At 39.9% G+C, this 125,885-nt stretch overlaps 3 protein-coding genes across 7 annotated transcripts; 2 read left to right on the forward strand and 1 right to left on the reverse strand.

The window, feature by feature from the left end:
- Window positions 1-1,893: 1,893 nt before the first annotated feature.
- IDE (insulin degrading enzyme) lies at window positions 1,894-54,974 on the reverse strand. Of its 5 annotated transcripts, none has more exons than XM_059477364.1 (26): window positions 54,815-54,974; window positions 46,366-46,550; window positions 44,853-45,060; window positions 43,869-44,038; window positions 41,649-41,771; window positions 40,156-40,268; window positions 39,584-39,746; window positions 38,886-38,978; window positions 38,252-38,343; window positions 36,601-36,681; window positions 34,486-34,589; window positions 29,252-29,354; window positions 28,134-28,256; window positions 27,420-27,502; window positions 23,238-23,378; window positions 22,565-22,709; window positions 20,472-20,582; window positions 19,085-19,205; window positions 17,463-17,554; window positions 15,054-15,165; window positions 13,832-13,999; window positions 10,871-11,143; window positions 8,905-8,966; window positions 7,471-7,543; window positions 5,718-5,785; window positions 1,894-4,554 (listed from the first exon to the last, which is right to left on the reverse strand). In XM_059477364.1, the coding sequence occupies exons 2-26, from the start codon at window positions 46,523-46,525 to the stop codon at window positions 4,459-4,461; spliced, it is 3,078 nt and encodes a 1,025-aa protein (XP_059333347.1). In that variant the 5' UTR covers window positions 46,526-46,550; window positions 54,815-54,974; the 3' UTR covers window positions 1,894-4,458. The 5 variants fall into 5 exon arrangements, with proteins under 5 accessions (XP_059333347.1, XP_059333346.1, XP_059333349.1 ...); XM_059477363.1 differs by lacking the exon at window positions 54,815-54,974 and adding an exon at window positions 54,513-54,709; XM_059477366.1 differs by lacking the exon at window positions 54,815-54,974 and adding an exon at window positions 53,617-53,666.
- A 6,696-nt stretch (window positions 54,975-61,670) lies between these two features.
- On the forward strand, window positions 61,671-78,406 carry KIF11 (kinesin family member 11). Its single transcript, XM_059476961.1, has 22 exons — window positions 61,671-61,815; window positions 64,868-65,000; window positions 65,101-65,198; window positions 65,278-65,356; window positions 66,042-66,227; window positions 66,309-66,433; window positions 67,805-67,895; window positions 68,152-68,394; window positions 68,518-68,613; window positions 69,230-69,318; window positions 69,809-69,896; window positions 70,680-70,868; window positions 71,780-71,987; window positions 72,235-72,407; window positions 72,684-72,806; window positions 73,398-73,556; window positions 73,956-74,095; window positions 74,721-75,000; window positions 76,105-76,327; window positions 76,549-76,703; window positions 77,023-77,136; window positions 77,796-78,406. Exons 1-22 carry the CDS (start codon window positions 61,736-61,738, stop codon window positions 77,916-77,918), a joined length of 3,195 nt encoding a protein of 1,064 aa, XP_059332944.1. The 5' UTR covers window positions 61,671-61,735; the 3' UTR covers window positions 77,919-78,406.
- Window positions 78,407-96,607: 18,201 nt separating this feature from the next.
- Window positions 96,608-101,884, forward strand: HHEX (hematopoietically expressed homeobox). The gene is made up of 4 exons (XM_059477550.1): window positions 96,608-97,055; window positions 98,658-98,836; window positions 99,054-99,104; window positions 100,682-101,884. The coding sequence occupies exons 1-4, from the start codon at window positions 96,677-96,679 to the stop codon at window positions 100,913-100,915; spliced, it is 843 nt and encodes a 280-aa protein (XP_059333533.1). The 5' UTR covers window positions 96,608-96,676; the 3' UTR covers window positions 100,916-101,884.
- The last annotated feature ends 24,001 nt before the right edge of the window (window positions 101,885-125,885 follow it).

Genomic DNA, 125,885 nt, shown 5'->3' on the forward strand with positions numbered 1-125,885 from the left:
TTTTACATGTCTTTGGTAGTCACTGCAGAAGTACCATAATTCCTTGCTTCCCTTTTTGAAAAGGAAGCTGAGCAGACAGTGAAAATCTGTAATGGAAATCTGATGCAGAAGGAAGCACATCTAACACCCAGTAAAGTGGTGGCAAATCCCCAGAAAGATGTAGGATTTAAACTTGGATGGCTCTCTCTGGAGTTTCCCAAAGGCTAAGCCTGGCCACTCCTTGCACCTGGAGCAATCCCATCCATTGTATCTTCCCCCACCCATTGCACAGCCAAGGGATTTAATGGGGAATTTTGCACTGCACCACTAAAGACAGAGTCTTAAAAGTTAAAACAAATGCTCATCAATGTGATGTCTACATCCTTTAATGCTGCACTGGGGCTTAGAAATATTAATTTAGAAAGCCATAAATATTTTTCTTAAATTATCTTTAGATGCTAGTTCAAGTAAGTTGATTTAATTGTGACAATCTCCTGGGCCTTAGGCCTTATACACTTTGCTCCTTTGAACTGCAATTCAAATTTCACCCACTATTACCATTATATTCCACCCACAACACATACTGTAACTTTTATTCTTTGAATGGTAAATAGAAACGTTTCAAATAAAAGCCTTTCAGCAGAATCTAAGTCAGGCTTCTTTTAAAATTCCAAGGTACAAAAGGGGCCTGACTTTCTGATCTCTTCTGGCTTTAAAATACCCAGAGGTGCCTTGTACTAGCAACAATATTTAAAACTGACTTGCAAACCACATATTTCAGAGTTGGATTTGAATTTCACGTTAGGTATGAGCTCAAGCAAAGGTCCCAGTGTCACTGTGGATGACCATGTCAGCTCAATGGTCACCTACTGAAAGAACATGGGAAAAATGTACAAAAATGTAAAAGATAATGGTTTTTCACTTTACAGCAGACCTACAGTAAAAGCACACTAACCAGTTAAGCAGACAAGAAAAGGTAAAATTCTGCTGATCCTGTTTTAAAACAAGAGCTAGGTAATAATAAATGAAGTTAAAAAGGTGTGTAACACTTTTCCAGATGCTATGATTACACTGTGGAATGTGTTATCAATAAAGGCTGCTCACATCCAAGCACTTAAATAATCTGAACAAGCTCAAGCATTCTTTTATGGCTAATACTATTAGTTAAAGTAGATTTGGATAACTTGATTTTTTAAAAGACAGTAAAGTCAGTAAGTCAATATTTGTATCAACCCCTAACAACTGGGAGTGGACAAAGCCCTGGTGTTGGGACAAGTAATTTTCCAGGTGGGCTGTTGGAATTTCTTTCTCCCCTGAGAGTACCAGACACTCTTCCCAGTGCCAAGGACAGAACCTGTCTCTCTTAATGCTGCTCACTGTCATTATTACTTCAAGGAGTCCCCTCAGACTTTTATCTTTATGCTGCCAGAACTGACATTATTCACTACTATAACAATCACACACTCCTCACCTTCTGAAATGTGATCTTTTGGTGTGCACAGAACAAAGGAAATGACCAGGCAAAGTAATTTCTCCAAAGCAACACTGTAAAGCTGCACTAGGCAAGATTCAGTCTGGCTGCAGCCAGGCTCTAAATTTACAGTTTCAGATTAAATAATTAAAATTCTGTCTTGTGCAAATATTTCTACCTTTATATTACTAAGTTTTTCATACACTTAGAGGGCAACAAGGTGGATCTACCTAAGAGGTGTGGGATGCCACGTGGGGAAGTTTTCTGAAACTCCCCAAGAAGTGCCTGGGAGCATTTTTGCAGCAATGCTATTTGGCCTAAACTAGTCCAGCTGGATAGCAGAAAATCCCATTTAATGTCTAATAAAAAGCATGCACAGACTGATAGATGTAACATTACCAGTATGCAAAAATTAAAATGAAACAAATTAAGAACTCCAAACATTAAATTCAGATTGTTTATTGTAAACAGAATAACTCTAGCACTCTGTCATACTGGCTGTGTCACATGCACCCAATTCCACATCAACTGCTTAAAATAGGACTTGCAAAAATTACAGTTATGTAATAATAATTTATGTTTTCTTACATAAACTAATTAACAAGCACTAAAATTGAATTACAGTGTATTCTAGGTAGTTCTTTATTGCTTGTAGACACTGCAGCTTTGGATCCATTAAAATGAACCCATTAGTATGCCTGAGTTTATCAAAATTTACTGCTATATCAAACTCAGAAACTGTAAAATGCTGGAGAACACTTAAAAGCAATTAAGAGTTGTTGGAAAACTCCATGGGTTTCCACATCCAGTCACAGAACTTTGAGGGTATACGTTTTTTCCTCTGGAAAACATGATTTGTTAGCTTGTGTTAGATACACTACTATTCCAATTTATTTATATAATCTGTTAAGAGTTGATAATACTTCCATGAATATATATATATTTATTTTTACACACAATAGGAGCCATTTCATTATATTCACCATAAGAGTGGTATGTTTAGATACTAAATCCCAAAATATATATTTTTATAATATGTTGTCAAATCTTTTAATATATATAATACAAATACTTTTACTAAAGGAAAACTATAAACAAAAGTGAAATGCAAGAGGGCAAAAAGCCTCATGAGAAGGATCCATGAAAAATGTGAGCAGAGATATCTTTACTGGTTTTGTTAGACTGTATTTTTTTTTTTTTCTCTTCATCAGGCTAAAAAAGATGCCTAGTGGCCTTCCTTGGCAACAGGTTACATCACAAACTCTCACCAAATTTATTAAAAAATACTGAAACATGTACCATTAACCTTTGAAACAACTTTTAAATGCACCATATTTATTCAATTAGAAGAGACTCTCAAACCCAACTTAAGGCCCTTTCCCTGACAAGCATTCATTTAATCTGGCCTTAAGCCAGTGTAAGAACCAACATTGATTCAATCACAGAACAGCCCCACTGACTACACCAGGATTCTGATGTTTGACACACATGCCCATCCCATCAGGGCATTACCTGCAGGCTCTTTTAGTAAGAAGCAGATTCTCACTAACACCTCTGAGCAGATTATACACCTTCAGAGCTTTACATACTCTCTCCTGTCCCATTAAGTGCCCTCTCTTTTATATATTACACAGGTAGGAGAACTTCCTGCTCCTTGCCTTTTCCTGTTTGGGTGCTGTCCCAAGCACAGACCACTCTGCAGAAGTCAGTAAAGTTGGTGAGACACCTTATATTGTTTTATCATTTTACTACATTATGGAATATATATATCTATCTATCTATCTATATAAACATCATTTCAGCATAGTTCTTGATCCTTCTGAGTTCTGCCTTCTTCCCAGAAGCAGGAGCAAACCCTTTGTGATGTAACCTGAAGCACAGGCTGTGCTGTAGCACTGCTACCCCAGCACTGCACTGTCCCAAACACCTTCCTGAAGGACAAGAAGGACCCAGACAAGAATCAAAGTAATGATGTATCTGACTCATTAGAGAGCCCCTATTTGACATGCACCTGTTCTTGAGTAAAGAACTCGTGTGTGTTTAAAGTTATTTGCATTAATGAGTGCTTTGCTGGACTGAGACCCAACATAACAGGTGAGGCAAAACAGACTGAGTTCTCCATCAGCACATATTCAACTGAAAACAAAAGATGACACCAAAGAAAGTATTTGATATACCAAATGGACAGTTCACAGTAATGCTAGAAAACTGAACAGGATGTTGACGGTATCAAGAGACTGGGACAACACTTTTGGTAACAAAAATAAGATGCACTAATAAAGTGTTTCCAGCATTTTACTAGTTTTAATATAAAATGTCCCCAAATTTGTATAGAAAGATTAAAATCATGCCCTTATCTTCAATTATTCTCATTAAGACAATTCTCTCACCTATTACTGTGTTGTCAAATTTCCTTTCTTCCAGCCCCACTGGTCTTCATAAAACTTAAATAGAAAATATGTTGGTTGTTGCATTAAGGATCAATTAAAAAAGTATCATTCAACACGTCACTTCAAAAAAATGTGAAAATCTCTATTTTTAAGAAAAATTGTTGACCCCATCCCAAAAAGGACTTACTTATCTCACCCCCTCCAAATCCCAATAAGATAATTATTGGGATACTGAATGGTGTTTTTCAGGAGTAACAAGCACATTTCAAGCAACTTCGTTTGCTCTGGAGGGTTATTTCATCAAAATGAAATTCTGAAGGGATATGTTATTTTAAAAATATACTGCATCTACAAGTTTTTTATTATTGTTGTTGTTTCAGTTGATTTTGGTTTTTAACAGGTTGTCTGTAATATAAATGAAACATGACCACAACTGATTTTTATATATCCTCTATCCCTAACACACAGCTAATGTCAAATGAACCAAGGAGGAATTTGGGACTTTCATAATGAACAGAACCATTTATCCCAATGATCTTTAATAATTTTGTTCATCACAAAGTCCCCTGAAACCATGTCAGTACTGATCATTTACATTTCTTCATCCATTGGGGTTCTTCACAGTTTTGCAGCCATGAAATTGATATGTGGTTTCACCAGTGGGAAGAGCGGCAGACTGCGCTTGAATTCTGTCATATTTTCAATCACACTTGGCTGCAAAAAAGTGCATGCAAGAAAAAGTCTGCTCAGTATCTTCAATCAGAAAAGTGGCAAATTCCTTTGTGGCTTTTCATTTCAACTGTTGCTACAGCTACACATAAATATACCTGCCTTGCTCTTTTCTACAATATTAGTGATTCATACTTCATTATTACAGGAACCTCCAAAATACAATGTTATTTCTTACTGAACAACCAGTTTGATATTTATATCATTCAAACAGCTATACTGCATTGCTAACAACATCAAAATCTCCCATAAATGCAGAGCTGATCTTTTCATTTTCATTCTAATTCAGAGCACCCCACCTGTCCTTTGAACATCAGACCGAGATCCTAACCACAATAGCTATTCTATGTACTATTATTTTTAGATGTAGTAACAAAGTAAGCTTCTAATATTTCAGTCATAATGGCTAATATATCCTCACACAGAAATTTCTGCTCATAGGAATTATTTCACCTTACAGGTGAAATAATGTTCTTCTGATGAAGAACACAGACCTACCACATTGTGAAAAGTTAATCACCTGTTGGTACAAACACTGCCATCCTTCAAGAACAGTCACTGAAGGTCCAAAAAAGACCCAGTGCTGTCCCATCCAGCCACCGAGCAATCTGTAATACTTGTATGAATAGAATTTCCCAAGTTGTTTCCTCCACAAATAAACACATGAACAGGAATGTGCTTTAATATTTTAAGCTTTAAGAAAATGACCAAGTAGTTGGTTTTGCTGTTGCTCTGGGGTTGGTGAGTTGTTTGGGTTTTTTACACAAAGATGATAAATTTGTTGATGCATATGCATCTCTATCTTGACACCTGATTTATCTGATCACATACAATCAGTATTTTCAGACAGTCATCTGTATTTTATCCACAGTGCAGATAACCAGTGGAGTTTACTACACTGGTTAGCTCTTGTTTCAGAGGACTGAAAAGAATCAAGGAAAAAGGACAAATTGATAAAAAGAGAAAACAGCAAAATCCCTGTTGTTAGGGAGGACAAAAATGCAGGTAGAAAAGAGCTAAAACGTCAGCCCCATGACAGCAGCAATTTCCAGAGGTCTGTTTCTCCCTATAAACTTGTACTTAATGATACAAAACCTCTAGATTAAAATGCAGGCTAGGATTTTTTTTTGTGTGTTGTTTCTTTTTACCTGTGGTAGTGGTGGTGCTGGTGCCAGGTTCACATCATTTTGGCATGGAAATTCTCCTACAACAGGACCTATTTAACATCAGAAAAATTAATTTGGGACCATAATTTAATGACTATCTTTTACAAAACTGATTAACTCTTTCTCTTATAAGACAGGTATCTAAATAAAGCATCTTTATTTAAATATTTAAAATAAAAATTTTTAAATATTTAAATTTGAAGTATCACTAAATAAGGTTTCATAAACATTTTGCTTTTATATTACAAGTCTGTCTCTAGAAATACTGATATTAATCCATTATTTTATCTGAAAACATGAGCTGAGGCAGGGGCTTTTATTCCTTTTACTTATACATAAAGAAAATTTAGAAATAAAAACTGCTCATCTGTTGATCAACCAATACTTAAAACTGCTTCTCAGTACAAATGATGAGCACAGTAGCAAATGCCAGTGGTACATACAAGAGCAGTGCAAGAACAGCACATCATTTGATAAGGATGTGCCTACAGAAGTGTAGAGGTTTCTCCAGGCACCAAAAATCTGGACAGCAATCCCAAGTATTCCCTGCCTATACCCATGCATGTCCAACTCCAATTACCCCCAAACTTATTTTTGTAATTCCAATATTTTTTTTCCATAGCATAAGAGAGGCCAAATACCAGATTAAAAGATTTAGGACTGGGGAGCTGGTTTAGGACTTGTTATAATTTCTGTAAGCAATCACTTGTCAGGTTGTCTTGCAAGCTTAGCCTTGTCTTGGGAAGATAGCATTCCAAGCAAGTAATACCCAATCTGGCAATACAATTACTACACTTTAAGCAGTCTTCTCTAGATAGGAAAAGTTCTAGAACTATTTGTATGTAGCAATTTCCAGTCATGAGAACTGGAAAGGTGCTTTGAAGCAAGTCTTCCTTACTCAGCTGCAAAGCCACAATTTTTACACTACCATAAAAATCGGTCCTGAGGCAGAAGAGAGTTTTTATGACATGCATGCAGTATGAGCTTCTCTCTGTACCACACACCAGCTTTTAATATTTTTGACTTTGCAAATAAATGTTTGTTGGAATTTAAGTCCAGTATAAAATGGTGAAAGATTTGCAAGCAAAACCTTAGAAGTTTTTCCTCTCAGTTTATTTCTATTAACCAGAAACACTTCTTGCCTTTTCCTTCTTGAATTCCAAAATGGAACAATACAGTTTAGATTGCACAACTGATCTATATTACTTCAAAATAAAACTCAAATAAAAGTTGACCTTCTGAAGTTTTAATAAAATGTTTTCTATTCCCAGAGGTTTTGGTTTTTGTTTGTTTTCCCCTTTGAGGGTGTTCAAATACTATCATGGGCATTCATTGCTAGTTTGGCAAAAAAATGCCCACACTGGATTGGTAAGTGCACATTCTAATTTTGGGCTGGTTGGAGGTATTGCTCCCCTGTAGGCTATTACAAAGTTTAATGTTTGTTTGAAAATATCTTGTTGAAAGCAGAAGTAGTATTTTAGGATATATTGTTTTATTATCAATATACTTCAGAATATTGATAAGCCGAAAAACTTGTCTAAAAAATCAACAAAAAATCTGAAGCACCCATGTGAAGTACACCTAGGATAAAACCCACCTTATTCCTCTGAAAGGTGCATTATCTCCAAAGCTGAGTTTTTCTTACAGTGCATTTGTATGATATAACATGGCTATCTGTAACTATCACTTGCTGGAACAGGAATTGATTAAATATTATATTCAGCACAATACTTACAGGAATCCATTTCCCTTGCAAGGACATGTACTGATACCTTGTGTCTTCTGGGAGCATCTATTGCCAACAGCACCTACAGTAAAAAATATCAAGTCCTTCAGGTTTAGGAAGTATTCCTTAGACATTATAAAATAACAAAAAGAATGAAAGAGTTTAAATTTTAATTTAAACCTTAAAATGGGGGATGAATTTTGGGATGTGCCTTCACCTATTATTAAAAGTCATCCATACAGTACTCCTGAATTATTTTACAAACAAGTTAAGCAATTCATGTACTGCCTGGAAAAACTGTAAGTAACAGAAATACAGCCATTAACTATCATAGTATCAGGAATGCAACCTAAAATCTCTGCAGAACTTTCAATCCCTTAGCAGCCTCCTGGAAGCACATCACCCTGAACACTCATTAAATTCAGCTGGATTATCCAATCTAGCCTGTTATTTCTGCTCTGGAATGCTGGATAATCACATATTGAGCACTGATGTAAGCAAAATAGTATAGATTCCTACAAACCCAGAATATGCATACTCTTTCAAAAATTCTCATTTATTAAACACCAGGTACTGAAATTCCATTTACTAACTTTGCATTTGCTGCACAACTTCATGTATGCTATAGTACTATTAAAAAAAAAATAAAAGTAAACAACCCCCTCTGCCCAAGAGAGGAAAAAAGAAGACAGACACACACATGCCCATGATTCTTCACAGGCAGAAATTTTTCTATCCAAGAATGAATTCTGAAGACATTAAGTTGATCTTACTTTCCAGAGAACTCCCTGAGCTACCAGTACTCCATAAGTAATAAAACTCCATGAGCACTTTGCAATATAGTGAAATACCATCATCTATTACACATTAAAAACCAGACAGAATGATGCCCAAGTTTTTTTATACTGTTGGGGGGTGACACGGACAGGACAGGGACACATTTGAATCACTTACATTATCCATCTGAGTTAAAATGTACATTTACTGCATCATTATGCTGTTCCTTTGCTCTGCCTAACCATTAGAGCAACAAAAACCCCTACTGATTTTACAGTGAACAAAGCTTCAAAAACATCTGTTTTATTCACAATTCATTCCCATAAAATAAGCTGAATCACTGATTGAAGAAAAATATAAAAGAACAAATGTGCAATTTTGGCCAGGCTTGGTCACAGAGCAGCACATTTTATATCCACAAAGGAAAGATAAATGAAACAAGAATAAGAGCCAGCAAGGAAAAAACCACAACAAAATCCTATCATTCTGTGCAATTTTTACAGTTGCTATTAAACTAAGTAATATTCAGGAAATAAAAGACACCAGCATCCATTTTACCACCTCCCTAAAACAGGTGTCAGTATATCCCTTCAGAGCATGCCCAAATAAGATTCAGTTGTACTCCATCTCATTCTCAGTAACATTTTAGCTGCATGACTAACTTACCTTGTAGAACTGTATAATGTCATCCTTGGTCAGGGTCTTCAGATAAGCCACTTCAATGTTATCTGCACAACAACAGCACAAATTAGAGTAAGTCTGCAGATCACAGCTGGTTATTAGCACACTGCTTATACAAAGTATACTTCTTTCAAATTCAGATGCTGCAATTGACTGCAAATGAAAAGCTTCTCATTGTTATCTTTCAAGTTAATACTTACTTCACTCAAAGTGTCAGTAGAACCTTGGCAGAAAATTGTACTTCAATGAGTCTACTTGATTTGACTTACTAAAATATGCAAGTTTGAAGAATACTGATTGCACTCTGGGCTATTCAGTAGCTAAAATAGATATGCCTGCTCTTGCATATGATCTTCAAATCAGCTACACATTTCTAATACAGGTCATAGATGGCTTTTTGTCAGAGTTAGGAAACAGGATGGTAGGACATGCTTTTACAGACATGTTAAAGAATGGTGCCTACATATCCCTTAAGAAGCAGTCCCACCTTTAAGATATTGGGGACAATATGTTTCAGTTACTACATTCCTTCATATTAATTAAACTGTCATGGACTAATCACCTAATATCAGTGCTGCTTAAGCAGGAAGGTCTCCTGTAGGCGTGCTTGCTTTTCTTAGGATTAGCAAGAAGATCAAGGAAGAAACACATGCAAGAGAACAGAGTGTGAACAAGCCTGTAATGCAGGCTCCAAGCAATATGAAGTTCTATATGGAGGAAATAAAAAAAAATCAACAATACAGTTTGGAAAACTAGGTAAGATTTGGGAGAAAACAGTAAAAGTAGTAATATTAAAAATGTACAAACAAAAACATCCTTTCACTGCTTAAGGCTGGGAAATGAATTTCTGATTTTGACAATTCTAGTCATATTAAAATAATTAATGACATAAAATTACTAGTGGGCAGAGGGGAATTAAAGATACAAAAGTCAAGGGAAATAATAAGAAGAATTTAGGTATCAAAAATATGGCTACACTTAGCAGAAATTCCAAAGAGATACTATTGATCCAATTATGGTATAATCAGAAACACTTAAGGCTGAAAAACCCCACACTATTTCATCAGACACAAAAAAAATACTTGAAGTGATAAGTTTCAATTCCACTTCTTATGCTCAGACATGAAACTTTTCAGTAGCTCTTATTCTCTCTACACCAAGCTAGATGACAAGTCAAAACTCTTCATTATTAATCAGCTCAGTGAGTCATCACGAAGCAAAAAGACTGTATTTGCTATCATGGAAAGCCAATATGGTACACATAATGCAGAAGAGAAGCCACAGAATACAGAATGAGTTTTATGGAGGAAGCATATTATGCATGAAGACAGAAAATTAGAGCTGTGAATAAGAGTCGAGACATGAAGCTGTCAGGAAAAACTGATCTGTGCATAAAATGATTTTTTTTAATGTCAGAAACTGTATTACTAATGTGTCTAACTGTATTAGCAATGTATATCAATTTTTTTAAATTTAAAATACATTTTTAAAGTATTTAAACAAATACAACTTAAATATTGTGTAGGACCACACAGTAAATAAATGTCAGTCCATTTCCAGTAATCATACTAGAAGCTGGATCTCATTTGGTCTCCTACAAACCTATAACCTTCAAAGCACCACAGATGAAAAAAAAACCAAAAAAAATTAGTGTTTCTTCAAATCCACTCTAAGCTGAGACAGACTGCATGTTAGTTAAGATACTTGCTGTTGCCTCTGTCAGCACTCCCTCAAAACAACTGCACGATGCAAAGAGAAATAGGGTTCATGTAAATGTGTGTGCTGTCAGGCATGCCAGTGTGTTTCTGACTGCATCACAGGGAAACAGACAGTAAATTATGTACAGGCTGTGTAAAAGTTTCAGTTGTTCCCAAATGAATATGACACTCAACAGTCACAAATGCAGCCAAACTAGAGCATTCACTTTTAAAGGAATTACCATTTGTCTTACCTCTGTCAAAGTTGTACTGCTGGGAAATGATTTCTCCCCAGTATTTAGCACATTCTGCAGACAGCTTCTTTGGTTTGTCTAGACGACGGATTGCTAAAGCTTGGATGTGTTTTTGGAAGGCCTCTTCTGTCATGTCTTCTATGCATTTCTCCATAGTCTTTAAGAATGCTTCAACTCTGCTCTCTAAATAGTGTGGTGGCTTTTCAGATTGGATAATAAATCGCAGTCCTTGGATGCCATTTGCCCGACGTGGGCCACTGAACACAATGTAACCTTGGCAAAACAAGAACAGCCAAAAATGAAAAGAAATCCTTTGTCACAGCATTGAATTTGCCAAATGCAGCATGCTTGGCAAGAAGGCAATTTTATGCTAACTTAATTCTGTATTATAAATAAAATAATGTAGGTTTTCAAAATGTGACACTGTATTTTTTTAGAACATCTTTATTTCACTGAGGTCAATATCAATTTAGGGGAGGGGCAAGGAGGAGATGAGGCACACTAAGACAAAACAAAAGAAATTCTGTCATCAGGATTGGGTTACCAGAAATGAAGCTGTACTCTAGTGCTTCATTAGACTCAATATTAGAAACTTACTATTTTTTCATAACATCCAATCTGAATTCTCTTTGCTGTGATGTAAGATCACTACTTCCCATTTTAAGAGTTAGAGAAAGTATTTTTCCCTTCCTTTTTGTTGCATGATTTTCTAATCTGAACAACTAATCCTCTCTTCAGTCTTCCTCTACTTTTTTAATAGCAAGTCTATCACATAACAGTCTTTTAAAGGCTGTTTTATAGTTTTCTTATGGTTTCCTGATGCTCATGTCAAAGCTGGTGACAGTATTTCAAAGTTTTTATCTGAACAATTTAGGAGTATTACTGTGAGTGCATCTTGAATGTGTCCATTTATATATCCCAGCATTTTACACAGCAGCATGACACTGCTGATTTATGTCCTACTTCTGATCCACTGTACCCTGCAGAGTTTTCTACAAAATTGCTACCTAGCCAGTTGCTTCCTGGCTTGTATCTGTGCCATTGGTTGTTCCTGCCAAACTGTTCCTAACAAATTGCATCTTGTCTTCATTCAAGTCATGTTTCCAAAATGTCAAACTAATTTTAAATTCTAACTCTACCTTCCCACACACTTGCAGCCTCTCCCAAATTATCTGAAAATTCAGTGAATACCCTCACTCTTCTATCATCCAGAATTTTGATGAATACAGCATGGAAGACTGGATCAGAGCAGAGGTCTGTAGAACACCATTTTCCAAATGAACTATTCTCTATTCTCCAGTCATGACCTTCCAAACTCCTGTACCCAAATGTGTAGTTCTTCCACCTAGGTACTTCAGTAACAGTCTCTCAGTTACCTTCTATGAATTTAGAGCTAGCTTGAAAATTTATTCCATGTTTTCCTGGAATTTGAATTAAACTGACTGATTTATAATTTCCCTGCTTTTTCTCTTCCCTTTTTTAAAAAGAAACATGTAGCATTTAGCTGTGTCTACCTTTCCAATACCTTATCATCCACACATTTTCCATTATAAGACTTCTAATTCCAGGATTTCCTAATTTCATTCTTTGGAATAGAATGCAGAACTCATCACACCTTGAACTTTTTAAAAATTTCTAATTTAATCTGACTAATCTGTTATTTTCCTGTTCAAAAGTAAGACATGAACTTTGATCCCCAGTATTTATTAAGTGAAAACTGAGTAAGCCATCCTGAATTTTCTGATGATTTGAACATTTTTATTTTAATGATTTGAACACTTTGATTTTTTTCCATCATTGCCAACTTTCCTCCCCCACTTTCTCATACTGCTTAACCATTTATTGGAAGAATTCTCGTTACTACTTCTACTGTTTAGCAAACTTCTAACTCTTTAACTTCTTTTTCCCAAAGCTTTCTCAGAAATCTTACTAACAATTCCATGAAATTTACTGGATTTTGATGATATCTCTGTTGCCCCTCCTAAGTGTTGTGAGCTCTGTTATTTGGCAATTATGAAGTGCTGGACTAAACTGGTTCTTCCTCAGTTCCCCCCCAACTTCAGCTGTTACTTTCAACTTCTATACAAAACCAGCCACCAGAACATTTCAAAATCCTGTTAAATAACCTGGGTCTATCCTATTTTCAGCAGGCATACACAGGTAGTTGAAACTGCTGTGATGAGTATTGTATGGCTGGTTCTGCCAGTTGCTCACAAAAAGCCTAATCTTGCCTGACATCCCTGGCAGTCATCACACTGAAATATTTGTCTGCTTCTCACCTTTGGAAAACCTGTACTCCTCCTCATGAGTATTACAATCATGTGAGCTGTCATGCAAAGTCTCTGTCTCTCCTTCTTACTCTGTTTGGAATAACCTTGCCAGTTCTCAGTCTTACTGGTTCAGGTAACAATTATTTGTACTTATTGGTGAACAGCTATAGTCTTAAAAAGCCTGAAATGTATTTAGGTCTTCACCAATACAGTAGATTACCATTACCCACACAGCAGTATTTCTAATTTAGGCCTTACAATTTAACAGTTGGACTCAGTGATCTTAGATGTCTTTCCCAACATAAATGATTCTGTGATTCTACGAATCTTGAAGTGCACCTACAAGTAGAGTCACAAGGAGGAAACATCAAACCACTATTGATTCTTTAAGAAGATCAAGAAATTTAGGGGACTGATCCAATCTCCTTTTGGCAAATTCTAACATGAAGTTTTCTGCACAGTGATCACACTTTTTTGAGTTGGAGCTGATTTCAGATATTTCAGACATCTTAAAAATCATGCCTGCTTGTTCTTATTTTAGACTCTGTGCACAGAATTTCTTTGAGTCATCAGCAGTTAAGACGATTTGCATTTAGCAAGTGCCCTTGAAATGGCATTCAGTAAGCAGGGAGAGAGCACCTCCCCAGGTCCCTGTGGCACTGGTGTGAACACACAGCTGCTGAGAACTCACCCAACTGCTCCTGGGTGCGCAGCGTGTTGAAGCACGGCTCTGAGATAATCTGGCAGAAGAGCTCCAAAAACATATTCTCAGAAGTGCTCTGCATGTCTGTCTGGTAATAGATTTCAATGCCACAGTTGTTATGAACTTCATTTCTCTGCTGATATACAAACCAACCTCCTAAAAGACAAAGTTAAAACACGGAAGTTCATGCAAGTGTATATTCTTACTGTTGACAATTAAAAACATAATGGGCTAAGGTTTGTAGAATGGACTTATAATAAGTGGTTTAGGACTGTTAAAGCAGAATTTCCACTAAAAGCATACTTTTCATAAGACAAGAAAAGAATGCATCATTTTACCATCAAAATGTTACGGCTTGGAAATATTAGCAAGTAAATTGAAACTGGCTGCTTCTCTTCAAGCAAGTATTTTTGGAACTGCAGTGAAATTCTGCATAGGCTCTACTGTGTAAACAGTTTCTAAAGATAATCTGACAGAAATTATTATGAACATTAAAAATAATTCAGCATTTAATACCAACAACTTCTTTTGTATATGATAGTTCCCACAGATAATCAGCTAGGGGTAATTAATCTTATCTGTACAGCTACATATGTCACCACTCTCAGCAATACCTTGAACCTCCTTTTTATAAAAAACACTTTTTTCACTATGGAAGTAAAAACATACAAGACCAAAAGACTTTGTGTAAGGAAAAAAAAGTTATTTGTGTAAGAGCTTTTTGTTTTTGCAAAGAGTCATTACATGCAATTCTTAATGGTCAATTGACAATCAGAAATGCTCAAAGAATGGTGTTTACTCAAATGTATATACTCTGTGTAGCAGAGACTCGGACGGGGCTCTTATTTCCATAAATTATAACAAGTGACTTGGAATTGAAGTGCAGAATTGTATGATCATAGAAGGGCTGTGGGTTGGCAGCCACCAAAAGATCATCCACGTCATCCCAAGGAGTCCAATTTACATACACAAATTAAAAATGAAATCCAAGTAATTGTCAAGTGTGCTAGAAAGGTCATGTATTAGTACATAAATTTATCAGTAAAGCCACACCCTAACTATATTTCTGAATTTTAAGTTTAGAATACTTGAAGAAAGTTCGACTTCAAAACACACTCCTAGCAACACAGTAATATGCATTTTAAAATGTGAGCAAGGAGAATCTCAATTTAATGTGCCTTAAATATCATAAATCAATCATTTAACTTACTGTCAGGAAGCTGCACTTCTCTGTACCTCACTAGTTGACTGGGAAGGAGTGGCTTTGTATGAGCATGCTCAATGAGAGTGTCCTCAACCATCTGCATAATTCCTAATGCAGCCTGGAAAAGAAAACATAAAAGGGTTTTTAATGATCATTAGTTATTCTGTATTTAACAGCAGCATAAGACTTTCCAATTACTGATGGTGCTGTGAGAGAAAAGAAAAAAATCAGAAATATAAAGCAGGGATATTGTAATTCAATACAAATACAGTAGAAGTTAAGTAGATGAGAGGAAGAGTGAATATGGAGGGCAAGAGTTTTTTTGTGTCTTCTTCATGTTTAAATTGTCTACACGTTTAACTACTCCCAATTCTCCCCAGTGCTTCTGAAATTAAAGATCAATGGGTTTTTTTCACTTTCCCTCCACTACTTGATGTGCTCATCTTTCACAGTGAAAAGGAGATATCTCTCAAATGAATGTCTGAGAGCAAATAGCATTTCAGTAGATGAAAGTTTTAAGAAAACAAATGGTTAAGGTAAAGGATGCATTTCATTGATGTGTTGGTGGTGTTAAGACTCATTGCACAAATACTTTCTTTTATTTGATGGATTACAGTAAGAATTAGAAAAATATCTATAAGGAGTGAAAAAAATCCAAAGTCATTACTTTCATTCAAGGATTTAACCTCAATAGCTCCATCTCTTAAGGGTTATGTGTTCTTGTAGCCTGCACACAGGAAATTACAGGAACCTGCTCAAGTAGTTTTGGCTGAAAGCTAAAATGTCGCATTCTGCATTGCCATAAACTCACAACACAAGTGATTTTATAAAAAACATGCAAAAGGTTTGAAAACTTAATAAACATACACCCTACCAACACCTCCAAAACCCCCATGCAGTATCAAAGACAAAAAGATAGAGGTCTAAAAATAACAGTTTAAAAAGTTAGAGAAAAAGACTATTTATTCTTTCAGTCAAGTCATCATATTAAAATACTGACAATAAGACTGCTCAGACAGATGTTCTGAACAGGATTAGTTTACTTTGCATCCACTTACAGCAAATATATAAAAGAAATTGTCAAAAAAGCCCAAGCATCAGAATGAATTTAAAAAAAATTAGGAATTTCAAGCAGCTATATAAATCTAATTTTTCAAGTCCAGATTTACTGAAAATTTTTTTCATGATTGAAAGGTGTCACATGACAATGTAAATTTTGATTTATTTTAGTTGGAAAAATTTCTTAGGTCCAGGTTAAAATTGCTGAGTTTTATCAGTGATTATCACATCATGGGTACTGAAGGACAGACAACTTTTTCTACTTTCTATTGAGGGAGGTCTGCAGATAATTTCTAAACATTACACAGCTATGGGTACACCAGGATATCTTTCCCAGTTCTTTAGCAGTAGGACTTTCAATAGCCACCCATTATGTCAAGTAAAGAATGCACTTCTCTGACATAACTGCATCATCATGGAAATCTAAAAAATTCTGGGCACTCAGTTCTATTTCCAAAAGCAACTGACTTTTGTATACAAACATGTAAGGGATAAGGAAGGAAAAAGAGACTATTTTTAAATTTCTCTGCAAGAATTCTCTGCAAGAACTCTATAAATTTTTTTAACAAATACTTTAGAGACATTCTTGACAAAGAAAAGTTTGTCTCTCCAAGCTATTAGCTCCTTCCTATCTTATTTTTTCCCACTTTACAAATTAACTTTCTCCTCCATACACTCAGCAGTCATAAGCATTGTCTGTAACAGCCCTTGCTAGTAAACTATCCCAGAGCTGTTCTAACACAAAATACTCTAAACAAGCCTTATGAAAAAAGAACACAAAAACATAAAAATAGTATTAGAATTTGTATTGGTACATATATTAAAGTATTTCTTATGAATTCATATGCAAATACAAAGTGTTACTATTTTAAAGGAAGACAAAACAAATGTTTTCTGAGTTTCACTCCCCTGAGAGCTGACACTTGGCTTTTTCATGATCCACCATTCCTGTTTAGCTATGTGCAAACTACTTAACTGGAAGGATACTGGATTCTTAAATCTTTGCTAGTTATTCTGAAGGTTTTCAGTAGAAAAAAGCAAGATTTGCAGCACATCACTCCTTCTGCAGCTTGATCACAGTAACATGCAACATAGACTTTCAAATAAAATAGGCTTTCAAATCCTAAGTTGCTTTTATTAAATTTCCAAGAGCAATATAGAGGCAGCACTTAGCCTACTAAAGCTAAAGTGGAAAAAATTACACTCTCATACTCCTATAAAGATAAAAAAGTACAAAGTAAATTATGAAATCACATTTGGCATAACTGCTTCAAGAGCTGCAAAGATTAAACCAGTGCCTCATTTTTATGCTGCTTTTAAATAAAAAATGTTTTATTAAGAAAGTATCAAACCAACCTGTTTTGTTATATTGCCATGGAGAAGAGCTTCAATGTGTAACCGTGACAACAGCTGTGCTATGAAGGCCTTGAGACGGGGAAGGGTGACATCTACAATACATATTTAGACAGTTAAATCACTCAAATGCATTTTTAAATTATGAAGGACCTAGGCCTAAATCATCATTAGATACAGTGCATTCTCAGAGGAGGAGAATTCTGTCATTAGGAAGAAGTGAAATCTCTCCTTAAAAATGCAGCACTGGAATGCTTCCAGGTCTAAATAGCAGCACTCACCATATAGTTTATTTCACTTAGAATTCACATGCTGTCTTGACCCAGATTCAGGGGGAAAAAAAAAAAGTTAAAAAAAGCTGCCTTTCCAATCATGCTGAACAAACACTCATTCTCCAGAGAACACACTTGCAATCATTCAGGTGGTGCTCCAAGGAAAAGCCTTAGTTATTTACTAAACAAGCAGCATGTAGTTTATAATGCTCAAGAAAGACTCTCTGCATTTACCATTCAGACTAAGAAAAAGAACCTCAACTCAAATATAGTGTTTTGCTATTAACTTTGGAACAAAGGGTACACAAGAAAAATATTTTGGCAATATATCCTAGAGGACACATGCACAACACATACACACACATTCTATCCAGCCTGGCCTTGCAAAGCAGTTTTCATACATAGTGCAAAATACAGTTTAACCTATAGAATCAATGGAGTAAGAGGAATGATGGTTGGATGGGGTATTCATGGATGGGTGTTCTGAATCAAACCCCACAAATACTAAAGTCAGGTATTCTTCTTGTAAAGAATGTTGGTGTATTCCAAGAAGATATTACAAGACATTTTGCAAACTGTCCCAGGAACAGCCTTTTAATACAACACAGTAAAATACAGGTAGGGAAAAGTTCTTCAGTTCTACAAACACAGAGTTACCCCAGAATGGTGTGGGTTGAAAGGGACCTTAAAGATCATCTAGTTCTGACACCCCTGCCATGGGCAGGGACACCATCCACTAGGCTCATTGCTCAGAACCCCATTCCATCTGGACTTGAAAAATCACTTAAATCTCATAATTAAAAATTTCTTCTTCCTTCAAATATACTGGGGCACCTACTTTGTGTTAAGATCCACAATGTTTTATTATTTATATATAGCTTTATTATTGTTGCCATCATCTACAGAAACTGCATATTTTTTCTTTATTAGCTACAGGTCTTTATTATCTACAGAAACATAAGCTAGGATTCCCCAACCATGGAAAAAACAAAATAGTTTGCACACTGGGAAGTACAACGCAGATACACTCCAGTGTGCCTGTAAGATGTCAACTAGAGACAAATTATTTCACCAATGTTGATTAAGTACTGGATTCACCACATCCAGGTTCATGTACCCCCAAAGTTAGTAAAGTTTTGCCTGAACTTGTATCTGCAAGTTTTGCCATTTGAGACCTTTTCCATGAACTACTCTTACTCTCTTAAAACTGGAGGGCAAGAGCAGCACAGCCAGCATCAGCTCAGGCCTGGCACTGCAGGGGCTTCCCTTCAAAAGTGAGCAGAGTTCAAAACAGCTACCCTCAATAGTTAGGTAACATAAGGAAAAAAAAACAATAAAGTGGCAGAACATTACCATCTAGAGCTTCTTTTAATTCATCTTTGGTCCAAGCAACTTCAGTCATCAGGAGTCGGAGATAATACATTGCATGCTGGTGAGGTTGTTCAGCCCTGAAGTTGTTAAGTGATCTCATGTACTAAACCAAAAAAATCAGGTGCAAGTTAGAAATTCAGAAATAGACTTCTAAACATATTAACACTGTACTCTCAACATCAAAAATGTACAGTTCAGGTATTGAGAACATTCCCTTGCTTGTTAGAACTCTAAAAAATTGTGTTATATCACCTTAGTAATAATGCAGTCTTCTGAGCCTTTGGATTAGGCAGAAACCATTAAGATGGTTGAAATGTGTATGAAATCAAACTTGTCCATAAAATTAATGCCTAGAAATTAAATTATTGCAGTAAACAGGAGTTTAGATCAAATTTCCTGGGTAGTTGTTCTACCCAGGAAATTCACCTTCTATGATGACTGACCAGGGGTAGGAGAATACTGCTAATAGAAAACATATTTTTCTCCCTGTCACCTACTTTGGCTGACTTGTTTAAACAAAATCTGGAGCATCTGGAAAATTCTCTGCATGTTTTGCATGGATAAAGGACGTATGAGAGAAGAACCAGGGAGCTTCTGCAAAAAAACTCCTTTCTAGTCCAGCTGTGCTTTTACAAAATAAGCAAAACCTTTTTCCTCTACCAGAGAAACTGGAAAGTGCAAACTAATAGTTTTGGCAAGCTGTAAGCATTTCCTATGTAGGAAAAAGTAACTCATTTCAGGGCATGAGTGACCATGCCTCAGGTTGCTGAGGATGTATCCTTCTGTCTGCTCCAAATAGAAGCCCAAAGTTGGGATCTCCCTCATCTGTCTGGCAGAGACATGGCGAGTCTCCCCAGCTGGTGTAACCGCTAGAAATCAGCTTGTACTAAACCAGGTGGTCACCTTTGCACCAAAGGATCAAGGCCCAGGAGCCAAGACAAATCCAGGAAAAAGAAACGTTGCTAACTTTTTCAACACTTCCTTTCCCCTTTCATCTATTTCCCACTTCTTTTATGCCTAATTCCTACTGCAGCCTTTCCAAATTGCAAAAAGGATTTAAAGCTAAGACTTTCCCCTCCATCCCCCTACTTTGATTTCTACTCCTACCAAAGCAAGCTGTGCTTCCTTGATACATCATAAGAAAGACTGACTAAAAAAAGATTCCAGAACCAGTTATTTTTAACCGAAGAATGTTACATACACAACTCTGAGAAACTCACAGCCACAAAAAAGGAAAAAACCATCCGAAGTCCCACTAATGCAGCATTTCACCCTCTATTTCCACAGACTGTCAGCCCTCAGATCTCCTACCAGGTCAATGCATTCAGTTGTCAATTACTCCAAAATGGGAATTTCTCATGCAGCTTACCGCTTCCTTGATAATTTCAAATCTCTTTTCATCGATCTCAAAAGTAGCCATCTTCTCAATGATCTTCTTGAGCAAGATGTGTTGCTTGTCGTTATAACCTTTCACAGAGAGCTATGGAAAAAGTGCATAAGTTGCTTTAAATGTGGAAAATAAAAGAATAAACCCATTACCAAGTCTTGTACAACGCCATGAGCAATGCGCTTTTCAATACTTACGCTAAATTCACCATTAGAGAACATTTAATCATTCTTCAGTTAAATCCTTTTACCCATCAAAAGGTAACTCACTGACAAATACATTATTGCGTATTTGCACAGGAGTTCTAAATGCACAGAATTCATGGAATTTCATGTTGGTGTAAGTAAACTGTACTCAGAATACAGATATTTAATGATTATAGTCTTGGAGTACTGAAATGGTTTTAATCTAGGTTTCCTCACTTTAGTAGTGAGGTCTGAATTCACAACTTTCTAAAATTTACTTCTCCGATATACTTTAATCCTTGATTCATATCTATGTTCTTGATCAAAGAATATTTAAGAGGACGTAAGCAATACTACAGAAAAGGGGAGCTATAAACAGCAGCACACCTTATAACCAGGATGCTGCTGAGCTAAAACATCAAGGTAGTCATCCTAGAATTGTGATGACACATTGATCTGATCATATATATTTTTGAAAGCATAAATGAAATAGACTTACTCATTTAAAAAATAACATAAAACTTAAAAATGACTGTATGATTTCATCAAGCTATAGAAAATTTCTCTGGCAAAAAGGCATTAAAAGGTCTTTTTTTGCAGGGAAAAACTTCAAAATTTGGTATCTCAAACCAGGAATTTGATTTGATTTGTGCAGTTTAATTAGAAGTAAAACTAAACTTTAGAACATAAACCAACATATAGAATTCCTGCTTTTCAGTAGGAAGAATATATTGTTCTGTAGTTGCTGAAACATAGCTAACAATGGATCTGAAGACAAAGTTATCATAAATAAATTTATGACAAAGGTTGGTATGCTAAATTAGCATAGGAACCAAAGAGTTCAACAATCACCATGGGTGACTTCTCAGAGTAGCATCTGCCCTTGCTCAAAGCATCAATATACTCATTAATAAGTTACACTTATTAACTATAAAACTTTTTACAATATGGAAAATAATATTAAGTTCTCAAATAATTAAGTTAAGTTAATAAGTTAAGTTCTCAAATAATATTTAAAATAACTGTGACTTAAAATTAAGAAAATTACGACTTTTTTTTTTTTAAGGAATTAACCCTGATCATACAAACATCAGCAAGCTTTGAAACTGAGGTTAACCTCATGTTTGCAGTAAGTCAGGTGAATGCAAGCAGGAAATTATATTTGTGTTTGATTTTAAAAAATGCAGCACTCTCTCATGTAGAAAATGTAAAGACAATACAGAGTACATTCTTCTGCTAAAATGCTTTGGAAAGTAACACTTCTACAGGAAATTTCAAAACACATTCTGGCACATAAGGGTGGTTAACAAAAGCTTTTAACCAAACTTCAAGAGAGACTACTAAAATCTCCTATAATAAATCTCATAAGAGAAGCTGAATAAGAAGTAAGAATTTATCATAATACCAGTATTTATCAAGTATTGTCAATGCTTTATAGCAGATTTTAAAATGTGATAAAAACAAAAGAAAAAGGCATAAATATCCAGCATTGCATTCTAATGAACACATGCACAATCCATCTCCACAGCTCACTACAGTAGAATTAGATAATTATAACAAAATCTGCAAAGCTGAGGATTAATTCAACAGAAAAGTTAATATTTTTATACAGAAACCAGGAATACTGCTTTCCAGATTATCATGCGACAAGTAAAAATGTGAACCAGAATGCAACAATTGCACTACACACGTTCACAAGACACTGCAATCTTAAACAGGTCACTCAGTACTGATTAAAATACAGTCTTGCATTGCCTTCAATTCATGAGATATATGCAAGGAAAAAAAATCATTAACCATCTCATTTAGAAATGCAGAAGTCCAATGTTTTCTCCAAGCTCAACAACTCCCAAGCTGTTTCATTTCCTCCTGCGATCTTTTCTTACTTACAAGTATTGCATTCATTCCTGATGCAATGCCATAGACCAAACCTGAGAGGCGTGCTGCATATGTATACTCTTTTAAATCATCCTTCAATAACCTGATAAACAGGTATGTCATGTTGCAATGGAGAGGATCAGCATAAATGTAGCGACTAACAAAAAGAAAAACAAAAGAAATGCTTTGATACCTCAAGCAGTGACAAGGTAATGGATGAAGAAACATGACTGAAGAGTATGTATATGCAGCCTCATGATCAGTAGTTCTTGAACAGGAAAGCAGAAGTATACTATTTATTTAATAGCACGAAAAGGGGGTCTTTTACCCCATCAGTCAGAAAGTTTTTAGTAGATATCTGACCAACAAATATGTAAGCTTGGTTTAGGGTTGTGGGTTTTTTTTTAATGGAGGAAGAAATCTTAGAAACTAATTAATTTCACAAATGATATAGAAATAAAGAAGAAAATTTGCTTAATGTGAACTAAAAGACTGTTGAAGATTTTTAATGAAATTCAACTTAAATTCAAATCAAAGAAAGGATGGCTAATAACCAAGATCAAAAAGACTAACAGCCTTTATTTTTTTTATTTAGAAGTCCTTCCATCAAATCAATATAAAAATGTTGATGAGTGGAAGTAGTTTTAAGGCTCTAAGCTTTTCCTTGACTTGAGTACTTACATACATCCCATAGATGGTATTTTGGAGATCATAGTTCAAGCCAGCTAGTTCTGCTGCATATGCATACTCGTTGAGGGAGTCTTTGAGTAGTTCAAGGTACAAATAGGCCATGTTACAATGCAAGGGATCCACGTAAGCAAATGGGCTGGAAGAAAATGTTGAAAGTAAAATATGCAGTTTAAAATTACTTCTCTGTTTCTTTTGGCCTTTTAAGTTTGATCTGAAGGAAACAGTATTTTCTGGGGTTTTATGTTGATGGATCCCATTCTGAAGGACTCCTATTTTGAAGCCAAATATGAACACATCTGAAAAGTGTTACTTAGCTTTCATATGGTTTGATGACTAAATTCACTCAAGATCCCAGAGATATTCTATTTATGCTCATAAATCAAGACAGGTTTTATTTACTTAGCTGCACAGTCAGAATTCACCAGGAGTAAAAGAAACTAAATACACCAACATAGCTTAACAGACCAAAATAAAAGTCCATGTACCGAACATTAATTAATTAATACTCATACACTATAAGTTTCTATTACAAAAATTAGGAGATCAACAATTTTTGGTATGACAATATGCAGTACATGCCAAGGTCAGCTTAAGAGATAAGTCTGTGTATCCATTTTCTTACTGTTGTAATTTTTTTGTTATTTTTTCAATGGCAACAACTCTCCAAAACCTACTGTTGCATTAGGAGCACATGATCATATACAACACTCTTGTAAATTTCTCAAAAAGAGAAATGCAACTCAAAGACTCAAGTAATGCTTCAACCATGCTAATTGTTAAATACCTGTCTGTTTTAAAGACTTGAGAAGACAAGTTATTTGCACTACATGTATTGGTAAAATCTCTGAAGTGCATGTAAATTCATTCTCAATGTCACGGATATGATCACCAGTATCTGAAGCACTGGCTGTCAGGATATGGCTTACAATTCAAACCTGACTTTTTCCTGAAGCAGTCAGATATTCAGGCTATTACATATGTTTACATCTATACAGCAGGGTATGTCACTGTGTGTATCAACATCAATGTAGTAAAACAAGATCTCAACACACCAACTGATTACTAAAACACATGGCAAAGATATTTTTAAGAAGGTTCCTCATAGCTTTTAACTTCTCCTTCCTTTTAGGTTAAGGAAGCACAGGAAGATATTTTAACAAACTAAATTAATAATTTCAAATATATGTATTTGAGAAGCAGAGCCTGTTATAGTCTGAAATCTTAGCCCAGATTAAACAAACAAGTCAGTAAAAAAGACAAAAGAACTTGTCTTTGCATTTCTCCCTACAATGAGAATTTCCCAAAACGGAGCAATTTTAATATGCCAAATGATATAAATCCAATTACTATTGAATTTTTTAATTAAGACCAAATTCAAAGTGAGATGTAGGTCAATCCTATAAACCTTCCTCCAGACTCATTAAATTCTTTCCCATTTTTCCCAGACTTAATCAGTTTGAGTGATTACTATGTATCACTTTTAAATTCTGTACTCTCACTTAGCTGGCAAAGGCCAACTGGGAATTTTGAACAAAATCAAAACTACTAGATCATTAATCCTCAAGTGAAAAATAACAGAAAACAATTATTATAACACTGCTCTGGGAGTTGCTTCCTATTATTTGACAGTTTTGTAAACAAATGCTTATTTCTAGTTTACCTTTTTTTCACTAGACTCAAAGAAGTAGAACAACTCGATCACTAATGATTGAGTTGTTGAAAAAAAAACCCCATAAAGTCCAGTCCTTTCCCCTTACAAACAGCAGTAAGTGACACAGCTGGAATCAACACTGAAGTGCTGAGTCTCAAAGCATTACCACATGACATGGTTGTTTTACTTCCTTTTTAAAAAGGATACTTTTTGAGCTTTTAAGTTGCAATCCATACAAATGCAAAAGGTTATCATCCTCTTTTAGGCTGGGCAGTATGCCAGATGTTTTTACTGCAATGTTTCTTTACCACAAGGATGCCTAGGTTTTTTCAGTTTTGGAACAAGGTGATTTCAAGAGGTTCATACACATACTGTTCCTGTGAAATTTGTATATTTAAGGGAGAAACCAACCTCATCAACTTCCTCTTAATTTATCTACACAGCAATTGCTACTACTACATCAGGACCAGGATTCTTTCTATGCTTCAAGTTGAGCAGGGCTGCAGGCAGAAGAAATCCTCCTAGATTTTGTTATCATACTGAAGCAGTCTATAGTGTGAACAAACTCTTGTAATCCACTACAAGGCAGCACAGGCTTCATATTTTGATCTAGAATTAAGGCTTAGACTTTTTATGAAAAACTATGTCATAAAAGTGGCTTTTCACCAGTTCACTTGGTCCCATGAGACATGAGTGATTCCATCAAGTCTCATAAATAAACACTCTGCATTTCACCATTTCCTTCAATGACCATCACCATGACCAAATAGAGACAGATTCTCCAAGAACCTTTAAGTATCCAAACTAGACAAACCTGCTCACAACATCTTTTAGAGGTGATGTACCCAGTATTGTCAAAATCTCCTCACTCATGCACAATTACCATCTCATTTTTTAGGAAAAGGAAAAAACCCTTGCTCCCAACCCTAAGGAAAAAAGCCAGCTCTCACCTGGAACTGCTCCTAGGAGGAAAGAGGTAAATCATTCCATTACAATGGTCAGCAAAGCTCAAGTACTTTTGGCTTTTAATAAGGGCACACTGAGATGAAAGCACACATCTAACTGGGAAATACCATCTCCACAGGTCTAGATAAGATATCCCCGCTTGCTGCAGGAGGGCTGGACTGGACCTTTAAAGGTCACTTCCAACACAAACTATTCTAAGATACTGTGTGTATTGCATACACTTATACCTTTGTGTGCTCTCCATAAACCCAATTATTATCTTTTATTCATTCACAGATTATTGATATTATAGTTCATTATGGTTCACCTGAATTGATTTAAAAAAACACCGCAACTGTAAACTCAGTGTCCATCAGTAAAATCCTATTTTGGATTTTGGCCAAACACAGCACAAAGGAAAGCCACCAAGAATGAAAAAGAAGGCAAAGCACTGCAATTGCTGTTCTCTGAACAAGAGATGGGGAGCTCCCATTTTGATCCTCCATTTCCTGACACATTGACGTTCTAACACACATTGAAACAGTTCTAACATCTGGCCTGTGGTTTCAAAAAGCAAAAAAGAGAAAATGCCCAAGCAAACTATTTTCCCCAACTAGTATCAAAACCAGTACCAAGACATGACACACACTGAAAAAACCTCTGTATAATATCCTGCAAGGAAAATTTCAAGAGTTCTCTCAAACCAAGAATTCAACAGTGCATCTATGGGAGCCCCCACAATGGCCCTTCCATCAATATCACCAAGTAACTTAATTAGGCAAAAGGAGAGTCCCTGAATTTTTTCTGGCTTTCAGTAGTTCACAAAAACAGAATCAGCTGCACTTTAAAAACAGCACTTTAAAAACTTTTTTTAATTCTAAAGCTAGAAATTTCTTACTTGAAAGGAACAAAAAGAAGTTCCACTGTCATGCTCACTCAAAAAAGACTATCTTCCTATGATGAAAGTCATGCAAGACCAGAATAAACACTACATCATTTTATCATATATCTTGAGATCAGAATCAAACACTTATTGATAATATAGACAATGCTCTTAAAAAAAAAAAAAAAGTACAATCAGTTATGGGTGTCAGTTAAGTAAAATCCCAAAATTTTAAGCACTTTTTAAAACTGATTTGCAGTATGCAAATGAAAAGAGAATTTGAGCCTAAAACTATTATCAGAATAGCACTTCATAAAGAAAATACATGTTAAAATAGCTGTAATTTAGTAATTAATTTAAAAATACACAATTATTTTCAAAGAGGGATATTACAATATGTAGTGGGTTCTACTGGCAGGTATATTTTAGGTATAGCAAATCAAATATAAAAGAAAATGTGGTTTAAAAGTATTTTTAGGTAAACTTTTCCTTTCAAAATGGAAGGAGCACATAAAATTTCTTGCTACTCAACTACTGCATTTCTTAGATGTGCCTTCCTGCATCTAAGCCTTATTTCATATTCAAAGTAAGGACAAAGACTCTGAAGTGCAAGAAAGCGTTTGCTGCACAAATGCAGATTCCCAATAAATAAGAAACTTTTGGAGATAACTTTATGTGATATACTTAACATTGCATACCTGAAAAATTCAAAGTTGAGACAAGCTTTTGGCAAAAAAAATTTGTCATCTTGCTTGAACCACAGTTTGCTCATAGCAGTGTCCTGTGTCAAGAAAAGAGGTTTGGTTAAGTCATCTTTTAACTGCAATATATGCCACAGCTTTAAAAAAAGTTTCTTCACCACTTCAAATCACCACTTTGAATTATCCCCTTAAATTCCCATTGCTTGAATTACTATATTCAGTATATATAGTGAATATAGATATATTCAAAATATTGAATATATACTCACTATATTTTGAGACCACTAAATGACACTTCTCTCATTTTTCCATGCAATCACAGGCATTACAGAGTTACAAAACAATAGCCTTCCCTACACCCTCAGCTTACTCAACAGTGGTCAAAAATATGTAAGAGTGGCAGTCACCCTTCTGCTGAATAAACAGCTCTACTGCTATTTTTATCAACTGTTGACACACTTTCAAAAGGGCAGAGAGAGTTCAAGCTGTATCTAGATTCACTTTCCTAGGAACACAAATTGTCACAGTCCAAAGTTCAGCAAAAAATTAACTTTCTTTGCTACTGTCTTTGTAGCAAAATATTCAAGTTTTCTACTTTTTTGTTTTCTATACTTTGAAATATGAGGTGAGCTATATTTTATAAAACAGAGGAAATAAATTCTAACTTCCCAGAAGGTCAAGCAGTAAACAGGACAAATACAGATAGTTTACCTTGACAAGGGCAGGGTACTGTGTTGCATCTTTTTCCAATGGCAAAATCTCAAAGTTTGTAGGAATAAACTCATTCTTCATTGGAAGCTTGAATTTCCCATTCAGGTCAGCATTTTGCCATTTCTAGATCAATAGAAGAAACAATGAAGCTACGCCAATTTCTGCTTAATTAAAGCATATATGGGTTTATTTATTTTACACTAAAACAAAAGATTTAAAAATGTATTCCAGTACGTTCTGTGTAAATATTATTAAGATAATAGGGAAAGAGGGAAATAGCTGGGAAAAAAAAGTTGGAGTAGGCAACCAGCAGGATGAATTGCTCTTAGAAGGAGGATTACAGAAAAATAATTTTGAAAAGTTCATAGTAGAGAGGAGGGTAGGTTTATATCTTATATTTTCTGCTACTGCGAACCATAAATGAAGACATTAAACTGAACACTTAACTAAGAATTCTAATGAAGAACATAGGCAAGATCAACCTCAAGGAAGTGCTCCTATGCAATGTCTGTTCAGAGCACACTCAGAAGGTTCAATTCAGCCCTAAGGCAAATTTTACAGCCATCTCTTCTTGGAAGATCAGAACAATAAAAAGTTTCGACATGGATTTGCCCTCCTCTTTTTTTTTTTTTTTTTTTTTTTTAGTTTTGATTTTTACAGTCTCATTTAACTGGCAAAACATACTTTCTATGCTGCAAAAATCAACTTCAGAAATAGTTACAAAGAACAGTTTTTAAAAATTCCTTTTTTAAGTAGTGATCAGTTCATTAACAGATAACAGAGAGTTTTAAGTTTTGAGATATTAATGCTTACATTTTTATTCAACCACTGCATATTAGGGATCTTCTTCTTCTTTCAGGAAAAAACTGTAACATTCCCTGCACTTACCATGGTTTATAACCATTAAAATATATCCCTCCTATGCAATAAATATTTGATACCTAAAGACTGATACAACATTTTTACTTCCTTTAACATTAAACAGACTCATTGTATGATTTTCATGCTATGGAAAGCAGTGGATTTAAGCTCCCCCTTCAACTATATGGAAAACTGGACAAAGAATTTACCACTGACTTTCATTTGCAGATATTAGAATGTTACAAATTTTAACATGCCTTAATAACTTCATCAGAAATTGCTTCTTGCTTGTACTGTGTTCCATACCACTCTTCTGTTCGATCTGTTTTTCCTTCAAAAGACTTGGAAACTATTGCAACTCTGAAAACAAAGAGACATTTGGGCATGAATGGGTCTGAGAAAACACTGAGACATTTTTCCAAGCACGCTTCATCACCAGAACACATTTATTTCTGCCAACAGTCCACAGACAATTACAGGGCAGGAGAGCAAGTATAAGTATACTGAACTACATGCCAAGGTTAACCATGAAATCAGGTTACCACAGTCATTTAATGCCACTGTTTTTCTGAAGTGTTACAACCTGGGGTTACACAACAGAAGTGCAGCATGCAATTTCTATTTTTAAGACTTTTGTTTTTGCAGAAAACAAAGCAGTTCTTGCAGTCTTCTAGAAAACTGATGAAAAATTACATTTTCTATACACCTGTATGAACATCCAAATATGTGAAAATACTGATTATAGAAATTTTATTCCATTCCTAGTGTCACAGGAATTGTAGATAACCTCACATTTGAAAGGGACTCATAAGGATGATCTCACATTCAACTCCCTGCTTCTTGCAGGACTACCTAAAACCATGTGACTAAGAACTCCAATCATCAAGGTGCTGCCTGAACTAAAGAATACACTAAAAAAGAAGAAATCCAGAATAAAGAAAATTACTAACTTATCAGTATTTTGTTAGTAGCCTGCATGATAGGTATCAAGAAAATTCCTTTAATTCTACTGAACAATGTACACAATAGACACAAAAAACTATTCAATGGAAGAATAAATAGATGTTTCTAAGAAATCTGAAATGGTCAAAAAAGGAAGCACAACTACCTGCTCTTCTGGACTAAATACCTGCCTGCCCTTGGGAAGCAGCACATTGATTCCTTGCTGTGCTCTTTTTTTTTTTTTTTGCTTTTGCTTTCCCTATTGAACTGTCTGTATCTGAACCCAGGAGTTTTCCAGCTTTTACCCTTGAGATTCTCTCCCTGATCCCACTGGTAGGTGGGTGAGCAAGTGGCTGTGTGAGGCTTGGCTGCTGGCCAGGGTTAAACCACAACAGAGGCATAAAGTTGCTAAGAGACTACAAAAACTATAAAGTCTCTTAGAATTTCAGAGCAACCTACCTACCAGATCTTTTTGCACAGTAAATAATAATAAGAAAAAGTCAGAGTTCTAAGTGAAAAAATTATCCTAATAAAATTCCAATACTTATGTGGCTAGAGCAGCAAGACAGATGTTGAGTGCTAGAATATACTCTTAGAATATGTTTGTTATTCAACCTTTCCTCCTCCTACCCTTCTCCAACATACTCACAACTCAAGTAGTAATGACAATCCAAGCACCCAAACATTTCCTACAGGACCATACTAAAATTCAAGAGCTAAAAATAATTGTCTATTCACTGTATAGAAAACAATATTGTGGAAATCAACATTGTAATTCTCCAAGCAGTTCTGCTTCAACAGAACAGTGATTTATCACAAATGACTACTGGAATGATTATGACATTTTGAGTTGTCAGAAACATACCCACAACAATAGAAACAAATCAAAGGCATTTTGTCTGCCCAAGAATTACAACTTAAGACCAACAGGAAAGAAGACCAGGACACAAAAAGAGGGGAAGAGAAGCACAGCAGGTAGAAATGCTACGCCATGCAGGTATTTCTATATATAATATATTTCTATTTCTATATATAATCCATCTCTAAAGTCACCAATTATGTAACATTACTTTTGCTTTTCATGTCTCTGTTGTGCTGTACAGCACTATGAACATCCAGCACTATGAACATCCGTATGTTTTAGGACAGTGTGGAAATGCAGTGGGAAATCAAAACAGGCAATCAGGTAATCTTCAATAGGACCTGTTTAAGAATATTTAGGCTTGAGCCATTCATAAATGCTATTTACTTCTCTATATACATTCCTGTACATGCAATCTGCTGTAATACCCAATTTCAGAAACAACCACAGTGATGCATATTTACTAAATACTATCCTGTTTTTCACCCTCCTGAAATCTAAATTGAAGCTACAGGTGACAAATCCACAGGACAGTGTTACTTGGGAAGAGGATGTGTGCTTTAAAATGAATGTACTTCCACCAAATATTATCAACTATAATACTCTAGATTTATGTACTGAAACTCAAGGTTCTAAAGGTGGAAAAGTAATAGACTTAGAATACTTAGTCAGTATTTGTGACATTAGTAACAAATGTGTAAAAGCACATCTATACTTATAAAGGACTGATTTTTTTTTTTTACCTAATTTAAACTTTGTCTTCCAAATTGTGATGCTATCAAACAATGGAAACAGTAAAACTGATGTGAGGTAACACAAGCTCCTCAAAGGCCCTCACATATAAATCCCCTCAGAAAGCAGAGTAAGGGGAAACTACACACAGAGCTGCTGCTGGGCTGCAGCACTCTGATCACTGCAGAAGCACAAGTTATTTCTCAGTGTTCAGTAAAACTAAGTTGCTACCAAGGATTTGTGGGGGGAAATAAGTGAAGAAATTGTCATTTTCAAAATGGATGCTCAGATCCAATGCAATTAAAAACAAACAGATATTTCTAGCATGTTTACCTTCAGGGTGAGCATCACCAAGTGCACTGAGATAACTTTGCTGAGAGTCTGTGAAATTCCAGTAGTAAGAAATTTCTTTATCAACACTTTTGGCTTTCATTTTATTTGTCTTCCCTCTAGGACAGTACTAGTGCTGCACTTCTGCTATCAATAGAGGAAAAAAAACCCACTTACTATCCAGGGGAAAATGTTCTTTAGCTGCTTAATCTGGTGAGTCACTATCCTCTTAAATTTTAATAAGAGCATTTATTCTGCAGATGTCGAAGGGAAAAAATGCCTTGGAAATGTTAGGAAAATTACATTTTTCAGCTAAGATTGCTACACATGCCAAGTCTATTCCCTTATCTTCACAGGCTGGTAAAACCCAATACAGTGTGAACAAGTAAAAATAATACTTACATTTTAAAGTTTCTCTGTTAGGAAAATTAAGGCACTAAATGCAACAAGTAGTGTGGAAGTGGGAGGAGAATATGAACACTTTCTATTATGGATCAGTCAAATGGAAGCACATGCATACTTATATGCATACCATCTGTATGATTTTTTTCATACTTTTTAAACTCAAGGTTTGTTAAGAAAATAATAGTTGAAAAACCATACTTTGGAAAAGACACTGAATGCAGTTACTACAATATAGCTATGCCAAGAGGTCCTTAGTATAGGTGAATGGAAAAGAAATGATAAATAAAACCACAATACAAAGAAAAAATTCAAATCAGTGCCAAGTAAAGCACCTCAAGACAGAATGTATGCAAGACATAAAAAGAAAAAAAAAACAATAAAACCAGGAAAACAATGCCAAACAACAAGCAAAGTTAGGATGTGGCACATAATAATTCTTTCATAAAAAGGGAGAACAGAAAAGTAAACATGAGCATACACATCAGTAAATGGTGGATCACCAAACAATATAGATATTGAAAGCAGATGTGCAGAAGTTCTTTTACAAGCATATAAAATTGCTCAAAAAAGACAAAAGGGAGCAGGCTACTGAATTGGTAATTCATTCTATTCATATAGATACAGATGTAATTTTAAAAAAAGTGTATCACAAAGGGACCCTTTTATTAACATCTGTAATCTCAACTCATTCTTTTAGAAGAGCCCACTAAAAACAAAATCCACAGTGGCTTTTTTGAATCTTCATAAGGTACCACAAAATCACTTTTAGCAATACTTAAGTAAATTTCCCCTTCCCAAGATAATGTATCTTGCCAGCAATTTAAAACAAAAGATACTATAAAATTATATTCCCTGTTATATTTTACTATACTTTGAAGGTCTTAGTTAAGTAAAAGATTTTTAAAAATTGCAGTTCATTTCAATCTACTTCTAATTTCACAGGGTAAGTGCTTAAAATATATCTAAAAGGAATATAGTACTACATACAAGTTAGTATTTTCTTTCAGTCAAATCAAAGTAGGAAAGTCTGATAAGACAATATATAATTTCTTTAAGAGTTAACTGAAGAAGCCATAAAACCAGGTTTATTCCAGTTCTGAAAGTCATTTTTTTTTCTCAATATTTAGCACCTTTTTTATACAAAAGTTTAAAATGACACATTTCTTCATCTATTAAATGACATCTATTTCTTAAGTCAGGAAAGAATGTCAAAAGGCTGGCACAGCCAGCAACAAGAGTAACAGAAAAGTGGTAAGTGGTCTGTAGCATGCAAAGCATCTGACAAGCTGAAGAATCTATGAATGTATGCACCTGTACTAATCTCCTCCAGCAATTTTTCAGTGTTTAAGTAAGAAGATGTTTTGGAAGTTCCCTGGGCAGTAACAAAGACCCAATTTACATTATGAATCAGATAATACTGACTATTTTCTTGCAATGTTAAGACCTATGCTTCAAAGCTATGTAAAGCTATAATAAACATCAGATCTCATTAACACCTGCAGCTTCTTTACTAAATCAGCATCAGCTCAGGTTTACCTATTGCTTGTAAGCAATTCTAAAATCAGTTATAAGTTCACATTCAGGTGGAATTTGGTTAAGCTTTCTACAGAGATCAAGTAATTACACGTTCTCTATGTTAATTACTAAAAACAGTGCTCATATGTTAGAGGTATCAAATGTTCAAGAACTTGGGTGGTAGAGTAAGATGAAAATACATTCCAAATAGAGAAGCATTAAATACTTTGGGAAACAGAACTAGAGACTTTAATTAAGGTATTGTTGGTTCAAAAGATGATCTTTCGACACAGTCAAGCTCCAGCTGAAGTATCCCACGCACATTACACACAGATGCACACCCACACACAAAGATATGGGCCCTTCTTTAAAGGGCATTAATTACTATGGCAACTACTGCTGCTGATATAGGCAACTCCATTTATTCCATCATTACTTGCATATCTCCAGAAACACCAGAACCCATCACATTTGCAAATATAGTTCATAACTCAAGTTTATTTGACATTATCTAATAATTATTTGAAATACATTAACTTTTGAAAATAAATTAACATATATCTAAGACCTTCTCATACAAAGAAACATAGTGAATGTTTTTCAATCACATTTACTTTGGAGCTGCAAGAGACACCTAAGATTTTGTGTTTCCATTAGTTCATCTGCTTTCCTATGATGTTTGTGTTAAAATACAGTTTAACTCACCGAACATTTTCTGGTCTCAATTTATCCAGTACCATCTCTATTAAATCAGGTCTGAATTCTTCAAGCAAATATTCAGCAGCCAATACTTCTTCTATAGGATAATACTAAAAAACAAAGCCGAGGAATACGTGGGTGAATAAAACAAAAGCAAGCATGAAAAAGGTATGGTTCAGTAGAGGAAACAAAAGCAAACACTCCTGGTCACTAAAGCTATATTACTTTGGTAATTTCCAATTAGGGATGTGTAGGATGTTTTAAAATCTCCCTCAAAACTAAACAAGAGGGAGTAGCATTCTAACTATGTAATCATATTTCTCACGTACTAGGCAATTTTACATAATTCATATTTACCATTCTTCTCTCTTAGAATATTTAATGTCTCAATATAAAAATCACCCACCTTTAAATGGTATTTTGATTAAAGTAAAAATAACATGGCAAATGCTGACCCCTGCAGGATATTTCTGAAGGTAAAAGAAGACCAAGTACTCACGAGAGTACATTTATGGAAAACAAAACATAAACAAGCAAAATAAAACAAAGAAACACAAAATCTAGGCTTTTTTAGGACTCTTGAACAGTTCAATTCTTATTTACAATAATTTAAAGAAAATTATATTTTAATATCTAAAAGTATAACAAATGTTTAAACACTTAATTCTAACATTTTTTATTTAGGGTCAATCTGAAAATCTCTAAAGGTACATGGCAACTTCAGAAGAAAAAAAAAAGCTAAAACTCATCTAAAAATGATTAATGTAGTTGACAGGAAAACTTTCTTGATAAACACCTGTTTACCAAGGGAAAATTACCAAGTGACGTAAGTGCTCAGTACTTGCACTTTGCCATACCAATGTACTTTTCTCAAGCAGAAATATTCCAAAATGGCTTTCTGAATTATATACATCATACAAAAAATTACAGTGGAATGACTTCCAGAACAGAAAGTAAGTCACAAAAAGGATTGTGGAAAAAAAAAAGGGAGATAGGGGGTGGAGATCAAGGACAACAAACCAAACCTGTGTTATTAAAAATTCAAGTGGGAATGCTAAAGATTCAGAATTTGATGGTCATTTAACTAGTAAAGCAGAACAAAAATTACCATTCACACTGCAAAGCAAAAGAAAGACAGTTAAAAAAAAAAAAAAAGTCCTCATTCAATACCCTGCTCTTTGTAACACTGCTGGCAACTTCCTGGCCTGATTTTTGGAGACAGCAATTGTAATCAGAAATAATCCAACAATTACTGAAAGACTGTTTCAGAAGTCAGAAGTCCATTTGTTAGAGATTTTAGGCATTGGACAGAACAAAAGCAAGAGACAGCATGCCACACTGGAGCTCTTTAAATATCCATTTACATGTTTTCAGCCAAGTCTAATGCTTTTCAGCATTCAGATAGAAAAGTTGAAAATTAAACACCATTATTTTAGACATGCAATTCCTGCGAAAGAATTTAAACCGGTAATTCCTGCAAAGAAACCAAAAATTTCTCTGAACAGATGGAGACAGACATTAGGTATAAAATATGACAAATGGCTGCAATGTAGAAAAGTTGTGTAATTTCACTAGAACAAAAAAAAAAATCAGTAAACCCCCCTAAATCTTCCATTAGCACAAAATGAGGGAATTTTGCAAGAAGCATGAAAGACCAAGTAAAAGTACATGATTCTTTCAGTAGCAACATGCAATCACATCTGTGAAGTCAAGCATTTGCAATTTGCAATCTTAATACAAACATTTCTGCTTACTGCAGTATTTCAACACTATGAACTAAGGAACACAGTGTTTATGAAAAAATATTCTTTGTCTAATATTTCTCTAGAGAACACTTAGCTACCAAATGCAATGGTAAGGTACATATGTCTTTAGAAACACTGAAACAGATCAAATAGCACCTCCAGTTACTGTATAATCAGTTCTACCAAATACAGAAGTTTAAAATGGAAGAGTGAACAGAATGTGACTTTTTGACTGCCAAAATTAAGGCCTATGCAGTATACAAGAAGTGCAATGGACCTCACAGATGCCGGTATTTATTAAGTGGATAATCAAATACACTGGTAAATTATTATTAGAAAAAACAACAACCAAACAAAAACAATCCTCTCCACTTACGTGCAACATTCCTCCAAGCTTTGATGTGTAACCTCGTGGTCGTTCCTTATCTTTAAATCTGAATGCCACAGCATTTAGATCCTAGAAAACAATGTATGAATTATTAAAGATCATAAATTAAAGCCTACTTTAAGAATAATTACTGGCTACATAATTCCTTTTTATAATGAAAGAAAAGCAAGTACTTTTGCTGTATCCATGTTACAGCAGACAATACCTAAACTAAGTTTTCAGGATTATTCAAGTTGTATCAAACTCCCAAGCAATTTGTGATAGTGTCATAATGTGAAGCATTACACAAATCTTGTAAGCCCTTTTCAAGCTAAGAGATCTGCCTCATCTCTCATATATTTAAATTTCCTGATAATTTGAAAACACACCAACTCTGATCCCACCAGTACACAGTGTTCCAGTGCAATGTTTGTCATATATTAGCTAACTGAAGCCTCTCTCTCCCTCTTCCTTTTCTCTTCCTTTCGTTCAGTCAGCCAAGAGTAAGTTTAGAGACAGAAAAAGTGTGTTTCTTTTTGCTGTCTCAGCCAGAGAAATAGAACACATCACTCTTAGGATATAATGGCAAGGGTGAATTGAAGAGAGCTAAGACTTTAAAGCCAGTGAAAAGTACAGTCCATCCTTCCATGAAACCATGCAGAGAGACTGATTAACTCAACAATTCAGCTGAAAGTAAACTCAAAGATTCTTTTCATACTAGTCTGCAAGCTCTCTGACTCACCCCACAGTCCCACAGTCTCAGGAGTTCTGGGACTGCGAGAAGAGGAGCAAGGGAAAGGCACAGGGATGAGACAGAAGGATGGAACTGCCTTTTCCAAACCTTGGATTTGCTTACTCTGTCAGTGAAACAAATCCACTGGGACTTTTAGCAGAGGATAACAAGACCTGAGAGTACTTTCACAGGTATATAGTGTCCAAGTGTATGAAACAAAGGTAACCCACCTGCAGAATTTCTATTTCAGGGAGACTCAATAGTTTGCATCAAAAAAAGCTGAGATGGAAAAGGAATCTTTACCCAAGCATATGTACTGAACCAATGAGGCTACATATATATATATATATATATATATGACACTGAGAAGAGCAGTGCTATCTAATAAGACACCAAATTTTTGCTCTGTGTACACAGAACTACTCAGACTTGTAAGAAGCATGAACAGTTCAACAAAGACTGACATGTACTGCCAAAGTACTTCATGAAAAGCCTTTAGCTGACTCTTCAAAAAGATGAGGGGAACAAACAGCAGATTCAATGCCCTATTGCCTTTACAATCTCAAAGGGGTAGAATAGCAGCCATTTAAGTTTCCAGTTCAATGTTACTCCTCAAAGTAAATGTTTCCCCCCTTCTCCAGTGAAGACTAAGCAAAGTTATGTAAAACCCTTGTGGGCAGAGCAAGATCCTTCTTCCTCCACCTCCATTGTGCCATCCTAATCCCAGCTCTGTAAGAGCATTCCACACCAACACTAAGACAATGTATTCTGAGTGTACTTGTCATTTGTGTCATGTTGCATCTTAAAAACTAACAAACTTAATTACCATGTGATTATTAAATGCTAGTTACAAAGTCAAATAATCTAATAATATATAAAGTTTGTAAAAAGACAACCATCACATATGGTACAGCCCCAATTACTTACCTTGCACTCTTGGAAAACCCATTCTTGAGGTCCTTCTGTGCGTAGTTTTTGAATATATTGAAACATGTGCAAAATAATATCTTCAACATGCACTGACAAGAAAAAAATACTTAATAATTCATTCAGTTCTGCACAAAGAAATTTAATGAACACAAATATAGTTTTATTTTTAATTACACTTTGAAACATCAAGATCTTTAAGTACATCCGCAATCCCACCAAAAAAGTTGAACTTGCTTTTTTCAGATATAAATTTAAGGTAAGTGTTTATGTGCCCAGATAATTCCAAGAAGTGCACTGAACATATCTTATTATGTGAAAAAATTTATTTACAATATAATTTAACTTGGGTCTAAATAGTATGAATAAGTAGCACGCAAATGTATTAACAGCTCTTCTTCTCTAAAGAAGTTTATTTAAAGTATTTAATTAACTAATTTACTATAACCTTAAGTTGATTTCTTATGCTAGGTGAAATGTGTTAGCATACTTAGAGGAACTAAACACAGAACACTAACAGGTTAATTAAAACAAACTGGCTTTCAAGCTATAATACCAATTAGTCTCTTCAGATACAAACACAAAACCATCACATCAGCAATAACATGGAATATAGACAAAGTGCTTCACTTACAAAGTCCTTCTTCTGTCAAGTCCACATTAATGATGAAAAACATGAAACCTCTAGCACCTTCCTTCTGGCCTCCAACAAGAGTATTTACCCACCCTATGTCATTAGAAAGAAACTATATTACATAAATTTATAACAATTTCTGCAACTTTTTGCATGCTTCAGGAACATTAAAACCCATTTTGATTCATTTACATGTTTTCCTTTACTTCATTAATGCCCAAAGCAACAGTGCAAGTTAAACATAACCCAAGTCAGCTCCATCTGATTTTGTACTCAGAGTGATATGACAAACTCAAGATCACTGGATTACTGGATTCTGTGTGGAACAAAATGATAGAAAGTAAATAGCAAAAAATACACCATTATAATGTTCCAGACATTAGGAGACCTGACAGTAACCTCAAAGTTAGTGACAGAATAGAGACAAGATCATTATGCCAAAGTTTAAATAACTCTCTCTAAACAAGGCACATAAAGGGGAGTAAAAGAAATAATAGCCTCACAGCCTGAGTGACTGTTACCTATTTATTCCTCCCTGCTGCAGAAATAAAAATAAAGCACAAAATGACTTAAGAGTTCAAATTATTCAAATAGATAAAGTCTTTAACACAGAGAGATCTATTTTAAGTGAGACACAGTAAAGTTTAAAAAACTGTATGATCAAACATTTTTCAATTCTCCACCCTTGAAGGACTTACCTTTGGCTTTAAGCTCTGACAGAAGACTCCCCGGGCCCTCATGCCCAATCAGATGGCCAAGGTAATGGCCAGGGTTTGATTTATAGTATTTCTGAAGGTCTGGTATGGGAAATGTGACATAAAGATTTCTAATGTCCTTAATGGGTACCACTTTATAAAGTTGCTGAGGAGAGAAACAAGCAAGGAGACCCATAAACAAAGGAAAATTCATTTACTGTATCCATCTCAGGAGCATGTATCATGTTCCATTCACACACACACACATTACAAACACATCTCCTAAATCTCAAAAGTATCTAAAACTTAGGGCAATACTTCAGACATTCCTTATAAAAACAAAGAAAATTCATTATCTCACAGTAGCTTACAACTGCAACCAAATGTGCAACCTTTACTATAACCTATATAAAACTATACTCAGCATGGGAAAGTGTGTGCAAAATCAATAGAAAAATATGGAATTCAACAGGGACATTGATAAAAGAGTAGTGAAGTGCACAATGTATTATTGAAACATAAAAAATAACATTTAAAACGTACACTCTGGATGGAAGACATATCTCTATACATACCCGGAGATGCTCTTCTTGGAAAGGATGCTCAGGAAACTCTGGTATAGGGACATTTTTATTCTCTACTTCTGAAAATAACTTGACCACTAAGCAAGTCAGCTCATCCAAGGATTCTAGAATAAAGAAACATTAGGAAAACCACAGTAATTATATAAGGATTCCAACGAACTTTTTTTTTTTTAATATTGTTTGGGAGAGTCATTAATTATACAGAAAAGTAGTTTTAATGGTGTTATGATTTTTCATTTCAGAAAGAAACCAATTATTCATATTTAAATTTTAAACTGCAACATGCTAGAAGCACCATGCTTATTAAAGGAAGGCTTCAATCATGAATAAATTAAATCCTGTAACTGAAAATATCTCTACATTTTACAGATTAAACTAAGCTAGAACTGAAAGATACATCAGATGTTGAACACCTACAAAAAGAAACATTCTACAAAAGTTTAAGGGACATAGAATTACACCTGCAAATTTTCTAGAGTGAAAGTAGTTTTGCCAAAACTTGAATTTTCTTTAGCCTCAGCTCATGTCCAGCACTTTAAGTACACTTTGAACCAGGTCTGTCCTTGGCACCCAAAACACACACACCTGTGACCTGTTCAAGCACTTCTAATTTCAGTCTGTGACTGCAGTACTTTGCAAGAATGAGAGAAGACTTTTTGCAGAAAGAATATGATGACGTGCATTAACTCACCCAAACTGACCTAGATTATTTCTGTTGAAATGCTGCCTTCAAAATTGCTTTCTGCCTCAAGAAATGCATTTTGGAGCACTTCTCAAAGTGAGCATAAGATAAAAAAAGATTCTACTGACAATTTTTTAATGAAAGACTTCCAATGGTGGGTATTGGAAGAAAAAAAAATCAATTGCTTGGACATCTCAAAATGAAAGATTTGATAGATTGAAAGATTTCTTAAAGCAGTTACCTTGTTAAACTCAGTTAAACTGAGAAAGTAGAATCTTTCCTGCCCAACAGATGCATGGTCCTAGACTACACTACCAGAGCTGTGCTGGGGAAAAAAACTAACAAAACAATGTGAACCAAGAAGGTTCCTTATATATTAAAATTTTGTGACCTGCATGTTATTCTATTAAAGGCCACCAGTTTCTATGCATATCAGCAAAATAAACATTCATTTAATCTTGCAGGGACAGTTTTCTTTTAGTACAGATTTACAATTGCCAATGTGATTCTTACTGTAAAAGTTTCCATGTACAATTCCTTAGTGAACTTGCCCTTGATTAGATAAAAAGCTCACTTTCTTCCATTCATACTCACCATGTAAGCATTACTGTGAAACACCATACAAATACTAGTCTGCCAATGCATTTTCAAAATGCTAACAGCTTTCAACAAACTGCTATTAAGCTTTTGGCAAACTTCTCTAAAATATCATCTCAGCTGTGAAAGGTTCTAAGCAGTTGGAACCTCCTTTTTTTTTTAAGCATATATGCAAAGTCTTACTCAACCAAGAGAGCAAACTCACCTCTGCCTAAGACACAAATAGCCATTAAATTTGATGAATAATAAGTAGAATGGAACTTCAGTAGCTCTTGCCTTACATCTATTCCTTCTTGGGTTGGTCTAGTTTCCAGAGTGAATTTGTTCCCTGTAACATGAAAATAATTAACAATATGTGAGGTTAATGACATTTAATGTTACAGATTAATCTTACAGATCAAAAAGATATATATAAATTAATCAGTCTGCTTTCCTTTGGATGGATATTAATTTTAAAAATAATCAATATGCATAATAAGAAAACTGGCTCAATATTGTCTTATGTTTTAAATATTTGTCTATATTCCTCACCATATGCAGACAAATTAAATGGTGAAGTTCTAGACACCCTACTCTGTTTACTCCCACAGCATCAATACATAAGATAAAATAAAATAACAAAGTTTCAGTTGGTAACTGTGCTGTTACAGTACTGGAGGACTTTAGGAAGCAACAGTCAAAAGACACCTTGTAGCTGTAGGAAAATGGACACTAGCCAGTGCACAAGTGCCTGGAAAATTACTTGACACTGAGGGTAATGATGGAGAAGAATCACTGTCACAAGCATTAATTCAGGGAGATCAGTGAGAGGTATCTGGGAAAATGCACACTCTTAAAAAGAAAAGGGGAAGGTGCATTTGTTTCTATGCACAGACAAGGAATAATAGAAGGTTTGCTGACCAAACAGGGTGCACAGCAATGAGGAGTAACCTGAAGCATCAAATGGAGTAATTCCCATACTCTGCTAGATTAACAACATCTCAGCTGATCAAAGGGAAACAATAAGGTTGCCAAATGCATCACAGTTGTCACATCTTTGGGTAAATAAAAACCATCAAAGCTGAGCTCTACTTCTGCCAAGTCATACCTACTGGATAGCTACATGCTGTAATTTAATTTCAGAATCAGAACCTAATCTAAGGAGAAAGGAATATGACTGTTACTGTTGAATTTGAGCACATTTTGGGTATTCTCCCCAAGAAAATATTTCCATTGTGTGAGCTAGACAACCTTCTTAAACTGTACAAAACTATTTCTGCAATTTCCACTTATGTTTCCTATGTGTGCTACATAGGAATTAAATAATGCCTTCAGTAGCAGAGATTACAGAATGTACTTTGAACACCTGCCTACTAATGCACAGCTCCCAAGGCTTTATTTTAAAATTTACCTGTTTGGAAAATGGAGTTATAGTTTTATACAGAGCCTCTCTTTACTGGTCAACACAGCAATACCTGCTCTTGTGGCAGGTGGCTACCAGACCCAAAAATATGCTCTCCATCAACAGATGTAAAGGTACATCTTGTCTTTTTAGAGACAGAGGAAGAAACCACTGCCTTAAAGCCCATTATCTGCTCTCCCATCCTTCTACCACACTCAATATTTGTATCAATTATTCATAAAGCAAACTGACCCATCCACAAAACTTTTTTTTTGCACACATTATATTCAATGATCAAACAGTGCAGTCCTGTTACTTCGAAGGTTTCAAAAATAAATTCATGTAGAAAATAATGCCTATTCAAAAAACCACCCAACACTGAAACTTCTACCAAAGCATCAAACATTTGTGACTTTGTCCAGAACTATGGTATCTTAACTTTATTGCTTTTTGAATTGCTTTTTTATGCTTAGTAACAATTATTTTAAATTGTTACTAAGCATAAAAAAACTACAGTCATAGGATTGGGATTTGTCCAAGATGATTTTGTCTATCAGTCTCCTACTGTTGTGTTCTATGGTGCAGATTTTTGTTTCTATATTCCTACTCAGTAATTCTCACAGTATTTTGCTGATCTTTCTGATTTAACCTAGTCACTGTCATCTAGTCTAAATGCAATATTAAAAAACAAAAAGCATGTGGCTAACAACAATTTAAACACAATTTGTTCACATTGTTATACACAAAGACTCAACAGTACCAAATGATGACCAAATCCAGTAACTGGAAAACAGCACTCACTGCAGTAATTATCAGGATCACAAAGATTTCTTCATCATTGTATTCAAAGTTTTGGATCAAACTTTTTCCTATGCTATTGTCTAGCTCTGGTCTACAATGTGAAAAATGCCATTAGCACCGTAATAAACAAGTATGGAAAGGAAAATGAGAGAACTGTTATGGTCTGTCTTTAGCAATTTTATATAAACAATAATGCTATGTATGTTACAAACAATGCCACTGGATAAGAATATTCTGACAAACCTGTTCCAAATTTACTGAAGGGATGGTTGGGGTTTCCAGTAGCCTTCTCCAATTGAAATAACCTCCAGGCATCATTCATCAGATTCTTCTCATGCTCAGAATCAACAGCATTCACTTCCCTATCTTTGCAACTTTCATCAAACAGGGGGCACAGGAAAAACTGGGCAAATCTAAAGAGAAAAAAATTAGTTAAGTCAAGAGTACTGTACATAAATTGCAACAGAAAAGTATAAAACTTGGTTCCTCCTGAAAACAGCTGAATAAATTCTTTTTTAATGCAGAACTTATGAATTCTTTACAGTTTTGACACTGATTTGATATCCTTATTTCTCAATTTCTTTGTTTATAAATGCAGACATGTTCATCATATAAGGTAGTACAAGAATCAAGGGTCTTACATCAAAATTCCCATAGTGAAAATTTCTCCTACTCTGAATTTTAGCTAAAAGAGGCTCTTAATTTCAGCAATCAAATAAGTCTTGTCAGATATCCAGGGAGAAGCCAAAGAGAAAACTCAGTCTACCTCACTGGCTACACAGTTTTCAATTTTTGTCCCATCCCACAAAACACTGAGGTTTCAGCAAGCTCCCTCTACTAAGAGCATCCTTAAATATTTCTAGACTTCACCCTTGTTTTGCTGTCAATAAGGATCCCATGGGAAGCACAGATTTTGATTGCACCATCCCAGTGTTTGCACAATGTGTAAATTCATGATCAGATTCTGTGCCTTGCATTTCCAAAAATATTCAGTGTAAACACAACATTTAGACTTCAGAAATTCTGTCTCAATGAAGAACTCTCCTAGATGAAATAAATATGAATAAGACTTTCAAACTGAAAAATATCTGGTTATCAATTTTAACAAAAGATGGTTTTTACCTTTTTTTTAAATATCATAATGATAGAACTATCAGAAAACTTTTACAGTAATAAATTCAAGTAGAACATATATAATAAAATTTAAATACTAAAAAATACGTTTACCTGTCCAGTGCACCTTCTAGATGTTCATGTGACACATCAAAGTAATAGTTGGTATGTTCACCACTCGTGAAAGCATTTGAGCTCCCAGCATGCTCACTTAGAAATTGGCTGTACTCATTCTCTTTCGGATATTTCTTGGTTCCCAGAAACAACATATGCTCACAAAAATGACTAAGCCCAGCAATGTTGGGGGGATCAGACAAGGATCCTGCAAGAGGAAAAATTTCATGTAGCCATTCATAAAAAAGTAATACTAAAACATTAAGTCTTTTAAAGAACTCTGTATTATAGTATGGTGCTTCAGACAATTATATCAATTCTGTGGCTGTAAGAAAACACTTCTGCAACTACAGTCAACTAAAATTATTCCTCGAAAAAATATTTGAAAATTTAGAATTAGTAACTGAACCAATTAGTGTCTCAAATTGCCTCTCCAGATCAGCTTACACTTCCTTATACAGATGATTTTCAATTGAAGTCCATGACTCATAATCTGTAAAGACCTGGCATATCACAATGTTCTGAGATCTATACCTTGACTTTATTAAAAGCATTGTGTTAAGAGGCAGCAATTGCCAACCATAATTAAAGAGGTATTTATCCTGTGGTTTATAGGATGAGTGATAACCTGTAATTGCCTGAACACAAGCAGCTACGGATGACCAGCTAGCAGGTGTGAAGACAAACAGATTAAAAGACAACAATGATTTGGAAGAATGGAAACAAGAAGGCAGAAGCTGGAGAGTGGCAGCCTCTCCTCAGAGTGTGCAGCAATGCTGCAGTTGGCTATCACTGTCACAGGACCTAAACAAAACCACATTCAGGATGTTCCGAACTAGATAATGATCTGGGACAGCCATCCCCACAACAGAAAAGGCCAGAAGTTTTTGAAGTCCATCATGACTTCTGCCCTAACACGAAGGGGGGCAAGAGCTCCCAACTACAGACATGGCAAGAGCGTGTTTAGGTTATGCACACACTGCATCTTATCTTCCAATAGAACTTGAGATGTAACTCAGTTCTATTATCCCAAAGAGTCAAAGCAATTGCCTCCCCCTTCTATTTCCCATATTTCTGTTTGCACACATAGGCACCACTGAAGTTAGGGAGTGCCTCTCCAACTTCTCTAGCACTACAGCATTTTCTCACCTCTACACATCAACAATTTAGCATGAAAAAAAAAGTCTGACATGACAGATGGAGCTGTCTGAAATCACTGCACTTGCACCCACCCCTTTTCTGCTTACAAAAGATCTTTCATAACATGAAACTTAATGGTTAAAAGCAGTCTTTCAACTGACTGAGCTACACTTGAGTAAACACAGAGTACAGTAAAAGCATTTAGCTCCAATAATTTTGAATTTGATGTGTCAAAGAATTAAATAAACTATAAATTACAATAAAAGACTAGGCTACCAACTGCATACCACTCCTGTCAGTTTATTTGCATCAAGATACCAGAACTTGAAGCATTTTTATTAATGACATAATTAACACAATATGAATTGAATACCTATGTGGACATCAAGTGCTGCTGAGGACTTATCTGTGGTGGGGTCACTAATGAGAAGAGCTTTAATGCCATTTGCCAATTCCAGTCCACGATATTCTCGTTTATCCTCAGGTGATTTGATAATTTCATTTGTTATTCTCTTAATAGCTGGATTGTTCATTTTGTTGTTTGACTCCTTCTGAAACCTTAAAGAAAAAAGAAAAAAATTCTTATTATCTTCACTTAAGCCTTGCTAATTTTTTAATATTATGTTAAGACAATACAGGGCAATATCAACAGCTAGAAGTTCTATTACAAGCAAAATTCACTGAACTTTCCTAAAATTCAGATCCTGAAAGATATTGCTGCTGAAACAAAAAAAAAAAAACCCTTGAAGACCAAGAAACACAATAAAGATGTAGATCACTTAGTTGAGTGCTTCAAGTATCACATTAACTGTAACTGAAACAACCCAAACTTAATAAATGTCAACCCCTTAATCAATTACGATAAAAATTAAATCAAAGGAAGCATATACTGCTACCTCAAGTATACTTTCAAACTTCAGGAAAGTATTTCATGTATCTGAATTGTTGATTGTAAGTGTTGTAACTCTGTCAAATAAACAAAATTTTACTAACAGACCACTGGATTTGTACACTCAAGCAAAAAACAGTAACACTGTTTACAACAGTGCCACAAAAATACAAAGACTGAAGAACTGCCATGATAAACACGAATAGACTGTCTACCATTAGTTTAACAGATGCTACAAGATATCCTTCTTTAAAGGCATAATTCTAAAAGGCTAAGAAACTAGTGTGATTCAGAATCTGAATGTCTCCAAGCAAAAGCTATAAACAATATCAAATAACTTTTTTAAAAGTGTGGTTCAATGCATTTTAGAAGAAAACATATAAACTAGTAAAACATTGTTCTCCTAGTATCAAATGCTTTAAAAAACAAGTGTAATCACTAAACAGTAACTGAAATGCTGAATTTAAATTTAAATATGTACATTCTCATTTAAACAGGTCATTTATCCACTAGCTTAACCCCCTGCTCAGGCTAATCCTGCTTGGAATCCCTATGGCCTTCTTCCACTGAAAAATGCATATACTATTGAAATACAAAGATTCAAGTACCACGTCTCTGTTTCTCTGTATCATCAGCACTGATACAAGCCATGCTAACAATTAAAAGATGCCTCCATGTTCAGAGTTTTAAGAAATACTCTACTAAACTTAAGCTACCGTGTAAAATTTTTTAAGTGAGTGTAGATACTCTTCATATATGAAAATCAGTAACTAAACTGCTTCTGATTGTTTTTCACTTGCACACAAGTTAGATTGACAGATCTAAGTATGCAGGAGAACAAGGACATCCCTTAAGCTCCTGATTCCATGTCTGCTAATGAACACCTATACCTTGGTTTTCAGCTAGAATATTCCATCTCAATAAGATACTAGTTGCCTCTCAGAAGACACATATATACGATAAACTATTCGAGTTGTGGCGTTTTTTTAAATGTTATACAATTTCCTTATCACCTGATATCTCCTTGTTATTTCCATACCACATCACCAAGTCACAGAACTTTACTGTTTGTTCAGATGACTCATCTTTCCAATGTGATTCATCAAATTACGCAGCTCTGAAACCTTAGGAGATTTCAATTGGTGTCTCATGAAGCTGTACACCTCCACTTCATTTTATTATGATTCCCTACTTCTGCCTCCTTCACAGGCTACTTCCAGCTTGGTAAGGAAATTCCAGTACAGGAAAAAGCTACAATTTTCAAAAGGACAACATCAGTAATTAAACCTTCAAACTAAGGACTGAAATTTTTATCTCTACCTTCACTGTTATTTCACTGGGCATTGTGAATACAACATCTTCTAACTTCAAATGGGTTTGCATGATTACCTACGATTATTTTGCTGCAAAGTGAATCACAGTACCAGACAACTGGAATAAAAGCAAGGGCTGATCAACCAAGCAGTGCTCCTGGAAGGCAAATATGTCAAGAGGACAAGACCAACACCTTCCTGCTTACGTGCTGCTCCTCCTGCTGATATGTTACTACAATACAAAAGTGAGAAGGCAAATTTTCACTTCAGAGAGAACTTCTATATCACTATGTTTTCTTAAGGAGTGAACTGTAAGACTCAATACTAAACATTCCCTCATATGACCGTTTTCCTGTGCAGCTTTTAAGTAAGTGCAATTGCTTTATAAAATACCACACTCTTATTCTTTCACACCAGAATCCTAAAACTCTATAAATCACTTTTTGACAATAGAACTGCTTTTAATCACAGGCAAAAAAAAAAAAAAAAAAATTAAGAAAACCAGAAATCCTGTACTTATTGAGAAGCAGCTTTATTTCTAAGGCCATGTTCAGAAGCTGTCCTAAAATCCATGTGCTACAGCTACTTGCTGTACTGTCATTACAGCAAGCACTGGATGCTGCTGGTCAGTAGCAAAACAATTCTTCCTCAAAGGAGGTGCTATGTTTATTGCAGAGCTAATAGCCTAACAAAAACATTAAAAGAAATACTGCTTTACTACTTTCATAAAGCAGAAGCAACAGAGAAAGAGTCAATAAAGCCAAAATAGCAGGAACAATACGAAGCATTACTGTGGCAGTGGAAATTCTTCCACTGGCTCAAAAATTACAGGTGGAAAGATTACAAAGGTAGAAAGGAAAAAAGAATAAGGATGTCTGAGCTGAAAACAGTGTCCCTATTCAATGAATGGGAAATATTCTTCCTCCTCATCAAAACTATTTCACTTGTACAAGAAAAGTATCCTTTAAAACCAACACTGAATTTTCAATTACAGTACTTCTAGTGAAATTATATTCTATTCTTTGAGGTTCCATTTTTGTAATCATTTCCAGGCAGGCAGTCCCTTTGAAGCAGCAAGGCTCTCTGGGGATGCCAGGTTTCACCTGCAAACAGAGTATTACAGAGTGGGATTAAGTGATATATGATTCTGCTTCACTATTTTAATCTCTCAGAGTTATTTTAGCAAAGTTACTTTAATTAAAAATTAGCCTGTGTAGTCAAATCTAAGTCCAATGTTTGAACAAATTAAAGGACCATATTTGAAAACCAATTAACAGAAACTCCTGAGGGTTGCTTCAATGCAAGAATGTGACTAGCTAATAAAAATATGACCCCCAAGGCACAAACTCCAAAGCGCTTCTCAAGGTTTTATTTGTCATGACAGTATGCACACACTGAAGTCAAGTACTAGTACACAGGTCTGCTCCAGATGAAAGGCAAGTTACCATCTCAGCAGGTTTTGATGCTTGCTTTCTATCCATTGCCTTAAAATTCACATTTGCTTCAAGTTTTTATGCGACTAATTGCTTACCATTTACCAGAGTGAAGTGAAACCCTCACTGAGTGAGAACCTCTGTTCTGTCCTGCATGGGAGTTACCATTGGTAACATGTTCTCTGTGCTGTTTACCAATCCATCTTGGTTTACATGAAGACTTCTCCAGCTGCCAATGTATGGAGTGAAAGAAGTGCTGTGTGCTTTGGCAGGAGGCCCGGTGCTGCAGAACTACCAGCCAGAGTTTTCTCACCTCTTACAAGGATGACAGCACCAAACTGAGCACTCTGGAGGAGTCCATGAACTTCTTCAGTCCCAAGCTCATGGCTTTGCAACAACCAAGTAAATCTGCATTCTTGCACAGGTCTGCACCCCTCTTTTTTTTCTCTTGCACCTACTGCTGATCATGACAGCAGTAGAATTATGCTATCAGTAAAACAATCAGGAATCTACCTACTCTCTTAACATTTCCATCCACCTGTATGTTATAATATTTTTTTTTTTAGACTAAACTGTAGGCAGGAAAGTTAAATCAATTCAGGTTGAACATTACCAAAAAGGATCCTTCTGGAGACTATCCATACTTTTTCCAGTTACATGTTCATCAATCATTCTTTTAGACGCTTAGAGATTAAAATACCTCATGTTTCAACATCCATAAAGCATCAGTCTTGTATGAATTTGCTTGCCATGAAGCTAGAGAATGTATGAGATCCCAACACATTCCTGATAGTGATCTAAACAATTCTGATTGCATGCACAGGCAGACAGACTTCGTAAGTAGATAACGTGCTCAAAACGGAACATGTTTTATCACTTTTAAACTCATCAGGAATTCAGCCTACTACTTCATACACAAAAGGTCCAACTACAAAGCCCCACAATGATTTAATCAGTGTTCCCAAGTTATTAAGAACAACTAATCACGCCAAATCAGGCAAGTCTGAAGATGATGAATATTTATAAGGTTTTGTTATGTAGTTCATTTTGAAGAAATTCTAAAGTCTCACTACAATTAAAGCATTTTCAGAACCTCAGTCTGCATCTTTTTGCCAAGTCTGTAACCGACTCAGAAAATTCCCTCCTAATGATGGTGGCCAGGGCAGATGCCTGCCATGCTCTTGTTTCCCAGAGTCCAGCTTCCAGAACTCTAGATCACAGCAGTAAAACTCGGTCTGCCACAGCTGCACTGCCAACGTGACAGCAGAAACACCAGTGTGTAACACGGGTGTACAGGAATTACAGTAGCATTAATGAGACCACACCACGTGTGACCTCGGCTAAAACAAGGGCCCTCCCTGGTAGTTTCACATGTGAGATGAGGCCCCAGCTGAGTAACTGGCCTGATAATTACAGTGATGTGGTGACCAAACGAGATGAGACACAATCAGGCACCATAAAGCCAGTTTACTGCCCTACATCTACAGTCCTTAACTTGACCAGTTTCCAAAGCACTGGGTAAAAAAAGTCAAACAAAAATGCAGGACCATATACAATTTGATGCTACACAGAGCAATAAAGGATAACAAGTTTTTTTAATCTCTTAATTACTTAAGCTTACTTTTCCTATGTCCTCAAAAATTGCTCCAAATAATTCATCCAAACCTCCAAAGTAAACAATCTCTAACCACATTCACCAGAAATAGAACAATTAATATTTCCCTAACAATTCTTTGCTTCAATATTTTACAAAATTCCAAAAGGGTTTTGAAGTATTTGATTGACCTGGGGGATGAGGTGGGAAACAAAGGGGGAGGGGGGTAAGTAAAATTATCTGGTCTTAATCTTTAGATATCATTAAAATATAGTATCATTAAAATTTTCACGGATCTGGCATAGTAATTTGGTTTACATCAGTATTTTCAAATTGCATGACTGATCAGACAAGTTTCTGTGCTACGTGACCAACTGCTTGCTTCAAAGTGTATTTTACAGATTTTCCTAAGAAATGTACTCACTAATTCAATTAATTGCTTTGTTCATTGAATACTTGCAGACCAGGGGCTCTCATTCTCTCTTCCTCCCTGTGACATTTTTCTTCCATCACCCTACAATTGCAGGGCTTGCTCCACAACCCCAGGACTGTGTTGGTGTCTTTGCATGGCCCTGTACACACAGTGGGAAACGTTACACTGGATGCTACAGGAGACATCTCTGTGCTTTATTCTGTGTTCTGATGTGTATTTCATAGATTTTATGTGTAAGCAGCACATCAGATTGCCCAAAACTCTCTGTAAAGCCAACTCACTTAATGCTTTATGCTACCATCTGTCTTATACACTCAAAAAGAAAAACTTGTGAGGTTTGAATCAGAAAAAAAACAAAAACCAAGATGAGATTCAGTTGTACTGCATAACAACATGAAATTCACAGAAAGATGAGAGAACTGGCAAGAAAATCTGATCTAGTGACAAAAACAGAGAGAATTCAGAATTCTGAATCATTAAAAGCACTGTAATGCCACAGTAAAAGCAACTGTTTATCTAACACTAGAGCTTTGACATGAGAAACAAACCAATAACAATGAGCAGTTTACAAGAGTCAGCGGTGTGTTTCAACAAATGAAGTCCTGGCTGTTCACCTATTTTGTAGTTTGGTTTTCACTATTTTGGACAATTCTGGTTCTACTGTTAAAATTATAAATAAACACTGAGCTCTACTGCATTCTTTTCCATATCAATTGTTCAGGCAAGCTATAGTTCTTACTCATTCTAAAAACAAGGGGCAGAAGGTAATACTTTAATAGAAAGCTGCAGTGAAGCAACTTTCAAACAGGATCCATCAAAAATCACCTTATTATATACATACAGTACTATGTGATAAGAACATTTTACCCACTTATGGGCATCAGAAAAGGTGAAAGCAAAGATACTCACTGACAGATCATGCATATACAAATACACAACCAGACACAAAACCGATCAAAGCAATTTCTCTAGATTTTTATGAACTTTTTGATCTCTATGCTGTTAGAAGACTGGACACCAAAGTTACTATAAAAGCATCAAACACAACAGAATTAATACATTAAAAATATCAACCCAACATGCCATTTCTGAAGTGGTCTGACTGTACTTTTAGTAAATTACTTCTACAATAACCAGCAATGACTCCCATAGCTAGAAGCCTAATACCTTCCAGTACAGTGAAACACCAGAGGTAATGAACTTCTTGACCCTTCCCTCTTTCTTCTGGATCTTACAGGGGAGGGGAATGCTTCTGTATTCATGCGCAAAGTAAGTTATATACTTGACACTTCAATCAATTCCCAAAGGTGCCATTTCATCCAAGGGATGAGACCACAGCCTTACACTGACTGAAGACAAAAAGCAGAAAGCGAGCAAAAAAGCAGGCAAGCATAGAAATAAGAATCCTTCTAGGGACTTCCCAAATAGAATAGATAATTTTAATTCTGTACATCAGATGAAAAGGAGGTAAGTTGTAACTGAGAAATTATCTTGCTACTTGACATAAAGATGAAAGTTAAAAATATTACAAAAAGAAAAAGTTCAAGCATGAACAAAATACAGATATGGAAAACAGGAACATGTAACTGAAGAAAAAGATTCTTAACTTTCACATCTCAAAAAAATTATCGCATGAAAGAACTATGCCTGCTCTCATTTCATTATCATTTATGTAAATCCTAATTCACAATTAAAATTAAATGGATGATTAAATCATGATTGTAGGCAGTATGAAAACACAACAGGCCTGCTCACATACATAAAGTCCAAATACTGCATATATTCACAGGCATAAAGAGGAGTAATCTAGCAAGACAAACTACAGCCTGAGAAAAGCATTGGCTTTTCTCCACACTGTGAATTACCTTTACAATTCTGAAGCATAAATAGCAATAATGAACAGTAACAGTGCATTCGAATTTTGACACACGAGCACCGACAGTATGAGTCATCATAACTCACTTTTTCCCCGGAAAGATGCTACTTTTGACGTCTCTAACTCGTGCAGCATTAAATATAGGTTTGGCTACTAAGGTAACAGCTACAGCGTTAATTAAAGAAAGAAAACAACTTAGCCTTTGTCCCTAACCCTAGCTCCCTTCCCGGACAAACTTTGCCGAGCTGTTACGCAGTTTAAACTGTCCCCAAAAGTGATCTGTGCCAAGGCTCCTGCCCGGTCCTCCCTTGATCGAGGTTAGCTGCGCTATGTCCACCGGAGCTGGGGACACTGGTGACACAAACACGCAGTAACAAGCCCCGCACGATGCCACTGCCAGATAACTCGGCAGAAACTGAAGAGGCCGCTCCCATCAAGTTTGAGTAACTGAGAGCAGTCTCTTCTTAAAGATTTGAAACTTTTTTCTTTTTTTCATAATTATGCCTTAGGAAGACATGGCAAGTTAAGTAACACGACAATTCACTGAGGTTTTTGGAGAAGGAAGGAGAACAAAGCAAGCCCCCGGGCAACGAAAGCCACACGGCTGATGACCAAGCCTGCTTTGTCAAAGGAGGTGCAGCTGCAAACACCGGAGCGCGTCAGCGCGGGCTCTCCCGGGCAGCAGAGCAGGACACAAGGCAGGGCTCAGGCCTCCTTGGCACGCACGGCCCCGCCGCCCCCCTCTCGCCCACCGCCCGCCCGGAAAGCTCCGGCGCCAGCCCCACTCCGCGGCCCGAGCTCCCCCTGCTCCCCGCCGCGCTCGGGGGAGGGCGGGCGCTCCCCTGGACTCACAAGGTGCCCCCGCCCGTCCGCGCCGCCGCCTCTTACACAACACCGCGGGGGCTCTCCGGCCTCACGGCCCCGGGTCACACGGCCCCGGAACCCGCGGCCCTGCCCCGGCCCCGCCGCACTCGCACCGTACCCGAGAGAGCTCCGCCGCCAGCCCGGAGGGAAGGAGCGCGAGGCCGGGGCGGCCCAGAGGCGCGTCCGGCCCGGCAGAGCCCGGCTCAGCACAGGGAAGAGCCGCTGCCGCATATCCCTGGCGGCCCCGCCGCCAGCACCGGCCTTTCCCCGCCGCCGCCCGGCCCGGCTCCGCTCGCCTCAGCACGCGCCGCTCTCCGGCGCCATGTTCTCCGCCCGCCTCCCCCCGCCGCCCGGCCAATCCCTCCCGGCGCCCGCGGGGTCCCGTCCGCCCTCCGCGCCCGGGCCTGGCGGGACCCGTACCTGGGGGTGCCGGGAGCTGCCGCCTCTGCCGCCGGGAGGGCCGGGGCTGCGGCTGAGGAGGGGGCCGGGGGCCTCTGGGAGGAGGCGGAGGCGGTGGAGGGGGTGGGTGGCTGGGCGGGGAGCCGGGGCGACACTCGCCGCGGCGGGGGGGCCGCGCCCGGCGGAGGCGGACGGGGCTGCGGCGCGAAGGGCGGCCCCGGGGCTGCACCCGCGGAGGGACCGTGTCGCGGCCCGCCCGCTTCCTGGTGGCCGCGCTCCGCGTCCCTGGCGGCGTCTGCCAAACAAAAGGTAATTAGACGCCTCGTAATTTGAGCACAGTGGGTGCAGTGCCGTCCTGAGAGGCAGAGATTTCGGGTGTCAAAATCCTCCGTCCCCCAGGGAGAGGTCGCCCTCCGCTCTCCCTCCTTCGGGCGCTCCCCTTGGAGCCCGCTGGCCGCCGCTCACCTGCCGTGCAGCTCCGCGGCCCCGCCGCGCCGGACACAGGACTCGCCTCGCAGGATGGGTGTACGAGGTGTAAATGCTGGATAAGGATGAGTTTCTGTTATAAACCCGCAGATTTGGGATTCTAGGGTGACTTTACTTTCCTTGGTAGATTTCCGTATGGGAAAGTCGTGGATGTGGCTGGTTGCTTTAATTCTTTTCTAGGAAAAACAAACCCCCAAATAATTTTTTTTAAAAGCAAAACAAAAATGCAAAACAAACACAAAAAAAAATCCCAAAAACCCAAAAAACACCACAAAACCAAACAACCAACAAGTCTCCTTCCCCCCCACCCTCTTCTCCTTCCCACCCAAAAAAAAAACCCAAAACAACCCACTGGTTGAAGTTCTGGTAATGTGCTTTCTTCATATGTGTTTATTTTTCTGTGTCTTATTTTTCAGAGTTAAGAGGGGGAAAAGACAAAATGTGCTACATTTAATGCCTGATTTTAGCTTCCCCACTGCTTGCCTTCTAGAAAAGGTTGTATCTCACAGCTGGAAATTCACAGAATCCTCCTATCATAAAAATGTAGGAAGACATGGCCAGACGAGTTACCTAAGGTAATTTCTGTACCCAAAGATGGAATTGAAGAGGTATCAAAAGTAACTTTAAACTAGTCAGCTTTGGTTAAAATTGCTGTTAAGAAGTGACAGCACACTTCATATGGTCAGCAGAATCAACCAGGAATCAACAAAATCTGTCAGGGAATTTGGGTAGACGTTCATCTGCTGGTTTCCAGGGAGGTCTGTGCTGCTATAGAGATGCTCTTACCCCTACCTGAGCTACCCAGTTTAAAACATTTGTGCCTACATCAAGTACACCCACACTTCTGGCCTCAGTTTAGACATGGAACTGTCTCTCAAGTTAACTCATCCTGGTTGGAGCAAGGCATTTGGTAGTTTTCACCTCAATCAACTGTTTGGATTTAGAACTGTGTGGGTGCCTAATTTTAACACATGTCCTCATGGGATTCTGGTTTGAGGCAGTCTGGGTTTTTTCCAGTCCCTAGTGCATGTAAAAGTGAAGACCAAGCTGGACAGAAAGAGGACAGGATAAATGGTGAGCTGTTAAATCTGAATTCCACCCTGTTGCTGCTGCCAGTGCGTCAGAGAGGCTCATCCCGTGGTGCCTGACAGAAGGACTGCAGGGTGAGTGCCCCTTCACAATCTGTCTCCTCCCTTTCAGGAGCAGCTGGGGGATTAAGGGGTTGTGAATTGCAGTCTTTCTGTTAAATTGAATGTACAGTAGAAATAGTTCTGCCTTTGTCTTTAATACAGTTGTCATGTAAGGGTGAATGCTACAGAATTATACAGGTTCAGGCAATTTACTCTTTTCGGGTCCCAACAGCGAGTTTGTTAGCCTAATGTAGTATATATTTAGCTAATGCTGGCCTGATCTATATTTAGCTGCTCTAATAAATCCTGCCTTTTCCTGTAAATCTTGCCTAGTATATACAGGGGCAATCCTGGGGAAGCAAGGTAGACTGTGCCAGGAGGACTCTGGTGGTCTGCTAATACGTGAATCTAAACCGAGCACTTGTGTTTCTGTGGTGTGATGAAAGATCACACCTCCTCATGCATCTAACATGCAGAGGTATGCAACAGAGGTCACGCCTACTGTACTTTACACCTATTTTATCCATTGTAAGCTTATTTAGCGGCTGTTCAAAGTCACTGGTGTGTCCTGCTTTAACCCCAGCCGGCAACGAAGGATCAGGCAGCCGTTTCCTCCCCTCCACCCGTCCCGGTGTAATGGGGAGGAGAATCAAAAGTACAACTTGACTTGAAATAAGAACAATTGAGAACTCGACTAGAAATAAGAACAATTTAGTAACTGAAACAAAATAAATTATAAAAATAATAGTAAATAATGATAGTTATGATGGTAAAAAGAAAAAGATAAGTGATGCACAATACAATTGCTCACCACCTGCTATCCAATGCCAGACCTTGCCCCTAGGCCCAGTCAAGCCCTTCTGGGTAACTGGTAATATAAATCCCCACTTTATATTCTGGGAATGACATTTTATGGTGTGGAATATCCCTCTGGCCACTTCAAGTCACCTGTCCTGGCTGTGCTCCCTCACAGCTTTTTTTTCCCCTGTACCTCCTCACTGGCAGAGAATGAGACACAAGAAAGTCCCTAATGCAGGATAAACACGACTTGGCAACAATCAAGACATGAGTGTGTTATCAACATTGCTCTTATGTTGACAATCCACAACACAGTATTGTGCCAGCTACTGAGAAGAAATTAACTATATTCCAGCCAAAACCAGGGCACACTGGTGTTTATTCAAATCAGATTGTGTTCTTTGACTCCTCTCTGTGTCCATTTATACTACCCAAAATTACACTCATATACTGTTTTGGACATATTTTCTGTCTTTTAAAGATATTTTTAATAGGACACCCTCAGCAAAAGTAAAGAGGACTTCCAGTGAAATTCCTTTCTCAGGCTGGTCCTGCAACTAAGATTTCTTCCCCATGAAACTTTAATTGCTCATAGACAATTGGTGCTTTTGGTCCTGCCTTCTTTATCTGCCCTAGTAGAAAAATAGGTGTTGCCTAAAAGACCAAATGAGCCTCAGCATAATTTAAAGTGTGGAAATTATTCAAATACTCCCATGAAAAAACCTTATGAAGTAGCAGTGTAGAGATCCCTCTTCAGGATATGTGACATAAATGTGCAGTGAGGGAAAGTGATCTTCAAAGTAGGTAGGTTAAAAATAATTTAGAATGAAACAGTATTTTATGTATGGCCTGAAAGCTGAGACACAGTTAAGTGTGAAACTCTTAAGTATAATCTTGTTAGGCTTCTAATGTAAGCATGGCTTTTCCACATAGATAAAATTGTGGATTAAATTTGAATTGTAATTGCATATAATAGAGCTTTGTAGCAAACTGGCCTTGTGCTGAAAAAAAAGCATAACTCATGATTGTTATTTCCACTCCAAAATAAATAGCAGCAATTTCATGACAAGACATACATGAAAAAAGGATTGTCCATTGGCTGTTCCCAAGATAAAAGTACTGAATGAATAAAATTAAATTAATTAAAGAATTAAGTTAAAGGAAACGAGGCGAAAGAGACGTTTTATGTTGCTTCAGTCTGTGTGTTTCCAATTTTCACATTCATTATTTCTTTTCTTGTTGTGTAAATGATGTCATCTAGCTGCACATCTTAACTGAAAATAGGTAACTGTATGGAAAATTACTAGCTTAACTCTAAGCTTATCACACAAATGCATACATCCCCCTATGTTACTGCTAATTTTTTATTACTGTGACTATAAAATTTATAAAAGTGCTACTGTCTGTGTTGGACAGTGATCTGGCACACAAGCCTAAAAAAAAGAACTCTTTTATTCTGTGTATTTTCCTGGTTAGTTGAAACCAGTTCTGGTTTTAATCCTGTTATGTGCATTGAGTCCCTAATTTTTAACAATAAGGTATTTAATTTATTGCATTTTCTCTGTTCTTTTAACAGTGACATAGTTATCCTTTTACCTTGACTGAAGGTAGACTTCTCAGCTGAGAATATAGCAGTACTTATTGAGAGTCAGTTCTTGTTATTTAACTTACTGTATGTGGACAACACAGAGTTTAGAATATTACTGGCCAACTGATCAGGCTGTTCAAAGGCTACAGCTTGGTTTATGTTTGTCTGAAGTGCAGGTGATTTCCCCTTTAATGTGAATATGCAATTAATCAACAATTTTCTTTACTATGTCACTGATAATATTAAATATTAAACTCTCCACATGCTCAATACAGGTGATACATTGTGTACCATGTTGGGAATCAAATCAGGTGTTACTAAGCCTTGAAGAAGTCTCACTGAACCTTATAATTTGTATTAATTATATCTCTCCATTATTATACCTTATATAACCTTTTTAATTTGTAGGTAATCATGTTCCATGTAAACAATTTTACTACTTTTCAGGCCTCCATACCTACCATTCCCCAGGTGATCTGATACAGGCCCTAGGAAAACAGTGTTTGTTTTGTCTATGAATACCACTGCAATTTAATGGCTTTTTGCTTGCAAGCCTTACTTTAAAATTGTCCTTCTTGATCCATACGTGGGGATTAATACCCTCTTCTGAAATTGCTACATTTGCTGTTGTGTGTGCTATTATATAATTCAGATTTCTGTAATGTCTTTGTCTCTATTTAAACAAAATAAAACATTTGTCACAGATGAACTACCTGTCTTCTTAAAGGTCATTCTCCCAATGACTGTGGCCTGAATATTCTTGTTTCCTTTTTCTCATATTTATTTTTATTGCTCTGGAAATGTTAGCTCCCTGTTACTCAGTTTGTATTTATGGTGTATTAGTATCATTAGGCTCTACCTACTCTAAGGAAATGTACAACCTATGCTATAAGCTGACCTTGTAAAACAGACTTGCAGCCATTAATCTGTATGCTTTTTTAAGCTAACTTGATTACCAGAAATACACGTTTTCCACTTCCCACAGCTATAGCAAAGGTAGCTATTGGCCAAATTTAACTTTCAGTAATCAAATAAATTCTTACTGCTTTAATGCAAGTTTAAATGATCTCTTCCGTGTTTGTGAGAGATGTTATATTTTCAGGAAAAATAATGGATTTTTTCATTTAGAAATGAACAAAAATGCATTATTTGGAGGAATTCTTGTGTTCCAGTGCTGCCTTCTTTTGTGTGATCCATATGAAGGTGTATAGAGCAAAAGGTAAATATTTAGATTATTTGCATACCTGTATTTGACTTTTCAGTCTAGCAGTAGCTATTGCACAACTGTCAGTACAAGTGATTTTTGCTGTTAGCATAGATGGTACACAAAAAAGCAAATAATGAAGTTAGTTTAAATATGTTTGCCGTGGATTATATTTATTTTCTTGTTTGGTTAAATCTTTAATTAGCTGAAACAAAATGTGGTGTTGTGATTTTTAGTGTTCACTGTTTGTTCTTTGCACGTAACTTAAGATTGATTGGCTCTGGCATTGTTCTGACTCTTCAGATAAATGGTAGAGGAGCATAGTGGGATGTTGCTTCATATCACTGTCAGGAAAATGACTGCAAGCCTTATGCGTTAGGATTAATTTGTTATTAACTTTAAGAATTCACGGAGGAAAGTAGTATAATAAGATTCAAAGCAGCTAACTTTAGGGGGGGAAAAGGGTGTGGACACCTGCAAAATTATATAGATGGGCAATCTAAATTTCAGAAATTGTGAAGGGCCCAGAACAAGAGCAAAGCACTGTAGTACTGCAGGCCGTAACAGGTAGATGATGGGCTGTAGGAGCCAGTACAGTTTTAACAAAAAAAAGCACATCAGACAAGTTGAATCTCCTCTAACATCTGCTTCTTCACTTCTACCCAGAAGACCTCTTATCCTGTCATAGATCTCCACCTAGCACAGCATTTAATAGTGCCTCAGAGGAAGCTCTCACAGGGAAGGCACGGTGACATAAATGGCAAAGTGGTTCACACGATGTAGTTTCAAAATAAAAGGATGGATGTGGTGCACCCGTGGTGCTTTGTCCTGAACCTGTAACTACTTATTTTCATTCTTACATACAATTTCCCCACTACTCGATAAGGCAATACCAACTTGTAAATACGGGGAAGTTAGGTGTGGCATTCAGACCGACACAGACGAGTTGTGCTGCAGACCTGCCTGAGCTGAGGCGTGCACAAGGCGCAGAGGGACCAGAGCAGAGCTCTGCAGGGATGGCCAGAGGTGCACGGCTGGGAGTAGGGTCTGCCTGGCAACCTGCACTGGGGCACCTCCGGCCGAGGGGGCAGCCGGGGCCCTGCTGGGAGTGGTAAGCGCTGTGCCCCACTGGGTAAATAGAAACCTGGGCATTGTTTTAAACGGGCCAAGTAACACTACAATTCCACAAGGCATTGGCGAGTTGTATTTATTTGTTATGATGTTTAACGAAATCGTGGGCCAGCTGGAGAGCTAGAAGGGACAGAAGAACGGAGGGCTTGACCTGTGAGAAAGGGTTCCATGGATTACGTGACCGTGGAAAATTGATAGCAGGCGGGGAGTTTGGCTGCCCCCAGACCCGTGGGTGTCAGCGGCAGCCGCAGAGAAGACCAGACACTGTCCTGTTGGCCCCTCGCGGTACTGGCGGCGCAGACGGGCCCTACGGTAGGAACGGGTGGACAGCAGGTACCGTGTCAAGTTCAGCGGGACCGGGGGCTCGGGGAGCCCGGCCCGCTCTAACTCCCCGCCCTCACGGCGCCGCCGGCGGGGCGGGGCAGCGCTGCAGCTGCGGCGCGCGCCACCCCCAGGATTTGAAATCCCTTCCCGTGGTGCCCCGGGGCCGCCGCTGATTGGCCGGGCCGGGCCGTGCGCGGTTCAAAGCGGCGTTGGCGGGGGCGCGCGCGGTTGAACCGAGCCCCGGGTCCGCGGTAGCGTTTCGGTGCCGTGCCCGTCCCGCCATGGCTTCCTTCGGCTCCCAGGGCGGCGGCGCCAAGAAGGAGGAGAAGGGCAAGAACATCCAGGTGGTGGTGCGGTGCAGGTAAGCGTGGCGGCCCTTCTCTGGGCGAGCGTTGGGGGCCGGTCCGCGGGCAAGCCCCGGGGAGGTCCCGCGTTGGTGCCTCCGGGACTCGGGCCCAACATTCTGTGCTCGGTGCCCCGGACAGCCCGCGGGGCCGGCGGGCCGAGGCCGCCGCCCTGCGACAGACACTGTGCGGCTGTGGCTCTGCCGGGCCGCTGTGTCCGGCTGCGGGTACGTGCTCCGGGGGACCGGTGTGTCCACCCGGAGGGATCGCGGGCGAGGGAGCCACCCCCCGCCCCGTGCCCCCCGTACTCCTGAGCGGCCTCGGCACCGCGCTGGGAGCCGCCTGTCCCGGGCACCGCTCTGCGGCTGACGCGGCCCCCGGTGCCTCCCGAGGAAGCGGCGCCTCCGCAGAACTAAGGCTGTTATGAGCGATTTTTTATAGCTTAAAAAGGCAAAAAGCTGCAGTTTGCGGTCTTCATTCAGCACACCCAGTATGGAGCTGTGTTGGAAGCTCAGGAAGAGCTACGCAGAATTAGTGTGATATTCGAGACACACAAAACCCAGGCTGAATTTTGCCCTTCTGTGAGCTCCTGTGGGAAGTTGCTAAGCTTTGACAGCTAAAAATGCTGTTACTCCCTCTGTGATATAACTTCATTGATGCAGACTTTACCGGGGACAAACAATGGGGTGGCGGTCACCTGCTGAATTAAAAATGACCAAATGAGATGAATTTGCTTTTTTTGTATGAAATGATAAATTTCATGTACTATAATATTAGGTTTTCTTTGTAATTCTGAGGTGGTTTTAAAGGATTGCATACTAGTGCTAGGTCTTAAATAATCTTAAAGCACTGTATGTTAAAACTGTAATATTGGTAATGTATTATGTATTATGTTTAAATCACCTGTAGAAGTTAGGGGTTTTTTGAGCCAGACCTCAAAATATTAGTTTATGTATTATGTTTTAAATGCCTTTTGCAGTCAAATTCTCAAACTTACAAATTTTGCTTTTACACGTGCACAATGAATATAGAAATTAAAATCAATTTAGCCTTATGTTTGCAATGCACCTATAAAGCTTCTGAAACAAATGTGGGATTGGTGAAAGTGTTGTGACTCAAGGCTATTGCAAGAGAATAAGTTTATTTGAGCAATTGGATTTGAAATACTGTCAAGAGCAGCTGTTTTGTTTTTATCTCTCTTAATTGTTCTGGAATAGCTTTATCAAGTATTAATATCTATTTTAACTACATATGATGCTCCCTATGAAAGTAGCATTAGGACTATCAACAGTGGAGTGTTCTGCTGTTGTTGTAGCCCACAGATTAATTACTATGTCAAGAGTTAGTTTCTAACCTCTTAAAAGTTCCTTGCCTGCTCATGCCTTTGCAGAGCTTTTTTTTTTTTTTAATAGCTTCAGTTTCTTTGAGCTAGTAAGTGTTTCTTCCACCTTTCTTTTTTCTTTTGCATCCAATCAGATTGTCCTTATCTTACAGATATGAAAGCAGATGCATCTGTGTTCTTTGGTGTCCTGATTTGTTCCCAAAACCTGATCAATCTTAGCATATAATAAATCTTTTCAAGCAGCATGTTTATTGAGCTGTGGTAAAACATTAATTTGGAAACTCAAAATGCATCCATTAGTATTGTTAATATGCATAATGTGCTTCATAGCTATGGGGATGAACTTGAGATCAAATGTCTCCATGGCACACCAGGCAGCTCCTTGTGTGATGGTGATGATCTGTATGCCTACTCCAGCCCAGCTAAATTGTTCCCTTAGTAGCACAGCTGTGGGCTCTTGTGCCTCCTGCCATGGACTGGGTCAGTGTTTCATGGTTACACAGCAGAATGTGTTCATTGCTCTGTTACTTTCAAAGTCACGAGCTTGAAGCTGTGACTTGCTCCTCTGCACCAGATTTTAGTGATCTTGTGTTGTCATCAGTCAATCTTGCACCCAGGTGTCCCATGGTCTGTTTAGAATCTGACACTTCAGCCTCAGTGATGTATTGAGGGAGAAATGTTAGCCACAAGGTTCAGGAAACTCGAGGTGCCGTGTGTTGTGGTTTTCTTGTGTTTTGTTTCTTTTTTCTTTTTTTTTCTTTGTTTTCTTTTTCTTTTCTTTTCTTTTTTTTTCTTTAATTACAATTGAAAGAGTATTTGAAGTGTCTCTAGTGTTAAGATATTTTAGAGTACAAGCTTGTAGAAGTTATATTTTCAAGCTGACTGCTCAGGTCACCTACATATAGGTAGCATAGACATTCAGTACAGTAGCACTACTAAATGAAGAATAAAATAGGATTTAATGCCTTTTAGGGTATTTCCATACATTTCAGGAGAAATAGTGGCAAATGTCTCTTTAAGAAAAGTGTCGTGCACCAAGTTTGAATTAACTTAGTGGTGAAACAAGATGCTCACCATAAAGTTCAAAAATTTTATTGTTACTGTGTTAAATATTTTACTATTACCTTTCAATAATCCACTTTAAATTAATGTGTATTCCACCCCCCACACACACCCCCCCCTCGTTGTTTTATTCAGGTGCATCAGTACCTGAAGGTTCTGGTATTGCTGCTTACTGTCCTGCGATTAGTAGGGTCTCTTGGTATTTTTGGTGCTTTAGAGTGTTTTGTTATCAGCATTTGATTCACTATTGCATTGACTTGCATGTAATAAGTGTCTTTTGGATTTTTTAAGGCTCTTATTTAGACAGTTGCTTGATATGTTTAATCTTCTGCCCCCTGCAACTGAACGTGTCCTGATGCCTGTTAGCTATGTGAGCATCTATATGATCTTGAAAGTGGTTATAGGCCTGTTAAAAATATGTATATAACAAACAAAAAGCTGTGGATGCCTGAATTGTCTCACAGTGGAAAAAAGGGCCTGCAAACTGCCAAACTGCGGCATTTTTTCTTAATTATTAAACAGATAAAGTTAAAGACTTTGGGGTTTTTGCCCAGTTTTACTATTCTAGATCCTTAAACTGAGTGACATTACTGCTTCATCTGTTTGTGTTCTTGTGATTGATTTCAATGATTTCAGTCTGATATTTCTGACTCCTGTCCTTTTAGGCCTTTTAATGCCTCAGAACTGAAGGTGAGCTCCTACGCTGTTGTGGACTGTGATCAAGCCAGAAAGGAAGTCAGTGTCCGCACTGGAGGAGTGACAGATAAGTCATCAAGAAAGACTTACACATTTGATATGGTTAGTAACTGCTTGGGGTCTTCCAGAAACAAGCTAATACTGGGTGTGATGTTACACATTATTGTATGGCTGAATGGGACGTGTTGTCTTGTGCCAATAGGTTTTTGGAGCCCAGGCAAAGCAGATTGATGTATACCGGAGTGTCGTGTGTCCCATTTTGGATGAAGTCATTATGGGCTACAACTGCACGGTGTTTGCGTAAGTAAGCCAATAATTAGCGTTAGGAAACTTTTTGTATTTTAGTTTATTGTTTACATTTTAATTTTTATTCTCACAGTTATGGCCAAACTGGTACTGGTAAGACCTTCACAATGGAAGGGGAACGGTCACCCAATGAAGAATATACTTGGGAAGAGGTATATTATCACTTCTGAGATTTTTGTCTGTACTGTAGTTGACAGTTGGAAACTGCAGAAGACTAAAGAAAACCAAAAGTTGATGCCTTTCAAATTCTGAAGCTGACTTTCCTTAAATGTTTGTAGATTAACAAATAATCTCCTTCATTTATATGAAAAGGACAACTTAATGTTGCAGAATGGTCCGTTTGTCTGGGACGAGCCATTTGTCAGGTGCAGGGAAAACTCAGGACTCAATACGAGTCTACAGCAAGTTCAGTTTATTGAAGAGAGCATCAGACACTTATACAGCAAGTAATAAGCTTATGAATATTCTGTAAGCCAAGCAATCCATTGGTTAAACTATACCATCAACTCTTCCTCATTCCTTTGGGCCAACATTCCCTATTTCCCATGTCTCTCTGTCTACTTGTTATCATACCCAGCTAGGCCCAAGGACATGCTATCTTGCAGGTGCAGGACTTGGAATTAGCAATGGCCTTGTACTTTTCCAGTCTCTAGTCAGCTAAACTCCCAACAACTTAATATCTTTAATGTATTACACTCAACTCTTGGTGACTTTTATATGGAAGGTCATCTTTATTCTTATTTATATCCAGTCAGACTGTTTAGTTGAAACTCTATGCCCTAGCTCCAAATCTCTTTCAGTACATTTATAAATTAAATATTTCTTTTTATTTTATAGGATCCACTAGCAGGTATCATACCCCGTACATTGCATCAAATATTTGAAAAGCTCACAGAGAATGGAACCGAATTTTCAGTGAAAGTCTCTCTTTTGGAAATCTATAATGAGGAGCTTTTTGATCTTCTGAATCCTACTCCTGATGTTGGAGAAAGACTGCAGATGTTTGATGATCCTCGAAATAAGGTGAGTGCTACAAAATTTGTTGTCTTGAGGCTTTCTGAATTGTTGAGAGATGTATAATAAGCATGTATTAATTTCTGACAGAGGGGTGTAATTATTAAAGGCTTGGAGGAAGTAACTGTACACAACAAAAATCAAGTTTACCAAATCCTGGAAAGGGGTGCAGCCAAAAGAACAACCGCAGCTACTTACATGAACGCATATTCCAGGTAAAAGTCTTCCCCATTTCAGAAACCTTGTTTTGTTCTTTGTTAAACAGAATCTTACTGAAGATGTAAGCAGCTAGTGCAAACATGACATCATGTCTCTCACAGTGCAGACTATCAAATGTTGGTTAGAATGCCAGAGTTACAATATCTTCCTTACCGCCTGCTGTGGGATGATTGCAATAGGAGTATGAAGGGGAGTCATGGTTTAACCCCAGCCAGCTTCTGTAAAATTTGCAAATTAGGTTGTGGAAGCTGGGGATAATATTCTATGGCAATAAGGGCTGCTTCGTGTGGTTGCAGGTCATAGAATGTAATAGGGGCACCTGGGTCAGAAATAGCATTCTTTTTATTACTGCTTTCACATTCTTGAGCTGCAGATGTGAAATCTATATCACTGTGAAAAGTAGTGATCCAGTGCTGGAACAGTAAGGAATGTACTCTCTCTGTATTGTATTTTAATTTCAAGATATACTGAGCATGTCTGTCTAGTGGTGGAAGGAAATGGGTATTTTCTGCTACTGATTGGAACACAGAACTCATTTTGTCTGAGATTCCAGGGAATTTTGGAAATGGATGTGCCAGAGGTGTTTTATGTATGGTCAAACTGGTGTTATTTGACATCTATGGCTTCCTATATATGTCAGCTTCCTACAGTAAAAGCTTATTAAAGCAATAAACTCAGCCTGAAATCATTATTACTATGAGAATAGTGAAACACTGGAACATGTTGACCAGAGAAATTGTGGGTGCTCCATCCCTAGAAGTGTCCAAGGCCATGTTGGATGGGGCTTTGAGCAGCCTGGTCTAGTGGAAGGTGTCCTTGCCCATGGTAGCAGGGTTGGAGCTAGATGCAACCATTCCGTGATTCTGTGATCTTAAACTGTATTACTGTTTTTGATTGAAAAATTAATTGAACTTCTAAATTTTTAATATTGAATTCAACTAGTTGCTGAATTTTCTTAGCCTGCATAAGGAAAGTTATGTTCCTTAATCTCACATTCTGTGAAACTGTTCTTAGCACAAGGACTGAAAAAAAAAATTGCAAGTCAGTTTTCATGTGATGCTTGTGAGTTGAGAATACTCAAAGTTAAGCAAAATGAAGGCATTTCTCTTGGTTTTCCTTGAAATAAGAGAAAATCTATAGGATTGAATAAATCAAATGTCAACCAGTTGCCTCATCACTGGTTTTAAATACAAATTCATATATACACACACAAAATTCTACTTAGCAGAATAACTTTGTGTATTAAAAATGTACTTTGTAGTTCATGGGCTAAATGTATTCTCTATAAAGAGCACAAAACTTGCAGCAGTCAAATAGCAACTAATATTTGGCTTTAATGGAACATCTGAAACTGGTTTCTTTTGCAGCCGTTCCCACTCTGTGTTTTCAATCACCATCCATATGAAAGAAACAACAGTAGATGGAGAAGAACTTGTTAAAATTGGAAAGCTAAACTTGGTAAGTATTGAACTAAGTGTCATTGATAGAATTTTTAGCTATGTACTGGAGTTTATTAGAGTTTTTTCCTGATAAAGGGAAAAATTATTGCTTTCATAAAGTGATGTGAAGTGCGTTTGTCACTCTGAAAAATATCAGTCCCATTTGTCACCCCAGTGTCTCCTGAAAAACTAGTTAGCTCTTTTATGTATTCTACAAGACTTTGGGGCAAGCATTCTTCAGAGTGATTGAGACAGAAGTATAACCTGCCTTTCAGGTTGATCTTGCAGGAAGTGAAAACATTGGTCGATCTGGGGCTGTTGACAAAAGAGCTCGTGAAGCTGGAAATATCAACCAGTCTCTGCTGACACTTGGAAGAGTTATTACTGCTCTAGTGGAAAGAACCCCTCATATTCCATACAGGGAATCTAAACTCACAAGAATCCTTCAAGACTCTCTTGGAGGACGGACAAAAACATCAATAATTGCCACAATTTCACCTGCATCTGTAAATCTTGAGGTAAATTTTAAGTCTGAAAACCTATTCCTAAAATAAGTAATATTTTAGGAATAATTTTACTAATGATACAGAAATATGAGTTAATTCATCAGCTTGACCTAGTGTTACATCTGTTTTTCACAGGAAACATTGAGTACACTGGAATATGCCCATAGAGCAAAGAACATCATGAACAAGCCTGAAGTTAATCAGAAGCTAACCAAAAAAGCTCTTATTAAGGTAACTAGACAGATATCTTAAAAAATTAAGTTACAGGTTAGGTATGACTTCTTGTTAATGTAATCTTTGCTGTACAGGAGTTATGAGTACAGAAGAAACTAACTAGTAGCTGTGCTTCTCTGAAGTGATTTTAATTACTGAACTGATGCTTTTAAACTAAAGCTGCACTTAGATTGCCATGGACTCTGCAGATACTGGCACTGTTAATAAGACTGAAGTTGAACAGAGGGCTATTGCTACTAGCTATGACTGTGGGGATTACATGTTTGTAGTTTTGCACTTTCCCTAGAAAGTGATTGAATTAGAGGGAACTTGTCAGTAAGTACAAGTGAAGAGCCAATGTAAAGTAGCTCTGTCCCTAAGGAAGTTGGGATTCCTGTTGTAAGCTGCTAAATGCAACCAAGTATGACCTTCAAATGGAAAGTCTCAGTGCTCTACATATAGCCAATGATATGAATTTAAATAGTGCTGTACTGAATTTAGAAGAGAGGTGAAGTGCTTTGCTCTTGTGCTTATGCAACACTTCTGTAGAGCACTACCTTTGTGAGGTATCTGTTAAGCTGAATCAAAACCAGAATAGAAATGTTCATGTTCATGTGATTGTTTCTTTGTGCAGGAATACACTGAAGAGATTGAGCGTCTGAAGCGAGACCTTGCTGCTGCTCGAGAGAAAAATGGAGTCTATATCTCTGCTGAAAACTATGAGTATGTCTGCAAAATTTCTATAAAATAATTAGCATCAAATCTCAGATACTGGTACCTATACTTATACAGAAATACTTTCAGATATATTTTTCATCCAGGAAGTTGCAGATAGTTAGGAAAACTTAGCTGTTTGGTCAACTTGTTCTTTCAAAATTAATGATTATACAGATAAAATCTCATGGGCTTGCACTGAGGAATTTATGTATGTGTGGAACTTGCTATAAGCATTAGCCAGCATGCAGATTTACACATGCAGCCTTTTATTTTTTCAGTGGACACTAGTACAGGAAAGTAAACTTGATATACTTAACTTCACTTTAAATAGGGCTAGAAAGTTTACAATAGAAAATTGCCTTAAATCTTCTCTGCCTTAAGTGAAAATGACTTGCTATTTGTATAGAATTTTCCAAAATTACTGAAAATTTAGTGTAAATCTTGAAACTACCTCTTACTTAACTAATTTGTTCATTTATTTTAATCCTTGCTTGAGAGCCCTTAATGGAAAGCTGACAGTCCAGGAAGAAAAAATTACAGAGTATATTGACAAAATCAGTGTCATGGAGGAAGAAGTGAAAAGGGTAAGTGATGTTTTTCAACTGTGGTTGAAATCTGCCAAAAAATGGAAGAAATTCATTCCTCCTGTCAAAAGGAGGAAAAAAGTGTGAAGAAAGAACAGTCAGAAGATTGGTTTTGTTGTTGTTGGTCTTAAAGTTCCCCAATTAGTCAAGAATGGAAGCTTCCTAGTCCTTGAAGTTAGGAATTTGAAATAATGAATATGAAATTGCAGATCGCAGTACTTATTTTTAAAGCTGTTTTCCTGTCTACTATAATTTTCTTTGCTGAATTTTTAGCAAAAAATCTGCTTGTAAAATGATATAATCTCAGTTGACAGGTATCTATCTGCTTAGGAACAAAGAATGAGGGGAGAGTGGTCAGGAGCTTCCTTTTAACAAATTACACAAAAATTGGAGCTCCTTCTTTAGGAGCAATGTAGATATTAATTTGCTGGTAGATGTAACTCCTCTATGTAATCAGCTTTACTGGCTCTTCTCAGTCTATCTGGTTATGTTTATTCAGTGGAATTCTTTTCTGTGTTCTGTAATGGTAGTTTGCTCTTATGTTTTCAGAGGAGAAGCAAGCAATTATTACAGTGAGAATGGTGTTGGCTTGATATTTTCAGTGATTACAGAGACTATACAAACCTGTAGTTTAGATTTAAGTCTGGAGTCCTACAGCTGAAGTTACATTGCTAGATGACAATTTGCCTTCTGTCATTGTAGTGTAATTTGAGAGATGTGAAATGAGACTGTCACATTTGTAAAAAGTGGTGTTGCCTTTTTGATTATTGTCTTCCTATTTAGGTCACTGAACTATTCAGAGTTAGTAAAAATGAACTTGAACAGTGTAAAACAGATTTGCAGATCAAGGAGAAAGAACTGGAAGAAACACAGAAAGATCTGCAAGAAACCAAAGTTCAGCTGGCTGAAGAAGAATATGTGGTTTCAGTTTTGGAAAATACTGAACAAGAGCTTCATGACACAGCTAGCCAGGTTGTCACAGTTCTTGTTCCTAATGTAAAACAGCTTCCTGGTTTTGGGAGTTGGATGGGCTATTGTTGCTAAAGCATGATGTGAGTGAGACATGACCTGAATTAAAAACTAGGATTAGATTGCAGGACTTTCTCTGTGGTAGTGTTGACAGCTGACTGCTAAACACTCTGGTTGGTCTGGAACTAACTTTCCTTCAGGCCAGTTTGTCATGGGAGTTCCAGTGCTTTGCAGTATCTATTATTATGAGTTTTTTTGCAGAATAAGTAATTATCAAAACACACTTGAGTTAGGCAGAGAGTGTATCCTGCTATTTAAACTGCAAACTGATGAATCTTGTACCTTCAGGCACCATGACAATTTCTTGCTATTTGGATTCCTGTAAGATTAGGAGGGAATGCCTGGTTTTTACATGTGGGTTGTGGAGTGTTTGAGACAAATAGGTGCAGAAATTATTTATGCTCACTACAAACAAGGACTTCACTATTTCTATGAATTCTAAATTGTTTATCTCAGGACTAGTACTAAAACCTCTTGTTTTAGTACTATATTGAGGAATATATTTACTGTCAGATTGTTCAGAAAAAAAGTTGAAGTGCTCACTCAGGTATTTTTCAGTTACTATTCTGAGGTAAATGATACCTTTATTCCTTAAATACTGAGGAAGTAATTTATTAATGCTTTGATTTTAAAACAGAAGAAATTCTCTAGTAGGTAACTTTTTCCCATGTTCTAAAAGCATAAATGACATAACACCAGGGTCCAGAACAGTTGTAATTTGATGGTGTAAAGGGAAATACCTGTTTTCCTAGAGAGATAACTTCTTTAACTCGGAACTTTTGTTGCCTTTCCTTATATAATAAATGCTTGACTTCTTGTTTCAAGACTTACTGGAATAACTTTAAAAATTCTAGTTACTAAGTACAGTTGAAGAAACGACAAGAGATGTGTCTGGGCTCCATGCGAAACTGGACCGTAAGAGGGCTGTTGATCAGCACAATGCTGCTGTCCAAAATACCTTTGCAGGACAAATGAATGCTTCATTCAGCAAAATACAAGATTCAATTACTGAAAACAGTTTGAAGCAGCAACAGATGTTGACATATTACACAAATCTTATAGGTAAGTGTAATACCTGTATTAGTAGTCATCCTGTTGTAATCTCAAAGACTACTTCCTGAAATGTATCTGTTTTAGGAAAGAGGTGGCTTTATTTAAGTGGCATAATGGTTACAGTTCCACCAGTAATGATGTGTCTGGGATGATCCACAGCCTTCCTGTGAGGGGCAATAAAGTAATGAGTAATAAAAAGAATTCTATCTTACAGGGAAATTTTTAAAAAGTTTGTAACTCTGGATTTCTTTTGCAGGTGACCTCCTGTCTACCAGTTCTTCTACAGCGGATATTCTTGCATCAGTTGTATCAGCATCTTTTGCCTCTCTTAAAGAATTGGTGTCTACTGAAGTTTCTCACATATCTGAAAAAATAACACAGCATGAGAATCTATCACTTGATTGTAAAGCAGAGCTGCTGAGATTAATTGTTAGTACATTTGCATGCTCCTACTTAAATATTTAAAACCGATTTTGATCAAAAGGGATTCTGTAAATGTATAGCATTTTTTCTGGTGCTCTTTACCTGTGTCTGCTTCACCACCTGACCGTGATTGTCTCTCCCATGTCACTCCCACAAGCTGTAATGTACTAAATAGCATATACTGCCATAATAGAGCACATGGATATGTACACAGTAACTTCTTGCAAATGTAGATGAAGGAACAGCCATGTTCCGATTTAATTTTTTTTTTCCTCTTCCTAGGAAGAACATCAGACTGGATTAGGAAGAGCAGTAAATAGCTTGACACCAATGGTAGAATTTGTCTTGGGGTTAAATTGTCAGTTCCAGAGTAACATGAAGAAATATTCTGCTGTGGCTGACCAGGTAATGCACATAACCTGGCTCCTTGCCTTATGCTCTCTTTCTATTTAATTTACAGATAATATGTTCTTTGTTTTTCTGCAGTATGTCAGAGTGTTTCCACTTCTTGTCTGGCCTTTTCCCCTTTATCTTGTTCTATAAGTCCTGTCTTTTAACTTTCTTTCAGACTTTTTTCCTCTCCTGGGTGTGGTAAATTTGCTTGTTCTCTGTATTGGCACAACCTTTTGTGTGAGTGCCACAGTAGAATGGCAAAACACAGATGCTTAAATCTTTATGTAACAAATATTCGATGATACATTGAAATACAAGGGGGAGAGTATATTAAGAAATCGGAAAAAAAAAAGTCAACTTAGGCAAGTCCTACCACTCCAAAAATCTTCTGCCTTCATACCAGACTTTTTCTGTAGTCCCTTTGTTTCCTGGGGAATGTGATGCTTTATCTTGTTAACAACCATAAGTGTAAACAATACTGCACTTATAAAGCCCTTTGCTTCAAGTTAGAGTTCTAGTCTATCTCGTTATGCTAGGGAAAAATACCAGTTTTTTCAATCAAGATACAGAAATATAACTATAAGTAAAACTTTTTTTTTTAAGATGGAGGACCATAAAAAGGAAATGGATACCTTCTTTGCAGATCTTTCTCTCACACTGAAAAGAATACAGGAACAAACAGCCGGTGGCTTTGCTCAGCTCCAGCATAATTGTGACAGCTTAAAAGACGAAGTGGAAATGATGAGGTTGGCACATAGAAAGGTATCCTTGGAGTAAAAAAACATCCTCACATCAAGTGTGATTGCTTGCTTTGATTTAAACTCTTATGTGATAGTAAGCCATTGTACTTGTTTCACAAAAATATTAGGAGGACGGTAACTTGATCCTAATTCTATTCAGCTTTTGTTAGGCTGCTTTAGGTAGCTTATGTAGGAATGCAGCAAAAACCCCCTTCCCCTTGCTGTATATCACTATATGTCCATTTACATACATCTCCAAAAAGAAGGTGTCTGTATCTTCACTACACAAAAATTGTATCTTCTGCTTTAGAATTGCAGAACTCTGCCTTTTCTGCATTTTTAGTTCAGGCATTCAAGTATGCTTTAAGACTGTTAACAAGTGCAGAATTAACAGCAAAACTTGTGGTAATTTTCTTGGTAGAGTGCAGCTGAATTGATGTCTTCACTGCAAAGCCAGCTTGACCTGTTTGCTCAGGAGACTCAGAAGAGCCTAACTGATGTACTTACAAGAAATGGAAGCCTGAAGACCACCATCACTGCTATGCAAGAAAATGTTCACCTGTAAGGGGCACATTCTTTTTGCTGTACACTTACACAAGATAAAATATATATAAAGAGAACTTCAAAGTTGGATGCTCTCCATCTTTATGTGCTTATAAAGCCTGCTGGGCATGGCCTGTGTGTTAGAGCTGGGTTCTGCCACAGAGTGTAGATCAGAGTTGGCCTTTCCCCAGAGTAAACAGTAGTTCTAGAAGGCTTGCCCTTGAACTTGTCTCTTGAGCATGTTGAGATAAGAAAGTATCATTTTGGGAGCAATATGCTGAGGAGTGTCCCTCAGTGTCTGGACTTCAGAACATGTAAAGGTTTAGCATGAAGCATAATAATGTCTGTTGCAATATGTTTCATTCAATTGCAGACTGAATAACTAAGGTCTTGCTGAAGTTGTTTTTGATTTGTGGTTAGGGTCTTTCTGTTCTCTTTTGGGTTTTTTGGTTGGTGGGGGTTTTGTTTTTTTAGCAAACCTACTGCAAGTGCTGCAGATTTAATAAGTAGAACAACAATATTATAATTAATAGTTTGATGGAACTGTGCTATTTCACTGGCTCTGGTTTCATATTTCTAAAAGTATACTGTGTTAAAATCTACCTTTCAAAATCTCTAAACTCTTACAAATATGTTGTTGCAGAACAACTACAGACTTAGTCGGCAGTACAAATTCCAATCACAGCAAATTTACTGCCTATCTGGATCATTTCTCTCAAGAGCTCAGGAGCATAAATGCTGAAAACAAGGCAATGCTGGAAGAATCCAATGACCACTGCCAACATCTTCTCGCCAATCTCAAAAATGTGGCTCAGGATACCGATACATGGGGTGAATTTACAACTGCTCAGATGGTCAACTTTACTAATCAGCACCTGTTGTCATTAAAGGATGAGAAACAGCAATTTCAGTATTTACAAAAGGTACTTATAGTCATTTGTAGTCTAATGCAACATCCTGAGACAAACTTTACTGCAGAATTTATAGAGGGGAGAAAAAAGTTGTAGTCAAAACAAAACTATGTTTTTTTTGATAGCAGACTCATGTTACTGAGCTTGAGAAGATGTAACTAGAGGAAATCAAAAGCCTAAATTAAGAGAAAGACTTTGAACTTCAAGTGCCCCTACCCTCAAAAAATGGTGTCATGGCTAATGCCATACAACTGACTTGTACATGTAATCTGAGTGTTTTGCATCATCTTGGTGGTGTTTAATTCTAAAGCTTTATCTACAGTACTCTCCTTGGGAGATGCACAGTGATCACATGCAGGCTATTTTCTGGAGTTTGCAAATGACTTTATTGGTCAGATTGAGTCAATATGGGAGAAAGTATTCCTTTTAAGTATATACAAATTCTGGCCTCCTATCTAAGAGTTTCTCTCTCGTTTTTTGGGGGATTTTCTTAATTTCTATCACAAATTTCACATCCACCCTGATTTTTATTGTTGTAATAGGCAAATCCAATATTTTGCAAACTTTTGGAAGGAAAAACTCACTAGAAACTTCCTTCACACAGAATACTCTGAGTTGGAAGGGATCTCCAAGCATCAAGTCAAACTCTAAACTAAAAGCATTTGTTGGTCTCAAGACCTCTGTATCTGTTGCACCTGCTGAACACTTCAAGAGTTTCATTTCAGTGGGAATGGCTGAAAACACAATTGCCTTTTCCCCTACAAATGCATAAATGTTCTAGTACTTACAGGATGTTCACGTTCAGGTGAATATCCTAATTCTGTGCAGGGTTTGTGCATAGAAGCATGAAGAGTCTGGTCTGGGCCAGATGGCATCATCTTTATTCTTGTGACTAGCTTTCTAAAGTGATCATACTTTCTAAGAAACTGACTCTTCTGAAGATAGCTGTCAAAATGAGAGTGTAAAACTGGCACTGAAACTTCTCAATTTGAGGTCTCAGTTGTTTCGTTTCAGGTCATGTCACTAATCCTGCACCACATCTTAGAAAAGAGGCCATAGTCTTACCTTTCCTGTTAACTTGTTTTTAGTTGGGTTGTTTTTTTGTTTCATTTTCAGAAAAATGAAGAAAATTGTGATAAAGCAATAGCTGAAATTGCTGACCACATTGGCAGCCAAAAGGTTGCTGAGGAGAAGGTGCTAAATGGCCTTCTGGATCAGATAAAGGTGGATCAGGAGATACTTGTGGAGCAGAACCTGGCACTTAAGGAAAAAGTGCAGCATGGACTAACTCAGGTTAATGGTTTCCTGCAAGAGGATCTCAAAGTGGATGTTCCAACAGGTATTTAATCAGGTCAGGGGCAGAATGGTCTTAAAGAAAACAGCTTGAGTTCCAGAATTCATAAGTGAAGGTTGATGGGGACATAACCTGGCAGCCTTACACCTTTAAGATATGTGCAAAGAATGGTGTGTGAACAAGGCATGATTTCTGTAATGAGTTGATATAAAATTGTGGATCTGAAATTAAAGCAAACACTGAAAATTGTATCATCTTCATTACAGGGACAACTCCACAGAGAAAAGACTACTCCTATCCTGTCACCCTTGTGAGAACAGAGCCCCGGCAGCTGCTTCTGGAGCAACTGAGGCAAAGGCAACCAAATCTTGATGCTATGCTAAGCAGTGTGGGAAAGGAGATGGAGGATAGTGCAGGTCAGGTATGTGTATAAATGGCAAATGAGGGTCTTGAATGAATATTTCACATCTTTGAGGTTTTTCCAGGCCCTTTTGGAGAGTTGACTGGAACCCCAGGGCTGTTGTAGCCTTTGTGTTTTACAGTGTACTTGGGCTCAAATGTGCTGAGCTCTTGACAAAAATAATCTCTTGAAAAATAAGCAATGATATTAATAATTTAGATTTCTTTCTTGTTTTTCAAAAATAGAAATTCCATGTCTTTTATAGGTACGATCATTCTTAATACAGTCATTAAGGAAATTCAGACATTAAATACATCTTTCTGGAAAACTTCTGTTTTAGGACCTGCTGGAAGAAGGAGTGTTGCAAGAACCCAGTGAAGGCCTTGCTTGTGACAAATACTCAATGGATACAAATGTATATTGTCACACAAATGGTGGCATTCCTTTTTTCCAGGTAACTTCCTCAGATAAGCAAAACAGCTTTGTATTTGAGAAGAAATAGTACTTTCATAACAGTGCTGTAGTTTCAAGTCACTTCTTAACATTTCAGGGGAGTCTCACAACTTGTTCAAATCCTGTAGATTAACAAATCCCTTGTTAACTTTGTGCTAAAGTAACAGCAGATTATGATAGCAGTCAATAGTAGATAAAATAATGCAGATTTCTGACAAGCTGGGCAGACTGTTGAAAACTCCTCAGCAAATAATCTTCCATAAAGAAAATTGTCATAATTTGCTAGGCATGTGTTAATGGGAGAGTTGAAAGTATATGCAGTATTTTCTTAGAGGCTTGACAGAAATATTGGCATTGTTAATACTTACTTGCTTCTGACCCTTTTGCTCTACCAGCACATCAGTGTAAACTTCTTGGTATGTTAGTCTAGGGATTGTCTTGCTGGGGAGAGCATGTTTTCTTCTTGGGGACCCTTTAAAAATAGCTGCTGAGCTTCTCTATGTCTACAGTCAATCTCTTGAGTAAATGCAATCTCTTAGGAACCTTTTTCAGGAGTTACATCAAGTTTTTTTCTCAGAACACTATGTACTGCATTGCACATGAGCAGAAGTCTGAAATCTTTGTGTTCTCTTAACATTGGATATTTTCTTTAAATCCCAGCACAAAAGAAGTCTCAAAAAGGGTAAAGAGAACAAATCTGCAGCTCCAGTGGAGAACAAAATGGAGGATATGACAGAAGAGTTTCTTCAGAAATCTAAGCATCCTTTAAGATTGCTGAACTAAGATATATCCTCTGCAGATCCCTGTTTTTAGATATTTCTATCTTACTGTCTTACTGAGCCACAACTTTTTTGGGTATTCTCAGTGTCTATGTAGTGATACAGTGATGCAAAGCTCAATCAAAAGATTTACCTGCTCAGTCTCATGCCTTGGTTCCATTTTTATATGTTGCAGCTTGCGAAGTTTTGAAGAAAAAAACCCCTGCAGATTACGGTGCTGTTATGTTAAATATATATATATATATATGTGGTCAAGTAAGAAATTGTCTGTTTCTCAGTAGATCTAAAGTACCAGAAAGGGATGTGGAAATATGCTTTGCCAGCATTATGAGTTAGCATCTTATGTATTAATCAGCTGTAAATAAGTGGCCTGGTTTTATACCTGCTTTTTATTCCAATTTCGGTTTTGTTTACTGTGATACTTCAAATAAATTAATAAATGGAAAACAAATGTACAAGCACTTTGCTCAGAATAAAACTTACCTAATTTTCTTATGGTGCCAGGTCTAATTTAGCTAAAACATTATCAGCTATGTCATCAGTCTTGTGCTGTCAGGAGAGGATGGTTCTCTCCCTCGTTTCACAAAAGACAATAGTTTTATTTCAGTGCCTCTTCATTCTGTGAAGTCTTACTGCTGGGTCTTGGGCTTTTTGTTTGTTTGAACCCCACTGTTCTTCCTCTTAACTTGCAGATGCAAATTCTGGCACCTAAAACTTAATGGGTTAATTCTCCAGTCTCTAGGTTCCATTTTCTTGCACTATATACCTGTTAACATTCCACAATGGTTCAAGAAATCCTTTATTAACTAAAAAATCAACCCCAAAGATTGCTCCCATAGCTTTGAGTAGCCTAAGCCAAGTGGGAGAGGTTTGCACAAGCCTTTCACCCTACTACCTTTTCCCTGTGGAGCTGTAAGGATTAGTATGAACAAACAAACTGGAATAGCCAGTGAGAGGAGGCTTACATCCATGAAATCATGCCATATTTTGTGTTCCCTGTCTTGATCTTCTTTGAAACTCTCTGCCTTGACTGTTTGGTTCCTGCTGCATGGGGACAGCCTGCTTTCCTTAGCAGCTGTTTGAATTTCAGGTGCTGCTTCACATTTTCTCTTTTTTTAAAGTAGCCCTCAAAGTTGTGTTGTCCTTTGTTTGCAATGCTGGCAGTGATCTGCTGATCGTTGTTCCATTGGCCCAGGTATCTGGCGGCCACACCAAAGCTGAATAGGATGAAAAATCCGGACGCAGAGCATGTCCTGGTCTCCCTGTCCGTGCCTCCTCTCCCACTAGATGGCCCCAACACTAAAAGTTGGTCTGAGCTCAGGTGCTGGCTGCTAAACAGAACTTGGAAACACAGCTTTTGCCAAGCTTTCCCTCAAGCATCTGTCAAAAAAAAAGTTTCAAAATCTGATACTGAATTTCTGCTTCCATATGGAGAATTCTTCAGTAGGGGCTTGCTTTATGAAGAGCTCCATTTGTGTAAAAGATGATCTAGTGCATGTCTGCATTACTGCAAACTGTCCTGGTGACCAAATTCTTGTCTTGGCCTGCTCTCTGTTCCCCACCACATGGCAGAAAGCAGCAATAATTTGCTTTGGTGTATTGTATGGTGTATGATAAGGAGAAAAGAAGGGTAAGGAAACAAAGCAATGCTTGTTTCTTGTTTCAGGTCACACCCACTCTGGCACAAGCCAGCTGAGCATGAGGGAGAGTTGCAGTGACTGGGGCTCTAGTGCATGGCCATGTTCTAATTAATCTAATGAGTACTGATTGGATTCTAGATTAATGGTTAAGTGAGACAGCCCTTGATTTAACAACAGACTTAGATGCAATGTGGGGAAGTGAAATAAGGAAAAATAAGTTTAAATGCATGTGAAATACAGACAACAGTAAGAGGGCCACAAGAAGCACAGACAATTGAGTCACCAGCTTCATTTTCAAGTGAAAAATGAGTGGCCAGGAGGAAAGTGAAGAAGGGGAAAGTTCCTGCTTCCTCCTGGAAATTAGGGGGCTGCAGCACTTGCTGCATCAGATCTGGAAATTAGGGGGCTGCAGCACTTGCTGCATCAGATTTGTGGGGGATGCAATGTTTATTTGAAGAGAGAAAAGAAGACTGAGCTGAGTGGCTGCTATTGATGACTGTCTTTATTTTGGGTATCCAACAATTGCATGGGGCTAGAGAGGAGTGAGGAGAAGGTGCAGGGTGCTAGATTGCTGTTCTCTTTTCTGTTAGGGGTCAGTCAGCATTACAATTAGCTGTTAAAAGGGTAGAGGAAACAAGATGAAGCCTTTAACTCTTTAGGGTGAAAAAAGAAAAAAATTAATCCAGGAAGAACTGGAAAAATAAATTTAACATTCCTTTTTCATCAACAAGAGATTTAAGGGGAAAAAGAAAATTCTAATGGTTGAGAGCATTAAAAACAGGAAAATACGTATATTTGCTATGTATTTTAAAATGTATGCATTTTAAACAAGTGTTTGCAACCATTTGACTGCTATTTTTTTTTTCATTCCCTGTTACAAACTACTTTTTATGGTAGAGGGCAATGCTCTATAAACTGCACGCCCACCCATGCAGTTGCTGGATGAAGTGAAACACCAGTAAATCATGCTATGCTTTGCATTCATAGGCTTTAAGTGGCAGGTTCCAGAGGTGAGGTGCAGACCACCTAGCAAAGCAGGCTGTCCTTGGAGGGGGAGCACAAGCTCCATGCCAGCAGCATTGCTGTGCTCAGGCTTGAAATCGTTAAACATAGGAGAACAGTGAATGCACTGAAGGGAATGTTTGCCTTTCTATGTTTCTGTTCTATTTCTAGGCTTCCAATATACTCTTTGGCTCCCTAGAAAAGGGTCTAGCTACCAGTAGGAGGACATGGTTAGAGAGCTACACAAGTGATCTTCAGACAGATAAAAAGGAGCAAATGCTTGGTCTGGCAGTCATCAGGGAAGAGATTAGAAATAAGCTGCCTCTTTTATATTAGGTCTGAAAATTGTACAATTTTTCTAGCCTTTTATAACTTTATGAGGTGATTGTCAGCTTCCAGGTGGCACAAGTTAAATTTTGTAAAATAATGGAAGTTTACTGAATTGCTTTCTTTTTTTCCAAAATATTAAACCTTTATAAATATTCCCTTGAATTCCTTAGTTGTACTTGAAATGCTTTTGTTACTCTTGGCCTGTTTATAACCTAATCATTGTACTTCAGAGAATGAAGCACAATGACCAAAACTTTGAACTTGACAAGTGCATTTCCTTCATTAAAAATTATGAAATAAAGGAATGAAATAAATGGAAATATCACATAAAATTACACTCAGTTTTTTCAGAGCTTCTCAGTTCTTGTCAACATATATATGTATATATAACATTTTGTTCTGAGAATGTCCAGAGCACTAAAGCTACATTTTTATATGATAAAGAATTTTCTTTTTATTGCCAGAGGTTAAAGATTTTTTTCCTAATTAACATGGAAGTTTTGTGAAGCAAAATATAACAACTAGCAGGAACTAATGTATGCTTTTTTAGCATTTTTAGAACAGATTAAATACAGAGTTAGATACTTCTCTTTCTCCATTCAAGTAATAATAATGACTGGTGCCTCTCCAAGGGCTGATTTCCCATTGTACAAGTCCAGTCTTGCTAATTCTGCTGCAATCACTTGACTTACAGTGAACTAATAAGATGAAGGATCAGAATCTCTGTTTTCCAAAGTACACACTGAGAGTGAAAATGATGTCTAAAAACCCACAAAACAATCAAAGGCCCAGTTAGGTTTCTATGGCCAAAAGATTTCATGGCATTTGGAAGGGTTTGTCTGGGCAAGGGGGAAAGTAGTTTTCATGCCTAGTTCTGTATGCTCTTTTACACTCTTTTAGTAGGTGCTTCAAGCACACCTACTTCTACTTCATAAAATGACTTTGAGATCTTTGAGGATTGGTGTTAAGTTGCTCTGCTCTTAAAAACTAGACCCAAATTCAATTGAAGCTTAGCACTGCCTGCATCCCACCAATCCTTGGGCAGTGTGTGCATGATACACAACTTTATGCTGAATCTGAGCACCACTGCTCCCACTTTGGAAGCAGACATTTGTTTCTAAGGGAGTGAATTCTAAATAGGGGGGGTGTTGGTGGTTTTTTGAGTTTAGTGGCTGGGGTTTTTTGGTGTGGATTTTTGTTGGTTTTGGGGGCGTGGGTTGTTTTATTTTTTGTTTTGTTTTGTTGTTGGTTTGGGGGTATTTTTGGTGACACAGAAGAGCTTAAGTAATCCCTGTCATATGTAAAGATTGTTTTGGGAAATTGGCTTTTCACATTTCAGTTAGCTTCCTCTAACGCTCAAGCTAAAACCTAAGCAGCATTGTCATTATGTTCAGAAGGTAAAGGAAACAAAGAAGTGAATCACTTATCATTTGCTATAGCCACCATCTTCTCTGACTTAATTAAAATATGACATTAATTTGGAAGCCATTCAGCTACAGATATATATTTAAATGGTTATAATATAATAACGATAGCTGCCAAAATTTTGTTCATTCACTCTAACAGTTTATTTTAGGAAATTCAGTCCAGCAGGATGAACCTTGAATATACAAATTATTGCAAGGAAGAAAATTTTATGATGTCTGTTAGTTAATACAGAAGCCAATCTTATTAATCATGGATTTACAGAGGGCTGTTTTATTAGATGTTAACCATAGCTTATGTTGACAATTGATTTTCATTGTAGGACAACTAAATTTATATTTGTAAAAAGATAAAGATAATTAAATTTACTTTATAAAGGTTACTATAATAAATGTTAGTACCTGAGAATAGCAAACATTAAACAGCCTTAGCAGCAAAAATTCAGTTAAGTGATAGGTGGTTTTTTTCCATTACATTTAATAGTCCCTGAACATTTTTAGCCTTCATTTTATTTCCCAGGGTTTACACCTACTGCTGTGAAAAACTGTTTAGGTTGAAGCCTCACTTTTAGTTTATTTTCTTTCCAATAAAACAGGGTCAAAACATTTTTAAACTTATAGAAGTAAAATAAAACAAATTAAAGTTTTAAGTAGAAATGTATTATGTCATCCTGTATTTCTCATATTTGTCATTAAATTGTTCAGAGTCTGTTGAAAAAGATGTTGGATCTACAATAAAATTGTACACCTAGGGGGTTTTAAGAATTAAAAACAGTATTACTAAGGAAGTTGATTTGGACCTTTGCTTCTTAGTCTAAGGGAAAATACAAATCTTGCATAGCCAGGATCCAAATATTACAGAGAAATTCCTCCTCTGTGGCATTCCTGCTGTGTGAACAGCCCCTGACAAGTGAGTACCCCACTCCTGGTGAAAGTGAGCAGGGTGAGGCACAGGAGTGCTGGCAGTTCATGCTGCCATGGTTTGAGAGCTGCCTCCCTGGCCTGCCAACAAAAGCCCATGTTCCTCTTGCCATGCCACCACAGTCTGGTCTTGTATTCATGGCGCTGCAAGCATTTCCACTTGTGTTTGGGGTGCCGAGGGCCCAGGCTTAAACCCATATGGAGTTTGGTGTGACAGAGGATGGAGTTCAATCCTCACCATCCCTTCAGCAGCTGTGGCTCATTTTGATGGAGCTCAGCAGTCCAGGTGAAGCTTTGTTGGACATTGTCCTCTTGTGGTCAAGCTGCCTCTTGGTCTCCAGTTCTCCTCCCAAAGCAAGGTATGGCCTGAATTCAGCCTTTCTATGTTCATTTAGGCACTGGTATGGAGGTACCCAAGTCAGAACCTTCAATGCCCTGATCTCTCCAGCACCTCATGGGATGGAATCTCATGGCATGATTCATTGCTTGGTGCCCTGTGTGCTTCTCATCAGCTATGGGAACCTAAGGAGGCAGTGACTTTAACTTGGATGCTACAAGTGCATTGCTGAATCTGGGATAGGCATCACTCCCCTTAAATTTTCCTATTGTGATTTTTTTAATGGTAAAGGCATTTATTGAGACATAAAATACAGATGCCTTGGCTGAGTTTTAACTCTTCACAGCTACCTCACGCTGTCCTGTTAGCCACCTTCAGGTCGTTACAAACAGCACTTTCTGATTCTCTGTGTGCACATTTGCAGTGAAGGTCCTGAAGCCATTGCAAGAAACTGATATTGTCTGGTTTTAATACATTACTTAATCTGCTCAGGACTAAGCCAAGACAGACTTACTCTTCAGGCAGTTTCCATTTTGATGCAGTATTTACTTTAAATGAAAGGCCATGCTCCTATTCAAAGACATGATTTCCCCTCTCTCCTCTGCTGTCATTAGAGTCAGATAACAGGAAGAGACAGAGAGATAACTGCCACTTATTTAGATTTCACTGAAGCTTTCAGGCAGAAACAGGGACGCCAACCAGAGCCAAATCAATTCATTTGAATGATTTACTGATTATCCATGTTAGTTATTCCCTGATTATCTTGCCTGTTGTCCAGGACTAGCTCTTTGCCTTTGGGCTTGGGTTGGCTGTTTATTTTAACCTATTATTTCTAAGGAATATTCTGCAGCATGACCAGTGCACCCCAGTCTGCACATACCAGACTAATTGGCACTGGAAAAACTAAGGATTAGTATTTTAATAACTGATTGACAGAAATAAAGCTTGATCATAGTTTTTCATGGGGGCATCTTAGCTTGTTAGAGAAGCAGGGTTAATAAATACTTTAATAGCTTTTTTCAAGACTTTGGCTTGAACATTTAGATCGCTGCTTTTGTGTTTTAATTAATGCTTAAATTGTGGACATTCCAAGAGCTTCCCATCAAGATACACTGAATGGTGATCATACCTGTAGAAGAATTTAGTTTAAAAGCTGGGGAGCAGGTGAACATGCACAAACAGGCGTGGATGTTGTGACATGAATTCCAACAGCAGAATAATGTGACAAAAGTAGGTGTGCAGGCCCCCAGTTTCCAACCCAGAGTTGCTGAACCACAGTGCTGTCCCTCTCATTTGGCAGCACAGTGCTGCTCGAGTCCCTGCTGCAGCCCTCCAGGGAGCTCGTGCTCTCCATCCCAGTACCACTGAGACAAAAAGAGAATCAGTGCTGCTCCTAAGACTTTGCTTGAACGTAAGCTTTCTGTCCATAGAGTCTAGAAGTTCATATTTCCAGGAGTTCCATATTTCATATTTCATTATAAGATGATGAACTATAGCAAAGTTTAGAAAATTTGAGTCAATAACTTTGAGATGCTGAAGTACTATGGGATGGAGCTACAGCAGCAGGTGGCTAATTCAGTCAGATTGTGCAGGCTGACCTCCTTCCTGCAAGCAAAGGATCTGAAATATTCTTCAAAATCAAAGGTAATACTTTCTATGTTGGGGCTTCTGGTGATAAAGAGAAAATTAAGTCTCTGAATTTGATTCTCTTGCATTGTCATTACTTTCCAAGTGAGGCAGGCCCTCAGCCAACAAACTGTTTTCTGGTTTTTAGCCATGTGCATTTTGACAACACAATGTAGATAAACACATACAGTTTTCTCAACAATAGAAATAAATCACTTCAGTCTATTCATTACTGTGTCTAAGTGAATTTTTCTGCAGTAACTGAGGCAGTTACACATCATCTGAGCTAATGCAAGAGACATTTGGAAACAAGGCTGTCACCAAAATGAGATATTGTCATTCTAAATGATGAAAGAAAGACACCTCCATGACAAAGCAATACAGATTAAATCAGACAACATCTTTTGCAGCCAAATACAGAACAAGAAATTAAAGCAATTCATGGTGCTATCAAAATTAAGGGCCAGTTTTCCCTCCCTCACAGACTGGTGCAACAGGTGCAGCCTGTGGGGTGAGGCTCTGCCCAGGCAAGGTGGCAGCCAAAGGGCCAGAGCTCACGCCTTGTCTCAGCAGCCTGTCCTGCTGTCCCTGTCCTGCTGTCCCTGTCCTGCTCTCCTTCCTCAGCAGCCTGTCCTGCTCTCCCTGTCCTGCTCTCCCTGTCCTGCTCTCCCTGTCCTGCTGTCCCTGCCCTGCTGTCCCTGCCCTGCTGTCCCTGTCCCAGCAGCCTGCCTTCCTGTCCTTCCTGTGTGTGCACAAACGACACTGTTCCTTTTGCTTGTCAGTCAGGACAAACTGAGAAGTCTCGGGAGGGACTGATAAAGCAGCAATTACAGAGCAAAGTCAACAAGAAGAGATGGCACCACAATGGGCGGTGGGAGCATTTGTTCAGTGAGGAGAGAGAGCTCCAGGAGCAGGTACAACTTTCACAGCACAGATAACAGGTTGCCATTTGACATCAGTCCCCAGCGAAGTTGATCCAACCTATAATATCTGCAAAATCAAACTTTTGGCTGGGCCAATAAATCTTGCCATTCTGAAACCTTAAAATTCCCCAGTTCAGTTATGCACTTTGCTGTAAATGGCATGTACTAAAGTCAGCTTGATCAGATCTATAAAAACATCCAAAGAGAAGTAAATTTTTGGCTTAAAAATTGTATTTTTTTAAACTTACAGGCATCTGCTGACATCTGTGTGTCTTGTTAGGAGAGGAGCACTGGAGCTGCTTTACTAAGTCCATTAACTCCACTGTCTTCTTCCTGCCAGTGACCAGAAGAGGCTACTAAGGAGAGCTGTGGGAGAATCAGGCACCAGCAGAAAAATCCTTTCCTGCTTTCATCAAACAGTTCTGAAAGGGCTTCCTGAGCCAAACACAGTGAGCTAGCTACTATGCTTAATACTCATCAATGTACCTGTCCTCCATTAATTTCTCTTCTCTTTTTCTGAACCCATTTACACTTTTGGCATCCAGCACTTCCCATGGCAACAAGTTTCATAATTTAATTATGTGTTGTGTGAAAAAGTACTTCCTTTTGTTTGTTTTAAACCTACTAAAAGAGAATTACAGGATGCACAACAGAATTGCATGAGCAGACTTAAATGGGAAGATAATGTGGAACGACAATGGAAAATCAGTCTCAGCGCAGAGAACTGGAAACCAGCTTTGTTTTTGCTTTACTCTGACCACCAGTACAGGGTTAGTTAATACTTCCTATTGTTCCTCTCCCTGTCATAAATAAGCCAATTCACGTGATTAGTGTGAAAAGTTAGAAAACAGTCTGATGTTTCTACAGAAATAGTAATGTTTGTTAGAAAGATGATCTCTGAAGTCTTCCTTTTCTCTTAGGGAAGACAAGATATGGTGACTGCTGTGCTGAGGACATCTGAATTTGCATTTGAACTTTCTAGGTGATGTGACAGTTAAAAATGTCAAAATGATTTGGGGCTCTGTGGAGACACACCACAGGGAAAGAGCAAGTGAGTCTCTCTTCTTGGAACTGACGTGCGATAGCATCTGGAAAAGGTGAGAGCAGTTCTCTGCACCTCGTTACTGGGAAGCCAAGCTGCAGGAAGTTCAGAGAAGAAGAGCCAACTGTAGCTGTATGCTTGGAAGAGCTGCCTGATGAGAAAAAGTACAAAGAGCTGACAGCATAGCTGCTAACCAAGGCTTAGGGAGTAAGATGGTATAATAACTGTCAAGTAATGTTTTAAGTGTAAACCTGCAGGAATGAGAGGAACTAGATTAGCGTGGGACAAGAGACTAGCATAAGTAGTGACAAACATAAAGAAAATGTAATAACAAGGCTTTATCATCCCTGGCCTTGCCCCATGGGTGGGTTTGACCTGGGTGTTCCTGGTCTCAGCGTGCAATGTTTGCCAGGAGCACACACATTGGGATGCTCTCGCCCAGCACAGAGAACTGCGGCCACAAACTCAGCAGGGCCATTGCCCACACTGTGAAGAGGGGCTCAAGTGTTGCTTGCATGTCCCAAAAGCAACAGAAGCACAGTTCATGTCCCCTGCACTTTACTGTGTCTGGCAGAACGTTGGTTCAGGTGCTTTCTGGAGAAAGCAGATCCCTGGGTCTAAGTTAGGGTATAGGCAGACATGGAAAGACTGATCCTGTTTGGGCTTTATTGATACTCCCTAAGAAACTATTCACATCATGAAACCCCCAGACAGAGACACTTAAGTATACAAAGCCCATGTGTGAACTAAATAGGAAAAAAACTGTAGAAAATGCGACAGGAAATATTGAAAGTGCATTGTATTGCAACAGTTTCAACTGCAGCAGGGTTTGGGGAGTGTGCACTGCGGGTGACATGACTTCCTTCTGCTGCTTTCTGTGATTTAATTGTTATCTACAGCATCCTGACTCTTCAGGAATTTACCCTTCAGTGATACAGACAGAGGCTGTGCTGCTCTCTCCCAAACAAACCCATTTATCTGTAGAACACACTTATCCTGGCTAACTGACTTTAACACACATTCTTACAGTTTAATATTTTACAGGTGTCAGATGGGTGCTATGAAGACTACATAAGAGCAACATCATGTCTACCAATAGATTCAGTCCTGAGGGGAAATGTAACATAATGTGGAAGAGACAAAAACAATAGAAAAACAGCTTGGCAAGCCACAGAAATAAAAGTATACAGAGGACTTAGTTTAGACACATTTTAATATTAAATTGCTTAATTATCTTCAAAGGTAGAGTACTCTGACTTGATTCTGTAATCACAGTCCAATTAAACCTGCCTTTATGGCCAATACATCTGAGACTGAAGATCTCTTTTCTTCAAGAGCAAATCTTAGAAGGTCATGTAATGGCAAAAGTCAGAAAGGGTTCACACTGTTCCTCCCAGACTGGTGGATGTTCTTCCAAGGACAGATGTGAGCTACTTCTACCTTCAGTTTTAATTAGTTATATCATGTTAATTAATCCTAAAACTTTAATTTGCACTACCTTCTTAAAAAAATTACTGAAAAGTGTACAGATTTCCCAAAGATTATTGAAACACACAGCTACACAGAGAGCAGTGTGGAATCTGTTCTTCTAAATGAAGATATTTCTCAAGTTAATTTCTAGTACATGTTGGTAATATTATACAAGGAATAATTTTGGTCAGTTGTAATTAGTGGGTCTCTCCCACTATCTACAGGATCTCTGAAGCCTGTCCTGGTGAGGAGTCTGCTTTCTGCCCCTCCTCTCCAAATGTTCTGTGAGTCTGAACGGATTTTTAAAAGCCCATTTTTGTACAGATTATATCTTTGGCTGTACCTTGACATGTGAAGAACTGTATAGATTGGCATATAACCCCTATGCACAACATTTCTCATTGCTCTTTGTGTGAGTGACCCCCACAACCTGCACTGTCTGTGGCTGTCCTGGAGACCTTGGAGTCGCACACGGTTTGGAATGGTGGGGATTCACTGACGGTGCTGGGGAGGGGGATCCCCAGTGCAGTGCAGGATCCTTCTCCAGCATTTCCTGCATGTGCCTGCTCCAGCAGAGTCAGGTGCAGACGTGTGGACCATAGATCTGCCTCTGAATTCCTGTGCAGCAGCTGAGCTTTACAGGTACAAGCTGTCCCTCTTTGAGGATGTAGCACCAAGCCCTGGGTTGAAGTCCAGCTGCCTCTTCCCAGCAGCGGTGTCATCTGTGTGTCTGCTGAGGATACCATTCAGACACCTACTTACATCTTTTCAGATGAGTTTTGCTGTAAGGTTTGAAAGTAAATAAACAGAGTATGGTTAGAGATCAATATTTCAATTAGCATCTGTATCAGCTTTGACTCTGGTGTCATGGTTTGACTTCCAGAGAACATCTGGGCTTTGGTTTCGATTCTACTCAACACTAAAACCTTCTGTATCTACACCTACAATTTCCAACCCCTGTAATAAGATGAGGTAAATTTATGAGATGGACAAACTAAGGAAGGATTAAGAAAGAGCAGCTCTTCCAAAAAGTTAGTGAAGTCCAATGCTCAAAGTATTTGGAAGGTACTGTAATGTTTTGAATACAGATTATAGATATATACAGATTTTATATTGGCATATTTATTTTCATGTCAAGCACAACTTATTTTTTCTTTGCTTTTATAAGAAATAGTATAAGAAGTGGAAGTTGTGTTGTCTAACTCTCCTGACCCCTCTGGCATGAGCTAAGAGCATAATTGAAGTCTCTGGACTCAGGCTCAAGGCTGGGCACTGTCTGAGACTGATGCTGCTGTGTTTTGTCAGTTCATTCTGGGCTAAGCAGTTTCCCTTACAGGGAGACCTCAGGGGCAGGAGCAAGAAGGGGAGACATCTACCTCAGGGAAAAACTATTCTTCTTTTGCTTTCTGCTATTTAATATTGTACTTAATGGGACATTTCCATGTGCAACCATTGAGGTAGATTCTCTCAGTCTGTTATGAAAAATAAATGATTTGCCTATGAAAATCATCAGCTCCAATGGGCTCCAAATCCACTGCACAAGTTCTGAATTTGTCTCTAAGGTAATTTCTCCAGCTTTCTAGAGCCAATTCCACCCAAGTATTTTGGCTTCTACCTGTGAAAATGAAGCCTTTTGAAGAGTTTGTGCCCCCTGAGAGTCTAACAATCCATTTTTCAGATGAGGACAGATTTCAGATCCATCCTTCTAACCCCACTGTTAAACAACCATTAATAGTTAGCTAGATGGTTATTGTAAGCTTCTGTATTTGACTGTTAACAGCAACTGCATGTGTGTGTCTGCTCCATATAGAACAAACCTATCTAGGGATTGATTTTATGATGCCAAAATGATAAAGTTTGCTAAAAAATGTAGAGTGAATGTGTAAGCTCTGGAAAACATTAACAAAAATAACTAAGTAACACTCCCTATTCATACCTAATTCCTACTGACATCAAATTTAGCTGTGTGTACTTTGGACTCATTGGAACTGTTACCGTGAAAAATCTTGCTGCACAAGTCCTCTTTGAAACATATTTGTGTCCTGATTGCTCTGTTAAGGGAAAAAAAAAGTTTTGTCATCACCGTAGTTTAGGCAGATTGTCCATTGTCTGATGTCTTGTTATAGTCATTTATATCAACACAGAGTGGGTGTGCAGTAGCCAGCAGTCTGTGTTAGCAGCATTTTAGATTCAGTTTGCACTTACGTAAATGATTGTGCAAGATGTGAGAGGCAATCTAGCCCCTGGGAATTATATATGGTTTTGGGCGTAATCTTTATGTGTGTAGCCAACACATAAAAATATAGAGAAGTTTTAACATGTTACTGTTGCCATCACCCCAAATAAATATAATTAAACAAGCAGCCTTCAGTCACACTTATAGGCAGGATCCAGAATAGCTCATGTTTTTGGTGGCAGATATATAGGAAATATGAGCCTATGAGGAACAATATATTGCTTTGTTTTTCATAGCATTGTTCACCACATTCTCATAATGGTCAGATTAGAAAGTTTTCAGACCAAGGAAGGGTTAGAAAAGTACATTTCTAAAAGTATTGCAATTTATGTAGTTTAATAGGATGCCTCTTTGCAATTCAGAAAAAAACCCTGGTGAATTGTATCATGTTTCAGCTGAATTAAACTGTTTTAGAGATACTGTGTCAAAATAATCACTAAGACAGCCCAGTCCAGAAAGAAAGTGGTATTAACTATGTTTATAATGTGGGGCCATGTGTTCCTTCCTTTTACCACAGAGCTATAAATGTTGCATATTCCACTTTGCAAGTCAAGGTATCCCAGAAGAGATATTAATGATATTGGGGTCTACAGGAAATGGAAGCACCTTAACAATATGTTCCCCTGAGGGTCTGGCATGTGCTGCCTTGGAAATCCTTGACAAGACTCAAAAGCACCATTAAAGCTTTTCTGTAGCTGGCTCTTTTTTTTTTTTTTGGTTTTTTTTTTTTTTTTTGTTTGTTTGTTTGTTTTTTTGGTTTTTTTGGGTTTTTTTTGTTTTTCACATCAGAGCCTGTGACAGCATAGGTGAAAAACGCCCTTGCTGGTGGCAGCACATCTCTCATACCCACAAATATTCATTTAACATTAATGAATTGCTTAAACATTCCTGAGGTGCCTATGTCTCTCTGCAGAGATTTGGAGTCTTTATTTTGCCCTACTCTAAACCACAATCCCAAGTAAAAGAGCAAAGGAGGGACTAAAGAGAAAACCCCTGGCCGACTTTTTCCAGTTGCTTTCATCTCTGGAAGTTTTCCCTGTGATGGGGCTCTGCAGGTTGTCAGGGCAAAGCAAAGATGTCTAAATGCCAGGGAGAAAAAAAATCTGCTTTCCTCTAACCCAATGCTCAGAAACAGCTGAACTGATTTTGCTGAAACCTTAAATGTACTCAGCATGATGGAGATTCCCTCAGAACAGATTTTTTCTCATTTGGATGATTTAAATTTGGTGAAATCATAGTGATATAGAACAAAAACTGATAAGCTCCTGCTAGGTCTGCCAAGAAAAATAGTTTATGTCATCCACTCCTTTTTAGACCAAGAATTGTCTTATTCTGCTATATAATGAATGCCTTTAAGACTAACTTGCTCTAATGTTTATTACAGTTGTAACTCATTTATTAAATGAAATCATGATGGTGAGGAGGAAGTTGTAAGAAGTGAATATCTAACAGATGAGTTATCTGGAAGAAGGCAGCACCTACTGACATCACCCTGCTACGTGCAGTGCCTCAGTCAGGCTTCCATGATGCTGGGGAAATCAGAGAGGTGAACTCCCTCCTATTTCCTCCTTGGAAGGTGTTCAAGGCTGTGGCCTCACCTCTCTTGAAAGAGTCTTGAAATATTTTCAATAATGGGAAGGGGTGGAATGGCTGTGGGCTGGATCCTCTTGGAAAGTGTCCTGTAGCATTAGGGAATGACGCTGTCGGTAGCCTGCTCTAGGTGTTAAAAATATGAAGTTTTGCTGATTTGCTCACTAATTCTGTACAGCCAAACGCAGTTATTGCAGCTGGGAATGATCCTACTCTGGTGTAACTCTGCTGAAGCCTGTAGTGTCACAGAGGGTGTGATTGTGGGTGAAAATCCCAGTTTGGAGAGCAGAAACCGGCTAGGTATATGTTAGTGACAACAATCCGTGAGGCAAAGGAAAGTGTTCTGTGATTCCAGACACACTCACCCATAAATTGCTGACCGGTTTATGTATTGCCCGATATAACCACCCCAGGAATCAGGAATATTCTGTTTATCGGGGCGTTTATCACAGATAATCATGGGTGCGGTGGAAATACCGCCTGGCGTGTGTCGCTGGTTTTGGAAGCTTTCATTTCCTGATTTTTCTGACACCGGGGAGGATCGTGGTTTTGATTTTTAAAAATTATTCTTATTTTATTTTAACGCAGCGGCCGGAGGACAGCCCAGCGCCCGCCCCGCCGTGCGCGGCCGCGGTGCCGCTGTCCAGGTGTTTCGCGTTACCGCCGCCCCGTAAAAGCCGCGCACGAACACGGTGACACATAAACGCGAAATTAAAGCGGTGCTGGGCCCCGCCCGGGGCTGGGGCCGAGGGCGATCCGACCACCCGCAGCCGGGCCAGGCTCCCCGCAGCACCGGCACGGCCGGCGGGAGGCTCCGGAGCCCCGGCGCAGCCCGCGGGTGCCGCTTCCTCCGGCAAAGGCTTCCCCCATCGGGGCACCTGTGGGAAAGCGGCCCGGGGCTCCACGCAGGACAAGGACTGGAAGGGGAGGGAAACCGGCTCGAAGCAGCCCATGGGCGAGGCTGCACAGCCGGGCTTGCAGCACAGCCCCGGGCGCACCGTCCTGCGAGGCCAGCGGGGTAACGTCACTCGTGGGGCGGCCGGTGGCGGCCGGCACCCCGGGCAGCCCGTCCGAGCGCTCCCCGCCAGCCCCCGGCCTGAGGGGACCCCGGAGCGGCACACGGATTGCGTCCGGCCGCCGCCAGAGCCAGGACCAGGGCCAGAGCCAGGGCCAGAGCCAGAGCCAGGGCCAGAGCCAGAGCCAGGGCCAGGGCCAGGGCCAGGGCCAGAGCCAGGGCCAGGGCCAGGGCCAGAGCCAGAGCCAGGGCCAGGGCCAGGGCCAGGGCCAGAGCCAGGGCCAGAGCCGCTCCTTGCAGCGCCCCGCGAGCAGCGCGCCCGGTCGGTCCCGCCCGGCTCCGCCGTCGGGGCTGGCAGCGGCGCCTCCTGCTGCAAGTGCGGGCCTTGGTTTTTATTATTTTTTTTTTTCCTTGAGCTCAGGACTCCTCGAAGGCGGGTGATTTCACGGAAAGTGAAGGGGAAGACAGGGCCCCGAAGTTATTACACAAAATAATGAGTTCTCCAGCCGATTCCTCCGGGCTGAGACCGTGCCAGTGCGGGGATGCACGCATCCCGCCCCGCCGCCCTCCAGAAATCCCCAGATTAGCAGGAAAACTTGGTGGTGTTTCAAGTGCATACCAAGAAAATTAATGTGAAAGCATTCCTCTTTCCATCGAGAAAGGCGTATATTTTCTCTCCCTCCCAAGGCTTCTCTCTCCATCCCCCCACTTTCCTCCCCCCCCATCAGGGTTTTCCAGATAAATTGGAGAGCTTTCCAGAGGGAACCTGGAGAAGAAATAATAGAAATACTCAACACTGTCTTGGTTGCCCCGATCTACAGCACCTTTCTTTAAATGCCCGTTCGACTGTAAAATCCGGTCAAAACTGTATTCATTGCAACAATATTGGTAATAAAGTATTTTGTCTGATGTTGCATTGTCTCCTTCACGACAGAAACTACAAACAAAATGTATGTTCCAAGCGAAAAGGAAAAGATTTTATTTAATCCAGAAAATAATTAAAATCTCATGTATTTTTATTGGTTTTAGTATCCAGCAGAGTGAAAATATTGAAACTCCGAGACCCCTTGCATTAAAAAGTCACAACTGTTCTATTTTATTAGTTCTGACTGTGTGAAAAAAATTATAAGGACAACATTGAAAAAATCCGGGTTTTAGAGCCCCGAATGGCCATAAAAACAATAAAATCAACTATAAAACCTGCACTAGTGATATTAAAAAATTATGTAGTTCAATAAATGTGACATTTCATGAATGCGGATTTAATAGTCTCCAACCCGTGGAAAGAGGAAGGCTGAGGTCTAACAATTGAATTTGAAAGGGGCGGTTCTGTACAACTGCAAAATTAAGTGCTTCATTTTTCTTGTTAGGGATTATGCAGTGGTAGTGGAATGTAATAACTGTGTCATTAAAACTTCCTTTTAACAAGGCCTATTGCTTGTATAAAAGTCAGAAAAGAATAATCTCTTCCTCTATTTATTTGTTTTCCAATAATACAGCAAAACATTTTTTTTTTCCTTTTCGTATAAACTTGTTCTCAAGATTTTGAATCGACAGCTTGTAAAATATTGTGGGGGCCCTCCATTCTGCTGCCTCATATCATGCACGTCGTTATTCCAGAGGGCAACGGGTCATCGGTTTACTGTACATTTATTAAGTAAATCAAGCTGCAAATCCAACACTTCCAGATGAAAACATTAACTAAACCCCTTGGAAAGAGCAATGCCTGGGAGACTGAACACAGAGAAAAAATAATCAAAACTGTCAGCTCGCTTTACGTGTACCTGATATTTACAAGACACAAGACCACGCTTTAAAGGTGAGTTTTGGCATTTGTTAACAATGTAAAGAAAAAGAAAACCTAACCTCTCTGTATTATTAAAAAATATTTTTTTTGTTTTTCATTTCCCCAACACCCTTTCGTCTTGCTCTGAGCCTCTTATTAAGATCTTCGTGCGTTTGAACTGCAGACTTTTTAAATTTTTTTTTTTTTAAGAAAAAAAACCAAAAAGGCAGAGTTATACCAGCAGCTGCTATTCCTTAACAGCTTTCCGTGCTCGCTGTCAGCACGGGGGCGTGTGATGGAGACGGGACACGGCGGGCTCCGCGGACACGCAGGCTGCACCTGTCGCCTCGGCTCGCACGGAGCGGGAGAAGGAGCGGCCGCGCCAGCTCTGCCGTCGGGGCGAGGCCCCGGGGATTGAGGGGCGCGGGCAGAGCGGGGCTCGCTGCCCCTTGCTCACACCTCCAATCACCCTCGCCCAAGTCCGGCGGGCAGCGGTGCAGGCGAGGGGCGGCCCCGCGGAGCGGAGTCGGCGGCGCCCGGACGGAGCGGGAGTCTCCCGCGGGGGCTGCGGGGCAGGGGGAATCACCCGGCGGGATCTTAAAACTCGAATCGATGGAGCCCAGGTGGCGCTGCTCGAGCCGTCACGCCGCTTTCCCAGCCGGGCTATCGGGCACTGGGTCCCCGGCCCCGCGCGGCCCCATCGCCCCCCAGCCTGCCGCCCGGTGCCGGCCGTCGGAGCCAGCGAGCAGCGCGGCGCCGCTTCCTGCTCCGCCACGCCGGGCTCCGGCCCTGTCCCGGGCACGGGGCCGGAGCCTGTGCTGCCCCCCGCCCACGCGCTCCCCCACTCGTTCCCGGCGCACGCAGTCAGGCGCAGCGCCAGCGCGGGCTTCTCCAAGGGAGAGCTCCCCGGGTCGGGCGGGGGTGCCCGTCCGCTTCGTGCCTCCTGCCTGGGCCGCGCCAGCGCCACGCTGCAGGGGTCAGCGCGCAGCCCCACGGGGAAGCCCGAGCATCGCTGAGGCTGCGCCCTGCGCCGGTAGAGGAGCGAGAACCGCTGCGGGAGGCGCCGCGGCCTCGGTGCCGTCGGGGCCCGGCGGGAGAGAGATCGCGCCCCGCCGGCCCGGGCTCCCCCGGCGGTGGTTGATTGGCGCCGCGGGGAGTTCGCTCCGGGAGGCGGGGGAGTGATTGCCGGCGGGGGGTGGTTTCCCCCTTCCCTGGCCGGGCTCATTGGCCAGACGGCGCCGTGGCAGGAAGGGGACAGAGACCACGCGGGCTCCGCCCCGCGCCAATAGAAACCTATCGAAGGGTAACCCGAGCCCAGAGAAACCCGCGGCGGCGGTGCCAGCACCCAGCCGCCGCGGTCGGGGCCGGCTTTCCGCAGGGGCGGCCGGGGGCGCGGGGGTGCGCGGGCGGCGACCGCGCCATGCAGTACCAGCCTCCGGGCGCGGCGCCGGCGGCCCTGGGCGTCGGCGTCCCGCTGTACGCGCCCACGCCGCTGCTCCAGCCCGCGCACCCCACGCCCTTCTACATCGAGGACATCCTGGGCCGCGGCCCCGCCGCCGCCCCGGCCCCCCACTCCCTGCCCGCCCCGCCGCCGCCGACGCTGCCGTCGCCCAACTCCTCCTTCACCAGCCTGGTGTCCCCGTACCGGACCCCCATCTACGAGCCGACCCCCGTCCACCCGGCCTTCTCCCACCACCTCGCCGCCACCTATGGCACGGGCGCCTACGCCGGGCCGCTCTACTCCTTTCCCCGCGCCGTCGGCGACTACGCGCACGCCCTGATCCGGCAGGACCCCCTGGGTAAGCCATGTGCCCCCCTCCGCCCTCCCCGGCTCCGGCGCAGATCTCGTCCCGTCCCCATCCCGCCGTCGGGGCAGGGGTAAATGGGAAGTGCCCAAAAGCGGTCCCCTTTCCCGCCCGCCCCGCCGCTTCTCTGTGTTCCCCCGGCTCCCTCCGGCCCCCGTCTGATTTACAGTAAATTAAGGACGTGCCGTGCTCCGGGTCTGTCAGCGAAACCACAGTGCGCGGCCGCCGTGACTCAGATTTGTTTTCCTTCAAACCAAGTGACTCTGAGAGTGTCCTTAGTAATGTCGCGTGTGGTTTTGGTGGGGAGTTTTAATTGTGCTTGGAGATCGCATGGCAGATCTCAGTCTTTCCTGCGGATGACTTGAAAAACACTCGGGAGGCCGGCTCCGCTCGCTGGGGCCCCCGAGGTTCCTCTGCGGGTCGGCTCGGGCCGGGCCGGGCCGGGTCGGGGGTCCCGGTGGTTACTTCGCGCCTTTGGCCGGGAAGCGACCCCTCTGCGGGGGCTGAGCCCCGTGCCCGGGCTGCAGCACTTGTTCTTAGTGATTGCAAAACTGGACCTGACTCACCACATTTGTGCAATGAAAGAGGCTGACCCTTTCCGTTCATACAGGAAACCTTGAGCTCTCGATAGGAGTAAATCTGGTTTCAGAAGCTGTTAAGTGTTTTCCTGGCCGCCTGAAGCAGGCTCTTCCCCGGGAGTCGTGCACATTGCTGATTACTTTATCGACATCCTCAATACAGACAAATTCAGGAAACACTCGACTTCTGATAGCCGGGATCCGTTTTTCTGATATTGTTCATTTCCTCTGTGTGGGATGTGACTTTATGACAGCTAAAATAACCAGTTGCTTCCTATTTTTTGAGTCTGTTTTGCACAAGAATTACTAAAGCCTGACGCAAGCAAAATCTCGAAAAACAATGCAGCAAATTGCAAAGGGTGCAGGCCGAAAGACAAACAGCGTGACTCAGTTGCGCTGGCCGGAGCCTCCTGCCCCGGGACGCGGCTGCGGCTCCGCAGCGGGGCCGGTTCCCCGGCGTGTCGCTGCCTGCCCCGCCTCGCCCCTCACCCGGCCCCGGGTGAGCCTGGCGGGCGCCCCGCGGCTTCTGGCGGGCAAAGCCCCAGCCGAGGGTGGGGGACATGCGGGCCCTCCTTCCTAGAAACCCAGTGCCCTCCTGTCGGCGCATCACCCCTGCCCAGCCCCGCGATGTCCCCGCTCTCCACAGGGACCCGGGAGACGGTTTCTTTAGGACATCGCAGTGAAAGAGCAGAAGGAAGCAAAGGTCTTTTTTTTTTTTTTTTTTTTTTTTTTTTTTTTTGGTCTCTTTCTTTGCGAGATAGACCAACAGGAAACACATTGACGGAAATGTTGCCAAAGCCCGTAAAGTGACTTTAACCGGTCTCTCCGTTTGGCGGAGGGGAAAAAATCAGAGAGGGGAAAGATCAGAGTAGGAACTGAGAGAAATAAAATCAGGCGAAGGAAATTAGCGAGCCTAGACCCGGCACGCTCCCAGGCCTGGCCGGGGCTGGGCAGGGGCTCCCCAGTCCCGCGTGTCCGTGGCCGGCGGTGACCCTCGGCTCTCTGCCTCTCTTTGCAGGGAAGCCGCTGCTCTGGAGCCCCTTCATCCAGCGGCCGCTGCACAAGAGGAAGGGGGGGCAGGTCCGCTTCTCCAACGACCAGACCATCGAGCTGGAGAAGAAGTTCGAGACGCAGAAATACCTCTCCCCGCCGGAGAGGAAGCGCCTGGCCAAGATGCTGCAGCTCAGCGAGAGGCAGGTGAGGCCATGCCCGCGCCCCGGGGAACCGCGCCCCTTCCCTTTCGCTCCAGGCCCTGCCATGCAGCTGCTGTCGCTGCATCGGGACCTGGCCGGCTCAGGGTCGGCGGGAAGGGGTCTTTGACGGGTTCTTGCTTTTTGCTTGTGGCTTGGGAAAGGCTCTGGGCACTAACTGGCTCCAAGACTACCCTGCACCTTTTCTTGTTGTCGTTGCTCAGGTCAAAACCTGGTTTCAGAATCGTAGAGCCAAATGGAGGCGTCTAAAGCAGGTAGGGAGATGTTTCTGTTTCTATAGAAATAAGTATTTTAATTGTCTTATCTTACGCCGTGCTCGCCTATTCCAGGTTGTATGCAGAAGTCATCTGAAAGGCTGTTTAACCTCTTCACCTTGATTAAAAAGACAAATAGTCATGCTGGAATCCGTGAGGGCTCGTTCAGGCAGCACTAACGTTAAAAGCTTCTAATGCAGTTCCTATATCAATTATGCCCGTCTTTCACACACCACCTATTAAAACTCCAGGGTAATTGTTTTGTAAACCCATATGTTGTTTAGCCAATTAACGTGGAGAAGATAAGTAATTGTCAGTAAATTACCTAGGCAGTTTTTTGGGAGAATATTAACTGGTGTTTTAAAATGCCCTCTTTTGATAAACACAAGTTGATGTATTTTGCTAACAAAGGAGAAAGCAGGTACAAACACCTTGTTTGGTTTGACGAGCCACATGGAAAATTGAGTAGTTTTTACCTTCCTTTCACAAGCAGTTACAATGCATGAGCCTAAGAAGTTAAAGCAGTTTCCCCTCCCTTAGAAATCATGCTCAAGCAGGTAATTATTTAGGGATTTTTATGGCACATAGGAACTCAGCAAAACTGAGGTCCCTTGGCTCAAATATTTTTGAAAAATTCCAACATCTTGACCTGAGTCTGGCTTCAGCTAATGTGACATGGATGCACACAGTTTACTGGCAGATTTGCCTTTAATGTAAAAGTAAAAAGAAAAGTAAACTAATCACGGTACGGTGCTCTAGATGAATCTGTTCTGTGACCTTCACCTGAGTTTAACTCAATCTTCAGTTGATTTTTTAATAAAGTTCTATTATTCTGGCAAGAGGCCGCCTAGGGCCCGGCCCATGCCGCAGTGTCCGGAGAGCTTGCTTGGGATCTCGGCCATTTTAAGTCATTTCCTCCTTTTCATTCAGTCGCATCCATTTCTCCAAGCCCGCACAGTTATATCATGGGTACGTGTCCCTGCCTGCTTTTTCTTTCACATAGCATTTCGTGCCCCCTTAGGGGACTGGGCTCTCCAGACAGGAGCCAACATAGGGCTACTCTTGCCTTCACAAACAGGGGTTTGATTTGGTTTTAGTGGTGAGTGTTTTAATGTTGAGTTTTAGCTTAATTGGTAGTTTTTTTCCATTTGCTTTTGGACCACTGATGGATTCAACCTCCCTCCTCTTGCTGTCGGGTGTAATTAAAGAAAGATCAGGGCAGGAGGAAGCTGTGTGTCGGTGTTTGTAGACTCATAATAAACATTTGCTTTGCTAAAGACAAAAGTTCAGAGGTTCCTGGGCTCCAGCAGCTCCTGACTCTTTTGAAGTGGCTGCGATAACCATCGCCAGGGAGCCCTATTCACGGCAGCAGCCCCTGTGGCTGTGAGGGAGTGGGATCAGAGCCCTCGCCCGGCCCGGTCCCACTCGGGCAGGTTTATAGGCAGGAGGCCCAGGGAGGCAGCAGGACACCTGCCTTTTTCTGCAAGGTGGTTTTCCCACACAGCACAGCTGGAATTCCCTGGCCTCCTGTCTCTGTGGCCTCTAGTTCTGTGCCAAGCAGGATTCTTTCATTGCAGGAGAACCCCCAGGTCACCAAAAAAGAAGAAGTAGAAGGTGCTGACAGTCACAGTGAGCAAAGGCCGGAGAGCTGCCAGAGCCCCGAGCAGAAGGGTAAGGAGGTCTCTCTGGATGGCTCACAGTACACCCCCTCACCAGCCTCACACGAGGACCTGGAGTCAGATGTCTCTGAGGACTCTGATCAAGAAGTGGACATTGAAGGTGATAAAGGCTATTACACTGCTGCCCACTAACAGTCCCATGCAGAGAGCGGACCTAACTCGGCTTGCACTTTACCAGGGGCTGGTTTGAAAGAATATTGTGCTACAAGAGAAAACTTTCACCGTTACATTGAAAGAAAAAAGCATCACCAAATAGACTAATTTTATAACAAGCAAAGAAAGAAAGAAAGATGTACTTTCTGCAAACAGTTCAGTTTTGCCATCTCTAATTTGGTTAAAGGACCATGGTTTGTATTTAATTATTTGTAAGATATGTTTGTACAATTATCAATGTTCTAACTGGAATATTGTCCTGCACCCTGTCCTTACTCATGGTGGTGGAGAGGGTCTGAATCAGCTGCTGTCGGTGATCAGGCAAAACTCTTAACTAGTGTGGAAGTGAGTATGGATTGCAGGACTAAGCCCTTTATATGTGTAAACAAACGTACTTTAAATAGATTAATATAAACGCCCTTTGTAAGCAGAGAAGCATGTTCTGTGAAATAGGAAGGGATTTGACCATCCCAAGAAGTGCCTTATACTCACACCCTTTTGTGTGCTCTCTACTGAGACATCCTTCCTTTGTCAGGTAGAGTTGTCAGACAGATTCCTTTTTCTTCTTGTGTGAGATTAAATGTGCCTTCTCAGATTTCTGAGAATTTTGCCTCACAGTTTGGATGGTTCAATTTGCAGAAAAAAATATTTTTCTCCTTCAAAATCTCTAGCACTGTTTTTTATGGATTTCATATTTGAGAAAAAAATGCAGGGAGTGATAGGGCCTTGCTGCAGGGCATAAGTGAAGCATACGGCCGTGGGAAGATAATGCCTATCGTACACGTATCTGCTTCTGTACATACTAGTTTTCTTTAAAAATCTTGTGGTTTTATACCTCACATTGTTCATATTTTGTACATATTTGTTCAGTGTTTAAAAAAAAAAGGCAAAACCTGGTATTTAATTTTTGATGGACATATCTGTGAAATAAACCTAAACTCTGCAACACTCGCCACTCTGGCCGTCCAGTTACTGGCAGGAGAAAACCCAAACTTCTCCTTTGCCAGGTGTGTTGTAAGCGCCTTTCCCTCAGTACTGTGCCAGCCATCAGCCACCTCGCAGCTTTCTGGGCACCCTCGGTTGCAGGAGTCTCGTGTGGGCTCTCTGCTGTATTTTTTTGCTGTGTTTCAGCCTCTCACCCCGCATTTTGGTTTTGCCCACACGGAACGGGCTCTGTGGCGGGAGGAGGAAAACCTGGCTGGCAAGCCCGGGCTGGAAGCGTGGTGTTTACCCCCGAGTCGCCCTGACCTTGGGGGGCCGCAGAGGGGCGCGGGCTGGAGGAGGAGCGGGGCCGGCAGGGTTTGCTCGGGCCGGGCATCGACCCCAGCCGGGCAGACGCTGACCCACCTGAGTCAACAGTGGTTATTCATCGGCATTTCTCCGAAATGACTCGGGGAAGGAGCACGGATCCCGGGCTGTGAGAATTGCTCCTGGTAGTGGGCATCCTGGGTGGGCACCCGCGTGGATATTCAGCCCCTCCAGGTGCCACAGTGAGCACCCGGCGACGGGGATTTACACCCGGCCAACTGTTACTAAAAGCCAATTTAGTGCCAAGAAATGCTTTTAGATAGCAACAAGTGACTGTTGTGACTGGCAAGGGAGGATGGCCCTTAGACCAGACAAGCTGTTGCTTCTAAGTGAGTTAATTCTTAAAGAAACATCAGCTGAATTTTCTGAATAAGTGGCTTTAACTTCGGTTTATCCGAAAACCGCGTTCATGAACGGGGCCCGAAAAGACGAGACGATCGGGAGGTTCTGTGCCCCCTGCCCGAGCACACCGGGCACGGGCTCTGGCCCTGAGTTGCTCCGGTCGGGGCCACGGCCGGGCCGAACGCTCCGCTCGCACGGCGGCCCCGGTGGCGCGGGCACCGGCGCCTGGTTTAACACCGCCCGTGACAAAGGGAGGGAGCTCCGGGGCGCTCCGGGCCGTGCCTGGGGCTCCTCTCCGCCTTAGCGCCGGGATGGAGCCCCAGCGCGGTGAGCCCCACGAGAGGAATCGCTGAGGGCGCAGACAGCTCGCAGCGGGGCTGCGCTGAGGAGGAGGAGATCCCTTCTCCATCCCTCGGCTTCCCCTCGTTCCGGTTGCCGTCCTGGGCCTCAACGCGGATCCCGACCGGGACGGGGACGGGGACGGGGACAGCCCACCGTGAGTCCCGGGAGCTGCGGGGGAGGGTGGTGAGGTCTTGAGGGCCGGAGCAGAGCAGGGAGCGCTCGGGAGGGAAGATGCCATCCGCCTCTGTTTTTCTTTATCTCTTTATCTGTCCCGACCGATATCAAGGTACACGAAACTGGCGTCGCCTCTTCAGCGCCACTTCGTGTTACGGCTGTGCTTTCGCGTGGGGATGGGAACACGCGTGGAACAGGGCGGCCGTCACGGGTGGGCAGCCGGCGGCGGCCCGTGGGAGTGGGCGCCGGGCGAGCCGCATTTCCACGGGGCTGATGCCGCCGGGACCAGCCGGGAGCCAGCCGGGCCCGGTGCGATGGGCGGGGCGGGGGCTCTGCCCGAGGAACTGCGCGGGGTCGCGTCCCGGGAGATGAAATGGGGTCCAGGGAAGCCGGGCTCGCCGACCCAGGCGCTTTCCCCGCCGTGGCGGGGATTTGGCGGCTCCCTGCAGGTGCGGAGCGCGGATGCGCCGTCTGCAGCCGCCTGGCCAGGGATGTGGATTTCCAGGGTGTCGCGACAAGTGACAAACAGCGCTGTAACCCGGGCTGGGCAGTCGATATGTCCTTGCTCACCCGCCCAGCCGGGAAGGGGGCTCAGGGAGGTAAAACACACCGGCGGGGCCGGCCGAGCTGCCGCTCAGAAGCAATCCCCCCGCCTCTGTCCCTAATTTCCCCAGCTCGTTTCCACGCGGGGGAGACCGACGTGGGGATGACCACGGTGTGGCGGACGAGTGTTCCTCCACGGGCAGTCTCTTCTCTTTGGCAGGAGAAAAACAGGCAAAGCACTTTACACCGTTCGGGAAAACCTTCGAGCCCCTTCCGTGCCAGCCAGCTCTGTCCTGTTTGTTTGCCCGTTGGCTATTCCATGCCGAACTGGCACGTATGACCTTTCCAGCACAACTCCCGTCTTGTTTTCGACTTTTTTATCAGCCGATTCAACTTGAAAATGGTTATCATTTAGCAGAAAAACAAACAGAAAAGCACATTTTTGTAAGCAAAACGTTAATGATTGGAAGAATTGCACCAATTTCAGCTTGACAGTGTGTGATTAATCCTCCGGGTCAGGTACTTATATTTTTAGTCATTAGGTTCGTCGGCCTTTGATATGCAGAACTGTTTCTAGCCTAATAGGCTATCGACCGGGCCGCTGTGTACTTTGACTCGGTGCGCAGCGCGGTTCCCGGGCCCACGGGAGCGCAGAGCGGGATGCGCGGGCAGCGCCGGCCGGGCGGGCTCGTCCCGCAGGCCCGTCCCGTCCCGTCCCGTCCCGTCCCTTCCCGTCCCGTCCCGCAGGCCCGTCCCTTCCCGTCCCGTCCCGTCCCGCAGGCCCGGCCCCGCACCTGGCCCACGGCCGGAGCCGCCCCGCGCCCGCAGTCCGGGACACGCGTGGGGCTGCGCGTTCGCGCCCGCCGCCGGTGCTGCCGCGGGGCGGGAGAGGAGGAAGGCGGATGCGCGATGTTTGTGAAGCAGGTCACTTTAATCCTTCGCGCTGAAATGTCCAGAGCCTCTTCTATCGCACAATAATAGGAAATAATAACTCAGGGCTGCTAATTGTTTGCTTTCGCTGAAAAGGACCTTCCTCTGGGCATATCGGATAAAAGGAGTTTTATCCATCCACTCAGTTTAGTGGATGACAAGAAATGGTATTAGGCCTGGAAGACATCTGCTGTTATATGTCTCCTCAGAGGACCAAAAAAAGAATCAGACAATAAAATCTTTGGATGGATATTATTATCTTTTAGCTATGTAGGTATGTATATATACATATGTGTGTGTGTGTGTATGCAAAATGTTTGTTTTTGAAGACATTATTTTACCACATGAGAAAGTACCAAGACAGACAGAGCTATAACCGTGAAAGAAGCATGAACAGCAGGTCAGAGCATGCTGCTCTGATTCAGATCAACTTCGCATTAACGTTTAGCAGTAGTTTGGGCTTAGTAAGGACTTTGTCCAGGTGACAACAGCTTACCAAAAAGCCTTTGCTGACAGTTGAGTCTCTGTCTTATTTTGAATCATGGACTGGCTCCAGGCCTCCTGAGCACAGGAGGTTTGCTTATTCCTATTTATCCAAAACAGGAAATCAATGTGTATTTCTAAAATATTTCAGATGGTGCATGTCAAGGCCAAAAAAACTTTACACAATCGTGTAAAAAGCCTTATCATGTTAACTTAAGTGGCTCCATTTCACAACTCCATTGTCTGAGAGCTATTGACAAATGACTACTAAACCCCGGGAATCTCAAGCACATCCACACTGTGTTACTTTGGTCACTTCGAGTTATAACAGCAAATTATTGTTTGGTGGAGTCTTTCAATTGAGTTGGTGACTCTTGAATTTCCCCCTGAATGTTAGATACCCACCCATGCCATAAAGACATAATCTCTAATGGGACTAATTGAGAGGTAGCTCTTTCTCCCTATTAAATTGTTACCTACCTATGTCATTAAGCCTTAATAATAAATAGAACTAATAAGTTTGTTTGGGTTTGTTGGGTTTTTTGTTTGTTTATTTGGTTTTCTTTCTGCTTGTTTTGATTTGTTGTCATTGTGGAGGTTTTTTTTTTTACATAGCAAAACACAGCCTGATATTAAACAGTCTGAGAGGCTGTGCTTATGCTTGTTTAGAATTGTCATAGTGACTTTTTCGTTTTTCGTCCTTTTTTTTTTCTTTCCTGAAAGTATTGTTCAAGATGTCAAAGATACTAGCACAATTCTGGGAAAGAGATGTTCTGAATTTTCAATGGTAGGAGCAAACCAATGTAAAGATATGTATTAATGACTAAGAATTTATCTGCTGACTTTTTACAAGACAATTGTTATAGTGGGTATGTGAGCAAGCATGTGGGCTGGACATTTTCAAGTAGCTGCTCAAAGGAGCAGATTTTTCAAGGATTTTGTCTGAGTACATTTTGGTGAAAACAAAGTCAAAGTCAAAACGAATTGCTGTCGTGGCCTGTAGGAAATTAATTGGTGCTCACAGTCAGCTGGAAATACTGACCCTAAAGACAAACTGAACTTCACGTTTGTTGTACAGTTTAGGCAAATGATTTGGGCTAAAAGATGGAATGGGCATGAAAAATGAGCTGCCATCTCATCAGCCTTAGGGAAGGGGCCATTTCCAGGAGGCCTAATTCAATCAAGCTTATTTAAGGACTAAAAATCCCATCTGACAGACACATAGACCTCAAAACTTTTAACATGATTTTAGTAGGCTGAGTTGCAGTCAGCAAGGAGCCCAGAATATGACCTGCTAAAACTCGGCAGATTATATCAGTAGACTCTTAGTGGGTCTTGCTTTTGAAAAAAGAGTTCCTGACTGAACTAAATCTACTGAAAAAAGGATCCTTTTCCCCTTGTTGTCTAGACTGACCCTTCAGGGTTTCCCTGAACTTCAATCTGTGCCATTGCTTTGAAGACAGACCTATGTGGAGAAAATTCTTGCTGATCCTTTCCTATGATACCCCTTGGCTGGTGCAGTGGGCATGCCATTGTAAGGAGCATTCTGTCCTTGTCTAGACAAGTATCAAAGCTGTATTTTTAGAATGACTTAGCAAACACTTTTGAACACCTTTTAGCATTTGACTTGTCCTGTCTATGCAAGGTTTCAAATCATGGTAGTCAAACCTTGTTAGCCAGTACCTTTAAAAACACAGCTTTTATCTTAGTCTAGCCATACTGAGAGTTCTTGTCCTGGAGTACACCCACATGAGGGTAGAGCCATTTTAAAATGAGTCAGGACTGCCCACTACCCTGCAATTGTATCTCAATTACTTACTGCAGCTATCAGGATAAAAATCACAGGTTAAAAGGGGAAGAAGTAACTTTATTTTATACACATCAGTTCTTCCACTTCCTTCTCTGTAATAAGAAACCCTCTTACACAGCCAAAAACCTAATCTAGCACACAGAGTCTATCCGAGAGATCTTTTGTAGTCCTAAGGTATAGAAGGACCCAGTTCTGCAAGAGGATGGGCTAGTGGCTGAGGCCACCTTCCAAGGACTTATCCTGGAAGTTCTTCCCAAATATACCTTGGAACTGGCCCAAGTTGCTGTGTGGAGTTTGGAGACAATAAGCCTTTAAGGAACAGCTCTGCACTAATTTGGTTCATTTTGGCTGATGGGTGTTGCAGCCCCACCAGCACTTCAGAGCAAGTTTGGCTCATTGAGGGCGTTTTGTTGGTTGATTCTGGGCTCCATGGCAGTAAGGCACCAGATTAAATTTATCTCTGAGCATGTCAGTGCCAGTTAGATGTGGCAGGAACTGCGAATGAGTTGCTCTGTTGGCTGAAAACAAACACGGGGCTGTAGAAGTCACAGTGAGAAAGGCCAAGGGAGTTGAGGTGTAGTAGCAGGGGCTTCAGGGGCTCAGAGGCAAAAATTATGGGATGGGACAGTAGCTCTGCAGCCCCCATGACATACTGATGCAGGCAGTGGAGAAAACCAAAAATTTCTTCTAAAGTTTGTCAGATAATGAAAAATTATTGTTTTGGGTAAAGGGCAGAGACTGATCTGACAGTCTGTCAGGGACCAGACTGAAGTTTTCCATTTAAGTAAGATTTTGGGAGAAACTAGTGGTCAGTACAATCCCTAGGAGATGGATCAGATCTGCCCTGCAGAGCTAAAGCCTTCTCTGAGCCTTTGGCCCTGGAGGCTCGCACCGACATTGGCTTGGTCACCACTCGTGCACCTGTATAATATTGTCTCCTTGGTGCAATACCCCCTGCAACTTCAGGAGCATTTCACTCCAAGTGAAGCATCCTAATTTGGTTCAGTGGAATAGCAGCAACAGTGGCAGCAGCAAAGATGGCAGCAGCTCTTGGCTGTCTCTGCCACCTGAACTCACCTCTGTTAACAGGCAGGAGATGTACAGCACTTCCCCAGAATCATTTATCTTTATGATAACTCTGTTTTGGGGAGGACTGGACCCCATCAGAACACTAGTTACTCTTGAAAATCTCAGTGAGAAATGTATGCAGATAGTCTTTGTGCTGTTCACCACTTCCCATACTGTGGTAGGGGAAGAGAATGCTGACACTGCAATAACTGAATAAAAGACACCCATTTTCTGCCCGTGTTACTCTCACAATGAATATTTTTCATGCTTGGTGCTACCCCCACCAGCTACCCCTACCCCACAGCCTTTGGGTGTGTCTGGGCAGTCAGAGTACACTCACAGAAAGGGCAGATGGTGAATATCTGTATACTTGAAAATATATTTATGTCTTAATTAAAAAACTTACACAGAAAAGTACATGTTTTTTCTCCCTTTTTCACTTTCACCTGATACTTTTTGCTGTAGCAAAAGAAATGCTACCTGCACATGGAAACAAATGTGCAGGTTTTTCTAGGGAAGAGAATTATGCCACAGAGGCCTGTGTATAACATGACACCAGAACTTCTCAGAAAGTCCTGTGTGGTAGGATGCAACTGGCCAGCTTCAGAGTCTTTTGCAAGGCAGCAGAAGTTCCCTGGGCTTGAAGTAATAAACATCTTACATGCACAGATGTGGTTGGGGAGGGTGGTTTATATTGATTCATCATCAACCACTCCAAAATGAGATTGCTGTGTTGTTATATAACCCTTGGAAGGGGTTTCCTGGCAAAATAATTTTCGGTTATTTTGTGGTTTTTTCCACGATGATACTTTTGCCTCATGACTGTCTCCTGAGCTATCAATCACAAAATTCATGAACACAACCTGTACAATCTTATTTCCTATATATGTGAGGAATAATCTAGCACTGGCAAATGAGGCACACATGATGATACTTAAAAGTGTATGTAAAATATTAAGTTATTTGGTGGTTGCACTAGAACAAATGTAGGAAAAATAATGTCATTAAATAACAAATGGATTAAGGCCTTATTTTTATTTAGTTGATTACGGAATCTGCATTACTACATACTTTCCATTATTTGCAAATTACACCAGACAGATTGAATAAATGCTTTAAAATGGGTCCTGAACACTGGTTTAGAAACACAGAGGAAGTGGTTTCTTAGACAACTGCTACCCACGTATTGATTTAATAACGGAGAGGTGGAGGGGCAAAGATGATTATGTTGATGTACTGAACTGTTGATTGTTTAATTGAAGGTAAAATTTTTAGCTTCACTAGTCAATTACCTGATCTCATTAAGTTCTTAAAAATCACTAAAATACCATTCTGGCTGAAGCAGCTGCACTTTGCTACTATATTGTCTAAAGCATTAGGAAAATCATTTGCTAATGGTGATTTACAAGTGTAAACATGTGATATTTTTAACATCTGAATAAGCTTTCTCCATGTGAGAGATTTTGAACTACTACCATGCACCAGGTATGTAAGGGCAAAAAAGCATATGAAATATGTTTTTATGTTTGCTTAAATGATCCTTAAACTTCTAAATATTTTAAGGTTTCTTCTATTCTAATGAATCTTGTCAACAGGATGGAAAATACAAGTAGAAAATAATGATTTTTTAATATTAAAGCTGTTTCAAATATAAATACAAGATTGATTTCAGTGCCTGTCACATAACAGAGGTTGTATTAAGAATAAATATAAACTAAGACAGCATCTGGCATCTCTGTGGAGGAAGAAGCCCCATGCTGTGAAAATGCTGGAGGTGCCAGCCTGGCAGCACAAGGAGGACTCCAGAGCAGCAAGGACAGCTCATCCCGGGCCTCTCCTTGTTCCTTGGGAAGTTGCTGATAGAGGACTTGGCAGAGCACCTCCTGGATTCTATATGCCAGAGTGCTGTGCACTGCTAGCAATCAGTGGCATTTTTTGTATTTCCAAACATCATAGGAAGACATTCTTTCAGGTTAACACATTTTCATTTTGCAGGATGCCTGTCCCAGAAAGGGTAAGTGATCAATCAATGTTCACACAGTAATGTAGGAAGCCTTTTCCAGAACCTGTGTGCCGAGGGTTCTGTCCTCGTGTACTTCATTTGGCTTTTAAATCAGTTCAGAGAAAGACAACTGGTTTCCATGCAGAAGGAATCTGGGATCAATTTCTTCATTCCTGCAAGCAATGTGACTTCAGCCACATGAACTTGATGAACTCTCAGAAAGGGGCTAGACACGTTTTTCTCTCGGTGCAAAGATGTGATGAGGTTATGAACAAGTCCCAAAAGAAGAAATTAAGGAAGAGCTGGGTTGTGTTTTTCCCCCTTCACAAAGGGTTAATGAGACATAGTAGCTGTAGAGAAATAATTTAGAAGAAATTCTGTAGCACCAAGATTTCCCAGTTTTGGGGGATATTCCCACTGATTCTGGTTCTGTGCCAGTCCATGTGCCACTTAAAATCTCTTTGGAGTGAAAAATGACTGTCAAAATATGAAAAGGGGACAAAAGCACACAGCACTGACAAGGAAACGTGCCAGTTCCCCAATCTTGGAGCACATGCCTCCAAACTTCTTGGGAAATGTAATTATCTTTCTATAATTACCTATTATTGCTTGAAGTTCCCATCCATCAGTAGCTCCTACACTACTGGTGTGGTTGTTACTTAGGTTTTTAGGTACTTGAATTGAGGTGCAAAGTGTAAGCCAAATAAAACTGCTAGTGTTGCATTTTGATGTCATGTAAATTGGCAATTACATTCTGCACAAGGCAGTGATATAAATTATGATATAAATCAACCCAAATTTGAGGACATTCACGTGGAGTCTTCCTTAATATTTTGTAGGTGCCAGAACACAAGACAATGGGCAGGAAAAGGACAAAACTTGATTTTTAAGAAAACAACATCAATTTAGGTCTTTCAGAGAGAAAAACTACTCAGGGTCTGGAGTTTGGGTTTGTTTTCCATTTTTTAGGTATTGCCTTTTTAGGGTTTGGGGAGGTTTTGGCCCTGCACTGTTGTTTATTGACTGCAGAAATGTGCAGAAAGAGTAGAAGCTGTGTAAAGCTCTTCCAAGACTCACTGTTACTGTCAAGCCAGAGAAATTTGTTGTGCCTGTGTTATTGTGATCAACCAGTCTGTCCAAAATGGTTCTGCAGCTTTTCTCAGGTTAAAGTAGCACAAACTCATTTTTGGACAGGGTAGAGCCTGTGTAACTTGGTTTACCACGGCAGCTTTTGGAATTATAGCAGATTTGGCTGTGACATTTTACAGGAACAATTGAACCATTTTAAGCACTGATTCAAAGGTAATTCCTGGTGATAGCTGATATCAACAGTGGGTTGACTTCCTACTTGGTAGGTGGGCCAGAAAAGCCATCCTGGTGGAAAGGAGAGCCTGAAGGTTTCCTGTGAGCAGAGCCCTGTGCTCCAGGAGATCCTGCAGGGATGAACTACAGGAGCCAGCTCAGGAAAGTGCCTGGGGCCAAATATTTGCACAACTGTTCTGAGCTATGGTTCTGCTTAGGGTCTTTGTGGTTTTCAGATAAGAAAATGAGGAAACTGAATAAAAACATCTACCCACCAAAATGGTGAATTGTATGAGGGCATCACTCCTGTGCGCCTTCTCCTCCCCCTTGCAGACCTGAGCACTGGCAGAGGCTGCCTTGCTACTCTTGGTAAACAACTTTTGAGGGGTTTGACTGGCAATAAAGTTCATCCAGCTTCTTAGGTGCCCAATATCTTGTAACCTGCACCCTGAAGATTGATATACAGCCATCCATTTAATAATCCATTTAATTTCTATTTTTGAAATAAAATAGAAGTATCAAGGTATAATTTTCTTTAATATATCAGTAAAAATAATTGAATAATCCTGAACTCCACCTTTTAAGGTCTCCTTAGTTTGTATTTTTCTTCTTTTGTTGTGTTTGTGTGTTTACTTATTTTTATTCTGTTCTTGTTTTCAGTGATTTTTCATGTTCTTCAGAGTAGGAAGAACTATTTTTCTGGTAGCAGGAGCTATACCAAGTCCTGCAGGTTGCACTTAATGCTGATTTATGTGTCAAAATTAGTAAGCCTAGAGAGACCTTTTCCCTAACAAATAAATCAACATATTTCCTAAAATGAAGCTGGCAGGTGTTTACTTATTTTGTGTTTTTCATTGGACTTGAACTCACGCCAGCTTACACAGTGCTGGATTGCATTTAAGTTCTCTAAAACATATTCTCTAGAAAAGGAGCAATTACAGTGCAGTGTTTCCTGAAACTACAAGAGTCTGAGGTCATAGTACTTGTTTATAAAACACATTTCTCAAACTTCTGTCTTCCAAGAATCAGCTGAAGCATAATGCTGGAAATATAATGTATAATGAATAAATATATTTCAGTGATTCATGAGGATTTGTCTCATTTTATTTCTAGATATGAGTAGGTCATTAACTAGCCTATACATATATATACATTTAAAAGCAGAATTTTCCCTTGCCCACTAAGATCAGTAATATATGATACAAAAACACTGAAATGTTTCATCATATCTCTGCAGCAATCTGTTCTCTAACTTGGTACATCTTATTTTCAAGATGATAAACTTTCTCAAAAACCTTTCCATGTGATCACTCACAAATACTAAGGCTTTTAATAGTCACATCATGCAATGCTTACATTGCCTAGCCAACATTTATTGTGAATCTATTGATGCCCTGCTTTTAATTCCTAATGATACTGAAATTAAATTAGCTATGAACTCCCTTACAACGTCTGTCTCCTGATCTGGAAGACTGTTTATACAAGCAATCAGGGAAGTTAGCTGCTCACTGGCAGGGCAAGTGTCTGCAAATAGGCTCTGCAATAACATATTAGCCACTGCAAATGGAGGAATATGAATTAAGCATATAGATTTTGCACTTGTTTCCTTTGTGCCTCCCCTCTTTCCTTGACATGTTTACTGACACATTTATAAAGTAAGAAAGAGCTCTGAATGTTGAGCATTAATTACGTGTGGGAACTGAAGCATAAAATAACATCTACATTTTATCCTTTTTAATCAAGAGGAAATGCTCTAATGTTGGATTTAGATTTAATGCAAAACTAAATATTTGACTCACAATATATTATGTCAGTAGATTGGCTGGTATTTATCACACTTTTCAAAACTAGAGCTTTAATGCCTCATTTGACATGATTTTGTCAGTCCCTGACAGAAAGCTGATAAAATGTCCATTTATGCCATTACAGCTGCCTCTTGTAGCACTTGTGCTGCTATGGAGAGGGATCTGCTGTCTTTTGCCTAAAACCTTTGGTTTTGATAATTTTATAACAAGTTGATCTCTAAAGTTCATTTGGCTCTATTACAGTAGATAAGTTCAAGACTATAAATCAGGTTTTAATTGTACAAAAATAGCTTAAATTGACTAGGTGGCCAAAAGTTATCTAAATACTGCATTTTTTCTGTCAAGGTAGCTGAAACTAGAGTTAAAACTACCACTGGATTTCCATTTCTTCTCTTATTTTTAGTTTCATCTTCAAAGGGCCTTTTTTCCCCCTTGCTTGGGCATTTTAAAAAAAATTTCTTAATCCGCTGGTAGTAAAAAAAAAAAGGTTTTCCACAAAAAATGGCAAAACTGAAGAGGACCAAATTATATGGTCCCTGCTGACCAGACAAGATGATTCTAGAGAATCCTCTAGCTCTAAAACCCCCTCCAGGTGTGTGCCTTTACCCAGGCAGGGCTGTCAGAATGGACAACATATTGCCCTGCACCCCAACTCTTACATATAGTGTGGATTTGCCAGTGCCAGGTACCTTGTGCTCAAAATACCTGGAATTGGGAATATCTTGTTATAAATGCAGCAGAACTATTTAATACTTATTTCTAATCCACCTCCATCTTCCGTGGGTTTAGAAGTGGATGCTGTGTGGGCTGCAGCACTGCTGGGGCAGCTGGCACAGCCTGAGGAGTTAAAAACGAGACAGGGAGTTCTGTTCCTCCCCTGCCACGTCCCATTTCATCAGGCTCTGCTCACAGAATTAGAGCTTTACTAGTTCTATCAAAATCAGTAAAATAATAATAAAAAGACAAGTGTGACACCAGCAAGAAGGGCTACTCCAACAAGCAGTGCTTGGTCCCTCACCTGCACTGGCAGGGAATGGCTTCCTGCAGGAGTGGCTGAAGCCCCCTTGGATAATTAGTGAGTGAGTTGCACAACAGCCTCTGTGTCCAGTGTAGTAATACCATGAGAAATAGGATACGTGCATCTGTTTAGGAAGACTGGCATATTTTTACAATTATCTAAACAAAATGAATTGCAGAATTTCAGGTCAAGCCTGAACTTTGCCCTGTCTCCAGAAGTGCAAGGACAGTGAAGTCACTGATTTGTGAAGAGTACAATTCACCCTGCCCATTTTCTTCCCTTTTTTTTTTTTTGATTGATCCCAGTGAAGCCAATGCCAGCATCTGCATGATCTAAATGATCATTTGCCTTTGGTGGCTGGATTTTGGTAAGGAAAGTATGTGGAGTCAGCTACTCAGGACGCTGAAAACAGTGCTTTTCAATGAACAGGCATGAATTAATTTTTCCCCCACCTAAACTGAAGGAAAAATAGTTCCAACACTGACAGCTTATACTCTGTGGAGATGTCTGAAATCTGAGGACACAACAAGAAATTCAAGTGCCACTTATCTCTGTTTCTGCACTACCCCTGCTGATAGTGCTCAGCCATGACCAGCCCAAGGGTACGACAATCCTCGCCTGGCACCAGCGGCAATTTAGGCCACAGGGCTTTAGTTAATGCCTCTGCTTTGGGAAGGGCAGAAGATGGAGAATTAAAGCAATTTCTCCAGTGAGACCCACTAGAAGGTGGGAGGAGAGTCATGCATATTTGTGCATGCTTGCAGTCCGCCCACTCCTTCCTTCCCTGGGCTCACCCTTCCGCCCGCAGCGCTGTCCCCAGGGGCGCAGTGGCTCTGCCTTTGCTGGATGCTGTGGCAGCATTTGGGGGCTCTCAGAGAGCCTCTCCTCCCTGCAGGGCCTAGGAGGAGGGGCTGAGACGCTCTGGGGGCTGGGAGTCATCTTCCAGCTAGGAAATGGAGTCATCTGTGTAGCTAAAAGTGATATAAAGAGCTTCCCTTCTGCCAACACCAACACGCGTAACAGGTGTTTGACAAGCCCAGGTAGCTGCTTTCCTCCCATGCCCCAGGCCCAACAACTGGAGCTACAAATTCTCTAATATAACACATGTTTCTGGGTCCTCATCAAGACAAAATTATCTGTGTGGTGGGTTGAGGTCAGCACTTGCGCTGGCGTGGAGATCGACATTCTCATGGGAGCCTGCAGAAGTGGCATCAGCCTCTGGGACCACTGGAACAGCACCTTTTGTTTGCTGACCTGGTGGAAAGGCAGCTCTTCTGTGCTCAGCAGGGCCAGTCAGCAGAGGCCTCAGAGCTTGTGGGATCAGCACTTTATTCACATGAAAGACCTGATGCCTTTGATTCAGTACTTCTGCCTTTCCAGGATGATGACACCAAAGCAAAGGTCTCTGTGATCTCACTGTCTCAGCAGCTTTCACATGTGAGCTTGGTACACAGAGAGCTGCCCCTCTGGCATCTATTTACTCAGCGGAAAGGGAGCAAAAAGGCACAGGCTTGCCCAGGGTCACACAGCGGAGGTGTCGCCAGCTCCTCGCAGTGCACTCTTTATTGCCACCAGGTTTTAGAGCTCATTTTCAGTCTTGTTTGTTGCTCTTGTGTGATAATCTGGTCTTTCATTAAAAAAAAAAAAAAATAGAAAAAAGAAAAGAAGTGCAAAGACCCTGATACACTCTCAAAGAGAAATCAGAAAATGTGCAGCTGGAGACTAGAAGTATCATAATGAAAATAAGAACTTATGTGATGTGTAAAAAAAACAAATATGCTTTTCTCAATTTTCTGAATTTTCTGGAACAGGGCAACTCACAGTTTTAACATTGTTACTGGAAATGGTGAATGTTATGCTTTGAAGTCCTCTGATGTGCTGAAGATGCTCCTGTTCACATGCACACTTCTCAGGGTTGCCCCGGCCACAGCTTTAATGGGGCGATGATGTGGGTGGAGTCACCAAAAAAAAGAAAAAGGAAAAAAGAAAAAAAAAAAAAGACACAAACCAAGGGCAGGAAGAACTCATGCAGCTTCTTTTTTCACTTCTTGTCTCCTCTGATTTCCCACACTACCCCTGCTGCTGGTGCCACACTCGTTGGCTGATGGGCCAGCATGGTGCCTGGCCAGTGTATTATATACATAGCCACCATTTAGATGGAGCAGGTCTAGAACCAGACCCCAAAACTCTGTGTATTCACTTAATAGAGCAAAACAGAGGATGAAATACTGACTAGGATGAGATTTTCAAAAGTATTTGGTTTTAGCCTAACTGCCTCCACTGAATTTTGGAATAAAATCCCTCCCTGCCTATGTGGTGGACAAAGCCATGCTGGCCTCCTCCTGAAGATTTGACTATCAGCAATGTCTCATCCCAGTAATAACACAGCTCAGTCTTCCAGTCAGGAAACCAAAGGAAGAGACATTCTTAGGTTAAGATTTAGAATAAAATTATAAATATAGATAAAGGTTAAAATCTCAAGTATACTCAGAAAGAATAAAGGAGCAGCCATCAGGATGTTTTACAAACTTCAACTTAAAAACCACTTAGGTTTGTTCAAACTTTAAAGCCAATGAGGTTAATGCATAGGGCTTATTTTTACTTTCGTTCTCTAATTAAACACTGACACTGTTCCTCACATGTCCCAATCTTTTAAATGCTTATTGCTTGCCCAGGCAACTGGCAGGATGGAGAAGCAGGTATGGTTATGTCCTTGCCATCTTAGGCTGAAATAGATGAAATAAACCATTGGTTTTGTTACATGGTGAAATCTATTATGGTTCTCTGATATGGCATAAAGTACCTCAAAACAGCGTAGATTTAAATTTGCAGGTCTCATTTCTGATGTAATTAATTTTATAAATATCTGATGCAATGAATTCAGAAGTAGGATTAGAGTGAATAACTATGCAAGGTGTGCAGAGTGAGGGAAATTAGAATCTTTGTACTTGAAATTTGTAATGTCTGATATAAGAAACCAAAGACTTCTCTTAACTTTGGCAACCAGAGCAGAAACACAGTCAACAAAATCCCTCTTTAAAACAAAACATGTTCTACTAAAGTAAAAAAAAAAAAGGAAAAAAAAAGAGAAAAAAGGGCGCTTAATCTTAAACACCAAACACACACGCATACACACACACACATATATATATATACACTAAAATTTGGAAAAAGCAATAAGCATGCTTTGTTTCCATTCAATGACAGATTCAAGTCATCCTGTTGAGATGTGTTGGATAACTATGTTATATACTGGCTTGGAAGGGGAAAATTATGTGGGTTTTGACCAATTAGGTAACATCAGAATTTTGTATTGATTTGAAATTAAAGAGGCATTAAAGACAGCACTTCACATTAACATGGGCAAAGTCAAAATCATGTAACCTGGAAAATAAAATTGCTGAAAATACAGTACAGGTGAGACATGAGCATATAATAATCTCTTCATGTTCCAGTGCAGAGGAGGGAAAAGCTAAGCTTAATAAAGTTACACTCCCCAGGATTTCTTATGGGATCTGAGTTTTGCTTTGGGAAATGCCAATCCTTCTACTCACCTGACACAAACAAAAACAAGGAACACCTGTTGTCTCTTTTGTCTTAATTTACTTCTTCTGATCTAGTTTGCTCCCTTGCTTTCCTTCTGGAGACCTTCTATGAGGACTGGTGCTTGGGTCCTTCTTGCCCTTTAGCATTTCTGATGGAAAGTAGGTATGTGTATGCAGTTGTAAGAAGTTATTTCATCTTGCTCTGTTTTGTTCAGATTTATTTTTCTCCCATTGTTTTGTTTTTGTCCTCTTATTTAATTATCCAGCACAGTTGTAACAGCTGGAGGATACTTGCTTACGTGGAGTTTTGGTCTGACCCAATATGGCCATTTTAATATTCCCCAGTTGTTACTGTCTTACAAAATTAGAAAGTCTAAACACAGGGGAAAACTTAACTGCTTGGTATTTTTATCATCTTGCTGTGACAGGTATATTTGTCATAAATTTCTCTTCTTTTTATGCCTGAGTAAAAAAAAGAAAAAAAAGCAGATTGTCTTTAATTGTGAGGGCAGGATTATCAAACCTCTATGTCTTCAGTCCTGTGACTGAATGTGTTTCAGCTAGATACACATTGGCTGCTTCTTTTTAACAATCTGTTCAAAGTATTAAAATAAAAGGGGAAAGCTGTGTCCACTGTTCATCATAGTTTTTTTGTAAGATAATTCAGCACCAATTTTAAAATGAGCAATACTTCCTGTTATGATAAAACTGGCTTAAGAAAAATGGAGCTGGCACATATCTGTTTGTCCCTTCTGTGTGGAAAAACCCACCTGATTTGGCTGCTTTTTTTTTTTCAAAGAAAGCATTCACACATCCTAGTGGTCATGTAAAAGTCACTATAATTGTGTATAACTGTATATTCTTTGGGCAGCAAGAACAAAGGCCTCTATATGCGCTAAATATTGTTTCATTCAGGAAGTTATTCTTATGTGTATGTTTCCACAACTATTATCAGTAGAATTGAAGGGTAGCAGCAATATCCACAAGCTGTCTGATTTCCTTCCCACACTATCAAAGATTGAAAGAACAAAGATGAAAATGTTTGGGAAATGCCTTTAACTATGACATAAATTTCTTTCCAGGAAAGGTTTAAGGAAGTTGCCTTTAATATATTGTTTATAGTATGGCACTCCTGCCTGAAAGGGTTTGGTTGTGTTGGATCTTCTAAGCATTTCCCAAGTCTGGCCCCAGGATGTCCTTCAGTGGGTTATGTTCTGCTCTTGGTCATGGCAGTGGAAGCTCCAAGTTCCTGCACTGTTTCTGTGTTGTTTATTCTGAATCCGTGCGGATGCATCTGAAAACAAGCCTGAGCAAATATCTGTTACATGCCAGTTCAACCAACTTGAGAAAGTTCAGAGGATAAAGGATAAAATTACATAGGAAATGATTACTCTTACAGTGTTTATTTTATTTTATAAAGCTCCATGATTAATACAGGTTATTTATTATTGTCACTCTCACAATGTTTGCTAGTGTCTGTGCCTGGGGTATTATGCAGCGGGAAACTTAAAGAAAGAGGAGCTGCTAAACCCTGTGGCACTGATGAGATGTTGGAGCCTACATTTTCAGCTCCTGTTCCTGCCTGGAAATGCTCTCATAATGTACATCACTTTGGATGGCAATCCATGCCCAGTGAATGGTTTCAGACATTGCTGTGCTCCCTTTTATGACTTTATTTTGTCTAAATGTCACGGGTTGGTTTCATGCACATCCTGGGGTAGGAACTGAAAGGAAGCCCTTGGCATGCTAGCTAGTTAGTTGGGAAAGGCAGTAAAACTGGACATCCAGATGCTTCCTTGATTAAGATCTCCAGACTGGTATTCCCCTGGAGTCTGGGAAGTGATGAAGAACTGAACTGTTGTCTGCCAGGACACGGGTTACCCCTCTCCTCCAAGAGAGGTACTGTCCCATTCTTGTCACTGCTCTCATACCTGGGCTTCTGCCAAAGCAGAACAAGAACAACTGCAGGGTCTGTGAGCCCCTGTGAATGAGCTGGACACAGAGACCCTGAAGCAATGTGTCACTGGAGCCCCCAGGTTTGCTGTGCGGCATGTCCCCATCCCCTGTGGCTGCCATCACTGCTGCAAGGCCCTCACAGAAATTCCTGATTCTGATGAGTCAGTTTTCTGGGCCAATAAACCAGTATTTCTATTAGTGGTTAGAAGTGCTTTTGAGGAGTAAAAAAACCTCTCCTAGAGCACCAGATAGAAAACTTGTGAGACAAAATATCTAAGATGTGTTAGGTGGTAACAGTGATCAGGTTGGGAAAGGTCTGTCTGCTCATACACACAGCAAAGGGTCAATGCCAGGGAATTAAATCTGCCCCAGGTGTTAGGGGAAGGAGCTGCATTGCACACTTTTATGTCTCAGTGCCTCATTTCTGCCCAAGTCTTTCTTGTGTGTGATATTTTTTTTCAAAAATGAACAGTAGACTTTGCCCAAAGTCTAGATAAATGAAATATTTTGGGACTAGATGAAAAAAGAGTTAGGATTTTTTTTTTTAATTAAGCATATTTTATAAATGGGTCCTCAGCTGGAAATTTTTGAGAGATGAAAACAGAATTCCATACATTAGTATGTTAAGATGACTTCTACAAAAAGAAAAAAATACTTACAAACACCACTATTAATACTTAAAACAGGTGAAAATGAGTCAGTACACACCAAATCTTACTTGGTGGCCACATGCTTTGTGCACATCAGCCCTTGTTACCTCTCTGGTGCCACCTCAAAGGGCCATGTTAACTCTGCAGCCTTCATGGTTTCAAGGGCAGAAGCGCCTTGTTTGCTTGTGGCAGGGGAGGCTATAAAACCACAAGATAAAAATACTTAACAGCCAACTAGCAACTCCCTTTAGAACAGGTGAGATCTGAATATCCATTACCCCAGAGTGTGTGCCATCCTTCACGTCAATACAAAGTGGTGTGAAGGAAAGGCAGAAGTGTAGGCTCAGAAACTATGATAAAGTGGGTGTTAATCTGATTTTTACCACTCTGTTAAAGCAGTAAAGTATTGCTTTCTCCATTGCGATATATATTTTTGCAAGGCTTCTTACGGGCTTTAAAACAACGACAAAGATTTTTGTACCCTTTCATAATGTGTATTTGTAAATCAGAATAAATAAAATTCTTCCTCCTCCTTCAATAGCTTTATAATTTTAGCTGCTTCCCATCTGGGAGTGGTACAATTTAGCAACAGCCGTAGAGGGCAATGCACACTCCTCCTCTTGTCTTGCCAGGGATGACACAACAGTGGCTCCCCCCGTAGCTCTGTGCAGGGGACAGAGCCCCACCATGGCAGGACAAGGTGGAGAGCTGCCAACACCCTGCGCCCTCAAGATGTGAACCTGATGTTGGGGTCTGCTGGGTGGTTATCCATGTCTAAATCGTACCTTGTGCCTTCCCTGGGCTGCCTCCCCTTGTTTGGTGTCACCAGCCCGAAGGGAGGGCGCAGAGCCCCGCGGGGCTGGCGCTGCGTGCTCGGCTCTCCCTGCCTGTGCAGCAGAGCAGGCACTGCTGTGTGCAGCTGCTCATTTGCCTAACCTGATGGTAAACGCTCAGGGGGCACTTCTCCATGTTCTGCACGTTGGTCACAATTGACTTATTAATTAACATAGCGGTGGGAATCAACGATCAGTGGCTTTGTTTTTCTGTCTCCCTTCCACTAACTTGCTTTTTGCTTCAGGCAAACAATCCAAACTCTGTCCACATCCTCAATCCTGTAGAACAGGAGTGATAATACCTGCCAAGGAGCTGTTTGTGAGCTTTGCTGAGCTCTTTAGCATCCTCAGCAGGAGGCAGCGTAGAAACATACAGCAAACCTACTACTTCAAAACAACCCGGTTTTAAGTCATGGCAAAGAGCTCCCACTAAGCCCGGGCACAGCTCTCAGTCCCTTCCGGATGGTCCCACCATTCCTTTAAGAAGTTGCAGCCAAAGTAGCTCTTCTGGCCCTTTTCTCCCCAGTCATTGTTCCCACACACCTTGTGAAGACTCACACTAGTGGAAACTAACCACTTTGTTTGTGTTTTTTCAGGTTAATTTTCAGCAGAAGTTCCCTGAGCTAAGTGGCTGCAGAGTTTCCTGACTGCTCATACTCAGAAGAGGCAGGCTAAGAGCTCTCATCTGAGCAGGTCCAGGGCTGCACCTTCCAGTCCTGGAGGCATTCAGGTTAGCTTAAATTTAAATTAAATGCTTAAATTTAAATTAAATGCTGGGAAATCTAATTCTCAGCAAAGCTTCTCCAGGTAATGATAGGTAACCGGAGCAAGCCCTTTGAGGCACGTAACCTCACCATGTTTGTTAACCGTGCATCTTAACCTTCAGCACGGGTGAGAGTTTGGTGTTGTGGGTTAGCTGAAATTCAGTGATCCACCATGTTTAGGAAACAATGAACACACAAATCCTGGAGTGAGCCTTTTCCTGGCTGTCTGGCTAGGGATGGAAGGGAAGAAGGTCTGGCTTGTGCTCTGACCCTGCTGTCTTTGTAGCCCTGTCTGAGCTATGGCCTTGCAGAGGAGGAGCAATCTCGGTATCTCAGCCCTGAGCTGCGGGTAAGCTCATTAAAAGCTGCGACTCAGCTGAGGTTTTCAGTAATCCCCAGGTGAATTGGAAGATAAATGGGTTATATAAGTTTGTGAAAGCCAGAGAGTTAAGGAACTTTTCTGGGACAGTGACAGACTTCACTTAACACTTTGGAGACATAGTAAAGTAAATTTGTAAGTTAAACAGAGTATCAAGAATGTCTCACATAGTTTTCTGTACTGTTGAAGACCCCACTCCCAGACAACAGGATAATATAAGCAAAGTACTTGAATCAGCATTCTTGGCTGCTAAGGTAAAGATCTAGCAATAGTGCCCATTATCCAAAGTGGTATTTCTATCATAAAAGATGGGAAAGCTGTTATCTTTTTTTTTTTTTCTTTATTGCAGAAGTATTTTTTCAGAATTGCTTTTTTGTTTTATTTAGAAATGTATATATCCTAACAGCAATGGATGACTTGCATCATAAAGTAGTGCGCTGTTAAACAAATGTAAATGTGAAGAAAAGGTTTAAACAAATGCTGGGAGGTTTCTGAAAATGAAATTGATAAAATAGGCTTAATAACTAAGTGTCCTAATCCAGGCAAGAGGTTAATAAGGGTTCCCTCATAAAGGGTTTTTGATACCTGTTCCTGTGAAGCTTGCTAGCTTTTGTTCAGCTCTGAACACAACTGCCTACAGTAATGGTAGCTGGAAAGAAACAGTCCACATGTGATTAAAAAGAAAGTACTGCAAATGCTACTGTTGGTAAAACGTCCTGGGTAGTGATGGCTGTTTTCTCATAGCGCAGTTTGTCCATTAGTGTGCATAATGAGCAGCTAAAGGCATTAAATTACACAGTTGAGGGGCTAACCTTCTGTGACGGACTAATGTGTGCTCGACCAACAATTGATTCACTTCAGGTTCTCTTCAGGTTTCAAAAAAAGCACTACAAGTTGAGAGTTGGTAGCTTTTTGCTGAAGTTTAAAGAAATTACACTCGACTGATCAATGTCCAGAGAATCCCAGGACTTTTCAAGTAGGCACTGAAAACAAACCCTGCCACTGCTCTTGGCTTTGCCAGAGAAGTCTATGATAACATTATAAAGGTCAGTGCATGGGAAGCATAGACAAATACACCAGTTTGGAGTATGCTTTTTCACTGTGCTGGATAGCTCTTTAAACCCAGTGGAATTACATGGTCCTACAAGTCTAGTCTACTTCAAGGAAAATGTTCAAAATTGTCTTTTACTATGCAGTTATTAGGAGATCCTGCCATGTCTCCTAAAGTATGTGAATATTATTAAAACTTATTTCTATATTTTGTTCTTTTTTCTGTATGTATATGATGGAAAGAAAGCACACACAACTCATAGGTCATGTTAAAATGACCTTTGGAAAATTTGAGGTGCTCTCGTTTCTTCAGCGTGACGTAATTAGGTTTTAGTCCTGAGCAGAGATACTGGAAAGCTCAGTTGTGTCACAGTAGTTTGCATTATACTTTTACCTTCTTGATGGTTAACTTTCTTGATTAGGAAACACTCTCTCCCCTGGGAGCTTCAGACAGAGAGTTCTCTGACAGGAAAATATACTGAATCCTGTAGATCGTTGGGTTTTGTACAGAAAAAACTGTGTGGAGAGATGAATTGCTAGAGAAGCTGACGACTTTTTTTTAAAACTTGTACACAAGTAACAGGTTTTCTGGCTTTTTTTTTTTCTTCTTTTTTTTCCTCTTTTTTAAAGCAGCTTATTCAGCTGTAAAGATTTGGGTTTGCTGCTTAATTAGCTGTTTAGAATTGTACACTTTGCATAATCACTATTTGACTACACTTTGAAAAAAAAGGAAGTTCAGTCTATTCGTTACTCAACTAAAACAATCTAAAAGGCCAATCATACTTTCTGATGTCTCTTCATTGCAATGGAATTTTGAGGTAACTAATTCTTCTAGTCAAAGACACTGTGACTTCTGCCTGATCAGTATTATTTCAATCTTGTGCATGGTCTTACCTTTCAAGTAGAATTTTCCATAAGGGGAAGTCAGTATATTTCAATATATGGGGACATGAATAGTTTACTCGACTTAGGGCATATGTGTGGAAACAGCAAACTGCTCTGCAATGTTCAATGTAAAAAATCAAAACACAAACTGGTATGCAAGTATGTATGTGAGTTCTTACTTTCCAAGATTTTTCCATTTATGCATACAAATGTATGTGTATTGAGGTAGATGAAAACCTCTTCAAAATGTTTTGTACTGCTTGCTTTTTATGTTGCAGAGGGACCTGAACATGCCTGCCAAAATTCTTATTCGGTCATACTGGAACAGAAAACGAACAATATTCTTCCCCGAATTTTTAAACACATAGCTATCTTTTGTAACTGATAGCACAGCTAGCTTAATGTTATCAGCATTTCTGTGGCATTCTCAGTGGCTCTGACATGTGCAGTTAAGATTAGCAGGACCGTTACAGCCCATTCTGAAATCCTCTGCCAGGCTGTATTTGAGAGAGCCACCTTCATCACCATAAATGCTGACCAAAATGGGCTGGGGTGTGGGACCGACATCTCCAAGAGGATTTTAGCAGAGCCCTTTCTCTGCCATCCTTTGCACTCAGGTTCCTGCTCCAAGCTCTCTTTGTCCTTCCCCTTGTGGTGCCTCCTGCCCAGAGGGGCAGCAGCAGCAGCAGGGTTTGGGTCTGGGTGCCCTCTGCTTCTCTCAGGGGCATTTGGGGCACTGCCACTGCTCAAGGCCTGGGCTGAGGGGGAATGTAGGGGTGGTGCTGGGGCTCAAGCACTTCCAGGCAGGTGCTCACAGAGTTTGCAGCAGTATCCCTGAGTTCCTGTTATGACTCTTGTCTATATTGATGAAAAGCGCATTTCATGACAAAGGCAGGAAACTTTTAACATGAAAACGGTCAAACTGTTGTCACAATTCAAAGCAAATATGAGGTCTGGATAGAAACACAATATAAACATTCCCAGGAGAGCTTTCTGAGACTTGTTATGCAGAGCAAAGTTGGCAGAGTGTTCCATTTGCAACGCTAAAAATCAAATGGGTTTTTGTTTGTTGTTTTTACAAAATTTAAGTGACATTTTATTTATTTTAAGGATCGGTTGCTGACGCACAATATTCCTCTGTCCACTGATTCACATCAGATGAGCACTCCTTCTGTAGCCCCAAGTGTCTGCACGGCAGGCTCGTATTTGCAGTTGAAAAATCAATAATTAATTCATAGCCAAGATAAAGAGCTCAAGCCCATTAAGAGATTACCACCAATGTGAAGATTTTCAGTTGTATTCATAGTAAAGGAGGAGGAGACTGAGAATGTTTGCCACTTAAGTTTAGTCTACGACCCATTTCTGCTCTTTCTAAGCTGCCTATCACTGGGTTATCTAAGTAACAATAAGCTAGTCACTCAAGTGTGATACTAAATATTGGTTTCAAGATAACTTAGTATAATGAAAATGAAACTTGTTTTGACAACGATAAAAATGTTTGTTCAAAATTTTTTACCATAATTCCCAAGTGAATAAGCAGTCCTTGACTTCCCCAAAAAAAAGTATCTGAATTATTTTTTATTCAAAACCAACTTGCAACTGATACATATAAATTGTTATCTAACTGATTGCATTAATGTATCTGCAAGAGAAATCTTTCCAGGGAAGGCAATGTACAAAAGCTCAGAATAAAATTAGCAAATATGGAAGATTAAAGGGAAAGCAATCAATTTTGAATTTGATAAAAAATGAGTGAGTTT

The sequence above is a fragment of the Ammospiza nelsoni genome, chromosome 8 (genome assembly GCF_027579445.1).
Source record: "Ammospiza nelsoni isolate bAmmNel1 chromosome 8, bAmmNel1.pri, whole genome shotgun sequence".
In the NCBI taxonomy this organism is placed as follows: domain Eukaryota; kingdom Metazoa; phylum Chordata; class Aves; order Passeriformes; family Passerellidae; genus Ammospiza; species Ammospiza nelsoni.

Coding starts and splice junctions, on each gene's coding strand:
- HHEX (XM_059477550.1), top strand. CDS start 96,677: ATGCAGTACCAGCCTCCGGGCGCGGCGCCGGCGGCCCTGGGCGTCGGC. Junction 98,837..99,053: donor TGCAGCTCAGCGAGAGGCAG/GTGAGGCCATGC, acceptor GTCGTTGCTCAG/GTCAAAACCTGGTTTCAGAA. Junction 99,105..100,681: donor AATGGAGGCGTCTAAAGCAG/GTAGGGAGATGT, acceptor CTTTCATTGCAG/GAGAACCCCCAGGTCACCAA.
- KIF11 (XM_059476961.1), top strand. CDS start 61,736: ATGGCTTCCTTCGGCTCCCAGGGCGGCGGCGCCAAGAAGGAGGAGAAG. Junction 68,395..68,517: donor CTGCATCTGTAAATCTTGAG/GTAAATTTTAAG, acceptor TGTTTTTCACAG/GAAACATTGAGTACACTGGA. Junction 77,137..77,795: donor GTGGCATTCCTTTTTTCCAG/GTAACTTCCTCA, acceptor TTTAAATCCCAG/CACAAAAGAAGTCTCAAAAA.
- IDE (XM_059477363.1), bottom strand. CDS start 54,625: ATGCGGCAGCGGCTCTTCCCTGTGCTGAGCCGGGCTCTGCCGGGCCGG. Junction 38,344..38,885: donor CTTGACAGAAGAAGGACTTT/GTAAGTGAAGCA, acceptor TTTTCTTGTCAG/TGCATGTTGAAGATATTATT. Junction 28,257..29,251: donor TTTCTGATGAAGTTATTAAG/GCATGTTAAAAT, acceptor CTATTGATCTAG/AAATGGCAAAATGCTGACCT.